General features: G+C 37.4%; 1 protein-coding gene across 2 annotated transcripts; it reads right to left on the bottom strand.

Annotated features, from left to right (window-relative positions):
* Window positions 1-634: 634 nt before the first annotated feature.
* Window positions 635-98,805, bottom strand: PKIA (cAMP-dependent protein kinase inhibitor alpha). Of its 2 annotated transcripts, XM_043880051.1 has the most exons (4): window positions 98,678-98,805; window positions 42,416-42,544; window positions 8,157-8,334; window positions 635-4,113 (listed from the first exon to the last, which is right to left on the bottom strand). In XM_043880051.1, exons 3-4 carry the CDS (start codon window positions 8,305-8,307, stop codon window positions 4,034-4,036), a joined length of 231 nt encoding a protein of 76 aa, XP_043735986.1. In that variant the 5' UTR covers window positions 8,308-8,334; window positions 42,416-42,544; window positions 98,678-98,805; the 3' UTR covers window positions 635-4,033. The 2 variants fall into 2 exon arrangements, with proteins under 2 accessions (XP_043735986.1, XP_043735985.1); XM_043880050.1 differs by lacking the exons at window positions 42,416-42,544; window positions 98,678-98,805 and adding an exon at window positions 17,711-17,838.
* Between the last annotated feature and the right edge of the window lie 23,091 nt (window positions 98,806-121,896).

Genomic DNA, 121,896 nt, shown 5'->3' with positions numbered 1-121,896 from the left:
AGGAGCTGCTGCTGCTGCTAAGTCGCTTCAGTCGTGTCCGACTCTGTGCGACCCCATAGACGGCAGCCCACCAGGCTCCCCTGGCCCTGGGATTCTCCAGGCAAGAACACTGGAGTGGGTTGCCATTTCCTTCTCCAATGCATGAAAGTGAAAAGTGAAAGTGAAGTCGCTCAGTCGAGTCCGACTCTTTGTGACCCCATGGACTGCAGCCCACCAGGCTCCTCTGTCCATGGGATTTTCCAGGCAAGAGTACTGGAGTGGGGTGCCATTGCCTTCTCCGAGATAGAGGAGGGAGCCCTGTAAAAACTTTCAGGAGATTCTGATAAACACCTGTGTTTCTTTTGATTGAAAATCACTGTCCTGCAGGTGAGCGAGTCAGAAAACAGCAGTGATACTGGAGTTTAATATTTGGAGAGGTGGGATGTCTCTGGTAGGTGATCAAGTCCAGGAGGTGGGCTACCAGCACGGGATGGAGGTGAAAATTATTGGCGTAGAGGCCAGGAAAAAGGCTGGAATGCTGGGTACGTCCACCCTAGGATGACTAAGCTTTGGCCTTCTCCTCTGTCACCCGCAGTACTTTCCGGAGCATCATGTACATAATGTGTGTTCAATAAATACTCTTAATAGACTGCACACATTTCAGAAAAATGTATTATTTTTAATATCAAGTATGTGAGCATGCAACATCGCTAAATACAAAAGTCATACAAGCTCACAAATGACTTCAGAGACTGCCACTCATAATTAAAGAACAATTTTGGGCCTATTAAGACATCATAAACATAGATCCTTTCCTGTTTTCACTTGATCATTAGACATTTCCACCCTGTTATTAGTGACTTCGGTCAGAAACCACTGCCTGCAGTTACATTTCTTTACCTCTTATTGCTTCTCAGAAGAGAACAATATCATTTATGTTCTAAACCAGTGCATTTCCACTGTGTCTGAGTAAGACACAGGTGTTGAGCATTTACTGTGTACAGCTCTGGGGGTGCTACCTAAAAATTGGAGGCTTTCTGCCTCTTACCTGCTGAAAAACATTTCTATGAATTTATGATATCAGTATGTCAGCACAGGATGCTTAAAACTGACAAAGGGTAAATTTGAAAAGTTTACACCTGTTGCACATCAGTTGAAAACCTGAAAATTTCACATTTCTAGTTAAACAAAATGAGTAGCATGGAACATAAAAATCTAAACCATGCTAAGTTAGCAGACTTCATTTCAGAAAAATGTCTTTTGGGAAGTATAACCCAAAACATGTTTTAATTAAATTTATTATTGTTATTTAAAAAAAAAAATACAATTGCTACTCACATCTATGTTATTGCTCATCTAGGTAGCCTTGAGAAAGACAAATGCCCTTTTCAGGACTATTTCCTCTTCTAAAATACGGAGACTGATCTAGTCCATCCTTAAAAGTTCCCTTCTAGATAAACATGCTCTGTAACCGGCTTCAGATTTATGGCATGTGTAGTAGAAAACTCCCAGGAGTCAGATAAATACAGGTTCAATTTTTTATTTCATCATTTATTAGCTTTTTAAGCTTGTAAAACTTATACCTTATTCAACCTTAATTTCCTGATTTGTGAAATGGAATAATAGTACCTCTTTAACTGAATTGTTTGAGGATTAAATGGGAGAATATGTGCTCTGAAGTGAATAGCATAAAGTCAGTTGGTTAACAGGCATTCAATGTGTATATTCAAATCAATGTCTTAGTTTTCTACTCTTTCCTTCTCTCCTTAAAAAATCAATTCCATGTATATTACTGACTTTCAAGTAAAAGATATTATGGTAAAACTTGGAAGATACTATGAACTTTTGCTGAGCAACATTTCAGGATGTGTAATTTTCTGGCTTGGGAATATCTCTGGGTTTGAATATAGCAGACAAAGTAGCAGTAAGAGGTCAAAAATAATTCAAAAGCTCCATATGACTTCACAATTTAGCAACTATAGATATTCAAAGACGAGCATGATACCACATGCATTAATAATCATATATCACACAGGAATAGAAATCCTCCACATATACTCAGCACTAGTCCTAAACTTTACAAAATCACATGAAATCAATTTGGAATTCCACAATTTTAAGGATGAAGAGAGCTTTACCTACATTCACAAAAAAGCTATGAGTATAATAAATAAGGATACTGTAAAAGTGATTGTATGGGTTGAATGAGTTAAATGGACTACCAGAAATTGTCTACAATAGCCTCAGGAGCTTCTTTTTCCACTTGTGAGTGTAATAATAGGTGGATTTGTTTGAATATTAACTGGATATTTTGGATCCTATTGGGTTAAGCAGAAGGAAGTACTCTAAAATTTAATCTTTCCTATTTTCTCAAAGACTTACACTGTTAATTTTTTTTTTTTTTTTTTACTATATGCTTGATGACCAAGTGATATCCATGCCCCTATCCCACTCATTCATAATGTACTGTAGAGAGAGATGAGGGCAAACTTACCTTTCATCCTTCATGTAACTACAAAGGAGGGCTGAGTTCCTGGTGTATCCAGGTAGATTACCTGTTGAAATGCTGCTTAAACTACTTCATATGGAATGGTATCTAAGACCTTGAGGACAGTTAAGTGGGGTCTTTATTGTAAAGGGTCTTCCTTTTGCCTGCTATGTGTCCAATAATTCATGAGCCATTGGCATATCACTGGTGCCTTATTTATTACCACTGAGAAATGATTTCATAATACTGACCAGAGGGATTACACAGCTCATAGAAACTTTCCATATAAGAACCACGATGTCAAAACACAGCAGAGGCCATCAACAGTATTAATAAGGATTTTGTCAGCTTCTAATGATGATTATTATTGTATCAGAATGCAATTCACACTAATTATTAGTAAAAGTTTACAAACATTAAAAAGTGCATAATAACATTTGGATCTGATAGGGCTGAAAAAAGACATGAAAAATACAACACAAGGGCTTTACTTTTGTGATTGGTGTCCACATGATTGCAAGGTGATTTTCTCCATCTTTTTTAGCTCCATGGAGATAAGCTGTCCTCCAAATGTTAGTAGTATCATACAGCACTGTGAGAAATTTGATTCCAGAGAAGAAAATATTTCCAGTGCTTAGTATTATTTTCTCTTCACTTTCCCACATCCCCAGTTCTCAAAAAGTCCCACAATTGGAAATAAAAATATTAGTTGGAAAAAGTTCTACATTTGGGAATAAGACAAAATTTGCAGACTGAACTCTGGTCTGTGCAGACACCAAACAGACTGAATTCAGGTAATATTCACATTAATGGATATTTTCAAATGTCTGTATAATAAGCAAAGGAGTCCTGATGAATCTGTTAGACTTAATTCATCAGCAGTGAATTAAGGGGACAGATTGTTTTAAAAAAAAGTGTGTCCTATCTTGTGTACACCACCACGCTATGGAGCAGAATTTTTAGGCAGCCCTTTAAAAAATGAGTGGTATAAAAATTCACAGTAATGTGCATCATTTTTGTTTTTCATAAGCAATCGAAGAAGGGGGCAGTGCTGAGCATCTATATTGTACAATACAAAACAGTGTAAATAACAAAGCAGGAACGCACAGATACATAATGCTAAAAACAGTACTTTCTGGATGGTTCTTTTACTGGGTGAATACTCAGGCCAGAGATATTTAAACTCTGGGGTTCAACCAACCCTTTGCTATTAGACACAATTAAATCCTCTGACATTGTGAGGGGCCAGATGCTACAGGAAGAATCATCATCTAGATCACTGCTACTCTCTACAAGCATTTCATCATATGGTCAAGTGAAAGGATCCGTACAAAAATGACATCCAAACACAAGCCACATGATTTCAACCATTGCTAATGCCAGAGGTAGAGAAAAGTCTGTCTGCAGCCACAGCCTCTGCCCCCACTTTTAACATAACAAGCAGGTTCCTGCAAAGCAGTACAGCCATTTTCTTCTTCCCCTTTTCACTCTTGGAAATAAATGCATTCCAGCCAGGCCTGGAGATTGGAGACATCGTCAGGTGTTGATGAAGGTCAAAGTGGAGTGTTAACTTTCAGATTTTGCGGCTTCTCCCTGGGCTTCCCCACTTTGTTCTGTTGAATTTCGCTGTGCATCTTCTTCCCCTTCTGTTAGAGACATAAAAAGGATAAAGGCAAAATAAAAATGATTGCTTATATTTACTGACTGTCAACATCTTATTGGACATTTTAGAAATCCTCTATTCCTAAATCTTCATACAGACAAGTACATTTTCTTGGTAATCAACGCCCCATCAAGAAAACAGCTTATGACTCCCCTTAGGACTTAGCCACTGGTGGCTCAGTGGCTAAGACTCCGTGCTCCCAAAGCAAAGGGCTCGGGTTCAATCCCTGGTCCAATCCCTGGGCATGTGGCAACTAAAGATCCCACATGCCTCAATTAAGACCTGGCATAGCCAAAATACACAAATAAATAAATAAATATTAAAAAGAAAGAAACAGCTTAAATGTTTCAGTGCCAGTGCTAAAAGACACTTCAGTCGTGTCTGACTGCGACCCCATGGACTGCAGCCCACCAGGCTCCTCTGTCCATGGGATTCTCCAGGCAAGAACACTGGAGTGGGCTGCCATACTCTCCTCCAGGGGATCTTCCCAACCCAGGGATTGAACCCAGGTCTCTTGTGTCTCCTGCACTAGCAGGCAAGTTCTTTACCACTAGTGCCACCTCAGAACCCCTAAATGTTTCAAGGGCAGACTAATTCTGGTTCTGGGAGAGCATGGCTCAAAAAGGCAAAAAATAACTGAGTTTCTTAAGTGGTTAGTGATGCTCTATGCTTTAGATAAATAGTTGGGAAATCTCATGGCCAGGTCATGGTATGGCACTTGTAATTTCACCAGTTACAGAAATCAAATGTGTCTTTAGGCAGAAATCAGAAGTAGGGAACAAGCTTACCTTTTGATGTTTGACTGACTGTCTTATTTTAAGAAATAGTTTAAAATTGTGTTTTACATTATTTTGAACACATGATGATAACCTAGCTGACTTCTCAGAGGTTTAATTAATTTAAATTAAAAACAACAGTGGAAGGACATTATGTCAGGTGGTTACCCCCTAGTTGGATAGTTATGATGGCCTCTGGCCTGCCCTGATGGAACTTACGTACAAATCCAATAAAACCACCTTCATAATTGCACCCTTAGCAACAATCTAAACACCAAAATAAAAAAAATGCTTTCTCTCCATATTGGGTTACTTTACTTGGGTGCAAGCAGCAGACAACTCTTGATTTAAATATTTGCATGTGTTTACTAAGCAACCAATAAGGCTTAGTAGACAAAATATTTGGAGGTCTTGAAAATTTTTACTAAGAATTTATTACCATCACTCAAATTCATAAAGGTAAGCAGGCTGGCCATTATTTAGCTGGAAACGTTGAGGGCAATTTCTTCTTTATGCTTAACAAGTACATATAAGACACCTCACCGTACACCATACTTGGTGCTGTGCTTAGTCGCTCAGTTGGGTCTGACTCTTTGCAACCTCATGAACTGTAGCCCGCCAGGCTCCTCTATCCATGGCATTCTCCAGACAAGAATACTGGAGTGGGTAGCCATTCCCTTCTCCAGGGGATCTTCCTGACCCAGGGATGCAACCCAGTCTTCTGAATTGTAGGCGGCTTCTCTCTATCGTCTGAGGCACCACCTACTTTAGGGAAGCCCACACCATACTTTAGGGAAATTTAAAGCAGTTTTTCCACATAAAAATCATATTCTGTGCTAAAGGGGTTTCAAAAAATACCATGACCCATTATATAGAATGTTCATGTACTATTTTCATTATTAGAGCAATGAGCAAGCCCCCAAGGTTTGCAGATAGTGGAATCTGAGACGTGTAGATTAGCATATGAAATAAGAACTTGATAATATTAAAGATGAAAGTGACTGCATAAATACAAGATGAGGATCTTGACTCCATGGAGCTTGGGACTTTCTGGGTATCCAGGGACACTTCTCAGGGCTCAGCATAATGCTAAAGACACAGAGCTGTGGCTACATAGATGCTTGTTAACAAATCAAGATAAACATGAGACGATAATATTGTTGAACACAAACTTAAAAAGAAGCCGGAATATTCAGGAACTACAAATGAAGTCCCACACTATTCTCAGCTAGTATTATTTAATTTGTCACTGTACAGTTGTCATTTTTCTAATATTTTAGACTTTTGGTCATAGTTATTATTTTTAGTTCTTTGTACTTAGAATAATAAAGTCAGTGCTATTTATACTTTGCCTTAGTCTGGACTTTGTGATTTTTAAGAGAAACAAAATTCTTTCAGAGCCCACTGAATTGCAATTAACATGTAGAAATATTTTAACATCTGGAAGCATAAAGATTTCTGAGTTATTTTAAATTATTAACATTCAATTACAGTATATTAACATAAATATATTTTTGTATTAATATAAAATTTCAATTTATTTAAATTTTAACATAATCTATATAGATTATATTGAGACTATAATCTCTGGTATAAGAAAAGTCTTGTGGCTAATGGGTCTTAACTTCAGTGAGAACAACAATGACAAAAAAAATTAAACTACACTATGAATAAAAATATCCTCATGTTAAGGGTGGCTAAATTAATGTAGATTATCTAAAATAGAATATTTATACAGAATACAAATTTAATGGAAAATTTAGCAAATTCTCAAAGATTGCTGGAAAAAATATATCTACTTCTTTATGCCACCAAATTGGAATGATTCCCTATAGGCTTTCTCAGAGTTAGCAGTTAATTTTGAAAATTAACTCCCAGTAGTAATGATAGAGAAACAAGGAAAACTAAAATATACTTCAGTCTGTGTGCTCCACATAAGCGATTGTTATGGTTTTATTTTCAACCTGAATTTGAAAAGACCAATGTATAACTAGCTGATCTGTAATCACTGAATAGAGTTCTGTCCCTAAGCATTTTAAGATAAGGTTGCTGAGCTATTTCATTCATATATGTATACTCTGACTCAGTTTTCCAATACTGTAACTGGAAGGCTTTGCATAAAAATTCTAGTAGCATAGAAGTTACAACAACAATATCAAGTTGTTATCACAAGTCAGAAACTGACCAGTGTTTTTCATATGTATAACATGTGGTTCCTTAATCATGAACTGCTTTTTATTTTTAAAGATTTTTTGCATAAGTGTTTTTTTTTTTTTTTTCCCAGAGAAATACATTCAGCTTTGATACTTGCAAAAGCTATGGATGGAAGAACTATCAGGGGATTCAGAAGTATTTTGACATGTCAAACTTGTTATACTTTTTCATTGGTAAAGTTAGATTTGGTGGGTAGGACTTTGGGGCCCAATAATAAGACAGCCTTTCAAACTCAGTCTATGATTCAAGAAAAACTAAAAGAACTTCTTACCTAAGACTTATTTATATAACCGACTATTTTACTACCATTCTCAACAAAAATGGTCCTCGAGACCCTTTTATTTTGAAATGGTTCTGGGAATTGAGGTCTGTCAGACTCACCTGTGAATCTTGTTAAACATCTAATGTTGTTAAATGTTAAGAGATGGCCAGTATTGTCCTAGCTCCAGCTTTGTTAAATGTTCTTCATAAGATATTTCAGAGCTTTTATAGAGATGAGGATTTTTTTAAAAACTCATGTGTTTCATTGATTGCATTAGTAAAATCAGATTAAGGTCTCTGCATCTGAGTAGCAAACACTGTAAAGCAGAGTGGGAGTGATTAAGAGGTTAGTACCTGCCTTTTACCTTACATATATAAGACTGTTCATGACTTTCTCCGGAGAAGGCACTGGCGACCCACTCCAGTACTCCTGCCTGGAAACTCCCACGGATGGAGGAGCCTGGTAGGCTGCAGTCCATGGGGTCGCTAAGAGTCTGACACAATTGAGCGACTTCACTTTCACTCTTATCTTTCATGCACTGGAGAAGGAAATGGCAACCCACTCCAGTGTTCCTGCCTGGAGAATCCCAGGGACGGGGAAGCCTGGTGGGCTGCCGTCTATGGGGTCACAAAGAGTTGGCCACGACTGACGTGACTTAGCAGCAGCAGCATGACTCTATCAGGTTACTTCCAAAGGTGTTTTTTTCATGCCTTAATCCTACTTAGTGAAATGCTGCAAATCACTCCATTTTCACAGAGATGTCAAACAACTCACCTGTCTTGTTGATATCAAGACCTGCTAATTTCAAGGCTAATTCATTGCTGTTGCCACTTGCAGAGGAAACCAGGATATCATGTATTGCATTTCTTCTACCCGTTCTTCCTGAAGCAATAAAATCTGCATATGTAGTTTCCACATCAGTCATTGCTAACAAATATCCACATAGCAGGGGCTACAAAAAAGAGAAAAATTGATAGGTAAATGTAATGGTGGCCAATGGTAAACACTTAATAAAAACACTTATTAAATTACTGGCCTATAATATGAATGTGAAATAACTGTCTTGCTTACATGTCTACAAAGCAAGTAATACTTTGATTACTAATAGTCAGGGAACACAGATGTTTTCTGTGAAGAGCCTGATGGTAAGTATTCTAGGTGTGAGAGTATATAGTCTTTATCCAACTACTCAACTCTGCGGTTGTAGTGCAAAAGCAGTCAGAGAGAATACATTAAATAAAAGTAATAAACTGTATTTATAAAAATAGGCATACAGCCATATTTGGCCAGCACGCCATAGTTTGTGGCCCCTGGAGTAGGAAATGGCAACCCACTCCAGTATTCTTGCCTGGAAAATCCCATGGAAAAAGGAGCCTGGTGTGCTACAGTCCATGGGGTCACAAACAGTTGGACACAATGAGCAACTGAGCACACAGTTTGTGGACACCTGTTTTAGATCATAAAATTCTCCTTCTCTAATATAATTTTAGTCAGTCTTCAACCCCAGAGAGAAGAACTTGAGATCAGTAGCATACCAAGGTAGTGGGGGTGGAGTGGAAGGGTTCCATCCTAGAGGTAAGTAGTAAGCAAGGGTGTTGTTTGCAGAGAATCTAAGAACTATAATGAGACTGGCCAAAATCCAGTTTGCTTTCCATTATCACCATGCACCAGCAATTCTAAACTATGCCAATGATCAAATACTTCTCCCACCCAGTGCAGGAGGACAGCTCCCTGGCTGCCCCCTTGGTAAGTCATTCCTTGAGAGGAATAATAATCTTTCTTGATTGAATTTTTTAAACAAAACCTTCAAATTTAAAAAGGAGTCAAAAAAAGTGAGTTTTCCCAAACAGACATGGTGGCACACATCAGTTCAGTTCAGTTCAGTTCATTCGCTCAGTCGTGTCCGACTCTGCGACCCCATGAATTGCAGCACGCCAGGCCTCCCTGTCCATCACAAACTCCCAGAGTTTGCTCAAACTCATGCCCATCAAGTCAGTGATGCCATCCAGCCATCTCATCCTCTGTCGTCTCCTTCTCCTCCTGCCCCCAATCCCTCCCAGCATCAGGGTCTTTTCTTTTTTTTTTTAATTTTTTTATTAGTTGGAGGCTAATTACTTCACAACATTTCAGTGGGTTTTGTCATACATTGATATGAATCAGCCATAGATTTACACTTATTCCCCATCCCGATCCCCCCTCCCACCTCCCTCTCCACCCGATTCCTCTGGGTCTTCCCAGTGTACCAGGCCCGAGCACTTGTCTCATGCATCCCACCTGGGCTGGTGATCTGTTTCACCATAGATAGTATACATGCTGTTCTTTTGAAATATCCCACCCTCACCTTCTCCCACAGAGTTCAAAAGTCTGTTCTGTATTTCTGTGTCTCTTTTTCTGTTTTGCATATAGGGTTATCGTTACCATCTTTCTAAATTCCATATATATGTGTTAGTATGCTGTAATGTTCTTTATCTTTCTGGCTTACTTCACTCTGTATAAGGGGCTCCAGTTTCATCCATCTCATTAGGACTGGTTCAAATGAATTCTTTTTGATGGCTGAGTAATATTCCATGGTGTATATGTACCACAGCTTCCTTATCCATTCATCTGCTGATGGGCATCTAGGTTGCTTCCATGTCCTGGCTATTATAAACAGTGCTGCGATGAACATTGGGGTGCACGTGTCTCTTTCAGATCTGGTTTCCTCAGTGTGTATGCCCAGAAGTGGTATTGCTGGGTCATATGGCAGTTCTATTTCCAGTTTTTTAAGGAATCTCCACACTGTTTTCCATAGTGGCTGTACTAGTTTGCATTCCCACCAACAGTGTAAGAGGGTTCCCTTTTGTCCACGGGTCTTTTCAAATGAGTCAACTCTTTGAATGAGGTGGCCAAAGTATTGGAGTTTCAGCTTCAGCATCAGTCCTTCCAATGAACACCCAGGACTGATTTCCTTTAGGATGGACTGGTTGGATCTCCCTCCAGTCCAAGGGATTCTCAAGAGTCTTCTCCAAGACTACAGTTCAAAAGCATCAATTCTTCGGTGCTCAGCTTTCTTCACAGTTCAACTCACATCCATACATGACCACTGGAAAAACCACAGCCTTGACCAGAGGGACCTTTTTTGGCAAAGTAATGTCTCTGCTTTTTAATCTGCTATCTAGGTTGGCATAGCTTTCCTTCCAAGGAGTAAGCGGCTTTTAATTTCATGGCTGTAGTCACCATCTGCAGTGATTATGGAGCCCCCAAAAATAAAGTCTGACACTGTTTCCACTGTTTCCCCATCTATTTGCCATGAAGTGATGAGACCAGATGCCATGATCTTAGTTTTCTGAATGTTAAGCTTTAAGCCAACTCTTTCACTCTAATCTTTCACTTTCATCAAGAGGCTTTTTAGTTCCTCTTCACTCTCTGCCATAAGGGTGGTGTCATCTGCATATCTGAGGTTATTAATATTTCTCCCGGCAATCATGATTACAGCTTGTGCTTCTTCCAGCCCAGCATTTCTCATGATGTACTCTGCATATAAGTTAAATAAGCAGGGTGACAATATACAGCCTTGATGTACTCCTTTTCCTATTTTGAACCAGTCTGTTGTTCCATGTGCAGTTCTAACTGTTGCTTCCTGACCTGCATACAGGTTTCTCAAGAGGCAGGTCAGGTGGTCTGGTATTCCCATCTCCTTCAGAATTTTCCACAGTTTATTGTGATCCACACAGTCGAAGGCTTTGGCGTAGTCAATAAAGCAGAAAGAGATGTTTTTCTTGAACTCTCTTGCTTTTTCGATGATCCAGTGGATATTGGCAATTTGATCTCTGGTTCCTCTGCCTTTTCTAAAGCCAGCTTGAACATCTGAAGTTCTCGGTTCATGTATTGCTGAAGCCTGGCTTGGAGAATTTTGAGCATTACTTTACTAGCGTGTGAGATGAGTGCAACTGTGCGGTAGTTTGAGCATTCTTTGGGATTGCCTTTCTTAGCCAGGTAACACACATACTTAAATATTTAATGAAGAAATATTTTCAAGGTAGAATATGAGATACATGTAATTACAAAAGATCACCAAATGTAAGTCTTTAAGTTCATTTCCTATGTTAAAAACTCATATCTTTTCCTGAAGGGCAATGGCAGATGAATATTGAGATATGAATAATGAATTTCTATTGGATTAATTTTGTTTAAACAGAAATTTAAAACAACACAATTTCTCTCCTACTCTTAGAGATTCAAATTACATTTGATCACAGTTTAAAATTAAAAACCCATAACCAATAATCAAGAGAAAGGAAACTTTTCAAAATATATGAAATGTAGAAGAAGCTAAAATTGTGGAACCCATCATGGACATGCACACTGTCACTCTGAAGAAACCTGATGCCATTTACAGTGTAATTCAGGATGGAAGTCAAGCACCTTCCTTAAGACTTAGTTCTTCTCCCAGTGTGTAACTAGAGAGCTATTAATTTAATCTGGGGAACTCTTTTATACTCTCCTGTAAGAGCAAGCTGAAAGAGGAAAAAGCACAGAGGAAAAGCTGAAATAGGTAATATATGAATAATGCATGCTTTACTGTGACTATAGTATGGATAACATTGGTTTCCAATCACTTGACTATATTTACCATTCTTTTTCATGGCAATGTGATTTAATGGAGATTTAATAAAATCTCCACATGCTTCTCAGAAGATCCTAGGTTTAGTTCTGGCTTTGCCATTGGGTCATGGAGTGACAGTCAAAAAAATCACTTGACCTTCTGGCCTTCCATTTTCTAATAAGTAAAGCAGGACAGCTGGACGACATAATCATTAATTTAAGTGAGAGTTAAAAAAAAATGATTATTCAAAACTATCATTTCTAGAATCTTGAATTTGAAATTCCCTGCTGTGACCATTACCATGTATTTTTTTTTTTTTTCTTTTCCTCTTACTCTCAATGAAGCTATTCTTCACACTGGTCATATCTTTAATTTCTTTAACCTTTTTTCCTTTTAGTTTCCTCTTAGCCCAGTGTGGATCAATTGCCCACCACTTCATGTAGCGTCTTATTAGCATCAAGAAGTGCGTTTGCTCTACACCACCCGGAAAACAGCACAGTGCACTTTCTTTGATCTCATTACTTGGTGGCTGAGTGTTACCAGAAAAAGCCACAAAACTGTGCCAGTTGGCTCAACTAAACATTTTTTACTCAATTATTTGTACATATTATGAGTTGTAGAGAAATTCTTTTGTTTCACTGTAGTTGACTCTTCACTATGCTGCTCTCTGTGGGAAGCATTTCAAACCCTTTCTGCTCCACACAACCAGATACTACCTGCCTTAAGAGACAACTCTGAATCTTTCTTCTTGGAAAAGATTAAGATATCTGTTACAAGTTCTTAAATTTCTTCCTATCTCAAATATATTTCTCTGCAAATCACTATTTTTTTTTCTAGATAAATTAGCTGCTTTCTTTTTTAAGGCATGCTACTGATTCTATGAAATTAAAAGATGTTTGTCCCTTGGAAGGAAAGCTATGACAAACCTAGACAGCATATTAAAAAGGAGGAACATCACTTTGCTGACAAAGATCTGTATAGTCAAAGCTATGGTTTTTTTCTGGTAGTCATGTACAGAAGAGAGAGTTTGAACATAAACAAGGTTGAGCACTAAAGAATGGATGCTTTCAAATGGTGATGCTGGAGGAGACTCTTGAGAGTCCCTTGAACTTCAAGGAGACAAAACAAGTCAATCCTAAAGGAAATCAAACCTGAATAGTCATTGGTAGGACTGATGCTGAAGCTAAAGCTCCAATACTTTGGCCACCTGATGTGAAAAACTGACTCATTGGAAAAGACCCTGATGCTGGGAAAGATTGAAGGCAGGAGGAGAAGAGGGTAACAGGGCATGACATGGTTGGATGGCATCACTGACTGGAGGGTCACGAATTCGAGCAAACTCCAGGAGAGAGTGGAGGATAGAGGAACCTGGAGTGCTACAGTCCATGGAGTCACAGAGTCAGACACGACTTAGTGACTGAACAACAACGACAAATTGATTTTATTTCTTATTACCTCCGATAGGACCTTGCTGAATCCATTTTTTTTTTTTTCCCTCAGTAATTTGTGTCTTGTTTCTCCTCTGGATTTCTTCTTTAAGTCTATAAGCCTGTTCAAGTGTTACCTTACTTAAAAAACTGCGCCAACCATTCAACTCAATACCCTTTCCTCAACCTTCATACATCTTTGCACTACCTTCTCTTTCCTTCATTAAACTTCTCAGAAGGGTTCAGCTACTTTTATTTTCTCATTTTTCTTGAACCAACCTTTAGAATTTTTCTATTCCATTGGCCTTTGTATAGGATTTTTTTTTTACAGAGACTACTTTCTTACAAATCATTAAATGATCTGTTTTAACATTAAATAACTGCTTGAAGTTTCTTCTGAGGGTCCATCCTGTTTGAGCTCTCTAGTTGATACTGCTAGTTACATTGTCCTTGAAACTCTCCCCTAGGACAAATTAAAAGGTATGGGGCAAAATAGGAATCAGGTGTATCTGTATTTGATTCTGGAGTTTCCATTTACTTGTTATGTCATGTCTAATCCCTCTGTACTCAGTTCTTTATTTATAGATATGATAATATACTTAGTTCCCAGGATGATCATGAAAATTTACTTGGATTATGTATCTCAAGAGCCTAACACAGTGTTTGGCACATGGTGGGAAAGTGCTGATTAAAAAAGAAAAAAAAACAACAACTGTCACTTTACTTAGCTTTCATGATATCTTATTGTCCTGGTTCCATCCCATTTGACCTTTATATTCTTTATGATTTCCCTTTCTAGGGTCATCTTTAGAAATAAGGGCACATTTTGTGGAGATTTAGAATCAGTCATCGACCTTGTTTACTTACTGACTTGAATAACTCATCTAATTTCAATGCTTCTAATTTCTCACTATGGATAATACAAAAGTATGCATCTCCTATATAGAACGTTCTCCCAATCTCTTTCACACACAAGAGGAACTGGCTGCTGAATAGGGGACTTCCAGCTGGTTTTGGAAACATTTCAAATTCAATAAAAAAAAGTTAGACAATAATAAAACACAAACAGAGAAAATCTGCATCATTAATACACCATGTTGATCATGTGCCATGCTGTGCTTAGTTGCTCAGTAATGTCTGACATTTTGCTACCCCAATTTTTTAGTTATTTCTTTACTTAATATCCATGTCTAATCATTTGCCAAGTCATGTTGGTTTTTATTTGATGTCACTCATAATTATTCTCTGTAAAACATAAGAAAAACTCTCACCAGGATTAGTGCTGAGTTTTCCCATAACCTGGGAAGAAGCCACTTTTGGTGCACTAACTTTAACCACTCACTCTCACATTTTGTATGTTACAGAATAATACATATATCTTCCCAGATCTTCTCTGATGGTGCATTTGTTCAAGTCTGTTAGTCTGCTTGTTTTTTTTTTTTTTTTGGTGGGGGAGAGGGCAGCATGCATGGTCTTAATCATCCTGACCAGGGATTGAACCCATGCCCCCTGCATTGGGAGCACAATCTTAACCACTGGACCACCAGGGAAATCCCCAAACTTGCCTATTGAAATGGATTTAGCCATCAAAATTCAGCCAAATCCCATCTTCTCTTTGTCTTCTTTCCCCTATCTCATCAGTTACCATTCCCACCGGCCCTGATTTGTGCCTGTAAGGGCACTAAAATTCTAACTAGCATTATGGGTGACTCACCTCTAGACATATCACAAGTTCTGACAAGACAGGAACTGCAGTTTGTTAATATTTTAACTGCAAAGTATTCCTAGTAGAGCCGTTAGCACATTGTAAGTGCTGAATAAAAGTATGTTGAAAAGAAATGAACAATGAGAAAGAAATATATTGATAGCCTTTCATCAGTAGCCACAGAGCACATCCCTACTCCTGATGGAACCTAGGTCTTCTGCACTCAGGCAGATTCTTTACTGTCTGAGCTACCAGGGAAGCCCTATACTAAATGACCAAATTCTAAAACTCTGGAAAGTTTTATAGATGAAGAATTTGAGGACCAGAGAGTTCAAGTAATTTGCCAATTTTCACATAATTAATTGTTTGGAATGAAGGTCTGCAAATTCCCAGTCCACTCTTTCTGTTCTACCAGGTTGCTTGTCTATAGGTAAGCTACGAATTTGGATAGTTTTTGACCTTGAAGTAATTCAGTATCATTAAATATAACAATATTTTCATTACTTACTTCACCACCATTAACAAACATAGCACTTAGTTTCTATGTTACTTTAAAGATTTATAATTGGATATCTTTACAGATATCTTTCTATGGTCATGTTTTGAAATAAGGACACATGCTGTGGAAATTAAGAATCAGTCATTGACCTTATATCCAGCAAATGTATCTGATAAAAGAGTTACAGGAATAAGTTAATCTCACATCCATTGTTATTGTCTTTCATTCTTAGTCTCTTTATGACTTTTTAAAACATAGGCTTTAAAAATAGCACAACTGCTATTATTTCTCATCTAATAACAAGGTTATGAAGCAGGCAAATCTTTTTTTAATTGATGAAAGTAAGTTTCAGGGATGTTAAGTGACTGCTAAATGGAGCACAGAACTATGACTCAAACCTAGGTCTGTGAGTTTTGCATAAAGAGTACTGTATTCTGCAATAAAGTTCCCTGTTTTTTGTCATTATCATTTTTTCAAATATAGACTGTCATAATAATACTTATATATGTGGGAGTTTACTTCTAATTCACATTGCTGATAACAGATTTAACAAGATTTGAAATATCAGAGTGAGACACAAAAAAAGTGCTAACACTTTCCATGAGAAGATATGAATTAAAAGGTGTACTGTGCTATGATTTATATATCTGGGGATGTTAATTCCTAGGGATGAGGGTAATTCTACTTGTAAGAGGGGAGCCAATGACTTAATTTGAATTTTCATTAAGGTACTCCTAAAAAAATGAGCTCATGGAAGAAGAAACAGGGTTATGAGAGATGTACTGATACACGTATATTGTGTTCACCTTTGAAATGTGTATGCCTAGTTTTCAATTGGATTGAGTAAAGACAATAACAAGAATTGTAAGAGAGTACTTCTGTAAACTTCTTTTCTCCTTAAGCATTTATGAAATATATTTGCTAGACTGATGTGCATCCAATTATAAACCTCAGAAACTAAGTACTGGGCGTTCAATTATGGCACCCATTATAATCATTAATATAATAGTTATTATTGTAAAGTAGTATAGCACTCTTTTTACATTTGCTTTCTCTAGACAATAAACTTATTTTTCACTAAAAGAACAACAGCTGACAAATAATGCCTATGTAAATACATGAAGGAAAAATATAATTACATTTTGAAATAAGATATATAGATGCTATAAACTGGATCTTTTTTTTCCTCTCTCCATGATTATACTTCCTTAGTGAGTTCCCATTAGGTGCTCAAAACAGTCATTTTTACATGCATAGCAGCTATCTTTTCCTCGTCCAACTAAACATTTAGACACGGCTCTTAAATTTATTGATATGACTACCAGAGACTGGAAATAACTTTTACAGCATTATAATCACTGTATAATGACTTCTTGTTTGCTCAGACATTCTGGGGAAACTGTTGCCAAATGTTTTGTCTGACAGACATTCACCCAAAAGTGACAACAAAAAATATCTAATAAGTGTCGGCAGCTGGTAGAGGTTTAATAGAGTACCACTTAGCACATATTCTGGCCTTATATAAAATAAACTAATCAGAAGAAAATTTGGAAAATTTACCAAAGGGGGGCTTTGATTCCATTAGAGCTTCCTGTTTATGTTGCTATAATTAGAATAATTAGAATCAGAATTAGTATTTTGTCATGTATAGAAAGGATAATATTCTTTTGTTTAATATCTAGAAAAATATAATATCTAGAAAAATATAATACAATATAAAGAGCTATTTATACTAATATCCAAAGTCTGATTAGAGAAAGGAAAAGACATTTTATTATTTAAGTATTGTACTGTTTAAAATTAAATTTTAAAGCATATCTCTAAATATTGATATCTAAAAATCCAATCTAAACTCATGACTAAGAAATAATCTTGTTTTCCTTTCCCCCCTCTTAAAAAAATCTCACTCTCCCTTTTTATCAAAGGAAAGAGTATATTGGTATTCTAAATTTTATTTTGTTTGTCTAATGGATTTCTAAAGTGAGATAATTCAGTTGGACTTTCCCTTATTCATGCCCTTTGTCCTTTTAAATATCATTTACACAAATTGAGAGAAGAAACCAGAAGATTTCATCCTAGTAGAATTTATAGATTTAAATAGATTGTACTTACGTCTCCTATATTAAACAAATTAAAGCGTCCACACAGATGTATCCTAAGAGAAGTTGGGTCTATGAAGCTGCTTAAATGATTTTTATAGTGACATTGAGTCATGAGCCAAATGGTGACTGGATAACATGCTAATTTTACTCCTGTAAATGGGGACACATGAAATGAGACTCACAGACTTGGAAGAAAGAATGGAGAGAATGTCATCACAGGCACTGAAGTCTTCTAATATAAATGGTATGATTGCTTTTAAAACAGAAGGAAAATACTTCCTATCTATCATTTATAAATGCAATTCCATGACTTCCCAATTGTTACTTTATAAAATAACATTAAATTTGTTAAAAGTCCTTGAGTAGTTTACTGTGTGCTTAGGGCTTGGTCTATACGTTAGTGTTTCTGAAACATTTTGGTCTCAGATATCTATTATATTCTCAAAAATTATTGAGACCACCAATGAGATTTTGTATATATGGTTATATCTGCAAATATTTACTATATGAGAAATTAAGACTGAAAATTTTAAATATTTATTAATTGACTTAAAATATAAATAACAAGCCCATTACATGTTTCCATAAATAATATATTTTTAGTGAAATAAAATATATTTTCCAAAGCCAGGAAAAAAGTGACAAGAATGGCATTATTTTACATTTTGAAATTCTCTGACTTAGTTTCGCAAATGTCTGGCTTAATAAAAGACATCTGGTTTCTCATATCTGCTTCTGCATTCAATCTGTCTCAATATGTTGTTTTAGTTGAAGTATATGAGGAGAATCTGGCATCACACAGATTTCTTAGTTGGAAAAGTGAGGAGAACTTTAATAGCTTTTTCAGAGAATTGTCGATTTTTAAATTTTGCAATGGGGAATCTAAAAACCGTATCAATATGCTTCCCATACTGCTTTATTAAAATCTATTGTCTACTTTGCACTTTAAATGGATCTTTTGACCACATATGTTTTAAAAAAAAAATCATTTGGAAAAATATTGGTTCACTGCAAAATTTCCAAATGGTACCATAGGTCATTATACAATATTTCATTTGTTAGTAATGCCATCTATCTCATCAGAAAAGTTTTTAAGAATTGGGAAACTGACAAGTTCACAGGAGCAGCAAACACATTTTCCAAAATTGTAATTTTTGTTTGAAAGCTCAGCTTTTATCATTGGCAACAGATACAGTTGGATTTTGCCTCTTTTGAAGTGACAAGTTCACTCTGTTCATTTTCAAGAAAGTCTCTGCCAAATACCCAAGTTTGAAAATCCACAGTTTGCTTGTCAGGCCTTTCAAGTAAAAATGGTGATTCATGAGAAAAGTTGCAAATTCAGCTCTTGACCCAAGCAGTCATTACAAGTACTTTACTTAAGACAACCATGCGGTTGGTACCTGCTTCAGTGATGTACCAGTTCATCACATAGAATATTAAAAAGACCTCTACTCAAGGGTGGAGATTGTATATATTTTTAATATGTTAATATATCTTTACTGTTTGATCATGTACATTCTTAGGTAAATCTCGCATTTTAAAAATATTAACTCTGAGTGTGTGGTGGTGAAGAATACCAGGGTCACTAGCAGAGTTTGCTGCTGCTGACTTGATTCATGCTAAGGTGTCAGCAGTTTTCCTCACTATGGTTCCGCACCATTACTGCAAACGAACATCAGTCAGTTAAGTGAAAAAGGCAAACACTTCAGTATTAGTATGAAAATTATTTTGAACTTGTGAATCCACTGGAAGTATCTCAGGGAATGACTGAAAGGGTTTGTGGGACATGCAGGAATTGGGGGACCAAATTTTGAGAACTGCCGATCTACACAGTAACAGAAAGCTGTCCAAACAACACTACAGATTACAGAGGGAACCCTTTAGCAAAGAACTTAACTAAGCAAGTTTTTGATTCCTAAAATACTTTGGAAATATCAGCTATTTCCATGCTAAGCATTATCTTTTTTTTTTTTTCCTGTATAAGGATATTACTTATTTATCTAATTCAGGCTTAAGAGGAATCTAGTAACTTTTTCTAAAAACAAACCCCCGGTCTGACATATCAGAGGGTTTCAAACTAAGTCTCAGGAGCTCAGAACAGAGTGACAGAACTTGAGGCTACTTTAATTTCCCCTTTTTCTTGAATTGGCTTATTTCCCAGTGACACTTTGGAGTGAGTGACAGTAAAGATATCAAGAACAGCATTCTATTAATAGCAACAATTTGAAAATTTCCACAAAAGTCTCCTCTGCTAAAGCATAATTATAATTCCTGCACTAGATTATGATACTGCATTCTCTGGAATACCATTTACTATAATGGGACCCTTATCGTTATAAGAGTTTGAATAGTGTCCTATCAAAAGTACACTTTAAAAAAGCAATCTCATATACTGAGTTGTAACACACAATGATGCCGACACACATTAATGCTGCCAAGTCAAACCCTCTTTTGTTCTAAATCCAAGGCACTGACTTTTTTTTTAATGACAAAATATTGGCAGAATGAATTTTGCCTAACATGAGGGAAAAACAGCTAGTCTTTGATGGTTTTTCACAGTAACATTTTGACTAATACTACTAGAAATAATAACCCATCTACATTTGTCGGGGGGAGTTCTTCACATAGTCCCTGATCTTCAGTGTATAATAAAAATTCTCAAGTTCAAGAATTTCCAACATTTGATATTAACGATTATTCTGTTTTCCCTCTATTCATCAAATCATCTCTGATCTCCAGTCAAGTGATAATTGTGATCCTTATGCCTTCATTTAAGATTATATATATATTTCCTTAAATGACGTGGGCATATCTTCATATTGTTTTTGTAAATTCATGACCTAGTTCATTGTATTATTACTTAACTTCTTCTCTCTTCTTTTAGCCAGATTCAAATCCTTTTTGTTTTCTTTCCACAGTACCTAACAAATCAAAACTTTGTAATGAGAAATCTGAGCCTAAAAATGTTACAAAGCCAGAAACACGGGCTACCTTGCTTGAGGAAACATTTACAGTACCTAATTAGGCAACAAGTGACCTCAAAGCTACTTGTGAATTTCTTTGCTCCTTTCTAGCTGACCTGTTTACCATCCCTAAAAACAGCAATGTATTGTTTTGCACTTCTTAAGTCTTATTTCATCTTCTTACTCTCCACTGAAAATCTTGCCTATTGACTTTATAGAGAATGTCAAGGACATCCTACATAAATTTCTTCAGTTTCTCTTTATCATCACATCAAAACTACTGTGTCTTTATCTGAGTCCTTTTGCCAACATGAATACCCGACTAGTGACCCTATTATTGTTCTTTCAATCCTCCCTTGCCCTCCTGCCTTTTCTCTCCTTCTCCAAAGCCTATAAAATTGCTTACATTTTACCTGTTATAAAATATATTTCATCTTTTAACTCTGCATGTTCTTACAACACTCACCTTTTACTTTCATTTATTCATAAACTTACAAGAGTTAGATACTAATTTTCCTGCATCCTTTACATTAGCAGTACCCAACCTTTTTGGCACCTTTTTGGTTTTGTGGAAGACAATTTTTCCACTGACCAGTGTGGGGGTTAGGGGGAGAGATGGTTTCAGGATGATTCAAGTGCATAACAATTATTATGCACCTTATTTCTATTATTATTACATTGTAATATATAATGAAAGAATTATAAAACTCATCATGATGCAGAATCAGTGGTAGCCCTGGGCTTGTTTTTCTACAGGTAGACTGTCCCACCCGGGGGTGACAGGAGACAGTGATACCTAAAGCACATTGCTTATGTCCAGTCTACTCCATAATCTCGTTTTGGTTACAGTCACCTTGGTAACAGGAGCCTTGGGGAGGGGCTGTGCCGCCTGGTTCCAAACGGGTCACAGACTGCGACTAGTGGCCTAGTCTAGTGGTCTAGTCTAGTCCGTGGCCCAGGGGTTGAGAATCTCTTCTTTACATTGCTTTAATTCCTCTGAAGTTTAACTTACATATCTATCAACTTACCAGAACTAATCACAAAATTACAGATTAATCACAAAATTCAATGGGTTTTTCATAATAATCATCTATATTAAATTACATATAACATTTTACATTGTTATTCCTCTCTCCTTGAAACCTCTTTCTCCCTTGGCTTTGATTGTGATTGTACTCTTGATTCCCTCACAGTCTCCTTATATTTCTTCTTGCTCTTTCCCTCCCTTATCTATTAAGTAGTAGTTATTCTCTTTTTTGTTCTTTATATTCTCTTTGGTAATTCCATTTGTCCCAATTGTCCTAATTTTCAACTATGTATAGATGGCTATGATATCTATAATGGGGCAAGATATTTTTTTGAAGCGTAGCTTGGGAATTTTTACTGCCTATTGGATATTCTCCCATGGATGTCCTTAAAAACTCAAACTCATTAATTTTGCTTTGCTACATCTCTACCTCTACTCCCAAAGCTATTTATTATCCTTATCATTTTGGCTCAGACAGTAAAGAATCTGCTTGCAATGCAGAAGACCTGGGTTTAGTCCCTGGGTTGGGAAGATTCCCTGAAGAAGAGAATGTCAACCCACTCCAGTATTCTAGCCTAGAAAATTCCACAGACAGAGGAGCCTGGCAGGCTACAGTCCATGGGATCGCAAAGAGTTGGACACGACTGAGCGACTGAACTGAACTGAACTTCCATCTCACTAGTTCTTCCCATTCAATCAATTCTCAAACTTCCTTATTTTAATTCTATTCATTCAATGCTTCTTAAATATTCTTCATTTCCATTCTTTCTCTGGTCACTCCCTTTATCTTCTCTCTCAACTATTGCAATTACAGGCTAACTACTTAGTTATCTAAACTTATTCTTCTCCCACTCACCCTTTACACTATCACCAGAATTAACTTTCTAAAACATAAAATACTCAAAAATCTTCAGTGGTTCCTAGGAACCCACAAAACACAGTTTTAGGTTTTTTGCATGGCCTTCTGAAATTTGAAGGCAACCTAATTTACTTTCTTTTTTCTCCTATACTACTTCTCCCAAGCATACAAAGTTAGATCACAGTAAACACTTGCAATATCTCTTGTGTTCTCTTACTGGTCTTCTCAAGCTATCTTCTCAACCTGAAGTGATCTTCTCTCCCAATGACAAAATCCTCCTCATCTTTCAAGCCTAGTTTATAAGCCACACCACCTCCCCATCTCCAGGTATTATATAATGAATAATTTTACTATAATATTTATTTGGCACTATGGACTGAAGTAACAACACACACATGTAAGCATTAATTATCTTCATGGTGCCCTTCTTCTTATATATTCTTTGAACTCTGAGTCTTTTATTTTTGAGTCCCTCAGAATGCCTGGCACAAGATTTTGCATATTATTCTTACATCTGCCAAAAGTACATTGTAGATTTATTTAATTATCTTACTCTAGATCTTAATCGTTAAAGTAAATTTGTCAATGTTATACCATTGTCAATGGTAAAAGCAGCTCAGAAAGCACTTTACTTTATTCTTATTTATCTCATTTTCTTGTCTCACAATACTTTTCATCAATATAGAGATGAACTGTTATTTCCTCTAACACACTTTTTCTTCTGTGTATTCTTAATTATGACTAGATTCTTAAAAATAAGAGCAGCAAAAAGCATTCCAGAATTCCAAGTAACCTATTCTATTTTCACTTTATTAATGCATGGAATGATTTATTCTGTCCTTTTGTTAAGGTTTTTGACATCATTTAATATTTTAATAGGTTTATAAATCATTTATTAGCTGATCTTTGAGACATCCCTGCTGAGATAGTCAGTTAGCTGAAGAAGTACTGCCGGTTGGCAAGTGACAAGTAATATTACTTGCACATTACAGATGAAGAAACTAAGGCAGAGAGGCTGATCGACTTGCCCGTATCTTTCACAGTGAGTGGTAGTACTGATGTCAGAATGGGGCCCTGGAGTTATTCACATTAAAACCACAAAAGCATCAACAGCCTGGTGCTGCTGCTGTTCTTTATTATATAATACTCTCTAAAGCCTCCTGTTCTGGCTCTCTCTGAGTCCAAAGAGGAAATATACTTTTAAAATCTGTACCTTCTCACTAAACTATTTTTCTACATTAAATAAACATTTAGCTTTTGAAAGGATGTTTGAACATCAACACATTTCTTCTCAAAATAACTCATTATTAACTTTTATATCTGATCAAATCAATCTCAGTAATATTGTCTGTTCTGTTCCAAGTTGTAACTATGACCATAAAACAGATATTGTTTACTAATTATTTATCAATAATAATAACAAAAATATCAAGTATTTGCCAGAAAGGTCACTAAGACTTTTATGCGAATTGTATAAATTTATCAACAAGTGTATCAAATAGGAATGCTCATTATCTCAGTTTTACAGATAGGATAATAAAGGTTTTGAAACACTGTTATGAAACTGATAGGTGATCTAATCAGTTATAAAACCAATTGACATTTTTCAACATTCATTTTGGAACATACTATACTTAATTTTTTATTGATGGCTTGCGCTCAGCATTTATTTTAAATATGTAAGCAGTTCACATACTGTGTTGAGACTTACTATGTAGGGTGATATTTTACTGACATCCCTACAGAACCCAACTTTTTAATATTATCATCAGATACTCATCATATTCATTGACACTGCAATTCATTTCTTGATTTCTATATTCTTTTCTGCAAACACTTTGTATTCCCACTTCCACATATCTGGTCTACTTATCCATGTGATGGTCTTTATCTCCAGGCATCTTGCTGTTGTGGCTATTTAGCGCTGTGACAGTAAAAACTCACTCACTAGGGAATAGGAGTTTGCGAAGGACTTAGAAAATTGTTTTGACACCTGAAAAATGGCTCTAAAATATGAACAAAAGTCTACAAAACTGTGATAAAAACTTGTTTAATTGATACTTCCAACTAATATCACTACAACTCATCAATGGTAATGTTACTTAACTTTCATATAGTTATCTATAATTATACTGAATATGGGATTTGGTCACCTTTAATAAAAATAAGGATGACTTTTAGTTTGTATTGGAGTATAGCAGATTAACACCATTGTGATAGTTTCGGGTGAGCAGTGAAAGAACTCAGCCATACATACACGTGGATCCATTCTCCCTCAAACCCTCCCCCATCCAGGTCGCTTCATAACCCTGAGCAGAGCTCCAAGTGCTGTACAGTATGCCCTCGCTGGTTATCCATTCAAAATACAGCAGTGTGTCATGTCCACCTGAGACTCCCTAACTATCCTTCCCCATGTAGTATCCCACCCCAGCAACCACAAGGTCATTCTCTTAAGTCTGTGAGTCTCTTAATGTTTTTAAAGGTCATTTGTATCATTTCTTTTTAGATTTCACTTATAAGGGATGTCATATTGCTCCTTCTCTGTCTTACTTCAGTCACTATGACAGTCTCTAGATCTATCCATGTTGCTGCTAATGGCATTATTTCATTCTTTTTAATGGCTAATATTCCACTGTATATATGTGTGTGTGTGTGTGTGTGTGTGTGTGTGCGTGTGAGTGTGTGCGTGTGTGATATCTTCTTATCCACTCCTCTGCTGATGAGCATTTAGGTTGATTCCACGCCTTGGCTATTGTAAACAGGGTGGCAATGAACACTGGGGGGCCTTTATCCTTTGGGACCATGTTTTTCTCCAGCATATTTTAATGCATTTGATAGCATTTAGGGTGAAGCTTCTAAAAGTGCAATTACGTAGGACTGAGAAAGGTTTAAAAATGGCCCTGCACACATTGAAATAGAAGTGACTTCACTAGGATGCTGAGGCAGAAATGCTGGCCCTGGAGAGTGATAGAGCAGGTGTGCATTGAAAAGAGAGCTTTTCCATACAGGAAAGTCAGGGATTCTTACTGAGTGGGGAGCATGAAGGCAGGGGACTCTATAATGAGAATCCTAGGATTGTTTCCAAATTTCTAATTTGATAAATGACAGTATAGTATTCTTTGGTGAATACTGAAGTCTGCCTGCCAATGCAGGAGGCTCAAGAGACAGGGGTTCTATCCTTGGGTTGAGAAGATCCCCTGGAGTAGGAAATGGCAACCTGCTCTGGATTCTTGCTTGGAAAATTCCACAGACTGTGGACCTGGTGGGTTACAGTCCATGGGGTTGCAAAGAGTCAGACAAGACGGAGCGACTGAACACACACAAAGCAACAGCAGTAAAAATCGAAGAATGGAACTTCAGCTTATCACAATGCCACAGTTAAAATAAAGTTATCATTCTTTTCCTTTCTGAATGAATGAAAATACATTAATTAAAAGCACACATATTCACACAAATGCTAATATCTGCTCTTTTACAATCATGTACTTTCTGCATGGTGTCTGTCTATTCCAGTTGAAGTAGTGCTTGAATACTTCAATATGCCTCTTTTCCGCCAAAAAGAAAACTGTTTTTATGACTGTGTTTCAACATATTTTAAATATATGCATAATCACTGCCAATTTATCTGCTTTGCAGATACTAGTTTCCTATATAATATTCAATAGTTCCCTTTATTGAAAATGTCATTGTTTTCAGTATTATGATTAATTTTTTTCCTTTTTATTATATGTCTGAATGTTAGGGTTATTGATTAATCTCTTTATTAACAGAGTGATCTTCAGCACAATGTTTAATACTCTTATCTACCATCATTACATGTTATCTTGAAAATTTTCCATACATTTACTTTAAATGGAATTTTCAGATTTTCCAGTCATTTTGAAATCAGGACAGGCTTCAGTGAGAAAAGGAAATGCTGAAGGACAATATAAATTAAACAAATTTAAGCAGTTAAAAAAGCCATTTTTTTAACAAACCACTGAAAAATACATATTAATATCTATATAATATGTATAAGTCAACAGTTTCCAGAGAGATAACTGAACAAAATACTTTAAAATATGAATTAAAGAATGTTGTAAAACTAGTATTTGAGTAAAGTAAGACAGTTTTTATAAGCTTAGACGATAAAAAGTGCATTTTTGCATAGGAGAGAAGTCGTTACCTGGGAAACCTCATGACATTTTGTAGATTATGAAAATCACTTTCCAATCATTTTTGAGCATTTCTCCTATCAACTATATTATTAGCATTATAAGTTACTATTATGACTGTATTTCATTAACAGGAACATTGAAAAAGCTATTTAAAGTGCTAAAGATTGGTTTTAACAAAGAAAACCGATGAAGATATCACAATGAACTGAGGAATTAAAAAAATTTCAAAGTAGAGGACTTTAATTGACTACAGTATAAATAACTAGAAGGTAGAGAGCTTCTGTTTTTCTTGTTTGTCCTCCAAATTTCTGAAGTTTTATATGCACAGTGCAATGCAGGGAGCCGGCCTGAATGTACAGGCCCCTTACGGCCCTAAGAGAGATCAAAAGGTCTCTCTTTGTCCTGCCACCCCTTCTTGTTAAAGTATAGACTGGCATTTGTCTCCTTCAGGGAAAAAACACACCGGTGACCTTTTTGCCTGTTTTTCTGGTGCTGATAAGCTCATCATGCCTGAAACCTGTTTTCCATCTAATGTTCTATTGATGAAGCCTGTTTTCTATCTAATGTTCTAATGATCTTAATCATATTGGGCGCTAGGGTAATTAATGCTTTACTGATCTTGAGTGTGGGAATTTAAAACATCTGTAGCTCTGCACGTATGCAAACCCTCAATCTATTCTTAGTAACTCCTGTTAGCGTATATATAGGCGTGGTATTCTTCAATAAAGTTGGCGGAGTCAGACGCAAGCGGACTCCGTCCCTCTCAACCCCATCTTTCTCTTTCTGAGTCTTCTTTCTGAGTCTTCTTTTTCCTAGGTACTCTGGTGATTGCGTTCTTGACCAGTTCGTTTGCCGGCAGGCTCCGGCAGTGCAAGGTACCAGGCACACATTTAACAAATGAAAAGTACTGAATTCATTACCTTGTGGTACAAATTAGGATTTCTTTTGTACTGACGTAAGTAAAAGATTTTAATTTCAGCATTATGATTTATTAATGTCTTTTCCTTGGCTTCCCTGGTGGCTCAGGGGTAAAGATCCTGCCTGCAATGTGGGAGCTGCAGGAGATGTGGGTTTGATTCCTGGGTTGGAAAGATCCCCTGAAGGAGGGCATGGCAATCCATTCCAGTATTCTTGCCTGGGAAATCCCATGCACCGAGGAGCCTGGCAGGCTACAGTGCATAGGATCACAAAGAGTTGGACATGACTGAAGTGACATAGCATTCATGTAATGTGTTTATCTAATTTCCAATTTTGTGTCAACCAAACTTATTTGCATGACAATTAGAGGACTTCATGTTTCTCTTATCGTCCAGTATTTCACTTTTACATATCAGTTCATTAATTCACAATTCTGATATTTTTATAGCACAACAAAGACTATAGAAACAGAACAAGCAAAAGAACTCTAAATAAAGCAAATTTCAGATATGAAATTAGAGCCATTTTTAGTTATAATTGCAGTTAAGTGCTTCATCTAAAGAGAGACCTGCAGTCCTGTTACATGTATTAATCACCCAGGGTGATTTTTAAACTTACCAATGGCTGGCCCCTCTATCATATCTGATTTTAGTCTAGATGATAATAATTATTTGATCAAAAACTTTATTTTACTGGCTGTAAAGGTACACATGCATGTACACACACACATAATCACCAGTATATTTAAAACTGTGGGACAGAATTAATTGAAACTATTGAATTTAAATGTCATTTACCAACTTATTAAAGTGCAAGGAAGCAGGTAAAATAAGTTAAAGATAAGACTACTGTTTTTTAAATTTATTTTTACAGTCATAGAAGTCTTTATGAAATTAATGTAAAATTATGGTACAGTACACAAAAATCTCTTTGCTTTGTTTATTTTCTTGTCTGTGGCAATGCAAACAATGGAAGTTAACCTGGGATTTAAATTAAGGAAGATATACTGTATTAAGTTTAGACACTGTCTAATTTGCCATTATATTTTTTTCAAACAAACAAATTTTTCTTCTCTTCCCCCTCTTCCCATCTCCCTTTAAGGTATGACAGCTCTAACCTCCCCCTGCCTCCCATCCTCTCCACACACACTTCGTTGCCTCTGATACTTATCTCTTCTACTATATGTGTTTTTGTACTTACTGCTACACAATAATTTAACATTAAAAGATGGTAAATTGAAGGAAACTGTCCTCACACATTTTTAACACAGAAATACAATTTTTCGAAAATGAATTACAAAACAGCAAAATTTTCAAAAAATTATTTGTAACTAAAGCTTGCTGATATTATCATCCCTCTTAAAGAAGCAAGAGCGCTAAGGCACAGAAGGAATGTGGTGTTGAGGGCAATGACAATAAGCAGTTATTGCAAACTATTATATGCTGCATCCAATGGATTCAGAAGATAGAGGCTTGAGTGCGGTCATTATTACTTGTCTGCCATTTGATGCCGGGAGAAATATTTAATTTCATTGGACTTCAGTTTCTATGCCTCTAAAATGTGAGTTCCCAGACTAAGGAAATACTTCAAATCTTTTTTATGTCTAAAAGTCACTGACTTTAGTGTCTGTATCCTCTTTAAAGGCTACATTTTCACAAAGGTAGCATTCTTGTAAAAGGCCTTTGTGGAAAGGAAAAGCTATATTTAGAAAGTCCACTCTGTGTCCAGGGTGTTCTCAAATCACACTGCTATTTATAACCAGGTGCAGGCCAATTGGACAACACATCTGCTTTAACTAATAACCGCCCAGGTTTCTTAGAGTGAAAGATAAGCTTTTCATTATTCTAAGTGTTGACCTTAGAAAGTATTGAAAGTAAGAATTGTTTTAATTTACTTCCTGAATTGTCCGGTTACATGGACTGATATGAAATGTGATTTAAACGGCTGCATGTAAGTTTGAACATATAGCTGCTGTTTATCATAGACCTCTTAACAGATAAACATATGCAACCATTTTGAGTTTCTGCATGGGAGTGCTCTGTGTAGTTTCTTTCCCTTATAAATTTCATGACAATTTACTCCATTTTTAAAGGCAGGTAGACACTTGTAAATTTCTCTAAGAACTTATTTTCATTTCTAGGAATCTTTATTTTAACACTGAGGACTTTACCAAATTCATAGAGTGAAAAACAAAATGCATAATTAGGGAAAATAAAAAAATCTCAAATAGAAAATAAGATATTATGCTGTTAATAACAGAAATCAACACAAATAGACTGAATAGTTGACCACAATTTTTACAATGGTATAAATGAGCTTTTCAACTTTGCGATTCGCCAAGAAAAAGAGGATTACCTAACTTAGGGATCTTTTCCTCTTATTTTGTATTTTTTTTTAACAATCTCAAAAATTATAGAAAAGTTAAAATAACAATAAAAACAATTTATTTCCCAAACCATTTGAGAATAGCTGCCAACACAATGCAATGTCTCCCCCAAATCCTCTAGTATTTCCCACAAACATATATTCAGTATATTCAAATATAATCATAAAAATCAGGAAATTAACACTGACTCATTACTACCTGGCTGTCTAATATTGAGTCTCCTTTCTGTTTTGACAGTTGTCCCAGTCAAGCCATTCATAAGAAAATGTTCAGCCCAGACTCATATATTGCATTTAGTTGGCCTGTCTCTTTAGTATTAACCTCGAAAATTTTTTCAGGCTTCCACTAAATTTCATTAACTAGAAAATTTTAATGATTATAAATAAGTTGTTTTGCAGGATTTAGTTTGTATTTGTCTCATTAGATTCAGGATATGTGTAATTGGCAGGAATAACACAGTGGTGAAGCTCTTGTTCTTCTTACTGCATCCTATCAAAAATTTTGGCAAACTTTTAACTTGTAACCTTACTGGAATATTATTTTACTCATTTGAGTAAGGGGTATCTAGTCAGTCTTCTCCATTGTAAAGTTATTTTTTCTCCTTCAATATTAATAATTTTGTGGTAAACTACTTTGTAATTATCTAAATATACTGTTACTCATCAAACACAATTTGATCCTCTTTCTCTTTTGTCACTTGATCCTCAGTTGCATCTCATTGGTGAGTTTCATGATAATTAGTACTGAATCTGATCTCCCTCAGTTCAGTTCAGTTCAGTCACTCAGTTGTGTCCGACTCTTTGCGACCTCATGAACTGCAGCATGCCAGGCCTCCCTGTCCATCACCAACTCCCAGGGTCTACCCAAACCCATGTCCATCGAGTTGGTGATGCCATCCAACCATCTCATCCTCTATCGTCTCCTTCTCCTCCTGCCCTCAATCTTTCTCAGCATCAGGGTCTTTTCAAATTAGTCAGCTCTTTGCATGAGGTGGCCAAAGTACTGGAGTTTCAGCTTCAGCATCAGTCCTTCCAATGAACAGCCAGGACTGATCTCCTTCAGTATGGACTGCTTGGCTCTCCTTGCAGTCCAAGGGACTCTCAAGAGTCTTCTCCAACACCACAGTTCAAAAGCATCAATTCTTCGGCACTCAGCTTTCCTTACAGTCCAACTCTCACATCCATACATGACCACTAGAAAAACCATAGCCTTGACTAGATGGACCTTTGTTGACAAAGTAATGTCTCTGCTTTTTAATATGCTATCTAGGTTGGTCATAACTTTCCTTCCAAGGAGTAAGCGTCTTTTAATTTCATGGCTGCAATCACCATCTGCAGTGATTTTGGAGCCCAGAAAAATAAAGTCAGCCACTGTTTCCACTGTTTCCCCATCTATTTGTCATGAAGTGATGAGACTGGATGCTATGATCTTAGTTTTCTGAATGTTGAGCTTTAAGCCAACTTTTTCACTCTCCTCTTTCACTTTCATCAAGAGGCTCTTTAGTTCTTCTTCACTTTCTGCCATAAGGGTGGTGTCCTCTGCATATCTGAGGTTATTGATATTTCTCCTGGCAATCATGATTACAGCTTGTGCTTCCTCCAGCCCAGTGTTTCTCATGATGTACTCTGCATATAAGTTAAATAAGCAGGGTGACAATATACAGCCTTGACATACTCCTTTTCCTATTTGGAACCAGTCTGTTGTTCCATGTCCAGTTCTAACTGTTGCTTCCTGACCTGCATACAGGTGTCTCAAGAGTCAGGTCAGGTGGTCTGATATTCCCATCTCTTTCAGAATTTTCCACAGTTTTTTTTATGATCGACACAGTCAAAGGCTTTGGCATAGTCAATAAAGCAGAAATAGATGTTATTCTGGAACTCCCTTGCTTCATCGATGATACAGAGGATGTTGGCAATTTGATTTCTGGTTCCTCTGCCTTTTCTAAAACCAGCTTGAACATCTGGAAGTTCATGGTTCACGTATTGCTGAAGCCTGGCTTGGAGAATTTTAAGCATCACTTTACTAGCATGTGAGATGAGTGCAATTGTGTGGTAGTCTGAGCATTCTTTGGCATTGCCTTTCTTTGGGATTGGAATGAAAACTGACCTTTTCCAGTCCCATGGCCACTGCTGAGTTTTCCAAATTTGCTGGCATATTGAGTGAAGCACTTTCACAGCATCATCTTTCAGGATTTGAAATAGCTCAGCTGGAATTCTATCATCTCCACTAGCTTTGTTCATAGTGAAGCTTCCTAAGGTCCACCTGACTTTACATTTCAGGATGTCTGGCTCTAGGTGAGTGATCACACCATCATGGTTATCTGGGACATGAAGATCTTTTTTGTACAGTTCTTCTATGTATTCTTGCCACCTCTTCTTAATATCTTCTGCTTCTGTTAGGTCCATACCATTTCTGTCTTTTATTGAGCCCATCTTTGCATGAAATGTTCCCTTGGTATGTCTAATTTTCTTGAAGAGATCTCTAGTCTTTCCCATTCTATTGTTTTCCTCTTTTTCTTTGCATTGATGGCTGAGGAAGGCTTTCTTATCTCTTCCTGCTATTCTTTGGAATTCTGCATGCAGATTGGTATATTTTTCCTTTTCTCCTTTGCTTTTCACTTCCCTTCTTTTCACAGCTATTTGTAAGGCCTCCTCAGATAGCCATTTTGCTTTTTTGCATTTCTTTTTCTTGGGGATGGTCTTGATTCCTGTCTCCTGTACAATGTCACGAACCTCCGTCCACAATTCATCAGGCCCTCTGTCTATCAGATCTAGTGCCTTAAATCTATTTCTCAGTTCCACTGTGTAGTCATAAGAGATTTGATTTAGGTCATATCTGAGTGGTCTAGTGGTTTTCTCCACTTTTTTCAAATCAGTCTGAATTTGGCAATAAGGAGTTCATGAACAGAACCACAGTCAGCTCCCGGTCTTGTTTTTGCTGACTGTATAGAGCTTCTCCATCTTTGGCTGCAAATAATATAGTCAATCTGATTTGGTGTCGACCATCTGGTGATGTCCATGTGTAGAGTCTTCTCTTGTGTTGTTGGAAGAGGGTGTTTGCTATGACCAGTGCATTCTCTTGGCAGAACTCTATCAGCCTTTGCCCTGCTTCATTCTGTACTCCAAGCCCAAATTTGCCTGTTACTCCATGTGTTTCTTGACTTTCTACTTTTACTGATCTCCTTATATCTCAGCAAATACACAAGCCTGTTGTTCAGTCACTAAGTCATGTCCAACTTTTTGCAACCCCAAGAACTGGAGCCTGCCAGACTTTCTTGTCTTTGCATTTCCCAGGCAAGAATCCTGGAGTGGGTTGCCATTTCCTCCTTAAGGGGATATTCCCCACCCAGGAATCAAACCTGCGTCTCCTGCACTGGGAGGTTATTCTTTACTGCTGTGCCCCCAGCTTGGTGTCTCTTAAAAGACTGAATACCATCTGCAACAGAATCAACTGAGGTACTTGCTAAAATTCAGATCCATGGACCCTGTCATGATATCTGTTCAGAAGTTCTGTAGGGGATAATGGGTATTTGGAAAAGACCTCAGCTAATTCTCATAAATTAAATATTGATACTGAAACTATGTCTAATCACTCAAAGTTCACAGTTTAAAACACATAGGTCTCATCAACTACAGTTCTTTTTTTATTAGATTTATCAATTCACATTTGCTATTTAACCAACCTGTAAATTGCTACATGTGTGAACAGTCTCCAAAGTAAAATGTATCTATCTTTTGCAAAAATATCTTCTACCAAACAACTCTACAAAATGAAATCTAAATGCCACCTAAGATCTCTGTTGGGAGGATTCGTACCAATTTTCAAAATCTTCCAGTTTTAGGGAATAGCAAGTGCAAAAGCCCTGATACTGAGAAGGCCATTGCAGAAAGAAATTTTGGGTGTGGTTATGTGAGACAATAGTAGCAGTAGATGAGTTTGCTGGGCAGGACAGGAGAAATACTGAATAAAGAATGTAAACAGGTAAAAATAGTTAAGTTTCTATTCTAAGAGTCATGGTAACAGGTTTTGAGAAATAATGTGATATGATTTTGCTTTTTTAAGGTTATTCTGGCTATTGTACTGGTTAAAGACTATAAGGATTGGGGTAATGGGGAAGCAGGGAGATTGTTGAAGAGGCTGCCTATTGAATTAGATGAGGCTAGTAGTGATGGCTTGGAGTAAGGTGAAGATGGCAATAGTAAGGTGAGACACAGATAGATTCAGAATGTATTTTCAACTTAGAGCTGACAAGGATTTCTAATAGACTGGATATAGGAATTGTGGGAAAATGAGAGTTTAAGGATGGATCTAACATTTTTGGCCTAAACAACTGGATAAGTTATGGGGTAAACTAGAGTGCAATGGGTGGATCAAAGCAAAATATTTTGCTTTATTTGCTAAGTTTGAAATGTCTATTGTGCATAGATTGGAGATACTTAGTGGGAAATTGGAATTAGAAGTCTGGAGGCTGGGTGAATGGTTAGGCCTAGAAGTATGAATTTGGGATTCACAGTCATCTTCGCATTAATGTAATGGAAGTAGAGTAAAACTTATAAATAGTGACAGTAGGTGGAGAGTGATAAGGGCTGGGAATGATCATCAGGGCATTCTAACAGACATTGAGGGGTAGGATGTTCAGTCAAAAGCCGTCCAAATCTTTACGACCCCATGGACTGCAGCTCACCAGGCTTCCCAGTCCTTCATATCTCCTGGAATATGCTCAAACTCACGTTTACTGAGTCAAACTCATGTCTACTTAGTTGGTGATTATCTAATCATCTCATCCTGTGTCACCCTTTTCTCCTTTTGCCCTCAGTCTTTCCCAGCATCGGGGTTTTTTCCAATGAGTCAGCTCTTTGCATCAGGTGGTCAAAGTACTGGAGCTTCAACTTTAGCATCAATCCTTCCAGTGAATATTCAGGGTCGAATTTTTTTTTACGATTGACTGGTTTGATTTCTTTTAGGACTGACTGGTTTGATCTCCTTGCTGTCCAAGGGACCTTCAAGAGTCTTCTCCAGCACCACAGTGAAAAAACATCAATTATTTGGGCTCAGCCATATTTATGGACCAACTCTCACATCTACACATGACTACTGGAAAAACCTTAGCTTTGACTATATCAACCTTTGTTGGCAAAGTGATGTATGTCTCTGCTTTTTAATATGTTGTCTAGGTTTGTCATAGTGTTTCTTCCAAGGAGTAAGTGTCTTTGAATTTCGTGAGGGGTGGGAGGCATCACAAAGGAAACTGTGAATGGCAAGTGAGGAGGGGAGAAATCTAGGAGAGGATGGTGTCCTGAAAGCCAATGAAACAAAACATTAATGCTGGGAATTCTGAGGCTCATTTTCCAATGTTTCCTGAATTGGTGATAGTTTGAAATGTGATATTTTTTAAAAAGAATTAGCAAACAAACAAAAAAAAGGAATAATTTTCTATCACAAGTGATTGATTGCAATAGCATGGATAATAGAAGAAGTTGTGAAAGGGGAATCAAGAATTTAGGTTATAACAATTTTAAACAAAAGTCTTCATTTAAAAAAAAGTACACAATATTTAGACATTATATTTTGTCTTTGTGGCAACTGCAGCTACAGCATGCTGTAAGTGAAAGATGAAGGAGTACATGTTAATGTCAAATAAGGGAAAAAGGTAAAATACTTGAATTCTTTATAGATTCTTTAAATAGATTTCAAACCTTTATTGGTTTTGAATCATCATATTTCAAACATAATTTTCTAAATAATAATAACAATTTTAGAATCTGAATAAATCTTATGTACCTTATATAAACCTTACTTGAATACATACAGAGTTCATGTTTATGGGTGAAATTATGACTTGGGTCTTTTGATTACCAAGTATTATTTCTTATTCCAACACATTGTTTAAATGTATAGATGACTGAAAATAAAAGAGCTTACCAGTGATCTCTTAATTTTTACTTTTTTACAAACTATTTATAATAAGTATTTAAAGTTAGGGGAAAATTAGGACTGTAGCCTGCCAGGCTCCTCTGTCCATAGAATTCTCCAGGCCAGAATACCGGAGTGGGTAGCACTTCCCTTCTCCAGGGCATCTTCCCAACCCAGGGATCCAACCCAGGCCTCCCACAGTGCAGGTGGATCTTTTACCATCTGAGCCACAGGGAGGCCCAAGAATATTGGAGTGGGTAGCCTATCCCTTCTCCAGCGGATCTTTCCAACCCAGGAATCGAATGAGGTTTTCCTGCATTGCAGGCAAATTCTTTACCAGCTGAGCTACCAGGGAAGCCCAAATAATCATAACAATTTTAGAATGAGAATTAATCTTATATACCTTATATAAACCTTATTTGAATGCACATAAAGTTCATTTTGGTGGGTAAAACTATGGCTTGGGTCTTTTTATTAGTAAGCATTATTTCTTATTGCAACACACTGTTTAAATGTATAGACAGTTGAAAAAAAGATTACCAATGATCTCTTAAATTTTTTTACAAACTACTGATATTAAGTATTTAACATTAGGGGATATAAGCTTATGAGGATTAAAATACAGGAAGAGCTTATAAGAGGGCAAAAAGGTAGGAAATACATTTCCACATGGTTATACAAATATGAGATTTCAGGGAAAATGATCAAAATTGCATTTATAAGGTCATGAATCAAGTGGACACTTGATTCAAGAAGTAGTTTAGGAACATAAATATGGTTCAAGAAATTCATGGGTGGTGAAAGCTGTATGTTGGATTATTTCAAAACGTTAGCTGCTGCTGCTGCTAAGTTGCTTCAGTCGTGTCCGACTCTGTGTGATCCCACAGATGGCAGCCCACCAGGCTCCCCCGTCGCTGGGATTCTCCAGGCAAGAACACTGGAATGGGTTGCCATTTCCTTCTCCAATGCGTGAAAGTGAAGTCACTCAGTTGTGTCTGACTCTTCGCGACCCCAAGGGCTGCAGCCTACCAGGCTCCTCTGTCCATGGGATTTTCCAGGCAAGAGTACTGGAGTGGGGTGCCATTGCCTTCTCCACAAAATGTTAGAGATGACTGTTAAGTAACTTCTCTTTTTAATAACAGAATAATAGGCACATGAAAAGATCTCATTAGGCCACTGACAAAGATAAAACCCCGGACTGCATGGCTCCACAGTCTAATAGTTTAGAGCCAAATGTCCAATATAGCGTCCCTTATTAACAAGTGGCTATTAAATACCTGAAATGTGGGCAAGTGTGACTCAAGAACTGAATTTTTAATCTTATTGATTTTATTTAATTTATGTTAAAAAATTTTTAAAACATTTGTGACTAATGGCTATAGATTTGATAGCACTAAGAACGTGCAATGCAGAAGACCTGGGTTCAACCCTTGGGTTGGGAAGATCCTCTGGAGCAGGGCCTGGCAACCCGCTCCAGTATTCTTGTCTGGAGAATCCCATGGACAGAGGAGGATGGGCTACAGTCCATGGGATCGCAAAGAGTCAGACATGACTGAGCGACTAAGCATAAGCAGAGTACAAGAACATTTCCATTATCACAGAGAGTTCTATTATTGACCAGAGCTGACCCATAACATTTTTATTTAATTTTACATTTATTCCTTTTGCTAAGAAACTTCTCTCTCTTACTAAGAAGCAATATTAGCAAGATGGACAGATGTAAGCTCAAGATACAAAAACCTACAGGATTCTCTAATCCAGCAAAAAGAAAGAGCTTAGCAATTCTTTAAAATAGAAAAAAAGTTGCCTAGGAATAAATCTAAATAAAGATGTGTGAGACATTTATGGATAAAATGACAAACCCTCATTGAAACATAATTAAATGAAGAAATACATTTTATTTATGGATAAAGAGACCATCATAATGATGTAAAATTTCCCCAACTTCACTTAAACATTCAGTATATTTACAATAAAAATATTTAACAGAGGTTTTGCATACCAGCTAATTCTGAAATTCATATGAATGGCCAAATGTTCAAGAATGGCTCAGACACACCTAAAAAAAAATCATTCCAAAGTGATCCTGGAAAACTAAAGTATTCATAAGAAAACAAAGAAATTGGGAAATATATACACAAGTCAATTCTAGATACATTAATGACTTGAATATAGAACACAGATACACTAGAACTTTCAGAAGAAAATCTACTATATCTGTGTAGCATCAAGCTAGGAGAGCATATTTTAAGTAAGACAAAAAGGCACTAGGCTAAAAGATAAATTTGATTTCATTAAAATTTAAAGCTGCTATTTATCACCAGATAACATTAAAAAAGTAAGAAGGCAAGACATAACTTATTTGTGTCAGATATAGCTGACAAAGGATTATTTGCTTGCATTTAAAGAACAATATCAGGGCTTCCCTGGTGGCTCAGCTGGTAAGGAATCTGCCTGCAATGCAAGAGACCCGGGTTCACCCCTTGGGTTGGGAAGATCCCCTGGAGGAGGGCATGGCAACCCACTCTAGGATTCTTGCCTGGAGAATCCCCATGCACAGAGAAGCCTGGCAGGCTACAGTTCATAGGGTCTTGGAGTCGGACAAGACTGAATGACTAAGCACAAAGAACAATAAGAAATAAGTAAGAAAAAGATAAACAACAGAATAATGGAGAAAAGATATTTTCTGGAATTTCACAGGAAAGGAAACACAGGCAACTGTTTAAACAAATGAAGGATTCTCAACCTAATATGACCAGTGTCATAAGAAGAGGAAGAGACACCAAAGATGCACAACCACAGGGAAAAGGACATGTGAAGACCCAGCCGGAAGGCAGTGGCCATCTGCAACTCAAGGAAAGAGACCTCAGAAAGACACCAAACTGCCAACACCTTGATCCTGGAATTCCAGCCTCCAGAACTGGGAGAAGATAAATCTCTCTTTTTTTAAGCCATTAAGTCTGTGGTATAAATTTTTGGGGGAAACCGAGCAGACTAATACAAAAACTGGAAGAGAATGTATACTGCCTAGATTGTCCATTCTTACTGGTGAAGCTATAGAACAGAAGGACTAAAAACAGACTGTATAGCTTTGGAAAACATTTGGCATAATATTTTAAAGTTGAATATTTGAATTTTCAGCAATTCTACTCTTAGTGGTATGCTCTTTTACTTATGTTAAATAAAATCTTGCACATGTGTACCAGGAAACATTAAAATAGATGTTCATGGAAGTACTGTTCATAATAGGCCTCAATATCATTAATAGACTAATAAATATATTTTCTTATGTTTATACAATATGGAATTTTCTCCTCTGCCCATGTGATTCTCCAGGTAAGAATACTGGAGTGGGTTGCCATTCCCTTCTCCAGTAAAATGAATGAACATGAGTTAAAACAAAATGTACGAACCTTAGAAACATGATGTTGAGTAAAGAAGCAAGCACAGAAGACTAAAGTATGATATCCATTTTATAAATTTCAATAACAAGCAAAATCACATAAAGATTAAATGAATGCTGAACAGAAAGCCAAGATGAGAGTGATTTCTTTGGTGAAAGGAAGGTGAAACCAGGGTAGAGAACAGAGAGAATATTCAACAATTTTGATTCTAGTTCTTAATTTTGGTGGTGTGTTTGAAGGAGTTTATTTTATAATTTCTCATAAGTTACATCCAATTTAATATATCCTTTGGTATATTACCTAATAATACTTTAAAATCAAAATCCATTAGTACCAAAGATAAGTCCCAGACATTAATTATAGAAAAGAAAGTCCACTTTGAAACAACATACATATTTACTCACAAATCTTCTGCAACTGAAGCCTTTTAGCTATGAAGTTCTTCCCCTTTACTATGAGGACTTTATGTTCCATAATGAAGCCACCTACTTTGGGATAATTTGCCTTCTTTATTTAAATGATATTAGTCTTTTGGCTATCTAGAAATTTTAAAAACAACTGATAACTACATCTCCTGCCCATAAGATATTACAGGAAAAGGATGGAGCAGAGGAGGCAATCTCATACATTATTGATAACACAGACAAAGACAATACTGGCACAAAGTTATTTTTCCATATAGCAACTCTGAATGTTATTAATATAAATCTATATAAATAGCAAACATTAATCAAAGAAAATCATCAAATATGAGTACATCAGCTATTCTGCAATTGAGTTCCAGGGTCCTATTTTAGGTTATTACTTCATATCTGAGAGAGTTTGTGTATCTGTGTGTGTATATCTGTATATCTGTGTGTTTGGTTTTGTGGAAATGGCATGGTGCTAAATTTTACATTTTTTTCTTGAATTACATGGCTTTTTGTTATCCCTTGGGAATAAAGAAGCTAGGAACAGCAGTTGACTACCTACCTGTGGAGATGTATAAAGAGCAATTTTAGCTGCTAATGATTCTGAATTTGCCCTTAACTTCATAAAAATGCTCCAAGAATCATGTTTTGCACATCCAGGGACGTGCTATCCATATTCAAGTCATTTATGTGGACAAAGATATCTCCTGTCATATCAGTAACAAAGGATGTTATAGTCATCAAGCCGTCAGCCACTACTGCCACCCCCAAAGCTGCACCAGGGGGGGACCTCAAGATAGAAAAAACAGAATACTGGCCCTAGATATTTAAAGTGCATACAATGGAATGATTCCAAATGAGCCCAGATTCTTGCATCTTACCAGATATTGAGAGGTGCTAAATTCATTAACTTGAGATGTCTAGTTTCTTTAGTTAGCAGTGATCTTTTGATGTTCTGACTGCCTGTTTTTTTTGCAAAATGTCCTAAATATCCTGGCTCCTCCCTTAACTCTTCAGAGCAGTCCTTCAGAGCTACCTGAGAACCTGTCTCCTGACTTAAGTCTTAAATCTTAAGACTTAAGTCTTCAATATGTCTGCTGAATAAAACAGAATTCTCAACTTTTAGGTTGGGCATTTTTTTTCCAGTCAACATTTAATTATATGGCTCATGTAGGTAAATGCCTAAATGTAATGGGATGAATTGTAAATTATTAAACTTGATAGATTGTTAACTTTATCAGTATCTGAGAACCAGGCTTTCATCTCTGGATACTTCTGTCATAGACCGTGACAAATATGAGGTCTGTATTGGTCTTAAAATTATTCTTAGAATTGCGAGGTTTCACAAGAAAATGCAAAGATAAAACACAGCTTCTACTATATTAACTTTTTTTCATTCATTAATTCATCCTTAAGTCATTCATCATGCTTTTCTTATTGAATACAGATAAGGAGTCATATATACTCAGCTAAACACTGACTCTATAACTGCAGATGAGACAGATAGGCCCTGATTTTGATGTCACTACTATCTTTTGTCCAGCCATATAATAGGACATCTTCATTATTCCTTTTACTGTAAGGTTTTATCACAAACTCTGAAAAATGGAAAATTTCTTGCATATCAGTAGACAAAGGATGTGACAGTCATCAGTGATTGCAGGCATCACTGATGGTAAACTGGTGAGCCCTGAGGGAACTCAGGAAAGAAAGACTATCTACCATCTAGCAGAGATCAGACTGCAGCCACTCTCTATGGTCAGCCCTGAAGCAGCTCAAGATATGAAAACACAGGATACTGGTTCCATATAGCTGAGGTGCATATCGAAGGAATGATTTCAATGAGCCCAGACTCTTGCATCCTCCCATACATAGAAAAGTGCTAAGCTACTTAACTTGAAATATCTGATTTTTCTTTAATTAACAATGATCTTCTGATGTTCGGTCTACCTGCCTTTTGTTGCAAAACTTCTATAAAACCTAGCTCCCCGTCTCACCTCCTTGGAGCAGTTCTCTCAGGGTTACTTGAGATGCTGCCTCCTGATCTTGAAGTCCTAAAAATTCCCACCAAATAAAACATAACTCTCAACCTTTAGGTTGTGAATATTTTTTAAGTTGACATTGCTAATGAAAATACAATTGTCAGAGGAGTTCTGACGTGCACAGGAAACAATGAACTCCTCTTTCCCATGTCCCATTCTCCTCCTTGCAATTCCTTATGTGAACTCACTTTGTGCCAAGACCAAGATGTGTCCCAATAAGAACCAAGCTAATTTCAGAATGACTGGAACTATACCTCATTTAGGAGACTTGATGCTTAATTGTGATAAGCAACTAGAAGATCATGGAAACAACCTATAAAAATGATTTGTCTTGGGAGAAAATACTAAAAAGGGTTAACTGCTATTCCACATACCTAAGCTCATGGGACTAAATCACAGGCACCAAGATCACCAAGTGTACTTGTCAACAATGAGCTAAAAATGGAAAAATGCATCATACTGTTATTGTACTCATTTCCCCCCACGGTACTCTGATAAACACCACAACCTCCAAGGGAACTGGGGATAGTTTCCTTGTAGAGTAGGTTATAAATCCATCTTTTCCAAGCAGTTGTGTCGTATCCAGGTAACAGCACATTTTATTTAAGGTGATTGTGTGAGATTAAGTGTTCCTACCTGATTGGAAACCTTCTTGTCCTCAATTCATTGGCTTATCCTGGATTATTTTTTCTTGAATCAGACCTCCACGCTTCTACTATAAACTGTTCCTTTGGAGACACCAGGCCTTCCCAGAAACTCAGGAAACTGAAATGGATACAGAAAGAGAAATTATTTGTATATATAGACCTCATTTTTCAGTTTTAAGTAAACATCCAAAGCATACAGCTTCTAAACACTATAATAGCTTTCAAAAAATTCATGCTTTCTAAGTTTGCACGGGCTTCCCAGGTGGCCCTAGCGGTAAAGAACCTGCCAGGGCAGGAGATGAAAAAGTTTACATACTCACAAACTTCACATATTATGATAAGAGTACCGGTTGCCTCTTGTGTCTTCAACCCAAACAAAGACTTCAGAAAAAGTCCCTGTTACCTTTTGTTCATTAAGGCACAAAGTGAGGGCAAAAGGCAGGTTTCTAAGTTTTTTTCTTTAGAATTTTCTTTCTTCAGTTTTCATCAAGATCTTTAGGAAATTATTAATTTTACTAAACTTAATTATTCATAAAATAAACATAGAAACCTGTAGAACAGTATTTCCTGGAGACCTGTAATTTACAGTATCCATTGCATACATGCACCATGAGCTTGTCTTTTCTAGCACTGGCATACACAAAAGTGTGCGTGTGTATGTGTATGCGCACATGTGTGTCTCTTTGTGATGAAGTCGTGGGAAGAGAATGAATCTGTTGGCTGCTATTCAGTGATTTAGAAAGATACTAGAGTTAAGAAACAGGCTACATCAAGTGAAGCAATAACGTTGTGAGACTGTGTTTCCATAATAATAATAGCAGTTTCCTTAGCAACCAAGGGGGCAGTGTCCTCAAACTATAGTCACACCTGTTAGACCATCTGTCTATAAATTTCATACTATCATCAATGGAAAACAAATGGCACTGTCTCTCCTTTCCTTTATCCACTGGCCATTCTCATATAAACTATTTTTCTCTTCAAGGTCATGCTCTTGCCAATCTGTTTAAAAGTATTAGGATGCAGGTGGAGTGACACAAAATGAGCCAAGCCTTCATACTTGCAGCAGTGATGGCTCTGTAAGGAGCACTGGATTGGTAGGATGCTACAAATTGAATTTCCCTAGAAGTAGAACCTGAGGCAAGAATTTGAATGCCAACTGTTCATCTGGGAGGTTCTTCCAGAAAACTCAGAAGTGGAGTGGGATTTGAGAGCAGAGATATGGAAAGAAATCAATAGAGGTACATTACTGAACAGATTTCTTCTGCAGGAAACTGCTGTCAGGCCTCCAGGGGAGTTCTCTAAAACACTATAGAACACATCTCAGAGTTATTCCAAGATGGGGTGAGAAACTTGAAGTACTTATCTTCCAGTCCCCCTCTGTCCTTGGTTGAGAGCTACACCCAGATATATTAACTCCTGTACACTTCTGACCTGTCCTAGAGTGGCTACTTGCAGATGTTAGATGATTCTATCAGTATATACTGGAATGATGAGGCTGGGAGATATGAGGTGAGCACTGATACCATCTGATACAGTGGGGGCAGGAGGTATTAGTTACTGGCTTGTGAGTCTAAATGGATAACCTTAAATTCCTGGGTTAATGGTTTTACCTAGAGGTATTTAAACATGATGTGTCAGTAAAAATTTCCTCTATCAAATGAAGTTTAGGATCCTAAGTCCTTAATTTTTTGAAAAATTATGTCTTTGAACAGATTTTTAAAAGGTAAAATGATTAAGATTTCAAGCTGATGATTCATGCATTCATTCATTCACTCATTCAACAAACATTTATTGAACAGCTAGAGTATATCATGGGTTAAGCTAACACTAGTGTTACTGTTACTAAAATCATGATCTTGCCATCTAGAATTAAATGTAATGTGACATCCAAATAAAATTCATAATTACAGTAAAAATTATTACAGAATGCTATAGGAAGACACAGTAACATCTTAATTCTTGCTGTGGACAGTATATGGGAAGTATCAGCAGGGCTTCCTATAGAAGTCAATGGAAACGGATATGTAACAGGAAGGAGGGGTGCATTTTTAAGGAAAAGAGAAGATAAATTCACAGTTGCAAGAAAATGAATGGTTAAGAATCAGAGCAGAAAGGAGATCCATTTATAATCAATATAAGAAATGCTCATTGGAGTATAAGAAATGAAGATAATGGAGAGGGTGTCAGAAGTAATATCATGAATGGTCCATGCAGGTATAGTAAGTGCTACGGTCGAATCTCTGTGTGCCCCTCCAAATTCATATGCTGAAATATTAATTTCCCATTGTAGGTGGGGTCTTTGAGAAAGATTAGATCATAAGGGCACAGCCATCAGGAATGGTATTAGTGTTCCTACAAACAAAAAGACACCACAGAGCTTCCTAGCCTCTTCTGCCATGTGAAAATACAATAAGTCTGACTCAGAAGAAGGCCCTCATCTGACATTCCATGCATGAGTGCGAAGTCACTTCAGTCGTGTCCAACTCTTTGTGACCCTAAGGGCTGCAGCCCACTAGGCTCCTCTGTCCATGGGATTCTCCAGGCAAGAATACTAGAGTGGGTTGCCATGCCCTCCTCCAGGGGATCTTCCCGGCCCAGAGACCTAAGCCATGTCTCCTACTGTTCCTGCATTGCAGGTAATTTTTTTACCACTGAGCCACCAGGGAAGCCTCATCTGACCATACTGGCACCCTGTTCTTGCACTTCCAGTCTCCAGAACTGCAAGAAAAAAATGTCTGTTGTTTACGAGCCACCCAACCTGTAGTGTATTCTTATAGCAGCCCAACGGACAAAAAGAGTTAGGTTGTGAGATTTTTTTCCCAAGGATACGGGAATCCACTGAAGGATTTTAGTTGAAAACTTAGAAGAGAAGAGAGAAAAGTTCCACAACACAATCAGGTATTTTCATAAGATAAATTTGCTTATTTTAGGTTTAGAAAGATCATTCTGGAACTACTGTGGCTGGATTGCTGGAGAAGGGTGATAATAATCCTGGCTATCAAAAGATAAGTATACTTACACTGTTGGTAGGAATGTAAATTGATAGGACCACTATGGAGAACAGTATGGAGGTACCTTAAAAGTTAAAAATAAAACTACCATATGATCCAGAAAACTGGGCATAAACCCTGAGAAAAATCACAATTCTAAAAGACACATATACCCCAGTGTTCATTGCAGCACTATTTATAATAGCCAGGACATGGAAGCAAGCTAAATATCCATCAAAAGAGGAATGGATAAAGAAGATGTATGTACAAACACACATACATACACACAATGGAATAGTGTGTGTGCATGCTAAGTTGCACACACACTATTTCCCAGTAGTCATGTAAGGATGTGAGAGCTGGACTATAAAGAAAGCTGAGTGTCAAAGAATTGATGCTTTAGAACTGTGGTGTTGGAGAAGACTGTTGAGATTCCCTTGGACTGCAAAGAGATCAAACCAGTCAATCTTAAAGGAAATCAGTCCTGAATATTTATTGGAAGAACTGATGCTGAAGCTGAAACTCCAATACTCTGGCCACCTGATGCAAAGAACTGCCTCACTAGAAAAGACCCAGATGCTGGGAAAGATTGAGGGCAGGAGGAGAAGGGGACGACAGAGGATGAGACAGTTGGATGGCATCACCGACTCGATGACATGAGTTTGAGCAAGCTCCAGGAGTTGGTGATGGACAGGGAAGCCTGTTATGCTTCAGTCGATGGGGTCGCAAAGAGTCAGACACAACTGAGAAACTGAACTGAACTGATGCTAAGATGCTTCAGTCATGTTCAGTTTCTTGCGACCCTATGGATGGTAACTCTCCAGGCTCCTCTCTCTGCAGGATTCTCTAGGTAAGAATACTGGAGTGGGTTGCCATGCCCTCCTCCAGGCGGTCTTCCTAACCCAGGGATCAAAATCCTTGTCTCTTATGTCTCCTGAACTGGCAGGGAAATTCTTTGCCACTAGCGCCACCTGGGAACCCCCAGTAGGCTATTACTCGGCCATAAAATAGAAAAAATTGGGTCATTTGCAGAGATGTGTATGGACCTACAGACTGTCATACAGAGTAAAGTGCATCAGAAAAAGAAAAACAAATATCATATATTAATGCATGTATATGGAATCTAGAAAAATGGTATAGATGATCCATTTGCAAAGCAGAAATACAGACACAGACATAGAGAAAAAGTTATGGATACCAAGTGGAAGAGGGAGGGTGATTGGAATTGACATATACACTATGGAGGCGTGTGTGCATGCTTTGTCACTCAGTTGTGTCTGACTAGCTCCTCTGTCCATGGGATTTTTCCAGCAAGAATACTAGAGTGGGTTGCAAACCTGGTGGGGAATCAGAGTGCTGCCTTTTCTGGAGGGCAGGAGTGGGGTGGCGTGGAAGATCATAGCCTCACTTGGCCTAGCCAAAACCACAGGACGTAGGAAATGGCATTTGGCTTGAATAGTGTGAAAAGTGAAAGTGTTAGTCGCTCAATCATGTCTGCTTTGTGACCCCATGGACTAGAGCCCGCCAGGCTCCTCTGTCCATGGGATTTCCCAGGCAAGAAATGGCTGGAGTGGGTTGCCATTTCCTTCTCCTGGGGATCTTTCCCACCCAGGGATCAAACCCCGGTGTCCCACATTACAGGCAGATTATCATCTGAACCACCAGGTACCCTCCACTGAATGGTGTGTGTATTGCCCGAACAGTTTTCTGTTTTTCGCAACCCTTTTCTGCATACTTAGGCTTGGGAGAACAGGTTTTTTGGGGTTTTTTTTGAAGCTTTTTGTGTGTTCTGTTGGTGGTTTGTGTGTTCTGTTGGCGGTTTGTGTGTTCTGTTGTGGTTATGGTTTGGAGGCTCCTATAGTACCCTCTATAGGAATGTATAGGAAGCAATAGGAAACACAAGGGACTCATCACCATGTCATTCCCCAAGTCCCAAAGTCCTTAGTAACTCTGCCTTCTCATTTCCACCTTTCAGTGTCTTTCTTTGCTTGTTTGTTGTTATGTTCAGGGTTTTAGTTTCAAGGGAGAGAACCTGGGAGAAATGAGTTGCTTCACTTCTCGGAAGCAGAAGTCTAGAGACCTACTCATGTTAAAAAAGCACTGCTGACTGTAAATTAAAATTTGATGACGCACACCTTGCCCTTTAAGAATTATTCTGCTAGATAACGTGGTTCCCAAAGTTGCTACAATTTGATTTTTTCACTTCTAAAAGTCAAGTGTTTTGCTGGAGTTGCAATTTAAAGATATGCAATTTAGCAAGAGATGGGGCTAAAATGATCTATGTGATAACAGATTAGAGCTGGAAACCTCAATATACATCCATATTTAGTTTAATATTCATATTAGCTTAATACAGTTATATAGAGAGATATTTATAGATATGTGCATATACATGGTTAATATACATACATATTATCTCTTTGCTCTGTCAGCTGAGAAGACTTGGAAGCAACAACATTTGAGTCACAATTAGCATACTCCAAAGCCAGATCTTCGTGTCTAATACCATTCTCCAATAAGAAGATCTAGTTATCTTTGAAGAAATCGCTGATTCTAGGACTGGGGCAGTAAATATATAAGATGAGTTTAGACCATCATATAGGGTATGGAAGTGTAAAAACAAATAAACCATCCAAATGGGGATACATCAAAGTGGCACAAAAGCCAATTGAAAGAGTTCATAAGGTTCAAGACTAAAGCAATTTGAGCAACAAATAAAGTAGAATTAGATGATTACCCAAAATACAAAATAAAAACCCATGAGTTATTCTGATGTAAATAATTGGATACATAAATAAATGAATGAGAATAGAAAAAACTCGAGTGAAAAACAATTCCAAATAGTTTATGTAGATACTCCATCTTAAGCATAACTTCCTATTTCTTAGTTGTGGGCTAAGCTTCCTTCCAAAACTTCCTTCCAAAAAGTACAAGAGGAAAGGGGGAAAAGAGTAACTCTACAATGAAGAAACCTGGAAAACACTACCTCAGCCAGGTGATCAAGATCAACCTCAGCATGCATAATGCATGCTGATACTATGTACATGTGATGTGATCTGACAAAATAACCCTTCTACGCTGTGGTCTTCCTCCCCAAAACACATAATTCTAATCTTATTATGAAAAATGCATCAAACAAATCCCAATAATGGGCATCCTACAAAATTCTGACTACTCAAAATTGTCCAAGTCATCCAAACCAAGGAGTCTGAGAAACCATCAATCTCAAGAGGAGCCTAAGGAAACATGACAACTAAATGTAGTGTGATGTCTTGAATGAAATCCTGAAACAGAAGGGAATTAGGTAAAAACTAAGAAATTTGACTAATGTATGGACTTTAGTAAATGATAATGTTTCAAAGGGCAGAAATTACTACAATTTATAGGTAGGCAGTTGATTGTAGGCAATGTCTAAAGTACAGTGAAATAGTAATGTATGATGCTCTAACAACTTTAATGTATTTTATGTTTTCAAAATGATGAAATGTTGTTTCAGTCAATAAATGGTTCACTTGTATACACTTCCTACCCATCTTTTCCCAAAACACTCACAAGGAAATGATACTATCATTTGATAGTAGTTTCATCTAAACTGGAGTTTTTGCTACCTGTGGTTGCCAATGGTACTGGAAAGTGTGTTACTTCTACAAATCCTCTCCATGGCAAAACCTTATCTTCACAGGGTAAATTACAATAGGTGCCTAAAGCCAAATGACATACAGCTATGCAGCAAGATTATGAAGCATTTTACTTAAAGGCACAGTAGAATGTAGGAAAAGCCATTTCTCTCCATCTTTTCTGCTCAAAGGTCACTCACCATCTTTTTTCAGCCATCTCAAAAGCTTTCCACAAATTGAGACTATATAATGTCACTCAGGGGCTTCCCAAGTGGCTCAGTGATTAAAGAATCCACAAAAGAATCCAGCTGCCAGTGTAGGAGACATAGGACACGCAGGTTCAATTCCTGGGAAAAATCCTTAGAGGAGGAAATGGCAACCCACTCCAGTATTCTTGCCAGGAATACCCATGAACAGAGGAGCATGGGCCACAGAGTCGGACACAACTTATTGAATGAGTGCTGGCACAATGTCACTTAATGGAACTGTAGCTCAACATTCTATTTTAGTATGGTTGATATGACTATTTTTATTAGTACTAAATAAGTTATTTTGACACATTTTTCTTTAAAAAAAAAAAAAAAGCAATTTTTCCTAGGCTGGCCCTGGGCACATGTGTGAGTTTGGCATATTTTCCCATAGACTATTCTCTTATTTGTTCCACTGTGTCATATTTTTTTCTACCTTCTCAAAAATAAGCATTTAATCATTCACCTACACATTCATGTATTCATACATTTATTAACTTAATCTGTTGAACACCTACATACGGCACAGAAAAAAGGCAGAACACTAATCTGAGTTGCATAGAAAGTAATGAACTCAGTTAAAATTTTTGCTGATAATAGGTGTTACCTGATTTACTTGAAATTGCATTTTTATTATAGGAACTCACTGACTCAGTTAAAATTAAATACAGAAATAATAATAAAGTAATAAAAGCACTAGTCATTTACTGAGTGCCTGCTTTGTACCTGACTCTGAAAAAGAAACTCTGAAATCACTACAGATGTTTTGAGGACTGTCTGATGTAATTGTAATCTCCATTTTAGAGATGAAAATAACAAGATTCAGAGACATTAGGTTACTTGCCTAAAAAGAAGTGGCCCTGATACTGTAGAACTGGAAATAGAATCTTAAACTTTATAATGCCAAAGTCTGTTTTTAATCAAAATGTGTGTGTGTGTGTGTGAAAGAGAGAGAGAGAGATGTTTAATAAAGAACTTTTGAAAAATGGCAAGAAAACTGCCAGGTATTCATCAAATCATGATTTAGGAGCTTCTTACTGTACAAACAATTGTGAATCATATGGCTGAATTAAGGATCTGTCACTTTTGAACTAAGAAATCAAAAGCTTCCAGAAGTTGAATCCAAGTTTTGCACTTAAATAAGATATATAAGATACTTCGTACAGAATGCTGAAGCATAAAAACTAAAGAGCTCTGAACATAATGGAAGCATTCTTCCTAGTATGATTTTGTAATGTGGATAATAGGGGATTTAAGAAATTGGCAGATGCACCTGCAGACTCATTTGTTATCATTTCTGTGAAGGGCAAGATAAATGAATAAAAAGGAGAAAAATGAAAAAACAGTGGCTATCAATTTTAGGTAGTTTGCTTAAACTCCAGACTAGGCAAGATTAAGCACAAAAAAAAGTCTTGAAATTATATTTTTAAAGAACTTACAAATGCATATGGTCTTTTTATACCAAATAGCTTGGAATTATGAAACATCAAATTAAGTCTAATCTTCTCTGATGATAAAATCACTGATTTTATTTGAAACTATGAAATGGAAAAATGAAGTAATAATCAGAAATTCTTAAGAAAGGGAGTAGAAAAAACTTATTATGCCTCGAAAAAAAACTATAAAGTGCCATGTTAAAAACATTTTGAAACCAACATAAAATCCTTATTACTGTTATAGAGCTTTCAAAACCTTATCTTGCTTTAATTTTTAATAAATATTATGTTTACATAATTACTGTCACAAGGTAGACAAAATTTTAAGTCAGCTTTCTTCATTCTTCCCTCATTAAGCATTATTCTATTTTGTTCCATAGTCTCATAATTATAACAACTGTGTAATTTTCTAATAAGTGGGTTTAATTTACTAAATTATTTTCCTATTAAGAATTAAAGGTGTTTCCAATTTTTCTCATTACAAATGATGTGATAATGAGCACTTTTATTTATATAATAGTTTTCTAGATATAAATTATTTATTGGCATAAGGGTCCAGAATTAGAATTAATGTGTAAAACACTATTAACATTTTTATCTTGCTAGACATTGACAAATTACTTGCTTAAAGTAAATATACTGCAATACTAAATTATACTGCAAAAACTTTTGCCAACCGAAGATATTATGTATAATGTTTGAGTTGGCTAAATTAACCTGGAAATCTATGTTCCATTTTTTAGAATTTTTTGATAATGGAGTGCTGCCTCGTTGGGGTACATGTGACCGGCAGGGCAGCTATGACTGTGAAGGCTCCTCAGAGTGGGAGAGGGGGAAGCAGAAAAAGTTTTAAAAATCACTAATTGAATTGTCTGTCGATTGTTATCTCTCATTCTTGTCTACCTCTTTATAACATAGCCAAGCGGGTGAAAAAAATCTTTTGGCATGACAAATTGGTATTCCAATAAATTAACGACCAAACCACCTTCAAATGGGTTTTCAAGACTGGTAATATTGCCCAGACTTACCAGTAAGTTCTTTCTAATTCCCCTTAAGGACCATTTTCTTAGAAGCTTTACCCTCTCTCCTCAAATTTTCCTCCATCTTCTCTGCTTCCCTCAGTCTCGGCTGGTGAGTTGATTCATATCTCATTAAGAAAATAGAGGTCAGTAAATAGTCCACTGCCAAACCCATTAATTCATTAGCACTGATCTTTGTATTGCCTTTGAAAGCGAAGGAAAAGTGAAAGTGAAAGTCTCTGTCCTACTGTTTGTGACCCCAGGGACTATACAGTCCATGGAATTCTCTAGGCCAGAACACTGGAGTTGGTAGCCTTTCCCTTCTCCAGGAGATCTTACCAAACCAGGGATCGAGCCCATGTCTCCCACACTGCAGGCGGATTCTGTACCAGCTAAGCCACAAGGGAAGCCCATCCCTTCCCTTCCCTGGAGTAGGTAGTCCATCCTTTCTCCGGGAGATCTTCCCGACCCAGGAATCGAACCGGGGTCTCCTGCATTTCAGGCAGATTCTTTACCAACTGAGATATCAGGGTGTGTGTGTGTGTGTGTGTGTGTGTGTGTGTAGAGAGAGATATCAGGGTGTGTGTGTGTGTGTGTGTGTGTGTGTGTGTGTGTGTGTGTGTGTGTAGAGAGAGATATCAGGGTGTGTGTGTGTGTGTGTGTGTGTAGAGAGAGATATCAGGGTGTGTGTGTGTGTGTGTGTGTGTGTGTGTGTAGAGAGAGAAAGAGAGCGAGCAGACAACCAGATATACAGATACTTGGGCAAACTGATCGCAGAGTCAGACACAACTTGAATTAATTTTAAAGAGAATGCCGATAAACCTCATGGATATGGTAATTTAGAGGCTAAGACCTAACCCAGAAACCCTCCAAAATGAAGGTGTTCAGGCTATTGAGAAACCAAACTCCTCTCTTAGCTACCCAGGCACTGCACTGAACAGAGAAGGAATGTAAAAGGAAAATCTAGTTCAAGGCCAGGCTTGGGTTTCTGGCATTGCAGGCACATGCTTTACCATCTGAGCTACTAGGAAAACCATTAATTAATAACTTGTAAAATATCAGAAAAAAATGGAATGGAATATTTTGTATTGAATAGGAATGACTAAGTCATGTATCAGTACTAAGAATGATTGTTATTGAATGCAATTTTTTCATTATTTTTTGGAAAGAAAAATATTTTTGTGTTAGTGTTTCATAGTTTCTATTCATTTACATATTTATTCATTTATTCAACAAACATTTCTTAAACACCTTCCATGTACCAGTCTGTTGTAAAACTTGGAAGACTCAGAGGTGAACAAAGCAGTTTGCAGTTAGTAAATTTTAAAAGGCACAAACGAGTTCATAAGTAGTTTATGAACTATAATCATTTATATTAACTAGACTGCATTAATATACACCTGGTGACCTTGAGGTCCTGGGACATATTGGGAGTGGGTTGCCATTTCCTACTCCAGGGAATCTTCCCAAACCCAGGAATCAAACCCGCATCTCTGGCAGGCATTGGCAGTTGGATTCTTTACAAACCTGAGAAGTCCATTATTAGATTAGGGAAGCCCAACCATTTTCAAATTGTGTGATTTGAAAAATTCTCTAACTTGTTGGGATTCAGGAATATTTACTGGGGCTGGATGGGAAATTTAGAGTGAGAAAAGAGATTATGATGGTTTGCATCTATTCTTGCTTTCTGAGGACAAAGTGATGAGTAGGGGTATTTACTCTGCTATTGGCCCATTGCTTAAATAGAACTAGTTTTATCTAGTAAATATGTGTTGAACAGCTGTTATATATTAAGCATTGAGTTGAAACCAGGAATAGAAAGTGAATAACTGACAATAAGAGCAGGTATGATTAACAAGAGCCAGACACTGTGCTAATGCTTAACATGCACTATCTCACATTCCATTAGTTATCACAGTAACTGTAAGGGCTAGACGCTTTTATTATACCGTTTTCCGCATGAGGACTCTGATCTCTTATGGCTTCTCCAAGTTTACACAGCTAATTAGGGGCATGGGCAGTATTTGGACTCTGTCTGGTTGTTGTTATTGTTGTTCAGTTGCTAAGTCGTGTGTGACTGTTTTGCAAATCAGTGCCAATTCTCTTAACCATTACGCTCTACTGACTTTAAGTTGTAGACAAGTTCAGAATTATACATATATGGGGACAATTAACCCTAAGACCATTTGGCAAAAACTGGCTGATTGAGAAGGTTTATGTAAGATGCACTCAGAGTGGAGCAGACTGACACATTCTCTGTATTAAGGGGCAATGGAAAAGAGAAAAAATTAGCCTACAGCAACATGATGTTGAGGATCAAGAAAAAGTGTTTCTCTCTTGTGTGAATAGTTATCCGATTATTTCTACTTCAAAATATCAGGAAGAAATCAGAGAGAAATGAAGAGTTTGTGGAGGCACCTTATTTAAGTTTGAATCCTGGCAGATGTAGAGTTCCATAATACCTACCCTGACAGGAATTATGAGGTGTAGTTAAGTAAGCTTTCATTTTTCTTTAGCCTTAAAGCAAAACATTTTCTGATAGTTATAATTTAGAAAAGTCTCCAGAGGAAATATTTAAAGTCCACTATCTCGAGGAAAGCAATTTTGCAAAAAGGTCTATCAGTGAAAGCAAGACCAAACACACACCAATGGTTTAGTGAGATTACTGTTTTATTATTGCTCATGTTATTTCTCCACGCATATCTCTGGAAGAAGGCTCTTAATGTTCATCAGTTTTCAAACAGATAAAGACCCACACTGATGTGTCAGAAAGAGCTTTGCCCTGGAATTAGATCAGTTTAGGTTTTGCTACTTACTAGGATTAGTTATCATTCTCAATCTTTCTGAACCTGTTTCCTATCTGCAAACAGGATAATGCTATCAATTACAGAGGGATGTAGTTAAATTAAATGACATATATAAAGGAAATATATACCTACAGACTGAGAACATGCTTCATAAATGTTAAGTGATCTACAAGTATTTTGCTTCCCTGAAATGGAAGAAACCTGTTCTCATGTTTTAACCAATGGTCTAAATATCAATGCAATATTTAGTTGAAAATTAAATTTGTTCTTTCACTGTCTATCTGTATTTTAATATATTGTAACATATTCTCCTTAATAAATTATATCAATATTAGTAATATTTGTCATTCAAGCTATTACTGTTCATTTGTTTTAAAGTATTTCAATGGCCTGTAGGAGATACAGGAGGCGAGAGTTTAATTTCTGGGTCAGGAAGATTCCCAGGAGGAGGAAATGGCAATTCACTCCAGTATTCTTGCCTGGAGAATCCCATGGACAGAGGAGCCTGGTGGGCTACAGTCCATGGGGTCACAAAGAGTCGGACACGACTAAGCACACATACCCAGTGTGATGTGTGATTACTCAGAGGTATGCCAAGGTTTTGTCAAAGATTTCAATGAGTTATAAATACATCTTAATCAGAATTAACTTTCAAAGAAGAGGAGAACAGTGATTCAATATGTGGAGAGGAAAAACTTTTCTACAAATTATATTTTTATTTGCCCTGGTGGGGAAAAAAGACAGCTTATAATTAGTCTAATTTACATTAGCTTAAAAGAAAGTGCCATATAAATTTAGAATGCAAAATAAATCAGTAATTCAGATTTACAAATATTCTTTCCAAAAAGTGCCAAAAGGAAGCACTATTTTGCCGGCAAATCTCCAGCCACTGTTGTATTCCAAAGGTTAATAACTCAAAAATACAAATAGAATCATGTGGCAATCAGGAAATGATTTGTGTACCAGCTATTTTAACAAAAGGCTTGCAAATATAATAAATAAATACTGAAAGTCAAAAGAATGCCAAATGTGTATGAAAGCAGAGCATACAGAATTATAAACTATCTTTGGAGATTAATTACAATATTCTTTCAGAAAGATTTGTGTGATTTACTGTTATTTAAATGGAGAACACAGAATTAGCTGACCTAGCTTTTCATGTTTATGTGACCAAAAATCTTTATGTGATCTTTATGTGATAATATATGTGGTAGAAATGAGTAAAATTCTATAGGAAGAACTAATGAAATTAACTAAATGCCACCCCGCACCTGTTAGAATGGCTAGTATCAAAAACACAAGTGATAACAAGTGTTGGTGAGCATGTTGAGAAAAGAGAAAACTTATGCACTGTTGGTGAGAACGTAAATTGGTGCAGCCACTATAGAAAATAGTGTGGAGGTTCTCCAAAAAAAATTAAAATACAACTAATATATGATCCAGCAATTTTCCTTCTAGCTATATATCCAGAGGAAATGAAATTACTATCTCAAAAAGATATCTGTACCTCCATGTTCACTGTAGGATTTATGACAGTCAGATATGGAAACAGCCTTACTGTTTTTTGATGGATGAATGGATAAATAAAATGGGGTGCAAAACAACCTAGTATTATTCAGCCATTAGAAAGAAGGAAATCTGGCTATTTGTGGTCATGTGGGTGGACTCAGGGCATTATGCTAAATGAAATAAATTAGACAAAGATAAATACTTTATGATCTCATTTATATGTAAAATCTAAAAAACTGAACTTATGATAGAAAGAATGGATTGATTGCCAGAGCAGGAAGCTGGAGATAGGGGAAATGAGTACAGATGATCACAAGATAAAAACTTCCAGTTATAAGATAAATGAGCAATGGGGATGTAATGTGCAGCTTGGTCACAATGACCATATTAACACCATATTGTATGTTTGAAAGTTGCTAAGGATCTTAAAAGTTCTTGTTACAAAAACAGAATTTATAATTATGTGAATTGAGGTTAACTGTGGTAATCATTTCACAATATATACATATACCAAATCATCACATTCTATTTCTTGGACAAATACAATATTATAAATCAACTAAATCCCAAGAAAACTTGGAAAAAAGATTTCACTTATACTTTGGCATAAATATATCAAATTGGGTTTCTTCACAACATTATTAATAATTATAGATAAAAGAAAATACTACAAGTTTGTTGTTGCTGTTGTTTGCTTTGCAAGTCCATAGATACTCACCCCCCACACTAAGAAAGAGAGCAGTTAAGTTTGGACTTGCAAATGCTGCCCCATGGGCCCTAATGCTGTGATATAAACATTTAGTCCAGACCTGAAAGAGAGCTTATAAGTCATTTCAACACATTTACGAAACAGTCATATTCAAACATGAAGAGATGAATAGATACTGGTTATTAATTTTTTTCACACTACAAAAAGTATGCCTTCAGTTTTTACCAGAACCTCAGTTTTCAGGTTATCAGGTCACAGTTCTTAAACAAGCAGTACAAGACTTCCTTCAGTGCTTTCTCCCGCCACTACTGCTCATCCCTTCTCTCATTAATGTCTTGGACAAAATTTAACTATCAGCCCAGAAAACTCTGTCTCAGTTTCATTGCCTGTACATGATCATGCTATCTTCATCACTTGGGCACATTTATACTATCCATAGGGCTCAAACCTAGGTCTCCCGCATCACAGGCAGATTCTTTACCATCTGAGTCACCAAGAAAACCCAAGAATATTGGAGTGAGTAGCCTATCCCTTCTCCAGAGAGTCTTCCTGACCCAGGAACCTAACCAGGGTCTCCTGCATTGCAGGTGGATTCTTTACCAACTGAGCTACCAGGGAAGCCCTTTAAAGAATGCTTGTAAAGTACTTAATGCTCAGCTCAGCACAATATAAATTATTCAGTAACTGCTGACTAGCATTACTGTTATATCATTTACATTAAAACTAATCTGTACTGATTTAGGAACTGCTTTACAGTTCTACATTACTCTCACACACCTGTGTTCTTTGTCCCCAACTGGGGTAAAGGAAATAAATTAACATTTATTGATCATCTACAGTGAGAGTATAGAATGCAGTGTAGGGTATAAAATTCACCATGTTCAAGACTGAAACTGACCTGGATTTGAATTCTAGCCCTCTCACTTAGACTTCTCTACTTCTCAATTCCCTTACTGATAATTAGAGATAATAGCTATTTCAGGGACCATGGTAAGGATTAAAAATAATTATAATGCTTGAGTCCAGAAGGGGAATTAATTACCTCACTTAATGTAAACTATTAGATAGTTTGAGCCTGAGAATCTGATAACAGCTCTGCAATCCTTCTCTAAAAATAATTATTAGATAGGTAGACAATTATTCATATTCATGTAATTCCAGGGCTTTGCTAATATGAAACTCAATCAAAGTCTTTAGTTGGCACAAACAACTCAGAGAAATTGTTACAGGGGCAAGAATGATAGTTCCTCTTGAAACACAGGCTATCATCCTGTAGAAGAATAAACAACATTTTAATGTGGTCAGATGTGAGTCTAAGCTATGTGATTTCATAATGGTGCCTCTGTTAGGTCTTGATCTGACTGGAATTGAAATTTCTGACTTTACTGTCCTCATCACAGACTTGAAAACCTGGCAGACAATCAAGTGCAATCTATGGTTAAAGGTTGCTGGTCTGAAAAATGGGTATGTTAATACCATCCTGACAAGAGCATTATGAAGATTAAGAGAAAGCAAAATGGACTCTCCTGGCACCTGATAGCCAAGTAATACATCTTTTAGCTCTTTCATTTCTTTTTCCTTCTTACTTATGCATTTCCTTCCCTGCCTTTAGTTCTTACTGTGTTCCTGTCCTACAGTGCTGAAGTCATTGTAACGCTTTTACTAGGATAATCTCATGTAACCTCCAGCAGAATCAACAAAGAATGCCTAAGAAATTATTGAGGTAAACAGTGACATTATTACATCTTTTTGATAACCTGATTTGTCCAGAAATGCAGCTATGTGATTCTCTTTTACTACTAGTTGCTCACCATCCATAGGCACACATTGGATATATATCAAGTACATTAAATTCCTGGAAAATTATCTGTGGTGTCATTTTGTGTTCTATCTGTATACTACAGTTTTCCTAAAATTAATCTATTATCATTTCTACCACTCTTTTGTTTTAAAACCCTCAAAACATACCTTCTAATTAATAGTTATACTAGTTGGCATTATATTAATTCTTCTTTGTTTTTTCTCTGATTATAAGTATCATCTGAGTCAAGTTAATGAACTGGGTTCTCTATATGTGAGGAAGTTTGAAGAGGTAAATAGGATGAGTAGGGTAAGGTGATACTCACATACAGAAATAGTAGAAGCCTTAGCAGTAACAAAACTAGTGAAATTAGAGCAAATTAATTAGTAGTCAGGAAAATTTGTCAGTTTGTTGCCATTAATTGGTCAACTAGAGTACTTAGGCTCACAAAAAATAGAAAGGAAAGAGTGGAAAATCTATCGTCCCTGCCAGCCTCTCCTGCTTGTTATCAGAACAATTTTCTCCTAGTTTATGAAACAATAATAGTTTAGTATTAGAATTTAACCTAGAGCCTGTTATACAGAGTGGAGTAAGTCAGAAGGGCAAAATCAAATATCATATATTAATGCATGTATATGGAATCTAGATAAATGGTACGATGAACCATTTACAGGCCAGAAATAGAGACACAGATGTAGATGATGGTCTTGTGGACACAGAAGGGGAAGAAGAGGGTGAGAAGAACTGAAAAAGTAGCATTGACATATATACACCACCACGTGTTAAATAGCTAGTGGGCAGCTGTTACATAACACAGGGAGCCCAGTCTGGTGCTGGTGCTATGTGGCAACCTAGAGGCGTAGAAAGGGGGTGGTGGGAGGGAGGCTCGGGAGGGAGGCGATATATGCCTGATGAGCGCTGTTGTGCAGCAGAAACCAGCACAACACTGTAAAGCAATTATCCTGCACTTAAAAATAAATTTATTTTAAAAATGCCATCAATATGGAGATATGTGAATTCTACTACACTTTCTTTATGAATTCAGTATTATAAATTCACCTGGATCACACATCATAAATTTCAGAGTAGAACAATTTAGTTGAAAGATAAAATTCATGCAGAGTACACTAATTGTTTAAACTTCAGAAATATTTAAAAGGATTGCTATATCTTGTCACACTTTTCTTTGCAAAATATGTCAGAGCCAGCCTTCTCTTTGGTTAAGAGCTACTGTTCTATAGAGAACACGCCTATTCATATTCACAATCATCAGGCAAATCAAGAAACTGACTTCTTTAGATCAGTGCTGTTTTTCCCTCACTTCTAACAAAGAAAAGAACATCTGATAAGAAACACAAAATTCCCCTTTTCTACTGAAGTATAGACGATTTACAAAAGATTCAGGAGTACAACTTAGTGATTTGATATTTTTATAGATTATACTACTTTTAATTATTATAAAATAATGGCTATAGTTCCTCGCACTGAGTAATAAAATCCCTCTTTTGCTAAAAAGTGGAAAATGATGAAATGTTAGAAAATTAGTTGGCTTTCCTTCATTAATGATCAATAACTATGGGATTCGCCCACATAAGTTAAACGGAGGCTTCTTTTTCCCCATGATTCTGAATACAAAATGTACTCATATTCAGGATTCATTTTCAAAGTAAATTTTTTTGGGGGGTAACTGAATAATCATAATGGGTTATGATATATATGATCAGCTTGTTTTAATTTAATATATATGATATATATATAATTTAATATGTATGATCAGCTTGTTTTAATTTACATAACTACTAAATACAAAATAATAAAAGGTAGGGTTTTCCCGCCTTTTAACTTTGTGTATGAGACAAAGAAAGCTAACTGTGCTTTCTATCATATTGTAGTTTTTGCTCAATGACTACTGCCAAAATTGTGGAAAGATACTATTACCTGTTTGTGTTCTTTCAGAGCAACCCCCTTTCATACCAGTGCCATAAAAAAATCAATAGCTTTAAGAGACCTTTCAAGGAAATCGTTGTTATTGATTCATCCTTCAAATATGACCCAATTTTAGCAATAAAATGAAGTTGAAGCTAATTGTTTCTCCTCAATGAATTAATAACTTTGGAAGGTTTAAATGTCTTCCTAGATGACAGAGGTGGCTTCCATATACATACACAATGGACGCATACACACAAATAACATCCCGATATCTGCTTTAGCATCTGTAACTCCACACTGAATTTTCTCTGCCATTAACCAACACGAATGCCACATTGTTCAACTCCTTTGCCCTGCCGGCTGGTTTCGGGGCTCAGGAAACCGGGCAATTTTAATGTTCTCTTTAGTAGGCCTATAGCCTATTTATGAACTAACAAGAAAGAGTTTTGTTTCTATTTTCTGGTATCTTGAGCCTTTCCTATGATTGCATCTCTCCAACTACATAGCTTGCAGAACACATATTATGACTGGAGAGGCAGAAAAGTTCTGATGCCTAAAAATGTCTTCCCATCTACTAACTGAGGGTTGGCAGTCAGCTCTCATCCCTTTATCTCTGAATCTCATCCCTTTACCCTCAATCTTTCTTTCCCATTGGTATTCAAATCCTGGTTGAGCTTTAAGACCTTAGTCACTCTTACCTCAACCTGAAGGACTCAAAAGCAAGTGTTGATGCTGCGGAGGAGGAGTGAGAACCTGAGGGCGTCAGAGTCCCACCGAGGGTGTCAGGGAAGAGACAGAGCAGCAAACAGACTCACAGGGGAAACTGGGAAGTGGAGCATGATGAAACAAGCAGTCATCACAGTTTTGCCTAAGGTCTGTTCTAATGGGGTGGACAAGAAAGTTCTGAAGGTGACTGTTATTCCTGTGTATCAGTCTGCCTGAAAAGCATGATATATGAGAGATTTGTGCCCTTGCATATTATAGATGCATTGATTTAAAATTAAAACAGTGCAAGGAATGCACAGATTAGCACATGGCCTCCGCCATTCTCCATTTAGTAACCTGCTCACTTTGAGCATCTGAAAATGGACTGTAGAAATCTGGTTCATCTTATTTTAAACTTCTTGTTCCCCAAATTTGAAACAATATGTATTTAAAATGAGTCTCTTTAAAAAGACTGCAAAAAGACTATACACTATTCATTGAAAAGAACCTAACATTTACTACTGTAATATATTATGTACAATTTATTGACTATTTCTCCTGAATATACATTTAATATTTCAAAATCTAACATTAAGTATAACTATAATATGATTCTGGTGTCAATCATGTCAAAGTTGTGAAATCCTTTGCTACAAATATGTCTCTGGCTTATGCTATGTCTTCAGTGTTACTTTCCACATTTGCCAGCAAGTTACTTTTCATCCTGGTAAACTTCTAATGAATCATGGATAAAATACAAATGGCAGAGAATTCTCCATTTCTGTTCATAATTTTAAAAACATGAACTAAATGTGCAAAACTTTAATCATTTTCTGTAGCTTTTCCTCTTCTTAAACCTACTTGCTTCTTTCATCAATATTAAGTTTCTGGTTTTAAGTATCTGCGACTCTCCTTTAATGTGTTTTCTGTTAAAGGCTTTCTCTCCCTTTTGGAATTGTTAGTAGGAGAAATGGTATTTTTGTGGGAAGAAAACAGCATCTTCTCTACTACTCATCTGTCAGGGCGATAGGGCTACATCCTTCGTCACATAATCAAAAACCTGGCCTGGCATCAACTAGTGGGATTAAAAAGCCACCTTTTCACTTCCTTGCAATTAAAATATTTACATCAACTTTTCTTTGTTTTAACAATAGCATACAGCACCCGGTGTGGGTTGTGGCTCATGATTCTGCTTCTCTGACTCATGATCTTAGACTTCTTGCTTCCAACCTCCTGATGAATGAGCCCTTTACCAATTGCTGGGGCCCAGGCCTGTTTGCTGCTACTGATTCCCAACGGTTCAATGCCATGAGGCATCTCTTGAAAATATTTCTTTGCTATGCCTACAAAGTATTTCTCTCCCTTGCCCTCCCTCCACTCTAGGGTTCTGTTGCTTATTTATAGTTAGCATCTGTAAATAGTTTGGGTTTGCTTCCTTGGTGGACTGGCTGTTTTCCAAGATTTTGTTGTTGATCTTGTCTGACATTTTAAGGATGACCTTTTGGTGCTGTTACAAAACTTCTCAAGAAAAGGAAAACAGATCTGCTCATCTAACCCTCTTCTGAACGCTGTGCAAATAAGCCAGTTGTTTTAAAAACAGAAAGGCTGGTGATTTAAAGGGCTGCCCATATTATATCTGCACCTGCCTGTTTTTAGCTTCCGGAAACTAAAAAGCAGTTCAGCAACATGTAATCACGCACGAAGAGAAAACAAAAGAAAGCCAGTATTGAAAATCTTCTGTCTGATACTTGAATGTATTGGTGAACAAGCCTGCTACTTCTAACACTTACAGAAAGACAGTAGTCCAATAACCGATTCAGAAAAACAACGAATTTCGCCATGAGTAAAATGAATGATGCTACTTAGAGTTGATGGCCATGAGCTTTAGGAGTTTTAATGTGGAAATAATCTTGGAGGTTTCCTTTTATACAAGAGGAATATGAGGTCTATGGTGGTTAAGTGAATTGTCCCAGCCAGAGATGAGACTAGGGTTAGAGCAGAGGTTTTCTGCCTGGATGTTGAGCTTATTCCTTGACTGAGCTTCTTAGGTGTTTAGGTATTACATCAAGAGAACCCGTATGTGTTGGATTTATTTCCATTTACTAACAGAAGCAAGTAAGTGCTTTTCCAGGTATTGTAGTATAAAATCGGCCCATTCAGTCAAAGTAGTCAAAAATTAGTCAGTCTTGGAATCCCAAAGAGATAATGCTTTGTAGGATTTTTCTTTCTTTCACTCTTTCTTTTTTTTTTTTTTTTTTTACTAGAAATGGGAACTAGATAGATAGACAATGCATGTTTGTGTGTATATATGTATACATATATACACATATATATTTATATGTTGTTCAAATTTAAAAGAATATAGCTTTGCTTTTTATAGTTGAATTATGTATGATGACATAAAAATAAAATACACCATTAATCAAATATATTTGAAGTATATATTTTGTAAGTATCTTTCTTTCTTTATATCTCTAGAGCTTTAAAGAAAATGGGACAGCATAGAAATATTTTGCATTTTTAAGCTAACACTGATAAATACTGTTTTGTAAGTGCCCTAAATTACATAAAGACTAAAAGTACCATTGTTTCTATCTACTTTATGGAAAGTGGTTGATGTTTAGCTATGAAATAATGTTGTACCAATCTCAGGAAACAATTTTTAGGTTAAAAAACTCATTCTCCCCATGATATCTTTTCATGAAGATTTAATTCAAAGAATTTGCCTTTATGAGATCTCGATCACTTTTCTCCATTGTTTCCATCCACGTTCTTGTTAAGTGTGCCTGATTCTGTTGCTAAGCAACCTTGCAGTCTTGTCGGGGCATGATGATGAACTAATTATTTTAAATATGCCTTTTGGATATGGTATCTTTAAGAATATCCTGATACGTTTGTCTCAGAAGCTGTGAAAAAGGGTTCTTCATTTCAGCTGACAGTTCTATAGGAATATGTGATAGAATGATGTTTTCCAGAAGTGTTGGAAGAATACCAAGAATACACTGGAAAAGCACTAAGTCTTACTTCCTCCCAGTAAGCTTTTTTTTTTTTTTTTTCTGGAAAAGGGTAAAAATCAGTCAGATGACAAGTCAAGAAATTTACCAAAGCATTTCAAAGAAATATGAGGATCATCAGTATTTCTTTTATTGACTAGATGAAATTATTTTTTTCCTTTTCATCCCAAATTCTTATGAAAAATAGACAAGTCATATTATGTTGAAAAATAAGTTCCATATAAGCCAGACATTGGTATTCAAATTTTATCAGACTTTCAGATAAGACTAAATGGTTTATTAAATTGTCTCCATCTGGCTTGCTCTTGTCCCAGACATCCCTCCCCAGTTCAGGAATATCCTCCTTTAAACAGTTTATTTAACCATATGGAACCAATATCAGAAGTCTTAACATTTCCTGTCTGATATATAGGGATATATAAGAAGACTGTCAGCATAACTCTAGCACATAGTGAGAGTTAATAAATAGCATTCCCTGTGTGTATCTGAAAAAAAAAAAAAAACCCAAAAAGGATGTTCCTTTAAACAATCGTTTTGGTGATAAAGCAAAGAAACAAAGATATTTCAGAGAATGTCCTAAGTATAAGAGAAGAGCCCTTCCGATGTTATCTCAGTATCCATTCAACTGTGATGTGCAGAGCTGATGGTGCTACAAGAGACAGAGTCTCCTTGTTGTTGACACCACCTTCAAAAGTTTTAGAAGGTTCTCCAGGTACTCCAGTACTTTTGTTTCAGCAGAGTTGAGTTCAGTCTCTCTCCAATTGCAATAGCTTTGAATAAACATCCCTTTTGCCTGGTTACTCTCTCCAGTTGCAATAGCTTTGAATAAACATCCCTTTCGCCTGGTTACTTTTGATAAGATGCATCCAGGTTTTGTACAAGGAGAAAGAAACAATTTTTGCCCAGTATCCTACTCACTACTGCCTAGCACTTGGGTCAACTTGTGTAACTGCTGATTAAAATAAGTTCAGCATATCAGTGTCTAGAGGGAAATGTTTTCAATGGCTCTAAACTCTTTCACCAGTAATAAGAGAAACTTCAGAGTTCACCAACTTCTAACTGTAACTAGAATTATTTTTTCAAAACTATATTTCTTTACACTTCTGCACAGAATGTGCCTTTGCCTCAGAGACTCTGAGAGTAAGCTCAAGTATTCACTCTTCCTAATAGTTTTATACTCATTTTTTGGTATTTCAATGATTTCAAGGGTTCAGAATCATGAATAAAATTGGGAGCAATTCCTAATGATGTTAACCATCTATAAATTACTCAACAAGAGCTCTCCTTACTATAATCTCCATGAAGCTCTCTAGAGGATCAGCTCAGGCACTGGCCTCATGGGCAGTCTAGATTGAGAGAGGATTTCAAATAATTGACTGTTGTTGTGTTTAGTCGCTAAGTCGTGTCTGATTCTTTTGTGACCCCATGGACTGTAACCTATCAGGCTCCTGTGTCCATGGGATTTCCCAGGCAAGAATACTGGAGTGGATTGCCATTTCCTTCTCCAGGGGATCTCCCTGACCCAGGGTCAAACCACGTCTCCTGAATTAACAGGCAGATTCTTTACCACTGAGCCACCAGGGAAGCCACAAATAATTGGATTTAGCCAAAATATTGAATTTCGAAAATGAATGGAAATCCGGAAATTTCTAAATCACTCATAGCAAATTACAAATTCCTTCAAGAAAGATTGCATACAAGGTTCCCTGGTGGTTCAGATGGTAAAGAATCTGCCTGCAATGCAGGAGACCCAGGTTCAACTGCTGGGTTGGGAAGATCCCCTGGAGAAGGAAATGGCTACCCACTCCATTATTCTTGCCTGGAGAACACTTCATGGACAAGAGAGCATGCAGGCTACCGTCCATGGGATTGCAAACAGTTGGATACAACTGAGCGACTAACACACATATTATAGAAATTAATCTTAAATTCAGATTTAATTCTAAGGTAAATAAAAAATATATTCCATCTTCATACCTCTTTTTCATTATAAAATTTAAAAAACCAGAATCTTCCTTCTAACGTGCACAGTTGCTGTACTTGCTTTTTCTCTTTCCAAAAACAGTTTTACTAACTTAAGGACATATACAACATATGGCACCTCAGAATTAAGGAAATATGGGAGAATGACTTTTATTACCTCCTCATGGTACATGAAAATTCATTACTTTAAACTTTCTTGGACAGTTTTTAAAAAGATATCAGTCATTTAGCTCACGCAAACACCCATATACATATGTACATCTTTCCTGTTGGGGAACAGACTTCTATTAGTGTAAATAAGTGGTAATTAAAGTTAATGTGTTCATTTTATGTAGCTATACTTTATGATATACTAGAAATATGGTTTGAACATAATGATATATGCCTTCTTAAAATAAGTTAGAGACACATTTAACCACCTCACAGTTCATATATTTGTCCATTATGAGGTTTAGAATATATTTTACTATTTAAATTAGTTGAGTATGATAATAATCACACCTTGGCTTTTATCATATATTGTGGATGTAGAGTCTTTGGTCAGAAATATATCCTCTGTGTTATAATAATATCATTATAGGAAAATGCAGTACCATTTTAATATGAAATTTAACATGAAACTAGGACAGATTTTCAGCAAAAGAAGGTAGTTGCATATATTTGACTTTTATTGGCAGCCCCGTTTCTGCCCAGTAATTACCCAGTCACTACATACACATTACAGTTCAGTGTTTTTAAGAAAATCTAGCTTTCTTTGCTCTTTTCTCCTCACAAAATACTTAGCAAACACACAGCTATTAGCTCAATGTGAAGTGACTCGACACATGAAATATTTTTCAAAAGCTCACTTAACCAAGGTACCAAGCAATTTGCCCAGAATCCAAAACAAATTAGTGTAAGAGCTTCCAGGCTCCTCTGTCCATGGAATTCTCCAGGCAAGAATACTGGACTGGGCAGCCATTCCCTTCTCCAGGGGAATTTTCCCAACCCAGGGATCAAACCCGGGTCTCCTGCATTGCAAGCAGATTCTTTACCATCTGAGCCACCTGGAAGCTCTTAGTTTAAGAGCTAAGTGTGCAAAAAAAAAGGGCTTCCCAGGTGGTGCTACTGGTAAAGAACCCACCTGCCAATGCAGGAGACGTAAGAGACACAGGTTTGATCCTTGGTAGGGAAGATCCCCTGGAGGAGGGCATGGCAACCAACTTCAGAATTTTTACCAGGAGAATCCCATGGACAGAGGAGCCCAGTGGGCTACAGTACATAGGGTGCAAGAGTTGGACACAACCGAAGTGACTAGCACCGTGTAAAAAATTCCAATAGCACACTAGATTCCAATGAGCCACAGTTTTATAACTATGCAAACTCAGCAAATTCAGATGGGGTCTTTGTGTCTTTATATTGAGTTTCTTTAATTGGCAAATGCTTAAGAGCACACTTTAAATGATATACAATGAGATCATGATAACAAATCCAACAGGAATATAGGGGAAAAAAAATCATTCACATATGCCCTGATCATTTTCTGCTGAAGAGAAAATCCGAATTCCATTATGAGGATATTAATATATTACAGGTTTCTGATATTAAGTTCATATCATTTGAGAAAGATTAGTAAATATTATATCTGTGCAGCTTAATTCTTCTTAACTTGAGATATACATTTAGAAAAAATACTTTATCAGTTTGAGAAAATGCTGCTATTACACATTTATCTAAATATTTAGATAAATGCAGCTATTACAGTTATTTATCATAATATTTTCATGATTATGAAAACATTTTATCAATAATTTTATGAAGTCATTGTAAAAACAATTTAGTCTCAGAATTTTAGAAAACAAATAGACCAACGAAGGTACTTCTTCTGGTTCAATCTGTACAAATAAAAATTCTGAAGGTAAGTAAATTCGACAAAGTATGTTGCTATTTCATAAGTTAAAGAAATTTATTTAACGATTATATTTTATTGGTTTATGACACATGTTTCATGTGTACAATATTAAATTTTGACATTCAGATACACTATACTGTGCTCACCATTAAATTCTACTTTCTGTCTGTCATATTTTTACCCCCTTTGCCCATCCGGCCCTCACTCCACTCTCTTCCCTTCTGGTAATCACTACTCTGTTAGCTGTATCTACTTGTTTGTTTCAGTTTGGCTTGTTCACTTTTTTTGTTTGTTTGTTTCATCATTTGGCTTTTTTTTTTCATTTATTTTTATTAGTTGGAGGCTAATTACTTTACAATATTGTAGTGGTTTTTTTCATATGCCACATATAAGTGAAATAATAAGATATTGGTCTTTTTCCATCTGAGATTCATTCTAGTTAACATATACGGTCCATCCATGCTGTCTCAAATGTCAAGATTTCATCTTTTTATAGCTAAGTAGTATTTTATTGTGTGTATGTGTGTGTCTTCTTTATCCATTCATCTATCAGCGGACACTCAGGTTGTCTCCATATATTGTCTGTTGTAAACAATGCTGTGATGAACACAGAGGTGCATATAACTTTTCAGATTAGTGTTCCTGTATTTTTAAGGTAAATACAAGTGGATAGCTGAATCATGATAGTTTTAATATTTTGAGGAATCTCCATTATCATTTACCATAGTAGCTACACTAATTTACATTCTCATCAAAAGGACACAAGGGTTCCCTTTCCTTCATTTTCTCTCCAACACCTGCTATTTTTGTCTTTTTGATAGCAGCCATTCTAATGAGTTTGAAGTGATATCTCTCTGTGGCCCTGATCTACATTTTCCTGATAATTAGTGATGTTGAACATTTTTCACATGCTTGTTGGCCATATATATGCCTTCTTTGGAAAAACATCTATTCAGCTTCACTAATCATTTTTTAATCTATTTGTTTTTTGTTTTTGAGCTGTATGAAGTCTTTATATATTTTGGATATTTAGAAAAAATGATTTGTAAATATCTCCTCCCATTTGATAAGTTTTCATTTTGTTGATGTCTCCTTTGTTGTATAGAAGCTTTGTAGTTTGATAATAGTCCCATTTGTTTAGTTTTGCTTTCATTCCCTGGCTTGAGGAGACATATCCAGAAAGATTGCTAAAACCAAAGTCAAAATAAGTACTGCCTATATTTTCTTCTAGGAGTTTTACAGTTTCAGGTCTACCCTGGAGTCTTTAATCCATTTTGAGTTGATATCTGTGTATGGTACATGATAGTAGTCTAATACCATTCTTTTGTATGTGGCTGTAGAGAGAATCTAGATTTTGGTGATCTCCATCCTTTCATCACGTTTGAAACCAATTCAGATTAACCTGGAAAACTTTACCATGAGGTTTGAAGTAGAGGACTTTTTACTGTCTAGCTGAGTTTTACAAGTGATTAGGGCAGAGTTATAAATCAAATTAGTGCAAACAATTTCCTAGGTAGTCCATGTGAGTCAGTTTCCTAAATTTCAAGGTTATTAATTGCTCAACTTAGCATATGACTTTAAAAAGGGAAAGCCTCAAATTAGCAACAAATTTTTGTATGCCTCAAAGCAGTAGAGATTCACAGAAAAAAAATCTGTTAAACTTTCCTCTCATTTGAAATATAAATGATTAAGATATATATTAATTTAGTCAGAAAAGTCATATTTTTTCAATGGAAAAAGTCTTCTTTTCTTCTATGCTCTCTAGGACTATTTATGTGCAAAACTGAACAAATACTGGTTCAATTCTTTTTTTCCGATTCAAAACTTCAGAATGAGTGAAGATCAGGGTATGACTAACCAGACGGTAATCTCCTCAAATATTTTTTAACCCACTCACTCAGTCTTTTGTATGAAGTATCAGCTCAGTAGATGTTGAATGAAAGAGTGGACAGATCCCATTCACATAGAAGACAGAATTCTTTAAGAATCTGAGGTTTAATTTGCAGTCAAATGCTTAGAAATGGAAATAGAAATCAAAGTTCCGTTTAATTTATAACATGATCTCTGTCCTTAGCAGATGGTTAAAAAAGGTTAGCTTTACCATTAGCTTCAGAAAAACATACTAAGTGGGTTACTTGTAAGGGTGATCAGGTGCCAGTTCCCATGAGTCCTGAACTGTAGGGGTTTCAAACTTGGCCCTGCTCCTTGTTCATATGGCTTAACTCATCACACTGATGCTGCCGCACAGCTCCTTGTTTTGAGGTAATAGGTGATTTGACTGTGCTTTGTTGATTTTTGTTTTTAATGTTACACAGAAAGCTAGAGTCAAAAATTTGTATGTGTTATGAGAAACACGATATTTTGGACATATTGCTATTTAAAATAAACAGTATTTATAAAAATCTACCTTGAACTGGAAAAAAATGACTAACTAGAAGTTTCCTCTTAAATATAATTACTGACAGTGTCTTCCTCCTCAACCATGTGGCCCTATATCAGGACTGCTTATTTGTGCAAGATAACAAAGTTGATACCACAGGATTATGTTATCAAAAGCAGATTTTCTGAATGCAGTCAAGAAACCACTCAAAGTTTTAGCATGATCAAAAAATTAGCAGTTTTAGGACATTAGTTGCTATATTGTACAAAGCCACATATTTAATTTGCTTGAGGAAACTTTCATTGTATAAAGAGAGCAATTGCCTGGCCGGTGGGCTGGACCAGCTTTTGAAAACTATAGGAAACCTGGGATTTATAAAATCATCTAAGGGACACTTCTGATCTAAACTCAGAATAGGGTTAACACATAAACTCTTGCAGGAAGTTTGGACACGAAAAAGATTTGTCACTTAGGATGGCAATTCAGCTTAACAAATGAGGCAATGAGACTGATGGAATATGCCCTTTCCAAGGAAGAAGTTACAATGATTTCCCCACTGATGCTACCACAATTTCTACAGGCATCTGTTTCCAGGAGGTTATACATATTATCCCAGAAACACACTTAGAACAGAAAACTGAGTCTTTATAAAGAATCAGAAGGGCTTTCCTGGCGGCTCAGCGGTAAAGAATCTGCCTGCCAATACAGGAGACAGAGGTTCAATTCCTGGGTTGGGGAAATCTCCTGGAGAAGAGAATGGCAACCCACTCCAGTATTCTTGCCTGGAGAATCCCATGGACAGAGGAGCCTGGCAGGCTACTGTCCATGGGGTCACAAAGAGTCAGACACAGGTTAGCAGCTAAACAATAACAACAACAAAGAATCAGAAAAATACATTAAATGTCTCTGGATAAGGAGAATTGAACTCTTTAACTTATAAAAACCATTATTATCATTATAGAATTATTATATTATTAAAAGTTTATTATTAAATAAATACTGTTATGTGCAGGGAAGGCAGATTGGCATCACATTAAGTGTTAAATCACTGAACATTAATCAACAAATAAAATGTGCTAATCCTACACTAGGGAGTCTCACTTCTGATCTCAAGGTTAGGCCACTATATCCCAATCTCAACAAAACTCTTTATCAAACTTATTGTATCTTATCCCTCACTACATCAGAACTGTTTCAAAAGAGATCTTGTTAGTCACACTCCTTAAAAAAAAGAAATCCAAGCCATGCTTTTCCTATGAAATCTTTGGAGGTTGCTATGACAATGTTATTTCTAGCTTAGCCCACAATTCATATTCTTCAGTTCTTATCCAAAGTAACCTGGTTCTGCTTCCTAGGTGCTGTCTCCTAAGACTCAAGAAGATATTGCCAAAGTTTTCTCCAGAGATTGGAATTGGAAAACGATGGCATTATTAAATGCTGAACTTAAAAAAAAAAATCATTTCTATTTTGAGCACCCTAACATAGCTGTCTTCATTTTGCATAATCTTTTCTTTAAAACAAGGATGCACATTTTTGCATGGCAGCAATTACAGCAAACATAGGGTTTGGCATTATTCTTTCACCATTTCTAACAACAAATGCAGTTTACATATATTACAGTTTGGGGGATTATTTCATATTAAAGAATATATGACACTTAGTGGATATGATCTATATGTAATTTAGTCAGTTCCCTATTTTAGTTATTTAATTTGTGTTCTTTTTTCCTTATTACAGTTAGATTCACAAATAATATTATTACAAATTTTTTTTTAAATTTTTTCTCTCTACAGAATTATTTCTCTAGAATGAGTCAGAGGTTATTATTTTTCTTTTTTTGGCTTGTAAATCTGAATGTGTTTAGGTGAGGCAAGTGTAACCTATATTTTCCATTGCCGTCCCCCAGGCCAACAATGTACATTTAGATTAACTGTCAGACCCTTAAATCATTTGAGTTTTTGACTCCTGGATTACTGGGTCAAAAGCATAAATATCTTTATGAATTTCAATGACAATTATCATTTAACTCCTCTAAACCAGTTTGAGTAAACTCTGGGAGTTGGTGATGGACAGGGAGGCCTGGCGTGCTGCGATTCACGGGGTTGCAGAGTCAGACACGACTGAGTGACTGAACTACACTGAACTGAAACCAGTTATATGTATATTTCAATGTCACCAACTTTCATTCATTCAAGTGCTTTCCATATGCTGGGTGCTGTACAGGCACTGGCGACACAGCGATGAAGTAAGACAATAAACAAGGAGTTACAATGCGTTGTGAACAAACAGAGCTTAGAACAGGGAGCTGGGGAACCCATACGAGGGGCGGAAAAAAGGTTTCTCCACATAGGGTTATTACATGGGGACGTTGTGGCAAGTAGAAGTATTGAGAAAAGAGAATTCTAGGCAAAGAGAGTACCACATGCAATGGCCTGGAAAATAAAAAGTAAAGCACATTTTAAGTCATGAGAACGTACAGGGTGAGGTTAGTGTTGAAAGACATGAATGTATATGAAAAAACACATATATATGTACTTAGATGTTGGTTTTATAACATCAGAGTCACTATTAGGTGTCATTTAATACTACTCTTGGTCTAACTTATTAACTATACAATCATGTTACACATATAAAGCAGATTTAACATGCATCACATCTGAAAAAATCAAATCCTGGCATAATCTTGGCAAAATCAACAGAACGAAAAGTGCCTCAGTGATTGGAAAAAACTCCCCAGCACCGGAGCAAAGAGAGGTTTGTGCAGGTTGAAGACAGCATAGGCTTATATGTAGGAGAAGGGGAGATGATGAACCTGTAGTGATAGGTTAAATAGCTGAAGTGTCTAGAGAGCCAGGCAAAGGAGTTTACTTTGGATTTATTCAATGGTCAATGGAATTACATAGGAATTTTAGAGGAAATATAATAGCAATTGAAGGAAACACTAACTCCTTTCAGGACAGCAAAATTCAGAACATCCTAGTTTTAGCACTGGAAAACAACCCCCAGGTAATTGAAGTAGGAAAACCACACCCACGTAGGGGTTCTCTCATTGTGATTGTCATTTCTGCCACCATGACAGCCTCCTAGTCGCCATTCTAACAATTCTGTCCAAGTGTGGAGAAAAAAAAAACATCCTGCTTTGTTTCACTTCACATCAAAAGAATTTATGAAATGGTAAGAAAGAATAACTGAAACAGAGCGTTGAGAAATACATAAACAGTCTAGTTTACAAAGAACTAGTTTATCCTTTATAGAATAGTTAGCCTGTAGTCCATGAAACTCTATACTGGACACCAGGTATCTGTTAACCCTAAGAAATAACATGCAAGATATTACGTGCATTTATATAGTCTTTGTACAAAGGATGCAATGGAAGATGGAAAAATTCTTGTAACTGTCTGTTATGCAAGCCAAAAGAAGATGGGGCAACTTGGCAGAAATAATATTACAAGGGATATAAGTCATTTGGTCTGAGTGCACAGCTCTCTGGATTGCATTATTGCAGATTTTTCATTATTGTAAATTTTAGCATGTCTGGAAGTTCTTACCCAGTATTCAAGACATACAGGGTCTCTGAGAATCTCTTTGAAATCACACTGGACATCTTGTGCAGGTGTATGTGTGTATGCATATTTTCTGAGAAGTCATTAAAAGGTTCATAAGCTTTCTGTGGCACTTCCTCATTACACTTCCATGCTGGGCCTCCCCATTTCTGAAAGAAGTTTCATCCTCTGAGACTCTGGGCTCAAGTCAGCAGATGGCGATAGCATTCCCCCTCTAAGACTCTGCATCTTTTAAATGTTTCTGAGAAAGCAAGCAGCCATCAGTAGTGAATATCATTCAGGTAATGTTCTGTGTGTATGAACTGTGTTTGAGGAAATTAACGAATGGTGAAGAGACGGTAAGTGGAGACTTCCCATAATAGGAGACTATTATAAGGGCTGAAGTGAAAAGTGACAGAATCTAAACTATGATAGGGGTCTTTCCTGGTGGTCCAGTGGCTAAGACTCCATGCTCCCAATGCAGAGGGCCCAGGTTCCACCCCTGGTCAGGGAACTAGATCCCACAAGCCACAACGAAGACTGAATATCCACTGTGCTCCAGCTAAGACTTGACACAGCCAAATAAATAAATTAAACAAATATTTAAACTACGATGGGATAAATGGAAACAAAAAAGTGAGGACGGAAAGAATGCACATCTTAGTATTTGGTGTATACCACAGCATGTTTTTAAACCAAGTCATCATTCTGTGTTTGGAAAACAAAATTTTCAAAACTAGTCACTAATTGGGACAAAAATGAAATCAAAGAGTCAGTCAGTGCTTGGCATATAGTAGGAATGTAATAAATGTTCGAAAGAAGCACACTACCATTGTGAAACCACAAATTTTAGTATTAACTATCTATTAATTTGCAGAGCGGACAGTAGTTGAACTTTTATATTGCTAATGGTTACAATACTTTAACTTTTGGTTATCTTTTACAAGTTCATTTGACCACCACTGATCATTGTTGCAATGGAGTTCTGAAAGTTTAATTTTGAAAGTGAGAAATAAGGTCATAGTATAGGGGAAGATAGGTGATAAAACTATAAAAACTAGAGAGCTTGGTGAACTGTAGTTGACATCATTTAGAAATGTATATGTAGGCACTGGTTCTGGAAGCTACAGGACTGACTTGACTAGAGAAAGGGCCAACATTCGTTTCTAACATTAAATTAAAAATTAGGGAATACAGAGATTATAAAATAATGATCAGAAAGTGACATAAATGTATGAAGCAGACAGGCTCTTCTTACACTAGAGAAAGAGAAAGCTAAATTTCTGGTGGAGATGGAAGAAGAATCATTTGAAACAATCCAAATTTTGAATGGTCAGAAAATATTAGTGATAAAAAAAAAATCTTAGTTTATTCATTAGGAACATGGGAGTTAAAGTCAGTAAAAACCAGTCTCGAAATGATAATTCTCTAATTTGATAATTCTGGACTAATTGGGAAAAAATATGAACTATAATGAACATTTAAGTCAATGTTAAGGAAAATTATATTTGAGTACAATTTAGCTGTTATTTCACAAAGCTTTTACAAAAGTACATAATTTATATATATACACGTCTATATACAGTATAGTATATAGATAGGACTTTCCTGGTGGCTCAGACGGTAAAGACTGCCTGCAATGCAGGAGACCCAGGTTCAGTCCCTGGGTTAGCAAGATTTCCCTGGAGAAAGGAATGGCAAACCACTCCAGTATTCTCGCCTGGAGAATTTCACGGATAGAGGAGCCTGACTGGCCACAGTCCACGGAGTCGCAGAAAATTAGACACGACCAAGCGACTAACAGTGATTGTACATTTTAATGCAGTGAGAGACAGTAAGTACTATGACAAGGATATGCTTATCAGTTCCGAACAGATTTGAGGAATGAAGGTAAGTTGTGTAAAACAAAAATCAAAATGGAGTCAGTATTGCTAGGAGAGTTCTCTCAAATGGAGCCTCAGAGGAGGCCACTGGGCAAGTGTGACTTAGCACATCTCAGCTGACGTGGACTCTGAACTTTGATCACCTATTGTTTTGACGTAAGCATCCAGAGCAGGTTCCAGAAACTCAAGATATTTATCAAACCCTTACCCTAAAAACTTGTGACAGAGAATCCCTTAAGGACAAATATTTCCTTTCCTGCGTCAATCATAATTCCTGCCAAACAGCTTTAACAACCTTGTATCTTTTATCTTTATAAGCAATGATTCTTTCTTTTCTACAGAGCACTCTTAAGATTTTACCTGAATCTGTGTCTCCAGAAGTACAATCCTTGTTGTTGTTCAGTAGCTAAGTTATGTCTGACTCTTTGTGACCCCAGGGACTCTAGCCCTCCAGGCTCTTCTGTCCATGGCGATTTCCCAGGCAAGAACACTGGATTGGGTTGCCATTTCCTTATCCAGAGGATCTTCCCCACCCAGGGATTGAACCCACATCTCCTGCACTGCTCTTTACCACAGGCCAACCAGGGAAGACCAGCTCCCAAATAAAAGTTTGTTCTCTGCAGCCTCCATACTGATTGTTTGACAGTTGTGCACCATAGTTTATGAATATGGGATGCAAGTTCTTATCTCTGGATCATGCCTGAGTATCCTTTTTCTTGTTCAATTTAAATGCTATTTCCTAACAATGATTCCCTCCATACATTGAGATAGAGTTCTAATTTTCACCTTAGATCTAGTCATATGACAAAGGAATTATTACACTCATTTTCTCAATCCTTTATGCGCTGCTTTTTATTCATACTTTGATACAGCAAAAATGTTACTATTGAGGAAACTGTTTATTTTGCCTATTAATTTGATCTCACCAACTTTTTCTTGTACATTTTCTATGTTACATTTAATCAACTTAAAGTTTTCACAGTTGATTTCCAGAACTACCAGTACACCACTTCTGCCTTTCAAAACTCACTCACTGCATTTCTATGCACTTCCTTATTATTTTTGCTTCCAATTGCTCATATTTTAAAGTCCTCTTGTAATATCATGCATAATTCACTCACAGATGTAGGAAGAACAGATGTAACATCTTTCTGCCAAGGCATACACTCATTCACAATGCCCAATGGTTTTTTTTTTTTTCTCAGTTGTGTGTAGGATCTTTCTGCTGGGATGGGTCTTTATCATCTTTAAACATGCAAGTCTCAGTCACATACACTACCTTAACATCTCCAAATTCTACCAGTCTCCATGGCTATAAAGTTTAGAACAAGCTTTGACTCCTAAAGATCTGCTGTGTTCTGAATGTTTCATATGTTGAATTCCTATGTTGAAATTCCTCTGTTGAAACCGTAATGCCTGTGGGGGAGTTAGTCACTAAGTCGTTTCCGACTCTTGCAACCCCATAGATTGTAGCCTGTCAGGCTCCTCTGTCCATGGGATTCTGCATGCAAGATTACTGGAGTGGGTTGCCATTTCCTTCTCCAGGGGATCTTCCCAATCTAGGAACTGAATCTGGGTATCCTGCACTGCAGGCAAAGTTTTTCCCAAATGAGCTGTAAGGGAAGCCTGTGAGTGTGTAATGCCTGTGAGTGTGTGTGTTAATTGCTCAGTCATGTTGGACTCTGATTCCATGGACTATAGCCCGCCAGGCTCCTCTGTCCATGGGATTCTCCATGGGTTGCCATTCCCTCCTCTAGGGGACCTTCCCCACCCAGGGATAGTCTGGAGAACTATTCCAGTTTTTACTAGGCTGATCTTCAAGTTAGTTATCATAAGTGCCCATTCTCTTGATTTTTATTATTTTTATTTAATATTTTATTATTATTTTATTGTTTTTTATTTAATATTGTTAAATATTTTTATTACTATTACTCTCATGTCTCTCAGGGAAATTTTAGAAGTTTAGAGAAATGAAGAGTAGCTTCTTACGATAAGAAAAAGATTAAAGTGGATTATTGTCCATTTACTGAACATTTACGAGGAGTTGTCATATGCCAGGCATTCGAGCATTGTGCTTTTGAAGTCAGAAACCGTCTCTGCTTTCAAGTGGTTTGTGGTAAACTGGAAAGAGTTTCAACTGGACCAAACAGTATAACATAACCACTAGATAAGTATCAGGAGAGGGAACCAGAGTGGGAAGGAGGGCACAGAGAAAAAATGAGTTTATCATGAAATACTTTTGAAGAACAGGACACCTGTATGTGTTTTGGAGGAAATGCATAAATGTGAAAGACAAAAAAAAAGTTTTAGAAATGAATATTCTAGGCAGAGGCTACAGCATCATTTAAAGAGCATAAAGAGCAATAGTGGTTCTAAAGAACTGCCAATAGTCAAGTATGACTGAGTATAAGATCCTTTGAGCAAGTAATGCAAACAATGCCAACATTTTCATGGATAATCTATGGTAAGGATATATCACCTTTCTTTTTTCATCCTAGAAATATTTACTGAGTGACTCTTATGTATCATTGATTATTGTAGGTTCTGCAATGGAAAAATTCAAGACTCCACCCTCCTGAAATCTGCATTCTACCTAGGGAAGAGACAGAAAATAAACCAACACCAAAACATACTGTTTGGCAGATGGGACCAAGCATACAGAGAAAAACAAATCAGGCATGGAATAGAGCATGTGTGGGTTAATATGTGCACCTGCATGGCTATGCACAAAAGTTATTTTTATAGGATGATCAAGGCCTCACTGATGTGGTGACATCTGAGCAGAGACGTCAGGGTAGTTATAACCTACCTATTATCATACCCTCTAGTGTCATAATCTATGTATGTGCGTATGGACTAATTTTCTTAAACATTTCCAGAAGATGAAATTATAAATGCCTTTTGGATCGGAAGATGTTGAGAGTGTTGAAAGCACAAAAAGGCTGGTGTTTGGGTGTGGAAAGAGTGAGAAGAGTGGTGGATTAAGTGGAGAGCTGGCGGTGATGAAAGTGGTGTGGATTAGACAGGGTTTTTTAGAGTCTCTTTCAGTACTTGTTCCCGTGTGGCTCCCCACATCTTAGACACACTCAAGGAAATAGCTAGCTCCAGGCAGTGGAGAATAGGTATTTGGTAACTTGCTAAAGAGTTAAACTTAAAAGCCTAAAACTTTATAGAGTGAGATAAATTTTGCTAAATATCTTCCTTCCTACATCAGAGTGGCTAATAGATGGATTAATCCAAAGAAATTTTTCACATAGGGAAGCATCACTGAGATTTTTGTTTTACCTTGTTTTTTAGTCACAGGGAAAAGAAACTACCATTACCACTTTGAATCTGAGAAAGAATGGCGCAAAGAGAGGTTAAATGGTCCATTAACTGGTAACCTGGGTTTAAGAGGGGGAAGAAAGGTCAGGAGTGTTCTATCCTGCTGCCCTCAGCCTCCACTCAGAGGAGGGCCATTTACTTTCAATGAGCTCCCTGGGGCAGTCGTGGTGATCTTCCCCAGAGTTAGGACAGCTTGGTGACCCAGATCAGAGGCTGCCGGCAGCTTTTCACAGCTCTCAATCTTTCTGCTTCCTAAATTCCCATTCCTTTTACTTGAGCAATGGTTTATCAAATATATAACAGCAGCAGAAGTTTCTCCTAGAAACTTGTTAGACATGCAAATTCCCAGCTGAGTCTTCGGAAATCACTGTTTTGACAAGCCTTCAGATTCTCACTAAAGCTTGAGACCCACATTGCTCTTCATCTGGGTCTGAGAGAAGAAAAGAGGGAAAGAGAGAGAATGCCCAGAAAAGTACACTGGAAAGTAAATTCTGATCGCTTCTTACATGGCATTTTCTGTGGTAATTTACAAATGATTGAAGAAAAACCACAGGTTGAAACATGTAGTTACTTTAAGGTCTCTTTAGCAGAAATCAATCTTATTTCATGGCAGGTCTCCTGTACTCTGACCTATTACTTAATAGGTCACTTCCTCATAGAGATGACTAATAGCAATTCAATAAAAACTGCTGTTTACATTTAAATAGCACTTTCTGTTCCAATATGTCAGAATGCTTGACAAGTAGTCAAAATGCAGCTCACCAATATTCTCTAGCCCATGGCCGTAAATAACACACATCTACCATCACTGTACCAGCTGTTTACTGGTAGATTTCTTGTCTGGGAAACTTGAAATGCCTCTGCTATCTCTGTAGAAAGTCAATGACTAAAGGAGAAAACATCATTCAACTTAGTTCCCATAGGGAACCAAACTGATAAATTACTCACTGGCTTCTATCATTGTAACTCAAGGATAGATAATGATGTTCATCAAGAAAAAATTCCAAAGAACATTCTTGCACTACCTCTGATTCAACCCGATTTTGATAATCACCAGGGTCAATCTACATTTAATTATGATATGAATGCTCCGTAATTCCCTCTTACTTCTGATTGCATAGGATCAATGCCACCTGAAGAATAAAGAGCAAAGGGTCACTACATTGACAGCCTTGGTGTTTAGTTGCTAAGTCATGTCCAACTCTTTGTGACCCCATGGACTGTAGTCCATTAATCATTTACAAGATTAATGACAAATTACTATTTATCATTAATCTTATAAAACTCCTTGTGTTAGATGTCTTTTACCCCCAAAATGCCAACCATGCATATTAAACCGACTTCTTTTTGTTGTTTTTTGTGTATGATTTCTGTACCTCTTTCTTGTTTCAATATTGATGTTAAGTACCCTTTCTGAGACTGTTGATTGTAAGTGCTCAGTTTACTACTTTATCAAGAGTACCTAGAACAGTGCCTGCCACAGAAGAAATGTTTAATAAAATTTCTAAATTATCTTGTTTAAAATCTACAGTCATCCTAGCTTGAAGCACATAAACACAGATATAGGTTCCAGCTGCATGAGTAGTGTAAAAGTGTCATGTCTGACTCTTTGCGACCCCATGAGTGGTAGCCCACAAGGTGTCCCCTGTCCATGGGATTTTCCATGCAAGAATACTGGAATGGGCTGCCATGCCCTCCTCCAGGGAATCTTCCCGATCCAGGTATTGAACCCGAGTCTCCTGCATCTCCTGCAATGCAGGTGGATTCTTTACCCACTGAGCCACAACTGCATGAGAATATGTACAAATCATCTGTTGTTTAAGATACAGAACATGTCAGAGATTTGGAATTCCTGATAACCTTGAGTCAGAGCTGAGGTAAAAGCTTACCCAGGGCATGTTACCATTTTCTGAGTATATACCGAAAGAAGAAGTTGATGAGAGAGCATGCAAGATTTTCCAGGCTCCATGGAGAAGGAAATGGCAACCTACTCCAGTATTCTTGCTTAGAAAATTCCAAAGACAGAGGAATCCATGTGGTCACAAATAGGATACAACTGAGCTACTGACCATGGGGGTAAGAATGGGAATCATCACTAACTGTTAATTAGTAAGAGGAATCTTATTGGGGAGATAAAAATGTTACAGAACTTGACTGCGGTGATGGTTGCACAACTAGGTAAGTTTAATGAAGGTCATTAAAGTGATCCTCAATTCCATTCCTGTTTAAGCATCTGAGTTCCCTGCCATAACATGTATTGCTACCCATATATAGAATGAAGTGTTTTGGAGCCTGTTGTACATTTAAAAATAAACTTTTTTAAAAAGATCATTGAACTGTACAATTTAAATATGGAAACTAAATTATACCTCAATAAAGTTGTTTCTTTTTCAGAATAATAAAAAAAAAAGTTTTCCCAGGCTCCAAATGGAGCTTGACTCATCTGCATGGAAATGGCCAGTGAAACATAGAGGAGCTCACTGTTCTGCTAGATTAAGCCCACCCTAGTGCATGAAACAAAATAGAACCCAGACACGGAGGCCTCGGTTCTGACGCCCTTCACTCCACTTACCTGCTATAAGAGAACCAGGCAAACAGGCAAGAAAAAAATGTGGGAACTGCTGCTGTGTACCTTTAAATAAACACAGTGACCCTGTGTAACAGAATGCGATTCAGTGAATGCTTAAATACATCTGACCAATCAGAATAATTCCTCCTTTCTTGGTGGAATAGCTCTGACAGAAATGGACAGAGCTGGACTTGGGAGTTGAAAGGGGTGCTTTCCCTCTTTCACAGGCTCCAAACTTCTTCAATTTTCCTATGATTTAAGCCTAATTAGAATTATGTACTTTTGAAAAAGGGTAGGTATTAAAATTAAGTAAGCTGAGAGTGTTAAGTGTGGAAAAAAAGATAACAAACTTAAGAAAAGGTAGAATTATTACTATGAGAATTACCAGAACTGTTTTTGTTCCAAAACTGCGCCTGCCATAGTATTTTAATTAGAATTAGAATTAGATAGAAATTGACTTGCTGTCTCCATTTGATAATATTACCAAAAACTTCCCTTGAGGAAATTTAAAATTATTTATTCTATGTAAATTTCTTCAAGTCCTTAATTTGCACCTTATTATAAGATATAACACACAGTATCTACAAGCTGGCAAAATTTTGAAAATTCTTCTGCCACCCTCTATTCTTTCTCCTTTTCCTCTTTCCCTCCCCTTTCCCTCCCCCCTCCCCCACCTCTTTCCACAAAGCTAGTTAATGGGCATATGACAAACAGTAGGTATCAAACCCTTATATTCATTATAGGGGTTGGGAATGTGGAGTCTCACAAAAACAGAGACTTGATTTTAAATACTTATCTGCACCATACTAGCTGTATGACTATGAATAATTTAATCTTTCTGTGCCTCAGTTTGTCCATATGTAAAATATGTAATAATAGTGCCTGCCATTTAGGATTATTTTGAGGGGAAATTACAATTTTTTTTTTAAAACGCGGACCAGTCTTTTTTTGAATTTGGTGTAATACTGCTTCTGTTTTATATTTGGGTTTTTGGCTGCGAGGCAGATGGGATCCTAGCTCATCTACCAGGAATTGAACCCACATTGGAAGGCGAAGTCTTACTGGACTGCCAGGAAGTCCTTCTAATTGATTGTAAAATCTTTATTAAGTATAGAGAAATCATAATAAGTAAATTATTTTTCACTTCTTTGTATATATAACATTTAGTATTGGAATTCAGTCTCAGAATCTAAAAAATATGTTTAGCTAAATGGAGAAAAAACAATTGTTACAGTAATTCTTTCTTTACTTCCTCATTTTGTTTTTTTTAACTGAATACAAGAATCACAATTTCTTGACATTGTCTGTTGTCAATGAACAGTATGAGACTGTTCAAAAATTTCAAAAATAATATTATTTTTGAAAAGGCACTGAATATTTGAAATGAAGAAAACTAAGAAATAGTAGTAAATAAACTTTTTATTTTACCAATCCCAAGTGAAAGATGAAGTTAACAATGATATATGTGAAAACTCTGGAGAAGTTATACAGAAAGAACCCCAACTACTTACAGCACACTTGAAATTCAAATGACAGTAAATGACTAATTCTTAAATCAAGAACCTTTCACTGAAATTAAAAACATAAATGCTTTCTTTTTCTTGCTTTCTGTAGGAGGTGAAAGAGTATTCAGTAGGTGTCAAGACTATTTTAAAAAGCAGGTTATAGTGATGATATTTCAGGAGCATAAAAATGCTAAGGCAGATCTCATAAAGATCTGTTTAAACTATGCTTAATAGAAACTTAGTGACTGAATGACTATCACACACACAGAAACTTAGTGAAATACATTTCAATTGACCAACATAGTTATGGGAGAGAATTTTCTGTGAATTTTAGATTTTGTTGTTTGGTTGCTCACTCATGTCCAACTCTTTTTGGGACTATAGCTATAGCCTCTTTATGGGCTATAGCCTACCAGGCTCCTCCATCTATGGGTTTCCCAGGCAAGAATACTGCAACGGGTTGCCATTTCCCTCTCTCGGAAGTCTTCCCAACTCAGGGATTGAACCTGGGTCTCCTGCATTGCAGGAAGATTCTTTACTGTCTGAGCCATTAGGAAAGATACCAATGTCAACATTATGTCCATGCAAACTAGACTGTTATGTTACTTAACTCAGCATCAGCACTGTCAATGTTTGTTCATTAAGCAATGTAGTCCTTTAGATAAGAGGCATGGTTCTCTGGAGAAGCTTATAGACACAAGATACACAAATGGGAATAGGGTGAAAAACAATATAGATTAAAAAAAAATTAAACCAAAGAACTTATCTAATATGGCCATTTCTTTGGATTGAACAAAGAAATTCATGTAAGTTTTCCTGATTCAGGCTCCAGTGAGGTCTCTGGGCAAATTGGTAACTAGAACAAGATTCAGGTCTATTTCCCCTTTCGGGCTTACCTCTTAAATGAGTCCAGTTCCTACAGCACAGAGGAAAGCACTAGAATGGCCACGGCAGGAAACAGGTTTGAAATCTGGCCCTGATACTTAATAACTGTGCACTTCTTAAATGGGCAATTTGCTAAATTTCATGAACTCTAATTCCCTCCCACACCCTCTGCTCAATGAGTATAATCCTTTTTCTACCAACTCTAGAGAATTAGGGTGGTCTGAAGAGAATATGTATGTAAAAAATGCTTTGAAAATTATTTAATACTTTAAAAATATTATTTATCATTTATCATTATTTATCATTATTATTTCAGAATGAGGGAAATCTCTCCCTCCTCTAATACATTCAGTGTTTTTAGGACCAACCTAGGTCTTCCAGAGAGCTATGTAAAACCTGAACATTTTAACGATACCTGACAATGTTTAAATATTAAAAAAAAAATTATCCAAGCTGGCACATTTCTTCTTAAACAGTTCCAAAAGTAATGTATATATATTGCAAAGAATTTGGAAATACAGAAAGAGATTAAAAGGCAGTAAGAGTCATCCTGACTCTGTTTCTTGAGCTAACCATTGATAAATGATTTTTTAAATTTTCCTCAGGTCTTTTTCCTCTCTATATATGACACTGAAAACCAAGCTGTAAATATGCATTGTGTATTATTTAACACTCTCTTCTCACTTAACATACTACAAAAAACAATTTTAATTTATTAGTTTCTGTATTGTTTCCTAGTCTAAGCATTTAAAAATACTTAATAGTGAAGGTTACCTGTAAGCTATTATGTAAAGTTCAGCATATAGTATAAATATATTAGAATTCATATGCTTTATCCCTATGTTTATAAGTTGCATAGACAATTCCAATATTTATAGTTAAAGACCATGAAAAAAAAATTAGTATTTTTAAATAAAATAGTTAAATGGAGGGGATCATCCTGACCCAGGGATCGAACACGTGTCTCCTGCACTGCAGGCAGATTCTTTACCATCTGAGCCACCAGGGAAGCCCCAAATAAAGACTACTTATTTAAAAGCTGACATGAAACCCCTAGAAAACTTCCTTCTACTTAAGTGAGGTGGTAGATACATTACCAAAACACCACCGAAATATAGATTACAATTGAGTTTAAATAAAAATCTGAATACGTACCACAGAATTGCTGTCTAGCCATTATACTATTAATAATTGGCAACAGGAATATTATAGAGAATGATTGAACATTAATATGCCAATTACTAAGATCATATTTATGTGAATCAATGATTTTGCAAAGGTAGAGTAGCAAACATCTGTGCATTTTTATTGTCAAAGGCTGCCTGCCAACTGGCAATTCATTTCATAGGCTATGGTCTAAAATATATCCTTTACTGATAGCCAAGAGACATCTCAGTATGTCATTAATAGTGCAGAAGCTCTAAACCAGGGATATTTTTGTCTCTATGATTTATTTGCACCAGTAGTTATTAGAATCCAGAATAATAACACTAATAACCTTCAAATTAATTTTGACCCTGCTAACTGCTGCTAAGTCACTTCAGTTGTGTCCAACTCTGTGCGACCCCATAGATGGCAGCCCATCAGGCTCCCCCATCCCTGGGATTCTCCAGGCAAGAACACTGGAGTGGGTTGCCATTTCCTTCTCCAATGCATGAAAATGAAAAGTGAAAGTGAAGTCGCTCAGTCGTGTCCGACTCTTAGCAACCCCATAGACCGCAGCCTACCAGGCTTCTTCATCCATGGGATTTTCCAGACAAGAGTACTGGAGTGGGATGCCATTGCCTTCTCCGAATTTTGACCCTACGTCGTAGCAATTTCAACGGAAGTTAGTATATTCACATATGGAATCAAAATTCCTAAACTATATAGTATTACAATTGATGCAGTGTGTTTTTATGAAATATTACAAGTATAATACTTCATTAAAATGATTAAATGAAAACAATATAGAAATGTCATATTTGTGTCCTAGAAAGGATGTAGAAGGAATTTCTGATAGTATAGGTTAATACATGATTAATCATACTACTTTTAATTATAAAGCATCCAAACATTAGACATCTATAAGATATGTCTTTACCAACAAGAGAATGTATTCCAGAATTAATTACAAAAACTGCTTTTACTGTGCTTATGTTTTTTAATTGAGAAGTCTGCTCTTTAAGCATTTTTAAATCACAGAACTAATCAGATAGAAATCAAGAGGAAACCAATAATCCAACTCACAGATTTGTTAAAACTTTGTATAAAAATGTTATGAATCTAAGAATGGAAAAAGCAGGATTATTAATCAACAAGTGGCTATTTTACAAAATCTAGTTAATAGTAAACTACCTGGGTTAGGGTGGCGAGGAGGATCAAAATGAATGTCAGACCAAGTTTGCTTCTCTTACTTGAAAAAATTACAATATATTGGGTTGTCCTAATTTGGGACTATGTAACTGCCAATCTCATGTTTCTAGTTTTACTATGAGAGTGAATTTTTTTAGGTACAAGTGTAGAAAGAAACTAGAAAACTCCAAAGTGCAGTTTCCTTCCTCCCTTTCTCCAATTAAAAAAATGAGAAATACCTAACCAACAGATCGGATGGTTCCAAAAGGGGCAAGTCTCTATACTGAAACACAATTCAAGTGAGAACATTCCAAATTAGGATTCTGTGAGACACTGAAAATTATGGCATGAAATATAGAAGAATAAACTTCTAATGCACCATAAAATGTCTTCCTCAAAACAAAAGAGATAATGGAAGCCCAGAGCATTTAATGGATAAAATATAATCAAATGAAACAGAAACATGTTCCAAGCTGAAAAGCAGCAATACTACTCAGTTCAGTTCAGTTGTTCAGTCATCGCTATTCTCACATAATTGTACAGTAGTTATAACCCAGTAAGATTAGGTTTAAAAACACTAAATATGTATAAATCTACAAATATATATATGTAGAAATAACATACGTAGTACCTGAAATATATTGTATTCATATAGTAAAGAATCACTTTAAAATTTCAAAAATAGTGCAAAAGCTTTTAAGTTTCATTAGATCCCATTTGTTTAGTTTTGCTTTTATTTCCAATATTCTGGGAGGTGGGTCATAGAGGATCTTGCTGTGATTTATGTCAGAGAGTGTTTTGCCTATGTTCTCCTCTAGGAGTTTTATAGTTTCTGGTCTTACATTTAGATCTTTAATCCATTTTGAGTTTATTTTTGTGTATGGTGTTAGAAAGTGTTAAGTTTTGAAAAATATACAGTGAAAACATAAATTTTCTTTGCAAAACTTGACTCTGGAGACAAAGATTATTCAAATGCTTCTCCAATAATTTGTTTATCTTAAATATAATCAAATATTTGAAACAGAAGACAGCTGTTCATGAAAACAGACATGTATAATCCATACATATGTATATATATTAATAGATACATAAGTGATTAAATACAATTAATATATAATACACATAAAATACTTAACTTACTATATAGCATTACATCCTGATAAACCCACCACTAACTGAAAATATTATAAATTGCAAATACTTATACTATACCCAGGGCTTCCCTGGTTGCTCAGATGATAAAGAATCTGCCTGCATTGCAAGAGACTGGGGTTCAACCCCTTGGTCTGGAAGGTCTCCTAGAGAAGAGAATGGCTACCCACTCTAGTGTTCTTGCCTGGAGAATTCCATGGACAGAGGAGCCTGGAGGACTACAGTCTATGGGTTCACAAAGAGTCAGACGTGGCCGAGCAACTGACACTAATGATGGCATACCCACAATCTACCAACCATCATAGTTTAGCATAGCGTACCTTCAGCGTACTCAGAACACTCACATTAGCCTACAGTTGGGCAAAATCAACTGATAGAAGCCTATTTTATAACATGTTGAACATCTCATTTGTTTTACTGAACACTACTGAATGTGAAAAACAGAATGGTTGTAAAGTATCAGTTGTGACGCATGGCTGACTGGGAGCAGAAGCTAGCTGCTGCTGCTGAGCATCACCAGAACGCATCAAGCTGCATATTGCAAGCCTGGGAAAAGGTCAAAATTCAAAAAATACTTTTTCCACTAAGTGAGTATCACTTTTGCACCATCGTAAATCTGAAGAATCATTAAGTTAAACCATTAAAAGTTGGGGAATGCCTCTATATATAATTTCTGTATGATATTTGTGCATACATGTATGCACGCGTATATTTAAAACAGGAATTTTCACTGTGTGCAATGTATCATCTGAAGATCAGATTATACACAAAAATCTATGCATCAAGCCTTTGGTGAATAGCTAATGAATTCAGCATTCAAATGGGGAATAAAAATATTGGTTTAGGAATTAAGGACAAACTTTTAAAAATGTTTTATACTTTTTACTTACAAGAATAAGGTTTGGTACACATGATTTGTGGCTTCCCAAGTGGCACAGTGGTAAAGAATCCGCCTGGCAAAGCAGGAGACACAGGTTCGATCCCTGGGTCAGGAAGAATTATTGGAGTAAGAAATGGCAACCCACCTACTCCAGTATTCTTGCCTGGAGAATTTCCATGGCCAGAGGAACCTGGTGGGCTACAGTCCATGGGGTCGCAAAGAGCTGGACACAGTGAATACACACGCATGCACATGCTCACATGCATACACACACAGATTAGACTCTACTAATAGAAATAAATGATTGCCAATTTGGCAAGAGCTGTTTATCACCACAAAATGCTCACTTGTTGAACAACTATGGCTCATATGTTAAATGGAAGGTTTTAGGCACTTTTTGTACTTGTTTGCTTAAACCAAAATGGTCCATATAGAAGTCATATAAAAATATAAAATTATGTGCTTTTTAAGCCAAACAAAATTGTTATCACACTAAAGCATGTCTGTGTACTAAAAGTACAGTTTTTGTAGGCAGGTGTTTCTGGTACTAGTTTTCATATTAATTGAGGCCTTATTTTTTTATTTCTGTTTAAAGGTTTTGCTAGTGATTGAATCTACTCGGTAGAACATAGTAATGAACAGTATTCCATTAAAATTCTTACATGTACACTCTAAATTCTTTGAGATTCAGTAAAATAGAAAGATACCATATACCAAGATTTCTTTGTATATGATGTACAGTAGAGTTACAGATTAATGTTCCTTTTTGGACAACTTAATGATATTGATTAACATTTTAAAAAACTTCAATAGTTACACATTTTAAAAAAAGGTTGGGGTACAAGGCAGATAGCGGGATTATCTCTAAAGGCTTTTGATAGAGAAAGTGCATGTTAACAAACTTTAGTTGCCCTCTCCCCAGAGTTTCAACACTGTATTACAAAAAAAAATTAAATTGTCAACTATTGCTTTTAAGACAGAGAACAGTTCCCACTTTCTATAACATTAGCTTCTGAAATCAACACCCATATTCAACAACCTTGATATCATGTCTGATAATGAGTCAGTGAAAAGAGTGACTAGACATATGGTACAATTCAGAAAAAGAGTAAGATGCCAACTGAGTTTTCCCAACTCATCCAATCAACTACTTGCAGAATTAAAAATAGAAGCTAAGTCTAATTCCCACAGCTTCTGCCAGATCAGAGCCTGACAACTTTGCATTGCAGTAGCTCCAACCTCTCCTGCCACTGGGATTACTTTTTTGAGACACCTTCCCATGAAGTTCAGTCATTTCAAGGCTTGGTTTAAACTAGAGAAAAGTAGGAAGAGGTTCACAAATTTGGGGAACAACTGTGGTAATGAGATCTCATTGTAAATTGCTCAGAAAAATTAAAAAGATAAAAGCTGGAAACATTAACCCTTACTATGTTATAAATTCTTCTTTATGTTACCTTCTTTAATCTTCATGACAACCCTGTGATTTTCCTGTTTAAATGTCAAGAAACAACTCACAGTGGTGAGTTTCTATCATAAAGATAGAAAACAGTAGGGGTATGATTCAAACTAGGTGGGGTTCAAGGTTCAAGCTCACTTCCCGAAAGACATGATTTGGACATAAATGGTAACCCAAACTCCCCAAAATAAATAAAACATTAAAGAGAGAAAGGGAAGAGGAGGGCCTAGTGATCAGCAAACCTTGAAGATAATGTCTATAACTTTTGACTGATCTTAAAAGTGACAAAAAGCTATTCAGAATAAATGTTATTAAATTAGACAAACTAAAAAAACTCTTCTATTTTACACTCACACACTTTGAAATCAACCAGATTGCTTTCCTTCCATTAATGCTGTACTGCCATTTTATTTCATTTTCCATTTCATTTATTAAGAGGTAATTCAAACACAATTATTTTACCTGAACAGTTTTTTGATTTTTTTTTTACTATGACCAAGATGCCAATCTTCCTCCCCTTATTGAATGGATTTTTTAATATCAGCTTATTTTAGTGTCAGATTTTAATTTCTGTAGTGAAATAGTGACTTCACAAATACAGAAATCTTCATAATCTTTAAAATTTGACTGGCTTTAAATCTGAATTTGAATTTGGTGGCTACAACCAATTCAAATTCAACATTATTTCTGCAAGTCCCAGATGCATTAAATTTTGTGAATGGAGAGAGAGCATTAGCACCCTGGTTGTTTTTCACTATACTTTGCTTACCAGAGACCCCAAGTGTGAAACCTCATGCAGAGAACTGTAAAAAATGGCCTAAAGACATCATTGACTTCTCTATTTATTCACATTCTGCAGTATACAACAAAAGGAACAAAGCAGGTTGTGTTGCTGTTACTATTGCAGTGACCAAGAATCCTCAGTCTCATAGTCATTGCAGTCCATTAAGATATGGGATTGTTGATTACCTAGGCCAAAGTTAGAATGCTTGTTTCATGTCTGCTTTTTAACGCCCGCTTGATTAGACAGCAATAAGCACAAAAGTAAATAGGGGAAATGTTTGTTAATAGGTTCCTCCATCCCAATCCACTAAAGAAACAGTATACTTTAAATACTGCTGTGAAATGTCTAGGGTGTGTCTGCCTGTATTCTTGCAACCCTTCACCTTTATGTAGCTTTTCAAAAATATGTTATAACACGTGGCTTCATCCTTGTCCTTTTAGCATGTTAATGTCTAATTAAGTAAAGCATGATGCAATCCCCAGCAAGCTCTCAGTTTCTCCTTTCTGGGACAATGCAAATCAAGACAGCCTTCTTCTAAGGAAGGTAGTTAAAAGTTTTGCCAATTGTGTTCACACTTCAGATATTCCAACATTACGTAGTTTAGCTTAAATAAGACACTTGCATCTTTGGGATTTAATTATTATGTTTTAAAATAAAGTTTAAAAGATACTCTAAAGAGAAACTAAGAAAAAACAACAAAAGATATACCATAATGCAGGTACATAAATGTGAAATAAGGCAGTTTTAGATTAAAAATTCAACTTTTTATTTTTTAAATTAATCTAATTAAAATCTTAGATTTTACTTAAAACTGGCTAAAATGGTAAACTTTATGTTATGGGACATTTTACCAAAATAAAAATGAACTATAAAATAAAGTAAAAATTTACCTCATATTAGGCATATTATGAAGTTTTCATAAACTTGCATTATTTTAGGAATTTATACAGCTATTATCATATTTGGGGACATATAAAGAAAGCAAAGTTCCAATAATTTGGCCATCTGATGCAAAGAGCCGACTCATTTGAAAAGACACTGATGCTGGGAAAAACTGAAGGCAGGAGGAGAAGGGGATGACAGAGAACAAGATGGTTGGATGGCATCACCGACTCAGTGGACATGAGTCCATTGAGCAAGCTCTGGGAGATGGTGGAGGACAGGGAAGCCTGGTGTGCTGCAGTCCATGGGTCATAAAGAGTCAGTCGGACATGACTGAGTGACTGAACAACAACAAAGAAAGCAACAGTTTAAGTAGTCTTCTTTTGAGTTCTTTCTCTCCATCTTTCCATCTCTCTCTGTTTTTTCTAGGTTAATGGTCTTCTCACACCTGTCTTTGAATACTAGCATCAGTAGGAAGCAGTTAGCTCGTACTGGTTTCCTTAAGTATCAGCTAAAAACCTTAATATACTTTTGTATTTGTAATTGTTTTAGAACCTGAGGGGGATGTCATTTCTTGGTAAAAGCAAATATATTACTGTAGATAGCATTATTAGAAAGAAATAGTAACTTTCAGGCAGACATACATCCATCCTAATGAAACTGAATATATTTCAGAGTAGCCTACACCACTCAATTGCTGGCAATGCTCTTCCACATATTTGGCAGTATAGTACTCCAAGTCTGAGAACTGTGTCTTTTTCATAAAAATGATTTTGATTGGAAAATCCTCAATAAATCATTTGGAATGTATAATATTTAGAGCTCCTTCTGGGATTCCTTTTCTATGAATCAAGGTTCTTTGACTCACTATCCTCCTTGGCACCTGCTTCCCAGTCTTCTCAGCTGCCTTTGTGCCAATGCTAGTGAAGAGTTCTGATTTTACGTCCTCAAGCTGGGATAACAATAAAAGGAGAACCTCATCTCAAGTACCAGACATATCTGGGCTATAAAGGACATACATGTTGTCAAAGTAAGTCCAGAGGAATCACCAAGTTTATTCCTGGCTCTAGTTGCCCTCACAGGAGGAACAACCAAAAATTATTTGGAAACAGGACACTATTTGAGAGAATCCCAGAACACAGAGGTGAGGCTGAAGCACCTTTGCACCACAGAGACCAAGACAGACTGTATTAGGCTGCATCGCTCCTCCCCCGGGCCAGGGGAGCACCACTGAGGGGCTGGTTCTTGCAGTCGGAGAAGAGAACTGGGGGACGGGCAGCACCGCCCCGAGCATCGGGGTAGCTTTGTGGGAGCCACTACTCTGATCTGCTCCGCTGGGTTTGCAGGGGAATCCGCAGGGCTTGACCACTGAAAGTTGGACTGTGATGAAGGGGTAAGGGACATGCAACAGCCAGTACATGGATTGTGACAGACAGAATTCACACCTGCAGTGCCCAAGTAATGATCACAACTAGTGTCTTTGTTCATCTAGAGAGCCAGGTTAGGGAGCACTCCAACCAGGGAAATCAGAGGGGTACAGATCCACCTGATTTTCATGAAGCCCTAGAGCCTGGTTTGCCTACCCCCAGGGAAAGAGCATAGTCACAGCCTACCAATGTGGAGAGTGTCTTCCGGCCATCTGGTCAAAAGGGCTGGCAATAAATCCTGGAAGCTGTGTGGCCCAATGGCACTCTAACCAAGAGGCAGGCAGGCAGAGCAATCACCCCCAAAGCAAAGACAGTACCGGTGTGGAGGGCTCCTATACTATGCTTAGGCAGGGAGATTAATCCTTAGCCAAGGCTGAGAGTAGCTCCCAGCTCCTCCCAACTGGGCAGCCTGTTGGAGACAGTAAGGGTAGCTGGAGTGGCCCTTCCCCAGTTCATGCATCCCCCCATCTCCACTCTGTGAAGAGTCTTCCTGCCCCAAATGACTAGAAGGGTTGGTGACAACTCCTAGAAATTGTGTGGCCCAGCAGTGTGCAAGCCTAGAGAAGGCACAGCTGATAGTTTGCAAAGCCAAGCCAGTGGCCTTGTTCAGTCCCAGAACCTGGCGTGTGGGTCAGGTTGAATTAAGATAACAAAAGAGCTTTACAGGCTTTAAAGGTGCTTCTCCTGCTGCTGTGCCTGAGCAGGGAATTTAATTCATAGCCCTACTATCACTGGAAAAAAGACTTCAGCTTGACTAACCAGGAGCCTATTCAGAGCACATGGGAAGCTGTATAGCCCATTCAACAGCCCTAGATACAGTGGCACTTGACCCCCCTCTGCAGAGCAAACCCAGTGTCTTCACCTGACCAGGGAATTCAGGGCACGCTCTGGCCTGACTTGGGTCCCCAAACAATGAGCTATAAATATAGGTTCTGTGTGCTGCCCTGCTGCCCTGCCAAGAAACCAATTCATAGCCCCGTATACTACTGAATATAATCACCAGTAAAGTCTGGAGGAGGAGCCAAATTAATCAAGTATCCAGATACCAATGTAAGGAATCAAGGATCACAAAAAATTAGGCAAATATGACACCACCAAAGGAAACTAATAAAGCTCCAATAAATGACCTTAAAAAAGTGAAGATCTAGGAACTGTCAAAGAATTCAGAATAATCCTCTTAAGGAAGTTTAGTGAACTACAAGAAAACACAGACAAATAACCGAAATTAGGAAAACAATGGTGAACAAGACAAGATGTTTGACAAGGAAATAGAAGCATTAAAAAAATAAAAATAAAAACATGAATACTAGAATTAAAAAGTACAATAACAATAACTGAACTGAAGAATTCAATAGAGTATCAAAGGTAGATTCAACCATGCAGAAGAAAGGATCAGCAGACTAGAGGATAAGACATTAGGAATTATCCAATGAAAGGACAAAAGAAAAAGAATAAATGATATACATGTTATGGGAATTCCAGGAGAAAAGAAAAGAAGGGACAGAAAGTATATTCAAAGCAATAATGGTTGAAAACTTCTCAAACCTGGGATGACAAATGGATATCCAGATCCATGAGGCCCAAATGACCCCAAATAGGTTGGACTCAAATATGGCTACATTGATACACATTGTAATTAAATTGTCAAAAGTCAAAGACAAAGAAAGAATTTTAAGAGCAGAAAGAGAAAAGAGAAAAGGTCCATATAAGGGAACTCTGGGATAACTGGATATTCACATGTAAAAGAAACTGGACCAATAAATCTTATTACACTCACAAAATTAACTTCAATTGGATTAAAGACTCAGGTGTAAGACCAGAAACTATGAAACTGCTAGAAGAAAACATAAGCATAAAGCTCACTGCAGGGTCTTGGTAATGACTTTTTGGATAAGTATAAGTTTTGTTTTGTGATGCTTACTATGTTTCTTAATATGGATGAACCAATATCCATTTAAGGGCATGTAAGTTCACAATAACTTTTGTGAATATGACTATTTGAATGTACTTTCATTATTTATTTATTATGTAAGGATTTTAAACAAGTAAAGTGGTACTTGCAGACATTATTTAGAGCCTAACTTGGCTTTTGACTTCCAAGGTAGCACAGTAGCAAAGAATCTGCTTGCCAATGCAGGAGATGCCAGAGATGCAGGTTTGATCCCTGGGTTGGGAAGATCCCCTGGAGGAGGAAATGGCAACCCATTCCAGAATTCTTGCCTGAAAAAAATTTCATGGACAGAGGAGCCTGGTGGGCTACAGTCCACAGTGTTGCAAAGAGTTGGCACAACTGAGTGACTAAATACACACACACACCCAACTTGGCTATTAGAGTAGGTGGATATATACTCCTGGAAAATAATAACTCATTTCTTCACTAAAATCAAATTGCTGAACATCTAGTTTGCATATACATAGCTAAGAACTGTATTATGAGTTGTAGGTAATAAAAAGTTGTTAGGCACAGACTCTGCTCTCTAGGCCTGTTTTACAAGAGCAGATCATGTTCAAACTAAAGGGCAGACCAAAATGGAAAATGCCATAGGAATTTAGACAAGGGAGAAACACATCTGAGACATGAAGGAAGGTGGGTAGGCTTATGGAGAAGGCTTCATGGAAGAGGCAGTATAAGATGTGAATAAGTTTTCAACATGTTGCAGGGTGAGTGAATGGAACAAAGAAGACATACAGGTGTGATGTCATGGGGCACAAACTGGAATAAAGACTACTTGGTCTTGGTTGGTCATGGGGTAATTTAAGGGGATTTGTAAGAAACTAGAAAAAAAATCCCATGATCAGAGGAGCCTGGCAGGCTACAGTTCAAGGTGTCGCATAGAGTCAGACATGACTGAGCATGCATGCATAATGACAGCAAAGTTACTGATAACACTGACCACCCACCAGACTAAATACAGTTTTACTTGATTGGAAAGCAACAGACTGATTTCAAATCTATCTTGTCAAAACTACAAAACATTCCTACAGTTCATTTAACATCTAATAGTGCACACCCTTCTATTTGGTGTTCCTCCTCCTTAATACCAGGCGATTAATTTTTCCTTTCTCTGGGAAACATTTAAAAAAAAGGAAATAAAGTAATAAATCAGTTTCAGTCAGGATATCACACCACTGTTTCTTCCCAAGGCTTTGAATTTAGAAACTTCTCTCAGAAATTGTTTAAATGTAACAAAGTCTAAGTTCAGAAATCCCTTAAATTTATTTATCTTAATTAGTTGCACTACAGTAGGAAATTATATTTTCTATCTGGGTTTTCTTTTTTCCCTAAAGGCTTCTCCAACCATAATCTATAAGTTAGTACATTCATCTCACCTGTAAAATCACTGGCAGGTAAGATGATTTTAGGCAGCACCAGTCCCCTAGTCCTGACCCACTTCTTGCCAAACAATTCAGATTCTTCAGAAACCAAGTAACAGACACTTTCAATTTCTAATCATCATTAGCATATTTTCATGTACTATCTTCAACATAAATACGCCTTTTAAAATTACAGAAATTTTTATTGTACGTAAGATCAATTGCACTAACCTGTATTTCATAGACCGTGGACTATTCTTTTAAAAATGAAATATTATTTACTATGCTTTTCACTTATTACTCAGAATAGTTATTCATATGGTTAAACATTTTACGATTAGGTAAAAAAGGTGGTGAAAGAAAGGGTTTTGCTGTTTTTGTTCTTTGTTTCCCTGTCTAGTTGATGTGCCTTGTGTCAAAATTTCAGGATCTTGAAAATTTAATATCTCAAACCCAAACCACATTCAACAGATAATAATAATAACAACAAGCCAAAAAATTTTTCGGTACAAAGGTTTTCATGATTCAGAGGAACAGTTCCTGGAGTGGACCACTTGGAGTGAAATTCCACCCCCCACCCCTACTCCTTCTGCCTCATATACTGAAGGTAGGAACAAAGAAACCAAGTCAAATTTTTCCACAGTGTACTTATAAATAGAGAATCTGTAATCAGAAAAACAATAATGATATATAAATAGAAGTAACATGATTTTGCAGAACCAGTATCTTTGTCTAAAAGCCATATAAAAAAAAAAAAAGGTAAGCAGAGGTCAATTTTTTAGCTATAAAACCCTGGTCCTCTTTTTCATTGATCTCCTCTCTCAATGTGTTAAAATTGCAGGGCTTTGGAGTCAAACTGTCTCTATAATTTCAAATGTAAAGAGAATAAATGTCTTTCTAAATAGAATATTATTAACACACTGACACCACAGTTCGGCTTAGTGCAACTGTTCTCTGTTGGGGAAGGGGCACATTTGCAATTCCCATCACAGCCATCTTAACCATTTCACAGAATATCGTTCAAGCGCACGTCCTTAGGTGGGCCACAGGAATGGGCCCTTTAGCTCAGTAGCAAGGCGTCTGTGGGGAAATCCGAGGTCGGAATCCCTAAAACCTTGAGGATGCCCCAATAACCCGAGGCTTAGACTGGCCAGCTCCCCTGGCTTTCTCACTGCCTGTGGGGAAAGCCTCCGGAAACTCTTTTGAGGTATTGGGGGAATCCTAGGACAAAACGCGCGGCTTGCTTTGGCCGGAGGACTTGCTTCATACCCTACCCAGCTAGGTGTCTCACAGCCTTCTAAAAAAGGCTTCAAGAAAAACGGGATAGGCTGGCATTCACATCCCTACTTCCACCTATTCTTAGGCACAGGAGCAAAATTCGTTAGGTATCGCTCTCTTTCTCACAGCCCGACGGATTCTGCTGTCCTCGAAACCCGTCTAGGGTAGCTGCAGGGACTCCAACGAAGCGAGTTATCGGAAACCATGTTGGTACTGGGCTGAAAGGACTTTTTTCATGCCCTGTATTTGGGGGAAGGACACGAGTAACAATCCAAACGTGGTGGGGGGCAATGCCCTTTCTGAGTCCTTGACAAAATCAGTCATGGAAAGGAGGTGGTGGACAGGGGCTGACAAGAGCTGGCCGGGGGATAGCCACAGCATCCACGGGAGGAAAAAAAATCAAGATTGACAAGAGAAATGAAGGGAGAAGTGGAGCCAAGTGCTGCACAACCCAAGCTGAACTCCGAAGGCAAGTTTCACCTCGGATCTGAGACTCTTTCTAAGGGCTGGGTGTTGAAGCGGGCGTTTGACGTCGAAATGTGCACGGAACCCATTCTGAGCACTGGAAAGGGAGAAGATGGGAGGAAGGCAAAAGAAGAGGGAAGATTTTCGATGACTTCTCCAAGCTCCTGCCAAGGACCTGCTGCTCACAAACCAGAAAACACCCAAGCGAAGGTTGAAGGCAGCAACGTTAAAAGTGCAACTCAAAATTATTTTACATTTTGAATACTCTTTAATATCTAAGTGAGTCTAGCATTGCCACGGTCGATTAGCTTTAATATGAATATAGAGGCTGACCGCCTTCTTTGTCTGCCCCAAAACACCGCTCCTCCGATCTCAAGCACTTGATTAACATTTCCAGTTGTTGCTCCTTCACCCCAATACAGAATGCAGCAGGGACAGTCGCCTTCTTCCCAGGGTATCGCAAACCCCATTATTAACCGAGCGCAGAGCACCGCGCAGCGCGGCCGAAGGTAGTGATAGCCCGGCAGCTTACCTTCTCGGGCGCGATCGAGTCAGCGCACGTCCCAGGCGCCCGCTGCCCCGGGCCGCAGTGCCGCCGCGCGGGCCGCTGCGTGGTCAGCTCAGCCGGCCCCCACCCCAGCTGCCAGCTGCTGCAGCCGCTCCCGCCGCCGAGCTCCGGCCGCATGAAGTCATCCCCCGCCCCGGGCCGGATCGCCACACTCCGCGCCAGCCGCGGGGGGAGAGGGACCTCTCCCGGCGGCGGGCACCCGCGCCCGGAAGCTGCGCCCGACGATCGCCCGGGTTCCCGGCTTTGGGATTATTTCCTATGAATGCTTTTTACCGAAGAAGCGTCGCCTGAGGGTGGACCGAGAGAGAAGAGGCCGAGAGACTCTCTCTGCAGAGCGCCTCTTTCCCGAGCTCTCCCCTGTCACTGCCGCCTCATGGACAGCTCCATTCCGCCGTGTGGGTTTCCCACCCTCCTCATCTTCCTCATCAGTATTGTTCATTTTGCTGAATTTGAGAGTGCGATTCGCTTTGGAGCTAGCATTCAAGCACTCCGAAAATATTTTAAATTGACAACTAGATTTCTAAGCCCCTTGTAGCAGGCTCCACTTTCCTCCAATACACACACACACACACACACACACACACACTCGCGCACGTACACACACAGTCAAACCACTCACAATTATGAAAGCCGGGACTTCTCGCTGTCTTACCTACGTAATGGAACAGGAAACTCCCAAAGGAGTGAAGTAGGACCGGCTAGAGAAAGCACTCAAGGAAAGAGGGGTGGCCCAGGATTTTTTTTGCTGTTCAGTAGAGTACTTAGTGAACAGATGTTTCCCCTCTAATACCTCCCATATCAGCCCTCCCTCACGTGGGGTGGCTGCTCTGGTGAGAGCTATAACATTTGGAAACAAAGAAGCTGAATCCCCATTAACAGATGGCTGTATCTCTTTCTTTCCTGAAGGATTTTTGTCAGACTTGCATTGGGAATAATATAAGCATATATGCATATAAGCCCTTCTCTCTTTAAATTGGCAGGTATCTCTGTCTCTCTCTTAGTCTTCCTTCTCCCTCCCTCTCCTAAGCTGTTCAGATTAACAATTTGGGGATTTAGAAGAAAGGGAAAAAATGCCAAAGAGATGCCCTCTTTACAGCTAAACCAGGGTTTCTTTTCCCAATGTTGAGTTAGTCCCAGTGAGAGAGGCTCTTTGTCACTGGGGTTCTGTGGGTGAAGTTCTTACACTCAACTTCCTTTTGGAATTGCCCATCACTGCAAGGAGATCAAATCAGTCAACCCTAAAGAAAATCAACCCTGAGTATTCATTGGAAGGACTGATGCTGAAGCTGAAGCTCCAATACTTTGACCACCTGATGTGAAGAGCCAGTGGACTCATTAGAAAAGACCCTATTGTTGGAAAGATTGAAGGCAAAAGAGGTCAGCAGAGGATGAGATGGTTAAATAGCACCAAGATTCTGTGGACATGAATTTGAGCAAACTCTGGGAGATAATGGGGAATAGAGGAGTCTGGCATGCTAGAGTTGATCCATGGGTTTGTAAACAGTCAGACTCAACTTAGTGAATGAACAACAACAACAGGTTTAGCCCAGTTTTATGCTTGAATTTGTCCAGAAACCTAAAGAGTGTAATTGCACAAGGCCAAGGCAGTACCCTTGATCTAGAAAGAGTCCCCAAACCTCTGTTTAGTGGCTCCAAAATTAGGAGGTAGTGTAGCAAACAGAATCCAGTGAGACTCAGAATTCTTGACCCTAAAATGCAAGCTAAAACAATCTAATTCATTTCTCTGAGCTTCACTTTCATAAAATTACACCATGAATACCACCAAAGAGCAGGGGATATGTATCAAAAGGTGTGTGTAATCTGAGTGGGAATATTGCATCTTTAATTTCACTAATCTCTAGCTTCAACAGTGTTTAGCATCTCCTTTAAGTATAAATGCAGACATCAAACCACAATAGTATTGGGATGCCTGTGACTTTGTCACTAGTAGATGTCACAGATAGTTTCCTATCGCAGTTTTTATAGCTATCTCAAAGTATCACTGAAGGAAGAAACAGAACAGGCTCTATCTTGAAAGCAGGACTCCATCTTGGGCCGGACTGTGGACTTCGAGCTCTATGCCCAGTACCTATGGAAACGACGTACCAGCTGGAAAACCAGGCCCCCGGAAGGAAGAGCCCTAGGGTTCTCCATCACCTAGAAGAATACCCTAATCATCTGTGTGACTGAATAGAATCATACATTCCATATACTTATTGGGGTATGACCACAGACCTATTGATAATTGTCCACTGTTAACTACCTAGGCTTAAGACTTATGAATCATGGGTTAACTTTGATTGTATTGTTGTAGGAAGGGGGACCCCCTTCTAGGGCCCGAAGTTGGGCTCTTGTCTAACACTTGGAAAAGAATTGTCTGAGGTTCACGTGCTGACAAAGCAAGAGATTTTATTGGGAAGGACACCCGGGTGGAGAGCAGGAGGGTAAGGGAACCCAGGAGAACTGCTCTGCCGCGTGGCTTGCAGTCTTGGGTTTTATGGTGATGGGATTAGTTTCCGGGTGGTCTTTGGCCAATCATTCTAATTCAGAGTCTTTCCTGGGGGCGCACGCATCGCTCAGCCAAGATGGATGCTAGCAAGAGGGATTCTGGGAAGTGGACGGACAGGTAGTGTCTCCTCTCGACCTTTCCTGAACTCTTCCCGCTGGTGGTGGCTTATTAGTTCCATATTCCTTATCAGGATCTCCTGCCATAAAACAACTCATGCAAATGGTTACTATGGTGCCTGGCCAGGGTGGGCAGTTTCAATCAGTGTGCTTCCCCTAACAGTATCTTTCTTTTTCTTTGTTCAGACTAGGTTCAGGGAATTTGGGGAGGCGGGGTTTGTGTATGTACCCTTAGGGTATATAAGGTTTTTACAAAAACTGGTCGGGCCCTTGGTTAAGAGGAGACTCTGACTTGGGCCTGCTGGTGTAATAAATTGCACTCCACTATCTGCACTGTCCTTCTGAGTGAGTGTGTTTCCCGGAACGCGTGGCTACATCACTACCCTGATGTTACAGTCAAATCATCATTATGTTTTTAATTTTACTAAATAGACTATATATTTTTAGAATTTTTAGATATACAGAAAAAATTAAGATAGTGCTACTGAGCCCAAGTTCAGTCTGTTCTTTACACAGCGGATCAATAAGTTGGGAGATGAATGTTGAGGAAAGGAGTAACAACTTTATTCAGAAAGCTGGCAGACCAAGAAGATGGCAGGCTAATGTCAAAATACCTATCTTATCAGGGTCTGGATTCCAGGTTCTTTTATAGAACACAGAGGGGGAGAAAGTGAGGAAGTAAAGTAAAAAGGCTATTTATCTCACAAATATCTCCTGGGATGACCAGCCTCGGGGCAGGCATGAGTTAATTTCTTATTTCTTATAGCTGTTCTCATTTGGGCTTCATTGTAGCTTAGTTGGTAAAAGAATCTTCCTGCAATGCAGGAGTCCTGGGTTCGATTCTTGGATCTGGGAGATTACCTGAAAAGAAATGGCAATCCATTCCATTATGCTTGCCTGGAGATTCCCATGGACAGAGTAACTTGGTGGGCTACAGTCCATCGGGTCCCAAGAATTGGACATGACTTAGCAACCAAGCTACCATTTTCCTGTGGACACAGTCAAGATGTTTCCCTGAACAAAGACACTTCTGTTTAGTATTCAGGCAGAAGGGCAGGGTTCCCTGAGGCAGACTATTATATAGTAATATAGAGTGTGTATATATATATATATATATATATATATATATATATATATATATATATAGTATATATAGTAATCTTTTAGCAAACAAAAGCTATGGGAAACAGAGGGTAAAGTAAAAGAAACAGATTCTTCCCTGTAACAATAGTTTGGAATTAGTCCATTCCTGATTTCCTCTATTATTAATACTTTCCACTATAATAGTAGTTTTGTTAAAAGTAATGAGCCTATATTAATACAATAATATTAACCAGAGTTTGTACTTTATTCAGATTTCTTCGGCTTTTGTCTGACTTCCTTTGTTCTGTTTCAAGCTTCCCTCCAGGACACCACAGTACATTTAGTTGTCAAGTCCCTTAGGCGCCTCCAGGCTGTGATAGTTTCTCAGGCTTTTCTTGTCTTGGATAACCTTGACAGGTTTGAGAAGTAGTGATCAAGTATTTTGTAGCATACCTCACTAATGTAATCTGTCTAATGCTTTTCCATGATAAGACTGGGATTATGGTTTATTGGGAGAACACTCAGATAAAGTGTCATTTTTATAATGTCATATCAAGGGTACATACTATCAATGTGATTTGACTGCTGATGTTGACCTTGATAACCTGGTTGAGGTAGTGTCTCAGATTTCTCCTCTGTAAAGTTACTCCTTCACCCCCTCCATACTACACTTGTTGGGAGGAAGTCACTGTTTGAAGCCCACACCCAAGGAGTGAGAGTTTTGCTTCACATCCTTGAGGACAGAGTATGCACATAAACTATTTGGAATTCTTCTGCATGGGAGATTTGTCTGTGTGCTAAGGCACTTCGGTCGTGTCCGACCCTTTGCAATGTGCTACTGATGCATTGTAGCCCATCAGTCTCCTCCGTCCGTGAGATTCTCTAGGCAAGAACACTGGAGTGGGTTGTCATTTCCTCCTCAAGGGTATCTTTCCAACCCAGAGATCGAACCCACATTTCTTATGTCTCCTGCATTGACAGGTTTGTTCTTTACCACTTGGAGCACCTAGGAAGTTCTATTTTCCCCTAAATATCAATTAATTCAATAGTTTATTTGTATCAGTAGATACATGAATATTTATTTTATACTTTGGGTTATAATCCAATAGTACTTTATTTTGTTGTTTAAATTGTTCCAGCACTCACCACTGGGAGCTTTCTCTATTGGTGCCTATCTTTTTTTGACATACACCTTTCGGATGTGTGTGTGTGTGTGTGTGTGTGTCTGTGTCTGTGTCTGTGCATGTGTGTGTACTTGTGTTTAGCGTGTGTGTGTGTATGGGTGTGTTTAACACTTCCTGACTTTCTGGTACCACAAGATGCTCCAGGCTCATTTTGTGTATTTCCTGTCCCAGTTCTCTAAGGAACACTGATTTCTTTTATTGGGGAGTGGTAATAGAAACCAAAATCTGGGTTCTAGATGTGCTGATTGTTAATGGGATACTATTTCTTTAGGTTCTCTTAACTGAGAGAGCAAAGAAATATATATCTATACTAACCCATGGATATACACATATCAATAAATACTTTTGTATATACCTATTGATATATCCGCTTCCCTGGTGGCTCAGTGATAAAGAATCTGATTTCTAATGCAGGTGATGCAGGTTCAATCTCTGTGCTGGGAAGATACCCTGGAGAAGGAAATGGCAATCCACTCCAGCATCCTTGCCTGGAAAATCTCATGCACAGTGGAGCCTGGTGAGTATAGTCCATGGGGTCACAGAGAGTCAGACACGGCTTAGTGACTAAATAACAAATTTATATACCTATATTGAGCTGAGTATATACTGATAGCTGCACTATAATCCATTAACAGATTATTTTAGCTTTGTCTTCTTTATCCATAAATTCATATTTCAGTACTGAGAAATGTGGCTTCCACCATCCACCATCTATTTACTTAATTATTCAGTTCCCATGCACATGTATCAGAATTGTTAACCTAGGCCCACAACAACAACTATTTTTAGTATAGTAGTTAATAGAATCTCTGTTACATCTTGTTATTTAATGAGTTTAAATGCCCATACACTTCCATATCACAAATTTGTTTTGTAAGTTATTCTAATAACTACATTTAAAAATTAGTAATTAGGGATATCCCTGGTAGCCCAGTGGTTAAGAATCTGCCTGCCAATGAAGGGGACAAGGGTTTGATCCCTGGTCTGGAAAGATTCCACATGCAGCTGAGCAGTTAAGCCCAAGGACCACAACAATTGAAGCCGACGTGCCCTAGAGCCCATCCCCTGCAACAAGAGAAGTCACCACAATGAGAAGCCTGTGCACTGCAGCTAGAACCAGCAACAGAGATCTAGCTCAGCCAGAAGTAAATAAAAATTTTAAAGTATTTAAAACAGTAGTAATTAGTTTCATTTGAAATTTATATATTACATTTTATAAATTTAAAAGTATTATTTTAAGAAGATTTAAATGGGATTGTCAAAGGGATTCACAGTAAAAAGAAGGTTAGAATCTCAACTGCAGGAAGATTATTGTGAGGTTATAATGAGATGATGTGAAGTTATCCGGTACAGGTGTTAAGAAATAACAAATAATAAATACCTTGAAAGAGAGAGCATGCTAAGCCTTAATAATTTATAATTTAGTTGAAGTACTTGCTAGATATCAGGTATTGGAGGTAAAAGTTCATGTAATGTTAAGGGGAGGATGAGAAGATGAGGGAAGCCAGAAGACCAGGGTGACTGTGAAGGTAAGGGGATTTGTAGTTGAAGAGACTAGGGCTTGGATCCTACCATTCATAGCCTGATTTTGTCTCATTTTTGAAATAAGGAGAACAATGGCTATTACATAGGCTTGTCCTTAAGAGCCAAAGTGGATGTTTAATTGTGTCTTTTAATTTGTGTGAGGCAGTGGGGATTAAGTGTGGTAATTTGGGACAATCCCATAACATACCATATCATCCTTCCTACTATAGTTTTAATTCTATGAAGTTGGACTTACTGGAGTTTCTTATAATAGATTAGTGTCCTTCATCCATCAAAGTACTCTTGCCAGGTGCTTTTTTTTTTTTAACTGGAGGACAATTGCTTTATATTATTGTGTTGGTTTCTGCCATACATCAACATGAATCAGCCACAGGTATGTCCCCTCCCTCTAGAACCCCCCTCCCATCTCCTACCCCCATCTCACCCCTCAATGTTGTCACAGAGCACTGGGTTGAGCTCCTTGTGTCACAGAGCAAATTCCCACCTGCTCTCTATTTTGCATATGGTAATGTATATGTTTCCATACTATTCTTTCAGTTCTTTCCCTCCAACTCCTTGCCCTACCATGTCCACAATCTGTTCTCTATGTCTGCATCTCCATTGCTGCCCTGAAAATGGGTTCATCAGTACCATCTTTCTAGATTCTATACACATGTGTTAATATACAATATTTGTCTCTGTTTCCAACTTACTTCACTCTGTATAATAGGCTCTAGTTTCATCCACCTCATTAGAACTGACTTGAATGCATTCTTTTTTATAACTGAGTAATATTCCATTGTATATATGTACCACAATTTCTGTATCCATTCATCTGTTGATATACATCTAGGTTGCTTCCATGTCCTAGCTATTGTAGAAAGTGCTGTAATGAACACTGGGGTACACTTTTTGACATCCATCACAGCAAGATCCTCTTTGACCCACTTCCTACAGTAATAGAAATAAAAACAAAGGTAAGCAAATGGGGCTTAATTAAACTTAAAAGCTTTTGCTCAGCAAATTAAACAATAAACAAGATTAAAAGACAACCCTTAGAATGGAAGAAAATAATTGCAAATGAAACAACTGACAAAGGATTAATTTTCAAAATATACAATCAACTCATGCAGCTCAATACCAGAAACACAAACAACCCAAAATCAAAACATGGGTGGAAGACATAAATATACATTTTTCCAGAGAAGACATACAGATGACCAACAAACACATGAAAAGATGCTCAATATATCTCATTATTAAAGAAACGCAAATCAAAAGTACAATAAGGTATCACCTTACACCAGTCAGAATGGCCGTCATTAAAAAACCTACAAACAATAAATGCTGGAGAGGATATGGAGAAAGGGGAATTCTCTTGCACTGTTGGTGAGAATGGAAAATGATACAGTCACTCTGGAGAACAGTATGGAGATTCCTTAAAAAACTAGAAATAGAACTACCATATGACCCAACAATCCCACTACTGGGCATATACCCTGAGAAAACCATAAATGAAAGAGACATATGTATGCCAGGTTCTTTTTACTCATAGAAGTCAGTAAGTATTGAGGGTGCTAGGGGAAAAGCAAAAATTAAAGCTATCAAATGGCAGGAATTAACTGCTTCAGATACTATACCATGGTGAGAGACATAGGGGTAAACAGAAAGTTACAAAGTGAACTGAAAAATGTCTTACATCAACATGTAGGGTTTGCATCTGTGTGCTTGGAACTTGACATACACCTATATGCCAAATAATTTAAGTTAATGAGTAATGACTAAGGTGAGGTGAAACAGATCAATTTTTTAATCTATGACCTTTCATCGCACAATCCTTTTTGTTTTGTTTTTTGAAAAAAACAATCTTCAGATTGTGACTTTGAGGTCTGCAATGCTTCCTTTTTGATATCCTGGAATTAGAGGTGGAATAGCAAATGATGCCATGAGTTTCCACAGTGGACAGACAATATGAAACCTGAGCCAGAGGCCCTCCATGCCTAAAGCTGTCAGCATTAGAACCACTGCTTTGGGTTAAGGAGTCCTTCCAGAAAAGACTCATTAAAATGCAAATACGCTATCTGAAGGAGTAACCCTGTATCCAGTATCTCATTAGCAGGCATTAACAATTTAGTAGAGATTAGCCTCTCAGATTTATTATGGAGAGGGGTTGCCAGGGTGATTTGGCCCACGCATCTGTCATCCACTGACTGCCAGGTCTCCTGCCCTCATCACTACATATGGGTCTGCCCTAACTAAGCTAGGAACTTAGTTAACTAGGAAAGAATTGAGCGCTTAGTCCAAGACAATCAATTTTGTTTTATATAATTGATTTATGAGAAAGGATAGGAGGAGGATTTCTATAATAATAGTACTTTTGTGTGTGTTGAGGGGAATAACTGCTCAGCTTAAGTTGACTAACTATGTTCTACAGAATTCTAAAAGTTTAATGACAAACATCTGTCTTTTCAATGAGGTCAGAAAGTATATCATGTAAATTATGCACAAATGTAGTTCAGGGATAGCAAATCTATAGCAACAGAAATAGAACTGTTTTCAGGTAATTAGTTTTAGGTAGGTTTAATTTTCTGCATTAATAAGAAAGCACTGATATAGGAGTATTAGAAAATGATCATTGTCTGAAGATTGGTATTTGATATTGAATATCTATAGCAGAAATAGGAAAATGAGAGAAGGGAAGTGATTACAAACAGAAGAGAAACTGTTTCTTTAGACATTGCTAAAAATTCACCTTGTTTTAGCTAGTAAGGAGTTGCCAGATAATACCATATCTATATAATACAGGTAGTATTCTGTAATTGGAACTCAAGATTTAATTGTAAAATGTATATATTTACTTAAGTGAGATGCTTGGTAAATGGCATATGATATATTCAATAGTGTGGTGTAACTAATTCTCAAATAAACTCTTTTTAAAATACATTATCTTGTGAAGTCATGAAATAAAACAATCAGGCCAATGGTTTTTAAATTTCTTAACCTCAAGTTTTTAAAGAATCTGACAAAACTAAAACCAAAATCTCTCCTGGAGAAAAGTAGGCTTTGAAGAAAACTTTTCCATTGTAATAAATAGATTCTGTGTGTGTGCTTAGTCACTTCAGTCATGTCCAGCTCTTTGTGACCCTATAGACTGAAACCCACTAGGCTCCTCTGTTCATGGAATTCTCCATGCAAGAATACTGGAGTGGGTTGCCACTTCCTTCTCCAGGGGATCTGCTGCACCCAGAGATGGAACCCACATCTCCTGCAGATCTCCTGCACTGCAGGCAGATTCTTTGCCACTGAGCCACTGGGAAGCCCCAATAAATAGATTATTGAATAGTTTTTATAAATATTTGTCTCTATTTTTCAAATCAAATTTAAGCTAATAAAAAGAGGAAATTTAAATTTAATTAAAAAGCAAGTTTCAATGAAATGCGCTTGGTCATCAGGCAAGTTAATATCCATTTATTCAGTAGATATTGAAGGAGTGTCTAATTTGTGCCACTGTTTTAGACACAAGAGATACAGGAGTGAACAAATAGATCTCTTCTTCATGGAGCTCACTTTTCAGTAGAAGGAAATGACCATAAATGCATAAATATAACCTGCTAGTTGGTAGAAAGGACCATGAAGGAGCAGCATAATGATGCAAGGGCTGGGTCAACTATACAGGGTGTTTAGGGAACATTTGAGTAGAGATTTGAAAGAAGTGTGAGAACAAGCCATATGAATACATTGGAAAAAGAGGCTTGGCATATGTAGGTGGTTGGGCTTATACTATCTGCGTTTCAGAGACTGGGAGGATAGTTTGTCTGAGTGAAATGAGCTGGTTATGGCATCAGTGACTCAATAGACATAAATTTAAGCAAGCTCTGGGAGATGGTAAAGGACAGGGGACCCTGGTGTGCTGCAGCCCATGGGGTCGCAAAGAGTTGCACATGACTGAGGGACTGAACAACAACAAAATCAAAAGGGAAATTGCTAAGAAGTTGGGATTAGAAAGTTAAGTGAGTAAAAGATTAATTTAGGGCCTTTAAGGTAGTGGTCACAAGAGAACTTTAGAGGATTAAGGGTCTACTTTTGAGCAAACTAAAATTGTGATACCTACCAGATCTTAGTGAATATGTAAAGTAGACAACTGGATATACTCGTCTGAAATTCAGTAGCAAGAGGCATCATGGCTGTAGATGAAAATTTGTAAATCATCATGGTATGTAAATGGAGAAAGAAATGGCAACCCACTCCAGTATTCTTGCCTGGAGAATCCCATGAACAGAGGAGGCTGGTGGGCTACTGTTCCTGGGGTCACAAACAGTCGGACACAACTGAGTGATTGAGCACATGGTATGTAAAGTCTTTAGATTTAAAGATGAAATCACTATATAAGTAGGTGTAGGCAGAGAATAGATGATGTTAAAGGACTGAACCTTGAGACACTCCAATATCTAGAGGATTCACCAGAGGATATAAGGAGTGAGAAGAGAAATAAGAGGTAACAGGAACCCATGAGCCAAGTGGTAGGTGTTAGAGGGAAGAGAAGTGACCATTAATCCTACCAGTGGATTAAGATGAGAACTGCTAATTTAATACAGGACTTGGAAACAGAGATATCACTAATAACCTTAAGAAGAAAATAGTTTCTACATAGTGGAGAGGACAAAAACAGATAAGTGGGAGAAACAGGTAAGTGGGAAAAAGAGCTACCTTTTTTGAAGTTTGCTATAAAGAGGAGCAGAGCGATGCGGCAATGACTAGAACTGGATGTGGGAACAAAGAAAGAATTCTTTCCCCTTTAAGACGGAAGCTATTAGATCTTTGTGTGCTAATGAGAACATCTGGTAGAGAACAACTAATGGAAGATTCAGGGAAGAGGAGATACAGTAGAAGAAAAATCCCTGATTAGGCAAGAGATGAGAGATCCAGTGCAGAAGAGAGGGCTTTGCCTTAGAACAGAAGACACACATGGCTTGTGCTAAAGTAGGAGGGAAGGCAAAACATGTAGTTTCAGGTAGACCCAGGTAGGGAGGCAGACTGGATGTTTGGAGTTCATAGATGTTCTATTCTGATCCCTCCTGTAGACTCAGTGAAACAAGAAGCAACTGAGAATTTAGAGAGAGGAAGACATGTTATAGACGTAAAGAAAGAGGAGTTACAGAATTGTTGTCTAGGACAGAAGAAAAGAGAATTGATTAAGCAGTCAGTTTTCTAATAAGTACTAAGAGTTCACATGGGATAAATGAGTGTGAATTTAAATGAGACCAATTAGCAAGGTTGCTAGGTTGCTGTTTTTTTTTTTTTTTTTCTCCAGTCACGTTTAGGTGTTTGGCACAGATGCTGAATTGGCATAAAGTTCCCTTTCACTGGGGCTGGCATTTTGCACAGCCAATACCAACTGAGAGTGAAGGCCGAGGGACTTCAGAGCGTCCACATGGAAGAGTGATCCTAACAGTGGCCCATGTGTCCTAACCATGGTGAGCAGAGAACTTAGGAATCAGGCCTTGAGCGCTACACTTGATTTTATTTATTGATTTATTGATTTTTATACTGGATTTTAACTGTATGTTGGGTCACAAGAGCAGAAAATGTTGACTGATAGTGGGATTGTAAGAACAAACATAGTTAGAACCTAGCCTCCACAGTTCACACTGTACACAGGAATTCTCCGTGTTTCTTTCTGCTAAATTCCTGACTGCAATTTCTTGACCTTTACGTCAATGGCATTATCTGAGGTGAGGTATGCATTTTTGATAAAGTCTGTTAGAAATGCATTTTGCAAGACTGCTTTTAATCTTAAAGGTGTTAGAGTAGAAATAAGTATCATAGAGCTTTCAGTGTTTTCAAGGGCTTTGCTTATCTCTAAAGAGACATTTGTCCACTGTTACACCTAGCTCCAATCTCCAGGTGTTCTTCCTTTGGCACCGAAAATAAGAGTAAAATGTAAAAATTCAACAAATATATTATCTTCAAAGAGATATGTAACATGTTTTCTTTCTAATATAGGTCAAATCTCTCTATTGATACCATTTTCATTTTTTCTCAATATAGCAAGTTTATTATTCACCTCCTGGGTCTCCAGCATTGCAGGCAGACTGTTTACGGTCTGAGTCACCGAAGAAGCGTGGTTTATTACTCATTTTCTCTTCATTGTGTGTATATGAGGCAGGTTTGCCCCCTCGTGGATGATTCTGGTACTGTCACCGTGAATTTTTTCTTGTTTTTGTTTGAGAAAAAAGCCTGAAAGGGTAGATATTGTAGTCAATGGGAATTATTTTTGAAGAAATGTTGAGGTTGACCAAAAGAGGTTGAAATCACTAGATGTTTAACTTTATTTAATTAGTTTTAAAACTTGGGATTATGTTAAGAACCACACTTTAACTGAATCTGGAATATGTAGTAAAAAATGTTTAAAATTTGAGAACACAGAATTGTGAAAAAAAAAAACTAGTCTCACTCTTAGTTAAATATTTAAGAAGCTTAATGTTTTTAACTTAACTCAGTAAGATAAGATGCCTTTTCTTAAATTAGTTTAAGATTGTACAAATATAAATAAAGTCTGCCATTGATTAATCTTCACTTTCTACATATAGAATTATACAAGTTATAAGAAAGTCCATTCTTAGGACTGTGTGAACATGGAGTCTGATTTTTCCTTAAGTGTTTTCCTTAACATACTAGGAAAAAATAACTTCAAGGTGCTGAACTTGACATTTATGACTTACATGATTGGCACTGTTTTAGTTTCAAGGAATAAAACCAGTTTCTTTCCTCAAAAGAGCTGCAAGTTGATTGAGAGACAAAGATTGAAATTAAATTCCACTGCAGAAGTTAGTACTTGATGTTAATTGATGTAAGTGGAAGCAACATATTTTAAGTTCATTCTAGAGGAGTAGTTCAGAATAACGTCATAGAAGAGAAGACCTGAGCTATCCTGGGAGACCTTTAAATAGATGAGGAGTGGAGCCAGCAGGAAGGCAAAGGCAGGGTAGCTTTAGAAAGCAAATGTACACAGACATGATCTGGTGCCTTATTCACTATTCTTACAGGTCTAATAAGAACACCTGCTGCTAGCTTCATCATCATCACGATCATTATCACATCATGCTAATAATGAATGGATACTTTTCCAGGTAGCCAAATAAACTTTGTATGTAGCACCTAGATGTTTTCTGTCATCTGCCTTATGAGTTCAATGTTGTAATTATTCTCATTTTACACGTACAAAAATGAAGACTTAGAAGGATTAAGTAATTTGTTCAAATCTAGGTGTGTGCACTTTCAACTCCATACTCTGTCCCTCTGTGCTTAACAGGCTAGATGATTTGCTCATGTTAAGGGCCCAAATATTGGTTGATAACCATAATAATTTCGTATAGGGTAAAGTGAAAAAATCTACTTTGAGTTTATGATGCAGTTTGGTGAATGCACTTAAGTGCCAATAGATGAATAATAAGACTGAGAAACACAAAAATAGAGAGTGAAAATTTTTATATATATGTCTTTTGAGAACAAAGAATTCTTTTGAATGTCTAATTTCTTAGTAAATATCAGGATATCTCACACACATTATTAGGCAGCATCAGTGAAGCTTCTCCTGCACCCTGCAACAGGCCAATATTATAGATGCCCCCAAAAAATTCATATTTCCTGTACATTATAGAGAAGTGCAGACTCTAATCACTCTTTAAGAATGAGCAATTTGGGGACTTCTCTGTTGGTCCAGTGGTTAGGGCTCCATGCTTCCACTGCAAAGGACATGGGTTTGATCCCTGGTTGGGGAACTTGGATCCCAGATGCTGCATGGCACAACCAAAAGAAAAAAAAAAAGAATGAGGTAATTTGAATTTTTAATTTCCCTTATCAATTAGTACATATGAATCATGTTAGGTGAAGAATTATTGGTTGATTGGACCCTTTACATTTGAATTCTCTAGAGAGAATAGTAAACAACTCCTTTTAGGCTTGAAATACCACATTCAGCAAATGAATGATAATATCATGCTGAATAAAGTGACCAATTCAGTAAGCTGTCTGGAATCTAAAATATATAAGAAGGAACTGAAGGAACTGGAAATAGAAGAGATGAAGAAGTGAACGTGACCGTGGCTCTAAACTATTATAGGAGTTGTCCTATGAAGAAGAAATTAGACACTCCTATACTGAGGATTTTAGACCAATTAGACAGATTTAGGTTGGCAAAAGGATGTTGATAATTAGAACTCTTCAACAATAAAGTAAGCTGTATTTTAAGAACATGAACTTCCTGTCACTGAAGTGTTGTAACAGAACTTGACATTAAGATGTTGGAAATACAAGAAAGAAACTACAGTGAAAAAATTCTGGGATTCTATGATTTTTCAAAGCCTCATAAATGTGTATAGCTCATGCATTTCATTCATTGTGACATGATGCCTTGAAATGTCCATTCAAAGGTGTCTCCTGTGCCACACTCCATGGATGTTTTTTTTCCCATGAATGTTAAGACTTGTTGTTGTTGTTTTGTTGCTAAGTTGTGTCTGACCCTTTTGCAACCCCTTGGACTGTAGCCCTCCAGACTTCTTTCCATGGAATTTCCCAGGCAAGAATATTAGAGGGTTGCCATTCCCTTCTCCAGGGGATCTTCCAACCCACGGATTAAACCCATGTCTCCTGCTTTGGCAAGTGGATTCTTTACCACTGAGCTACCAGGGAAACCCTACTGTTATGATTGGTCCTGTATAAATCTTATCCCCATTGAATTAATATTATTCCTAAACAAGCAGCTTTATTCCACAAGGAAACAGAAAAAAGGTTCAGAAATGTTCAAACTAAGTGTTTATGTGTTTGCAAATAGTTTATCAAAATACTTCAAACATTACAGTATAAGTTCTCACATACCCTTTACTCAACTTCCCCAAATGTTAACACTTTTATATTACTATAGTATGATTGTTAAAACCAGGAACTTTACATTGTCACAATGCTACTAACAAATTTATAGAATCGCGTTCAGAGATTGCCTATTGCCTTGTAGTACTGATTAAAATCCAGGATCCCATATTGCATTTGCTTGTCATATCTCCTCTTTCTTCTCTAAATCTAGGATAGTTCCTCAGTCTTTGTCTCTTATGACCTTGAAATAATGGAAAGTCCTAGTCAATTATTTTGGAGAATTTTTCTCAAATTGGATTTGTTTGATGTTCTCTTTTGGTTAGACTGAGGGTATGTATTTCTTGATGCAAACCCTTCAGGAGAGATGTTTTCTCTTTTCAACTTACTACATTAGAGGTACCAGAAATCTATGTCTCATTACTACTGGTGATGTGAATTTTGAAGACTTGACTATAATAATAGCTGCAACTTTATTATTCCTTTTGTAATTATTTGAAATTATTCAAATATTCTCATTTTTGTTTAATTTTCCCACACTAAATTTTAACATATATAGACAATTCTTGGCTCCCACAATTACTGTGGTGTTTGATGAATGATCATTTTCTAGTCCTGTCATGCAAAGATGGGCAAATTAAGGACAGAAATGGTATGGGCCTAATAGAAGCATAAGATATTAAGATGAGGTGGCAATAATACACAGAAGAACTATACAAGAATGATATTAATGAACCAGATAACCATGATGGTGTGATCACTCACCTAGTGCCAGACATCCTGGAATGTGAAGTGAAGTGGGCCTTAGGAAGCATCACTATGAACAAAGCTAGAGGAGGTGATGGAATTACAGTTAAGCTATTTCAAATCCTAAAAGATGATGTTCTGAAAGGGATGCACACTATGAACAAAGCTAGAGGAGGTGATGGAATTACAGTTAAGCTATTTCAAATCCTAAAAGATGATGTTCTGAAAGGGATGCACTCAAAATGTCAGCAAATTTGGAAAACTCAGCAATGGCCACAGTGGAAAAGGTCAGTTTCCATTCCAATCCTAAAGAAAGGCAATGCCAAATAATGCTCAAACTACTGCGCAATTGCACTCATTTCACATGCTAGCAAAGTAATGCTCAGAATTCTCCAAGCTGGGCTTCAGCAGTATGTGAACCAAGAAATTCCAGATGTTGAAGCTGGATTTGGAAAAGGCAGAGAAACCAGAGATTAGATTGCCAACATCCATTGGATCATAGAAAAGATATGAGAATTCCAGAAAAACATCTACTTCTGCTTCATTGACTATACTAAAGCCTTTAACTGTGTGGATCACCACAAACTGTGGAAAATCCTTCAAGAGATAGGAAGACCAGATCACCTTTCTGTCTCCTTCAAAACCTGTATGCAGGTCAAGAAGCAACAGTTAGAACTGAATATGAAACAACAGACTGGTTCCAAGTTGGGCAAGGAGTACGTCAATGTTGTATATGGTCACCCTGCTTATTTAACTTCTATGCAGAGTACATCATGCAAAATGCTAGGCTGGATGACGCACAAGTTGGATGCACAAGCACAAGATTGACAAGAGAAACATCAATAACCTCAGATACACAGGTGACACCACTGTTATGGCAGAAAGTGAAGAGGAACTAAAGAGCCTCTTGATGAAAGTGAAAGAGGGGAGTGAAAAAGTTGGCTTAAAGCTCAACATTCAAGAAACGAAGATCATGGAATCTGGTCTCATCACTTCATGGCAAATAGATGCAGAAACAATGGAAACAGTGACAGACTTTATTTTCTTGGGCTCCAGAATCACTGCAGATGGTGGCTGCAGTCATGAAATTGAAAGATGCTGCTCCTTGGAAGAAAATCTATGATAAACCTAGACAGTATTTTAAACAGCAGAGACATTACTTTGCCAACAAAGGTTGTATAGTCAAACCTATGGTTTTTCCAGTCGTCATGTATGGATGTGAGAGTTGGACCATAAAGAAGGCTGAGCACCAAAGAATTGATGCTTTTGAGCTGTGGTGTTGGAGAAGACTCTTGAGAGTCCCTTGGACTACAAAGAGATCAAACTCATCAATCCTAAAGGAAATCAATCCTGAATACTCATTGGAGGGACTGATGCTGAAGCTGAAGTTCTAATACTTTGGCCTCCTGATGTGAAGAGCCAACTCATTATAAAAGACCCTGATGCTAGGAAAGATTGAAGGCAGGAGGAGAAGGGGACAACAGAGGATGAGATGGTTGGTTGGCATCACTGATTCAATGGACGTGAGTTTGAGCAAGCTCCAGGGAATGGTGAAAGACAAGGAAGCCTGGGGTATTAGAATCCATGGGTTCACAAAGAGTTGGACAGGACTAAGTGACTGAACAACAACAATAGCAATGACAACAGCAATAATCTGCAAACAGAGATGGGATGAAATGTTGCTTTAATAATGGAGGTGCTATTTCCTTATGGCCTATAAGCTAAAGTGATTGAGACTACGGTGAATTAGGACCATGCAGAGTAGAAAGTTCCAGAAGTTTCTCTGCTTGAAATGGAAGTGGTTATAAAATATGACTGCAAAGCAGCAACCTTTGCAGGAGATATATCTGTGGCTGCAAGTCTTTTCCCAGCATCTTGCTTTAAAATGTAAAGAAAGGCAGCAGAAGCCATTCCAGCATCAAAGATTAGGTTAAGGGCAACACATTCCCAAGTGCCTAGTCATCTCCTATACTTTGCTTCACCTTCTCTCAACTTCACCTCTGACTCTAGCCAAATCTATAGTGTAAAATGCTGTGCAAGTTTTAACTGTCTTTGCCCATGAGTACCCCACCTCAAAGCTTGTTCTGGATATTTTTCTTTTCCTGCTCCTGGACATTTCTAACTCTTGGGCATGAAACCTCAGTCTCAGTCCCCTCAGACTTTTACCTTGGAGAAATTTGAGTGACCTTAAAACTAACAAGGATGTTTCCAAGGTGGCTCAGTGGGTTAAGAACCTGCCTGCAATGCAGGAGACGTGGGTTTCATCCCTCAGTTTGGAAGATCCCCTGGAGGAGGACATGGAAACCCACTCCAGTATTCTTGTCTAGAGAATCCCATGGACAGAGGAGCCCGGTGGGCTATAGTACATGGGGTTGCAAAGAGTCTGACATGACTGAAGTGCCTGAGCACACATGCAAACTAACAGGAGATGTGAGAGAGTTAGTGAACGCCTTCCCAGTTCTCCTTAGACTGAGAAGTTTTGAGAATCATCTCATAAGGTTCTCTAGAAAGTCACACGTGAAACCAGTCATCAGCCTTGTCTCTACGGAAGCCACTGTCTTTTGTCCCCTATTCAGAGTCTAATCCTCATGTTTGCTCCCTGACGACAGACCCCCAAATGAACTACCTGCGTACAAGGAGAACCTTGTGCTCTGTGTTAAGTGTGAAAGAGACCTCAGCTAACGTGTGTGCATGCTAAGTTGCTTCAGTCAGGTCCGACTCTGTGTGACCCTATGGACTGTAGCTCATCAGGCTCCTTCATCCAGGGGATTCTTTGGGCAAGAATACTGGAGTGGGTTGCTACGCCTTCCTCCAGGGGACCTTCCTGACCCAGAGATCGAAACTGTATCTCTTACATCTCCTGGATTGTTAGGCAGGTTCTTTACCACCAGTGCCACCTGGGAAGCCCCAGACCTCAGCTAAAATGCCACCCAAATGCATACCCTGAGAGAGCTTCCTGAGAGCCGAGATAGGATGGAATGACCACAACACAGAGATCAGTAAGCGTAAAACCAGATGTGAAGTGAATAGTTGTTGCTAGATGAAAACTTTGGCTGTGATAACTCATACATGGAGTTAGCAGGAAGCAAACCTCAACTCTACCAAGTTTTTGACAGGCTTGTTTCACAAAAAAAAACCCAAGCCTGACTTGAAACCATGTCTGGTCCCTAAATTTGCATCAGTAGGGAGTGGTCTATAAAAGTTTCTAGTATACTCTTCTCTTTCAAGTTCCAGTCATACAGATGAACCTATTTGCAAAGCAGAAATAGAGATACAGATGTAGAGAACAAACCTATGGACACCAAGGTGGAGAAGAGGACAGGGATGAATTGGGAGATGGGGATTGACATATATATACATACATACATATGTGTGGGTGTGTGTATACTACTATGGCCTTTCCTGGTGGCTCAGACAGTAAAGAATTTGCCTGCAGTGCAAGAGACCTGGGTTTGATCTGTGGGTCAGGAAGATCCCCTGGAAATGGGAATGGCTACCCACTCTAGTCTTGTCTGGAGAATTCCATGGACAGAGGAGCCTGGTGGGCTACAATCCATGGGCTTGCAACGAGTTGGACACAACTGAGCGAGTGACACTTTCACTTTTATGTATAAAATAGACAAATAACGAGAACCAACTGTTTCACACAGGGAACTCTACTCAGTTCTCTGTAGTGACCTAAATGGGAAAGAAATCCAAAAAAAGAGGGGATATATGTAGAGCTGATTCCCTTTGAGGTACATCAGAAACTAACACAATGTTATAAAGCAACTATATTCTAGTAAAATTTAAAGATAAAAAATAAAGTTCCTGCCAAATAAGACTATGGAAGATAATGAACAAATAGTTCTTTGCAAAAAAAAAAAAAAAGGTCTTTGCCGAGAAGAGAATCAATGAAGAATTGATTCTACTTACAGAGAAGAACATGTTTGTTATCAGTGCCCAGTAGGATGTTAAAATTGCCATGGAACTTTTCCAAATGTGAGCTCTTACTATGCATTATTTGTATTGGCTTCAGACAGCTTTAGTTTATAGATTACTGGCCCACGAGGAGTTACATTTGCACATAGTACAGAGGGCTGAATCACTAAGGGAACCTAGATTTCTTGGTGAGTGCTCTACTGTAATAGGGCTTGGTGTTTGTATCTCTCAGAAGAAAAGTGCAAATGTTCTTTTCAGGAGAAAGAAGGATGCTTATTAATATTTGAAAGGCTAAAGGCTGGCTGAAACCTAATAGTTTTCCTATAATATCTATTCTTTTCTTATACCTTAATAGAATTCCCAATTTTACACAGACACAAAATTACAATAAGGAAATCTTCCATTGCCACTATTCTTAAAGTGACCGTGTGCCTATGTTCTGACCATCTGTGCATAAGCAGAAATGATTTGTACAACTGCTGGGATGTGTCTTTAAAGTGGGGGCTTCCCTGGTGGCTCAGGTTTAAGGAATCCACTTGTAAGGCAGGAGCCATGCTGCAGGTTCGATCTCTGGGTAGAGAAGTTCTCCTGCAGAAGGGCATGGCAACCGAGTCCAGTATTCCTGCCTGGACAATGCCCATGGACAGAGGAGCCTGGTGGGCTACAGTCCATAGGGTCGCAAAGAGTTGGACACGACTGAAGTGACTTAGTACATAGGCATGCACATCCTTAAAATCAGCTGATGCTTGTTCCACTTTCAAAATGCTCTGACTATATGGTTATGAAAGCTGGAGTGTTGTCTCAGACTATGAGGATTAGTGCCACATCCCAGGTATAGGGAAGTAGAAAGTTGGACTAGACTGTTTTGTACAACACCAGAGCCACTGTACTCCTCCTGAACTGTCCACATCTGAATGCTTAAGTGAAAGAGAGGGAAAAAGTCTGTTTTTAGAGATAATATTATTTTGGGTCTATGAAGGGCTATCTGGTATGAGTTTTCTGGGGAAAAGGTCTTCAATCCTAAGAGAGCTGCAGGAAGAGACAACTTTTTTTGTTATTATTATTGTGAGCATTGTCATATCTGGAGTGATGCTGGGGAATGCTCTTGTCATCCAGCCTACCAGCCTAAGGACAAAGTCATCGTTGAAGCTGGCTCCTATTAATTAGAGTCCAGTCAGGAAAACAGAAGCAACTCAAGGTGTTCTAACAGGAGAGGATTTAATGCAGGAAATTCATTAGCAAGTCTTTGGAAGGGCTGAAATAGCAAAGACAGACAGAGCAAGGATGGAGGAGCAAAGAGAAGAAGAAAGCATGAACACATACCATAGTGCTACTCTCATCCTTCGGCTGAAGCCCTTGACCTTACACTTGCCGGCCACTAGCTGAACGCAGGGCTCTTGCCACAAGAGCACTGTGCCATTGACCTTGCTGCTGAAAACCCTGTGAATACCAATAGAGCCGCCAATTCTCTGCATCGGTCAGTTGTCTTCAAATCACACTCACAGATGTTGCAACAGCAAAAAGCATCATCAGAAGACACATAAGTTTCTTTCTCTTCCAATTTTACAATCTCCCACCAGGGTCTTCATTGACATAGGAACCTTAGAAATGTGGTTTGCGGCCTCCAGCCTCCTGCAAAAAAAGTAGAGTACAGAGGTAGTACAGAAGTCTACCGGCAGTCCACAAGTAACAACTGACTGAATGGCGGAGTCAAAAAATGGAAAGGACTACATTCTTTGATCACATTGCTACTTCACTTGTTCAGTCACTAAGTCATGTCTGACTTTTTGCGAACCCATGAACTGCAGCATGCCAGGCTTCCCTGTCCTTCACTATCTCCCAGAGTTTGCTCAGACTCATGTCCGTTGAGTTGATGATGCCATCCAAGCAGCTCATCCTCCATGGTCCCCTTCTCCTGCCCACAATCTTTCCCAACATCAGGGTCTTTTTCAATGAGTGGGCTCTTCACATCAGGTAGTCAATGTTAATCCACTATGTCAATCAAATTAGAAACCTGACATATTTCTAGACTTACTCTCAGGTAAAATAATTTTTTGTTTTTATAATTTAAGATAGCTGAAGTTGAGGTTTCTACAGTTTCTGGCTGAATCTATATTAAATTTTATACAGAGATATGTTAAAATATATGAGATTATGTTTCCTCTATGGTTTCCCTAATATTTTCAGCTGATATTATGCATTTTCCACACAAAAATTATTTGTACCATTTTATTATATTTTAAAGAGGCTTGATATATTTTGGAGACAAAATTTTTTTTAAAACACATTATATGAATCTCATTTATTAAAATACATATTTATCTGAAAAATTTTATTACCCGTTTCCTCTTTTTGGTTCTAGAGGGGTACCACAAAGTGGTTTTAGGACATGCTAGGATATGTCAGCAAATTTTATATTGAATACATTTCTACACTACAGTGTTTCACAGTGTCTTTAACAGGACTTGATACATAATAGACACTCTATAAGCATCTATGAATGAATGAATGAGTATATGGATGGAGGATAAAAAGAATGACTATGACTAAAAGAAAGAATGGGTCTCTATTTTAAAATATTTGGGTCATGTTGTATTCTCATTAGTGAAATGAAACTGTAAATGCCCACTAGTTGTCTACTATCAATCAGGTGTTTGATATTATTATTTATTTTAGCCACCAGTCTTTTAAGATTGGAGTGATTAATGCCACTGTATGGATGATGAAAATAAAGTTAAGAGTTTATTGTTCTGCCCAAGGGATGCTTAACAATATGCCCTGATAGATTCAGATTCATGTATATTCAATGTCCAATCATTAAAATAAAATGATATATAACATGCTCTTTATGACTGATTTGTACAATGTTAAATTTTTATGAGGTTTATATTATGCTTTGTTTATATTCTTATTTATATTTGCATCATTTATATTATCATACTAGTGTCTATATTGCTTTCTTGTGTTTACTTGCTTTCTAATAAGCACTAAAAAACTTTCCTAGTCAATGAAATAATTAATGGAAGATAAAACTCATAGTAGACAGTTGTAGACAGTAGACAGACTTGTAGACAGTTTTTAACATCTTTTGTCTATCTTTCTCTTATTGTGTTGTTTCAAACTGTGCTTATCTATATAAAATGTATATGATTTAATGGTGAATATCTGCATAAGACATATTTTATTCTTACCTATTCTAATGGGTAAGCAGTATATTATTTAGATGAATAG

Source organism: Cervus elaphus, chromosome 21 (genome assembly GCF_910594005.1).
Source record: "Cervus elaphus chromosome 21, mCerEla1.1, whole genome shotgun sequence".
Taxonomy (NCBI): Eukaryota; Metazoa; Chordata; class Mammalia; order Artiodactyla; family Cervidae; genus Cervus; species Cervus elaphus.
Note: the sequence above shows the minus strand (reverse complement) of the source record. Positions and strands in the feature narration are given on the sequence as shown.

Excerpts from the sequence above, each read along its gene's own strand:
- PKIA (XM_043880050.1), bottom strand. The coding sequence starts at position 17,812 with ATGACTCAATGTCACTATAAAAATCATTTAAGCAGCTTCATAGACCCA. Across the intron at positions 8,335-17,710 it reads ATTTGTTTAATATAGGAGAC|CCCCTGCTATGTGGATATTT; the intron begins GTAAGTACAATC and ends TCTTTTTTGTAG. Across the intron at positions 4,114-8,156 it reads TCTTGATATCAACAAGACAG|AAGGGGAAGAAGATGCACAG; the intron begins GTGAGTTGTTTG and ends TGTCTCTAACAG.